Source organism: Zea mays, chromosome 8 (genome assembly GCF_902167145.1).
Source record: "Zea mays cultivar B73 chromosome 8, Zm-B73-REFERENCE-NAM-5.0, whole genome shotgun sequence".
Classification (NCBI taxonomy): domain Eukaryota; kingdom Viridiplantae; phylum Streptophyta; class Magnoliopsida; order Poales; family Poaceae; genus Zea; species Zea mays.
The window spans coordinates 173,581,233-173,723,874 of record NC_050103.1 but is presented as its reverse complement, the minus strand read 5'-3'; the positions used below and the strand labels follow the sequence as shown (position 1 = coordinate 173,723,874).

At 45.8% G+C, this 142,642-nt stretch overlaps 5 protein-coding genes, 3 long non-coding RNA genes and 2 pseudogenes across 10 annotated transcripts; 8 read left to right on the top strand and 2 right to left on the bottom strand.

The window, feature by feature from the left end:
- The first annotated feature begins 4,623 nt into the window (after positions 1-4,623).
- On the top strand, positions 4,624-16,031 carry LOC103636470 (histone deacetylase HDT3-like; annotated as a pseudogene). Its single transcript, XR_004852271.1, has 14 exons — positions 4,624-5,158; positions 6,133-6,918; positions 7,335-7,411; positions 9,825-9,891; positions 10,006-10,149; positions 10,255-10,334; positions 10,456-10,530; positions 11,840-11,889; positions 12,652-12,722; positions 12,851-13,073; positions 13,170-13,231; positions 15,245-15,447; positions 15,537-15,599; positions 15,676-16,031. The product of XR_004852271.1 is annotated as a histone deacetylase HDT3-like (transcript).
- Positions 13,669-14,319, top strand: LOC109942029 (uncharacterized). Its single transcript, XR_002264696.2, has 3 exons — positions 13,669-13,716; positions 13,850-13,905; positions 14,048-14,319. It is a non-coding gene; the product is annotated as an uncharacterized lncRNA (long non-coding RNA).
- An 18,472-nt stretch (positions 16,032-34,503) lies between the features above and the next one.
- Positions 34,504-36,442, top strand: LOC100279536 (putative cytochrome P450 superfamily protein). Its single transcript, NM_001354330.1, has 2 exons — positions 34,504-35,555; positions 35,669-36,442. Exons 1-2 carry the CDS (start codon positions 34,608-34,610, stop codon positions 36,281-36,283), a joined length of 1,563 nt encoding a protein of 520 aa, NP_001341259.1. The 5' UTR covers positions 34,504-34,607; the 3' UTR covers positions 36,284-36,442.
- A 1,203-nt stretch (positions 36,443-37,645) lies between these two features.
- Positions 37,646-39,595, bottom strand: LOC100382754 (uncharacterized). The gene has a single exon (XM_020542875.3). It carries the CDS (start codon positions 39,388-39,390, stop codon positions 37,966-37,968), a length of 1,425 nt encoding a protein of 474 aa, XP_020398464.1. The 5' UTR covers positions 39,391-39,595; the 3' UTR covers positions 37,646-37,965.
- A 30,369-nt stretch (positions 39,596-69,964) lies between these two features.
- On the top strand, positions 69,965-74,146 carry LOC100274219 (origin recognition complex pseudogene; annotated as a pseudogene). The gene is made up of 17 exons (NR_158663.1): positions 69,965-70,330; positions 70,443-70,542; positions 70,623-70,846; positions 70,939-71,013; positions 71,087-71,193; positions 71,279-71,385; positions 71,476-71,535; positions 71,619-71,692; positions 71,801-71,851; positions 71,967-72,016; positions 72,274-72,334; positions 72,745-72,834; positions 72,973-73,038; positions 73,134-73,229; positions 73,321-73,410; positions 73,501-73,658; positions 73,830-74,146. The product of NR_158663.1 is annotated as an origin recognition complex pseudogene (transcript).
- Positions 74,147-80,772: 6,626 nt separating this feature from the next.
- On the top strand, positions 80,773-82,315 carry LOC103637516 (phospho-2-dehydro-3-deoxyheptonate aldolase 2, chloroplastic-like). Its single transcript, XM_008659685.3, has 2 exons — positions 80,773-81,095; positions 82,053-82,315. Exons 1-2 carry the CDS (start codon positions 80,827-80,829, stop codon positions 82,135-82,137), a joined length of 354 nt encoding a protein of 117 aa, XP_008657907.2. The 5' UTR covers positions 80,773-80,826; the 3' UTR covers positions 82,138-82,315.
- A 4,347-nt stretch (positions 82,316-86,662) lies between these two features.
- LOC109939154 (sphingosine kinase 1) lies at positions 86,663-88,143 on the top strand. Its single transcript, XM_020543234.1, has 6 exons — positions 86,663-86,692; positions 86,853-86,925; positions 87,044-87,130; positions 87,242-87,319; positions 87,456-87,526; positions 88,069-88,143. The coding sequence occupies exons 1-6, from the start codon at positions 86,663-86,665 to the stop codon at positions 88,141-88,143; spliced, it is 414 nt and encodes a 137-aa protein (XP_020398823.1).
- Positions 88,144-101,093: 12,950 nt separating this feature from the next.
- LOC103636468 (uncharacterized) lies at positions 101,094-101,930 on the top strand. The gene is made up of 3 exons (XR_558030.2): positions 101,094-101,136; positions 101,218-101,292; positions 101,857-101,930. It is a non-coding gene; the product is annotated as an uncharacterized lncRNA (long non-coding RNA).
- Positions 101,931-103,725: 1,795 nt separating this feature from the next.
- LOC118473176 (uncharacterized) lies at positions 103,726-104,994 on the top strand. The gene is made up of 3 exons (XR_004852270.1): positions 103,726-103,897; positions 104,059-104,208; positions 104,645-104,994. It is a non-coding gene; the product is annotated as an uncharacterized lncRNA (long non-coding RNA).
- Positions 104,995-106,022: 1,028 nt separating this feature from the next.
- Positions 106,023-113,877, bottom strand: LOC100382780 (uncharacterized). The gene is made up of 9 exons (NM_001175489.2): positions 112,377-113,877; positions 111,991-112,075; positions 111,830-111,914; positions 111,558-111,680; positions 110,652-110,729; positions 107,650-107,753; positions 107,028-107,115; positions 106,863-106,961; positions 106,023-106,389 (listed from the first exon to the last, which is right to left on the bottom strand). Exons 1-9 carry the CDS (start codon positions 113,830-113,832, stop codon positions 106,297-106,299), a joined length of 2,211 nt encoding a protein of 736 aa, NP_001168960.2. The 5' UTR covers positions 113,833-113,877; the 3' UTR covers positions 106,023-106,296.
- Positions 113,878-142,642: the final 28,765 nt, after the last annotated feature.

Here is a 142,642-nt window from a genome sequence, read left to right as displayed (position 1 = left end):
TGCAGTCGGAGTGGCGCAGGCGGCGCTGTCCTTCTGTCAGACCGGTCAGTGGAGCGGCGAAGTGACGGCGGTCACTTCGGCTCTGCCGGGGGGCGCGCGTCAGGATAAAGGTGTCAGACCACCTTTGCGTTAAATGCTCCTGCGACTCGGTCGGTCGGCGCGGCGATTTAGTCAGGGTTGCTTCTTAGCGAAGGCAAAGCCTCGGGCGAGCTGGAGATGTGTCTGCCGTTAAAAGGGGGGCCTCGGGCGAGACGGAAACCTCTCGGGGTCGGCTGCCCTTGCCCGAGGCTAGGCTCGGGCGAGGCGTGATCGAGTCGCTCGTATGGACTGATCCCTGACTTAATCGCACCTATCAGGCCTCTGCAGCTTTATGCTGATGGGGGTTACCAGCTGAGAATTAGGCGTCTTGAGGGTACCCCTAATTATGGTCCCCGACAGTAGCCCCCGAGCCTCGAAGGGAGTGTTAGCACTCGCTTGGAGGCTTTCGTCGCACTTTTTTGCAAGGGGACCAGCCTTTCTCGGTTGCATTTTGTTCCGGTGGGTGCGCGCGAGCGCACCCGCCGGGTGTAGCCCCCGAGGCCTCGGAGGAGTGGTTTCACTCCTTCGAGGTCTTAATGCCTTACGTAATGCTTCGGCTGGTCTGGTGGTTCCCTCATGCGAACTGGCCGTAGCCCGGGTGCACGGTCGGGGCCCAAGTTCTCGGGCTGGTATGTTGACGCTGTCAACGGTTCGGCCAGAGCCGGGTTTGCGAGAGCAGCCCCCGAGCCTCCGCACAGGGCGAGAGGGCGATCAGGGACAGACTCGGCTTTTTTACATGCGCCCTACGTCGCCTTTCCGCAAGGAGGAGGGGGGGGGGGAGAGCGCCATGTTACCCTCGATGGGCACCGAACATGGTGTCTCCGGTGAGCTGCAAGCGGGTGATCCGAGTGGACGTCCGTGCCCCGTTCGTTGGGGTCGGCTAGGGGCCCAGAGGCACGCCCAAAAGTACCTGCGGGTGATCTACCAGACCCGGTCCCCTGGCGACGGGGTCCGAGGGCTCGATGCCTCCCTCCGATGGGATTCCGTTACAAGATCGCTCCCGCTGGTCTCGGAAATGTCCTAGGGTACCTCGGGAGCACAGCCCAAGCCTTGGTTATGTATCGAACGTACCCCTGGTCATCCCTCGCTCGGCGTCTGAGGCGACTGTGAACCCTTCGGGGGCCAGCCTTCGAACCCCTGATCAGTAATGGGCGCGGAGCCCGAGTAGCCTGAGGCGGCCGTGGAGCCCTTCGGGGGACCGGCCTTCGAACCCTTGACCAGTAGTGGGTGTAGGGCCCACTCGATCTGAGGCGGCTGTTGAACCCTTCGGGGGGACCAGCCTTCGAACCCCTGATCAGTAAGGAGGCTCGGAGCCTGGTTCCTTCACGGGGAAGGATCCCTTTCGGGGTATCCCCCTTTCCTGGTCCCTGTCGCAAGAGATAGAGAAAGAGGAAAAAAGGAAAAAGGATACAAAACCGAACGACACGGCGTACCTTTTTTGGCGCGGTTGTTTCGGCGAAGGCGAAGCGTCGCCCGCTGCTCCTGCCAGAAGCGCCGCCTGTCCAGCCACGGAGTTAATGCGACGGGGCGAGTAGTTGGCGGGGCGGCCGTTGCGCGTGCGCGAGCCGTTCGAGGAACGGATCACGGGCGCGTTGTCTTCACGCCGTGAGAGGGGGTTCTCTCGCTGCCCCTGGATGGGACGTGAGCTTGGCTGACGGCGTGACCGCTGCTCCCGCGCGCCTGCCATCGTCACTACTGCCGGACCACTTTTGGCCGTGTTGACCGCCGCGTCAGGCTGGCGCTGCTGGGTCGCGCGCTGGGTCGCCTCGAGTCGCGGTATTGGTTCCGCAATCGAGGAGGCGCGGTGGTGGCGCAGTTGCTTGCATGCAGCATCCGGCGCGCCGGTTGCGCGACGCGTGGGCCTAGGCCTCCATGCTGGCGTGTCGGGAGTCGGAGAAGCGCGTCCACTTGGCGCGGTTGCATGCCGCCTGCATGGCTGTCCGCCTCTTTCGCCCGTTGGTCCGGGCAAAAGTGGAGGGTCACTTGTAACCGCTGGGCGGTTGCGTGCACCACGCGCGGCGGTTTGGCTTCTTCTGCTCGGAGCCGGTCTGCATGACATGCGGGACCCAGCCCCCGCGCCGCAGGGGAGGGCTTTGGAGCGTGTTGGAGAAGACTCGGCCCGTGACGGTTGGGGGCGCAAGCAGGGAGAGTTGCCTTTAAAAGGAGGGTGACCCCTTTCGAAAGGCGACCGTGTCTTCTCGCTCCCTTATGCACCGTTTCTTTCCACCTTCCAAGCCCCCGGATGGGGGATGCCCTCCGTCTTTTTGCCTCGTCGTTGGAGGGACGCAACTCCGTGGGAGTTGGTACCTTTCAGCCATCGTTCGGCTTCAAGGATTTTCATCACTCAGCCCGGTTGCTCCTCCCCGCTGGTGGTCACCCAAGACGGTGACCTCCAGCTCCTGGATGGGGAGAGGCAAACCGGGCCGTGATCCCGATCCCGCCCTCAGTGTTGAGGGTGTTCGTCATCCTCGCCGGGGCGGGGAGCGAGGCGAGCCGGGGCTCCACCTTCTGCGTGGGTCGGCGGACCACCTCTTCTTCCAGCTTCTGGTGGTGGCAATCGCCCTCTAGCCCTACGGCGGAGACGTCCTCCAGCCATGCCGGGGAAGGCGAACTGTTGCTGCCCAGCTAGGATGCAACATTCCGCCCTCTTCCTCGCATTCGCGGCGAGGACGGCAGCGAGGATCTGCCGATATGCTTGGGGGCGACCCGCGTTTTGCTGGTGATTCGCCCAGAGCTTGTCGCTCCACGGGCTTCCCCGGCGTGGAGGTTGTCCATACCCGCGGAGACGGAACCGGAGTTCCGTTTGTAATGGCACTTCGAATGCTAGGGTTTTTTGTTCATTCCGGCTTTCGGGGCCTGAACATGTATGTAATTACGGCACGGAGCCGTGTTTTTTCCTCATTTTCGAGCGCTAAGACTCGTCTGTTGATTATCTAAATCGCTTCACCAAGCATGAGTCGCCCCGTGTCAAGGTGACGAGTGAGGTATCCGTATCCCGGAGGCGTAGGAGTCCCTCGGCTCGGTCGGCCTTGCTGTTCGAGGCTCCTCTAGCTTAGTTAAAGAGACCCCTCGGCCGCTCTTCGACGAGCCGAGGCCAGGGGTAGCGATATCAGTATGAACAGAGGCGGAGTCGGCTCGAAAATGAAACCTGGTTGGCCGGAGCCTAGTCGAGTTGTCCGTCAGCGGGACCGATGCCGGAGTTGATCAGCCGAGGCCTCGGACCGGGCTGGCGCCCTTGGAAGATGGTTGGCCGAGGCCCCAGGGGTAACCGGCCGAGCCGCCTGCTCGGGCCGGATTCTCAGAGAAGTCCCTGGCAGCGATTGCCCGGGCATGGTGATGACGTCGTCCTTCGGAGCGGAGATCCTCGGACCGTGTCGCCGTCCGAGGCTAGGTCAGGCCTCGCCGAAGGTGTCGTCGATGCCGAGGGTGCTACAGCTCCCTTCCAGCGTCAAGACCCGAGCCTACAGGGTCAAAGTGTCTTGTAACGTGTGCCTTCTGCGGCCGCCGAGGCCAGAACACACACCCTCACTGCGTTGTAAAGCTGCGTCTCTTTTCCTCTTGTTTCGAGTATCTGGACTTTTTGTCGGCAACAGGGATGTTTGTGCGAGCGAGAGTTGCTTCTCGCGGAAGGTGATGAGTGAGGTATCCGTATCCTGGAGGCGTGGGAGTCCCTCGGCTCGGTCGGCCTTGCCGCTTACGCGTACTTTCACCCGTCCATGAAGCCCTATCACCGACTCGGTCGAGAAGGCTCGAAGGATCGCTTCGGCAGAAGGGCTTCCGAACGTAAAGACTTGTTCGATCCGTGGAGCCACTTTATCCGAACGCGAGTTACTTATCGCAGAAGGTGATGAGTGAGGTATCCGTATCCCGGAGGCGTAGGAGTCCCTCGGCTCGGTCAGCCTTGGCTGCTTACGTGTACTCCGTCGTTTCCAGGACCCACTTTTCGAAGTAGTCAAAAAGCACGAAAGATATTTGCGAGGCCGACCCTTCCTTGTTGACTAAACTTTGCGCGAGTGCGAGGTATATGAACAACTTGGAAACATCTTATCTCTACTACTTATTAAGGCTCTAAAGGTAGCCTGCCGTTCTGACAATCTGGATCGTCCATCGCTGTTGTTCAATCTGGATCGTCCATCTGCGCGCGCAAAAATTCAATACATGTTCACAATACCACCAACTAATTCCAAGAGCTGATTGTTTTCTTTGTAGCAGCCGCGTTTATAAGTTGCTATCGCACTCTTTTGCTAGCCGATATGGTACCATTTATTTGCGCCGCGGTAGAGAACATGAAATTTATTTGGCTGGCTGATACGAGGCCCATCTATCAATTCAATTGTATATGGCCCATCTAGAAAAAACCCTAGAGATGTCCGCAGGCTCTCCGTCGGTCGCGGCTCTCGCGCGGCGGCTCCTCACCCGCCGTCGGTCGCTCCTCACCCGCCCCACGCCTGACCAGCGCCATTACTCCTCATCCCGCAGGCAGTCTCGGGTCCCTGTTCCCGCTGTCGCTCGTGGCCCGCTCCACCAGCACGCAGGCATCACCCTCGGCCACGGCCTCCGACCACCAGCCACGCTTCGCCGCTAACCCCCTCGCGGCGGCTTCCATTCGGTCCCTGCCCTCCACGCCATTCTCTTCCTGACCTCGCCTTCAAGTTCATGTCCCCGTCGTCGCCCATGGGCCTGCTCCATCGGCCCGCCTCACCCTCGGCCACGGCCTCCAACCGTCGGCCCTGTTTCACCGCCGACTGCACGCCCTGCCCTGTGCCGGCTCTTGCCCTCCCCTGACTCGTCGGCCCCGTTTCGCCGCCGACCGCACACGCTACCGTGCGCCGGCTCCTGCCCTCTCCTAACTTGGTCGGCACCAACTTTGCAACTTACAGGTGATTTGTCCAAGGAGATGGATTTACTGAGCAGTGGTACATCTTTTGAAGAGGCTGTCAAACCACGGAAGTGGCTTAATCCAACGGATTGGGGGAGGAGAGCCTGGTGCCGTTCGAGATTGGGGCCTCATGAGGTAAATTCAGAAGCAAGGATGGCGACGACGATGACCCCGACGACATCGTCCCCATGGACACCCAAGGTACGATGCAATTTCACGCGCAGAATGAGCTGTTCAAAATCTGCAGGGTAGTTAGCATCATATTGGAGAAAACTGTGCACACCTTTACTTTATCCAATATGATCAGAGGCCCAGCAACACCAGATACAGTCCTGTACTCTGCACAGGTACACAGGTAAATTACTAACTACTGACTATGGTACACAAGTTCTACCAAGAACTAAATGACTAAAAGACCCCAAAATACCTGACTGTTGGTGTCTTAGGTGGTTAAAACTGTCAAGCAGTATAGCATAAACAAAACTCAAAAGACTTGAAAACTGGAACACAGTAAATACATGCTGAAACTTTGAGTGTTTTCCATCAGAACGCTTTCTCACATATGACAGAAATGCATTGTAGAAAATATCACTATAACTGCAACACAACGAGTACTGCTGGCTTCAGCTAAATGATTAGCATAATTGGATTTGGCATATGGGACAACTGAGATTATGGATCCATAAAACAAAAAACTTTGAAGCAGTCCATTACAAAACAGTGTCTAGAAACTACATCTACATCTGTAGTGACATAACCGGTGAAACAGAATCTTCTCAACATATGCAGGATCACAAAATTTGGAATAACTCTTAACGATCATTTTTTTTGAAATTTCGGTCGTCCAAAACCACATTACAGGGGCTAATGCATATAAATAAGTTGTTGTCGTTCAAGGTTTTAAGCATAGTAATCCAATGTAGAAAGCACATTCAAGCTATTGTATGTATAATCTATAGGTGTTCAGTAATTTAAATGATGCATTATCAAGTACATGTGGGATTGGATTTGGGAAATCCAAAGTCCAATTTAACCCTGCCTGCTTTGGATGTACATGAATATGATCTGTTTGGATTTGGACATCCAAAACCATGTGATCAAATAAAGCAAAATAATGTTCATTTCACTTGTCTCTACGACCATGGCACAACCTGACATGGTGTTCCATTGAATAGGTCACTGGAGTGGAGTGGGTGACATACCAAGCACAAAGCAACTAGACTTTCTCATCCGAACCATCATGTGACCTCCATAGACCACTGGCGTCAAAGATGAAGCAAGATAATGTCATTTCACTTGTCTCTACGACCATGGCACAACCTGGCATGGTGTTTCATTTAATAGGTCACTGGAGTGGAGTGGGTGACATACCAAGCACAAAGCAAAGGCATATGTAGGGTGATGATGATGCCGTAGTGATGGGCCTTGAGGTAGAGCACGGAGGCAGTAACGTAGCGGAGTGCAACAAGCAGTAGCTAGACAATATAGGCATTGACCAAGTAGAGGTTAATACAGACACCAACAGCTCCGGGCCAGGACCATGTTGTGTACCTCAATATGGTCATGACTTGGAGTTCTGCAGTGAGGATCATGTGGAGTGTCCAGTGCCTGATGGATGAAGGCTAACATTGGAGTTTCACAGTGAGTAGTTTTGCGGAGAGCTCTGGCTGGAGATCTGACATGATAGATGAGATGAGAGAGTCAGCTTCGCTTGGTGGTCAAGTTGCCTGTGATGGGGAAGGGGAAGAGTAAGACGCCTTCCTGAGATGGTTGGGTCACGATGAATGCGATGGCTGATGGTTGGATCATGATGGATGGATTCCAACTTGAGGGACTTGGATTAAATTAGACTCTTAAGCACATTGAGATATGTTTGGACTGGATGGTGGACTTTCTGTAGTAGGATTATAATTGGATTCCTTTGTTAGGATTTGGATTTTGGTCCAATCCCCCCTAATAAGGTAACATGATAACTAAAAGTTTATATATTGCATTACAACCACATAGCAGCATATCACAAGATGGGTAATATTAATTCGAATTTATGCAGCCAAGGATCAGAGGCACGTACGAAGACAACTTCTAGAGTTGTAATAAGTCAAATTATTTAAGTTTGGCTGACTTTATAGAAAACAATACCAACATTTATGATGCCAAATAAGTACACTATGAAATACTAATTGGCCCTTTTTTTTGCTTTGATTTAGCTTATTCTTCTGATAACACCGATTTAGTTAGATATAGATCTTCTGTTCTACGGTCGTGCTGTGTTATTTAAATCCTGCTCCAAATTGCAAATGCAATTCTGTTATTGGAAGGTTTTAATTAAGATACTCGTTTTCGAATCAAACTGCTGCTCAAGTCTCCTGTTCTTCAGCTGAAGATCATGCTTGCTGTGGAGCCTTTGATACCATCAGAGGGACCAAAGATTGGAGAGCACATTTCGGTTACACGGTCAGTACATAATCTCTACTACTTATTAAGGCTACAAGGGTAGCCTGCCTCTCCCTCGTTCTGCCTTTTCTCAATCTGGACCGTCTGTTTGTTGCCATACCTCCGTTTTCGTGTATCGTCCGTCCATCCCGCGTCCCCCCGCCCGCATGAGCAACCTAGCTCTCGCTCGTCCGTCTGCCGCCACCACCTCCCCACATCCCCTGCGTGAGTTGTCCCCCTGTGTTCGCTCCGTGCGTCGGCCTCCCCGTGCGCAACTGCCCCACCACCACCTCCGTGTGTTCTCTCCCCATGCGGGACCACCCTCCGCCGTAGCCGTGACCTCTCTTAGACTCCCCTCCTCCCCTGCCTCCACCGCCCTCCCCTAACACCGTTACCACCGCCGCGCCACTCGCTCCCGCAGATCTAGATCCAGTGGACATAACTCTAGGGCCTCGGCGCAGGCAGCCTGGGAACGCGGTCGCGTAGCCAAGCATGGTCGACCTCGGTGTCGTACGGCCTCACGAGGGTCGGCCTCAGCGCACGGCAGTTACAGAGGCGTACGACCCCGCAAGGATCATCCACCCACGCGATTGATCCACTGCGTACTCTACGACGGCTAACAAGAAGCGCGACATCGAGATTAGGTCGATGTGTTGCATCGTGCTCGCCTTCTCCCCTCTGTCGGGCCTTTCTTGAGCCTCCCCACAACCCGCATGTGAGCCACGCAGCCTGCGGCAGCGGTGAAATGGCGAAGCTAGACTGCATCTTCTTCAGGTCAGAACCCACCCCTGACCTCTCGCCCCTTTCTTACAGTTCCTTGCAGGAGTGAGATTTATCATTATTTAGTTCTTCATGTCTTGCACGAGCTGACGCTGGACATGGAGGAGGCTAGGAGACATTCAACATTGTCCTTTCCCAGTGAAAGTCCTCCATAAAAAAGCCTTAATTAGTGGGGAGTAACATTGTAATGGTTGTTGGCAAATCTCTACTACTTATTAAGGCGGTAAGGGTAGCCTGCCGTTCTGCCTTCGTTCAATCTGGATCGTCCATCGTTGTTGTTCAATCTGGATCGTCCATCGCCATACTAACCTGCTAGACGCGCCCTCCTCACCCCGCCCCATCCGCGCGCGCTCGCTTCGCACAAAAAATCAACACAAGTTGACAATACCAAGAGCTGATTACACGAGCTGACTGCTTCCTCTATAGCAGGAAGGTTTATAAGTTGCTACCGCAACCTTTGGCTGGCCGATATGGTACATTATATTTGCGCCGCGGTAGCCTGCGTGGGCTGCGTTATTTGGTTAACGTATGAGGCCCATCTATCAATTAAATTCTATAAGGCCCATCTACTTCATCACCGCAGGCAGTCGCGCGGCGCTCTCATCCCCGCAGGCAGTCGCGCGACACAAAGCAACCGCGAGCAGGAGGTAGAGACGAAGACCCGCCGCCACCGGGGATGGCCCAAGCGCCGTCGCACCCCCTGGCCCCTCACCGCGGTCCTCCCTCCATCGCCCTGCCTCCCCCCGCATCCCCCGCCGTTCCTTCATCCACAATCCCTCTCACGTCTCTGCAATCCCACCCAGCCCCAATCCCCACTGCCCTCGCCGCCATCCCCGAGGACTTCCCAAGCAACCGACCTTCACCAAGTGCTTCGACTATGCTCCTCAGTGCCCCGATCCGGAGCCTCTGAGCCTCGATCCCTCCTCCTCAGCGCCGCCGGTGCCCCGCATGCTCCCGTTCTCCGGTGCCGGCCATGGTGCCCCCCCGGTCGTAGCAGCCTGCGCCGGATAAGCCTCTGGAAGAGAACCGGTTCATCCGGCGCAGCGAGGCGGCGAAACAGGCTGCCGCCGAGGCCGAGCGGCCCTCGGCTCCCAGCACGCAGCAACCGAGGTTGTCGCCATAGGAAGCCGTGAAATGTGCGGTTGAACTCCTGGGCGGCGGGGGCCATAGCGGCGAAGATGGCAGAGGGCGTGGTGGCGGGGGTCGTGGCTCCCATGGCCGTGGCTCGGGCCGTGGCAGGGGACCGCGGGTCTGTTGATGTGGAAGACGATCGGGAAGCGATCTACTTGGGGGACAGCTGATGGCGATAGGCTAGAACAGCGTCTCGGCGAGGACAAGGTGAAGATTCTGGAGCAGGCGTTCATGGAGGCAGCAGATAATGCGCTGCCACATCCAATGGAGGATGCTTACCTCGAGGCTTGTCACACAAACAACATGGTTTGATTGTCTTGATGAATGTTTGATTGTCTTAATTATCTGCCATTATCATGGTATTATTCGTCTTCAGTACAATGAATGTTTGATTGTCTTGATGAATGTTTAGTTTTGATCTTTGATTTCGAATATATTTTATGGACTATCTATATGTCGGTTCTCTATACAAGTATTGTTGGGATTCTTTGTACTGATACTCAGTTGTATATATGTTTCTCAGGAATGGAAAATGTGCATATATGGTGCTGATTGCAGTGAGATTAGCCTCGTCCAAGTTAGGGGATCTGGTATGTTAAAGGATTCTGCCTGGTTATATTGATTTTATTATTAGATAATTAATTACCCTCATAGACACACCTGTGTTTTACTTAAGCATGTTTTGATTTTGTTTCCTGTTTTAGCCATGAACTAGACAAGATTAGAAGTTTAAAGAGGCCTTACATCAAGAGAGTACAAGATCGCCATAAGGAAGTACAAGTCTTTGAGGAAAGTGACCTTATGAGAAGCTTGAGAAAAATCAACTTGAAAGTGACCTTCATGATGATGTATGACCATTTTCTTATTTTAGCAAGACACATTGTAGACGCAGCCCTGTTTTGCCCTGCTTTCTATCACTAATTTAAATTGTTCTTCTTTCTTATCTTGTGCAGACAATAAATTGTCTCAAACGCAACACTATTGAAATGGAGGGATACATTCGCCCTCTTGACGTAGTCATAATTGTGTTGCAGTATATACCTTGCTCTGATGTTAGTTTTTTGTTTTAATCAATAATTAACAGTAGACAAGCTTTTATGTTATATCATTCATTAGCATACATACTCATTCTTTTATTATATTTATATTTCCAGGACCAGCATTCTGATGGTGTTGCAGATGATCATCCCAGCGATTCCTTATTCTCTCCAACATACCATCATCACAAGGTTCGTGATTTGAATAAATAACCTAACGAAAGGTATAAAGATAATAAAATTGTCTGATTTGTTGCCCTGTATATTTGTTGCCCACATCGTAGTTAAATTGTTTACCTTTGTTGAAATTAGTTCTTCTAGGCAGCGATTTTTGTATAGCCTTGATCTTGTGAGATATTGTATGAGACACTAAACATCTTAAACAAAATGCTTCCAATTAAATATCAATCGGTGATTATTTCTATTATGCACCATTGTATAAGAGTTGTTTAACATAAGGCATATTATTTATGTTCATTAATTCATGGTAATTTTGTGCTAGATCACAACGCCTTTATAACATATAATGATAACCACTTGAAAAACTTTTTAGTTCTATTTTGGTTGTTTATCATACTTTTTCAGCAGCAAAACTTTGTTATTTGCAGCAGCAAATAACAAAACTTTGTTATTTGCAGCAGCAAGCTCAAGCAGTTATCTTATGTTCTGAACTTTGTTATGCACATGAAATTTGTTCATATTTTAGTTTGCAAGTTATTTTATTTATTTACCAGTTACTTTCACTTGTCTAAGTTGTATTGGCTGTAGCAGTTAGCATGCATGAGTGTTGATATGAACATTTTAAAGATGGAACAATCCTTTTTAGACTACCAGCAGGCACAAGAACTTAGCTTTGGTTCTGAACTTTGTTATTTGCAGCAGCAAGCTCAAGCAGTTATCTTATGTTCTGAACTTTGTTATGCACATGAAATTTGTTCATATTTTAGTTTGCAATTTATTTTATTTATTTACCAGTTACTTTCACTTGTCTAAGTTGTATTGGCTGTAGCAGTTAGCATGCATGAGTGTTGATATGAACATTTTAAAGATGGAACAATCCTTTTTAGACTACCAGCAGGCACAAGAACTTAGCTTTGGTTCTGAACTTTGTTATTTGCAGCAGCAAGCTCAAGCAGTTATCTTATGTTCTGAACTTTGTTATGCACATGAAATTTGTTCATATTTTAGTTTCCAAGTTATTTTATTTATTTACCAGTTACTTTCACTTGTCTAAGTTGTATTGGCTGTAGCAGTTAGCATGCATGGGTGTTGATATGAACAGAGTAGTTCAATACTAGGTATAGTGACTACTTTCAGAGAGTTCATAGTATGTTTCCTTTATTGCAATTCCAAGGAGATTTGAGTAATGCAAGTTCTTCAAATTTAAGCATTCATCAGTATTATGTATCAAGATGTTGTATATTCACCTCTCCGGACTTGTGTAAATGTTTCTTAGTCCTAATGCACTAAGGTTCCTTTTTTGCTCTTTTAAATCTGCAAGGTGGTGTCTGTTTTTTATTCAACAGGAGGTCTACGTGGCGGTGTCTATAGGTTAGTAGTTTAAATTTGAATTTATGTGGGTTGTGATGACTCCTGAGTCAATTTCTCACAATTTGCAATGTCTTTTCTATTCTGTAATTATAAAATCGACTCCTTCCATTTGTGTGAGGAGTTGAATTTAGTGCTATTGTTTCCTGCAAAGTTTAATACAGTGGACAATATAGGTTTAGTATATAGTGTTTTGCTCTATTGTTGTTACAATTAGCACAAGCTGAAGAGAATTCATTGTTTCTGTTAGTATCTATATATGACTGCATTTACCTGAACTGGATTTTGTGTTATTATTTTACGTACATTTATGTACATTTTTTGGGGTGAGAGTGATAAAGGTATAGGGGTGGAAAACACCGTTTTGCTTTTTGGATTTGGCTGCTATATGGCTAAAGGTTGGTTCATTGTTCAGATATGTCAGAAATATAGAACTTATATCTAGATGAGTAGATAACTCCTAAAATCTCTACTACTTCTTAAGAGAGGGTCGTAGGCGTCCACACACAGGCTATAAAGATCCATCACCATCCAAGGCACACTTACCCCTGCTACATGAGTGGCATTTCCGATCTGGCCTCGATCGATACATATGGATTATTGGAATGATTTATGCTTACTACCACTAGCAATGTGGCATTGTCTATTTGCCCAGTGTGTTAGGAAAGAGTAGATTAAATGGTTGAAATCGTACATGAACGAGTTCTATTTGTTTAGTGTCTTATTATTATAGCACGTGATGCCAATGAATTTCGATGTTTGCAGGTCTCGATGTCAAGCCTGGTTCCACTGTTAAGTGTGAGCCTGGATATGGTTTTATGCTGCACCTTTCCCAGGTAAAACTTGTTGCTACTGTACTTACTTTCATCTGTTGGATTGTAGTTGCTTTCGTCTGTTGGATTGTATTTACTTTTCTCTGTTTTACTTTTTGATTGCTCTGCATACTTATGATTTGATCTGGCAGGCTGCTCTTGAGGAATCGAAGAATAGTGATAATGCGCTATTGCCTTGATGTATGTCAAAATTGATGATCAAAAACTTGCCATTGGAATCCTCTCTGTTGACAAGAACCCACACATACAATTTGATCTGGTTTTCGATAAAGAGTTTGAGCTGTCGCACACATCAAAAACTACCATCGTCTTCTTCACTGGCTACAAGGTTGAGCAACCATTCAAGGAAGATGGATATCCTTTTTTATTTAGCATTGAATTAGTTCTATTTCAAGTAGAAGTGATCAGAACTTTTTTTGTTTCCTTGACCTCTTGTTTGCCTTCTTCCACAATGGATCTTGATTCTGAAGATGAAGACGAGGAGCTGAATGTTCCAGTAGTCAAGGAAAATGGTATTTATACCTTATCTGTTGCCTGTTTTTGCTGGTGGTGTTTTGGGTTGTTTGGATTATGAATGCATTTACTTGTCTCAAGGCAAAGCTGGTGGGAAGATACAGAAAAGTCAAGAAAAGGCAGTTCCTTGAATTTTTCAAAAAGAAAGGTCATTCTTTGTTTCCTACCTATTATAGTTTCTTGGTTGTTCTATGAGAACATAGTTGAAGTAGAATTGGTTGTTGACAGCTATGAAGTTACTCTGATGTCATGTCAGAATTTCTTCAACCGCTATTTTTACCTAGGGATAATCTTGTATATCCTGTGAAGCCATCTCACATCTTATTGTGTTAAAAACAGTTAATTGATTCAGCATAGTAAAGCATAAGAATATTTGGTTGTTCATTTTTTAATAATGTATCTGTTTCTGATTCACCTTCGATTTTTACAGATTTTTACAGATATTTTTAATAATGACCTCGGTGGACCCTATGCATTTCTTGAGGTATGAATATTGTGTGCATAAGCTAGAGCATATGATTGTCATAGTCACTTCTGATCAATTTTACTTCTAAGGCATGTGTTGGCCTCAATAATGTCATGAGATACCAATAATAATTATTCTCTATATTTGGCAGCCACCTTTTGTTCAAAGACCCCTTCTATATAAGATACAGGCAAGGAGAAAAAAGAGGTTTGGCCCTTAAACGATTTGTCAGATATTTTAAACATTTGATCTCGCTGTGTACCATTCCATGTTCAGTTCAACAGCTTGATAAGTGAGGTTTAATATCGTGCCTATGTCTCCTATGTTTAATGTCATGGCATGGGCACAGCCAAGAGTGGTGAGCACCAGCGGTGCACTTTACCAATTTAGGATTAGGACTATAGTTTCTTTGTTAGTTAGTTTTTTAGCTGTCGCCGTTGTAAGATCATTTGAGGCTTGGCTTATTGGAGTTTCTCTTCCAGTTTCCTTTACTATTCTTTAGGAACTATGTACATAGAATAAGTAATATAAATTGTTGGTGTCTTCTTCTCATGATTCTGTTTTTACTTGGCTACAACTCCAAAAGTTGTAGGATTAATATATCATTTTGGTGTCAAATAATGGAGTTGGTCATTTATTTGTTTGTGTTAGAAATCTGGAGTCTTTTATTGCTCTGAATGCCCAGCAGCTAAATAAGGGTATTTTTCTGAATTTAGTCACACCTTTTCATTAATAAGACCAAAACATTTTATTTCATAAATGTCAATGAGGTTTGGAGAAGAGAAGAGAGAGCAATAACCAAGTAACCAACAATCCACACACTGTTATGCTTCTATTTTTTTATACATTCAAGTTTTCAACTTCTAATAGACGTCTTAACTAGATGGCTTCATATTCTTCATGTGCATAGTAAATAATTACTGAGGTGTTATCTTTTTTATGAACTACCTGCACTATTCAAACAAGAAACTTGTTTGTTGCTGTTATTGGTCTGTGTTTGACAGTTTATCTCTACCAATGCAGGATTCAGATAACTGTATCACTTTATGCAAGTACAAATACACAAGCACAGAATATCTTTCCCCTTTATGTACTTTTAGCTAGACCTACCAGTAATATTTCGCTTGAGGGGTAGGTGCAACTCTCCTCAGTTTGTGAAAACGAGTAATGAATTTTTAAGTTTGCCTACTATAGGATCTTATTTCTGATGCACGATTCATTTTTCAGCATTCTCCGATATATCGAGCGGGATGATGCTTGGTGGACGTGTACATACTAATGTGATGCACCTTAGCCACAGCGAGGTGGACGACAAACCTAACTCTACTGGATTCTAATGTCCACTCGTCTTTTGTCCTCTTGCAGATTAATCGTCTCGAAGCTTCCGATACACTCAGTTCTCACATGAACGAGTGGGATGGACCTCCCTAGAAACCAAACACCCCTGAATCGCAGTCATCATCAGAGAACGACAATCCGTGTGCTGTTGCGATGTAGTAGTACTACTGAAGCACAGAGCGAACCGCACAGGCTAGCCCGCACGGAGCGAACCACACGGGAAAAGCTGATGGGAAGAAACAGAAAAGTCAAGAAAAGGCAGTTCCTGCAGCTTCAAAATCAAGTCCGGCTTCCAAGAAGAGCAAGGATGACGATGATTCTGATGAGGACGAGACTGATGATTCTAACGAGGACGAGACAGACGATTCTGATGAGGGTGAGGGTTTGTCTCCTGAAGAAGGCGATGATGATGTGAGTTAGTTGAAAGATGGAGAAATGGTTTGTCTTCATCTCAGGGTTGTTCCATATTTATGAACTTTGATTTGATTGTCCTGTTGTAGGATTCAAGTGATGAAGATGATACCAGTGACGATGAGGAGGAAGACACTTCAACTCCTAAGAAGGTATGGCCATCATGGATTTACTTATTTTTCTAATTTATTGTTATTAGATAATATCAATGTGTTGTTGTTTCTTCAGCATGAGGCAGGCAAGAAGAGAGCTGCTGAAAGTTTCGTGCTGAAAACTCCTCTATCTGATAAGAAAGCAAAAGTTGCCACGCCGTCAGCTCAGAAGACAGGTGTGCCATTGAACGGACTAACAAAACTGTCGTCGAAGATTGTATAGGTGTGACTCTGTTCAAGGATAGTCTTGAGGTTCTAGAACAGAAGAGTAGTGGTGTGCATCAGTGTATCTGTTTACAGGATAATAGTGGTTGGTTAGGTGTGTGCAGAAAAAGTTTAGCGTTATGGTTTGTATGTGATACATATTAACTGTGCCTTGGAATGTTCATGTGTTGTCCTGATTTCGTGTGATATCTCTTGTTCAGTTCAAGTTGCGTTTTCTACATGGCCATGGGGACCATCTGCCGTCATTTTCTTTTTGTGATTTGGTGAAAAAGGAAAGGATGTGCACCTTTGCAAGCGGGCATGGAGATGAGCTGCGCTATTTTTTTTACAAAATGTCTGCTGGGATTGAACTGTCTATTTTATAGAAAGATATTTTCTTTTAATGTCAATGGAAAAATTACAAATTGTACAGATCCCATATATATAGCTAAGGCCAGTGAGTGTTACAATGTTTTGTCGGTTGATGTTATGTCAGTCTTTCTATTGTTAATTCCGAAAGTAGATTTTATGCCGATGAACCTTTATAAAAAAAGTCTCGTTATCTCTCCTTTTATAATAAACTGCCAAATCATCAAATCTACTGATGTATCACAGTATTACAAATTATGAAATCTACTAATGTGTCATAATATTGGGTACAGATAAAACTGATGTTATAAAAGATATGTATGTCCGTAAATCTTCTTTACCAATTTCTTTAATCATACTAATCTTGATGTTTTTATTAATGTATACTGTAAGTGTCATACCAATCTTATGCCGAACGGCTATGACCAATCTTACTCTCAGTGTCATACTAATCTCCTGTCGAAGTCTCGATAATGTTTTTAATGGGTGCACCAATGACTTTTTAATGGGTGATCTTTCCACAAAGGGCATGCCAGTGATATTGATAATGTTTACCACATAGATTTTGCATATCACAGTGATATTTGTCGTTTCGTTTATATATTTCATACAATGTTTTTACTCCCGTCGCAACGCACGGGCACTCACCTAGTAAGGGTAGAAGCGACGTAGCTGTTGGATGTTCCAAGCGTTGCCGTAGACCTCGCCTTGACTGTTGGCCAGCTTGTACGTTCCGGGCTTCAGAATTTTGGCGATGACGAATGGCCCCTCCCAGGGGGGCGTGAGTTTGTGCCTCCCTCGGGTGTCTTGCCGCAGCCGAAGCACCAGGTCGCCCACCTGGAGGTCTCGGGGTCGGACCCCTCGGGCGTGGTAGCGTCGCAGGGATTGCTGATACCGCGCCGAGTGTAGTAAGGCCCTGTCCCGAGCCTCTTCCAGCTGGTCCAGCGAGTCTTCTCGGCTAGCTTGGTTGCTTTGATCGTTGTAGGCCCTCGTCCTCGGGGAGCCGTATTCCAGGTCAGTGGGCAAGACGGCCTCGGCCCCGTAGACCAGGAAGAACGGCGTGAAACCCGTGGCTCGGCTCGGCGTTGTCCTCAGGCTCCAGACCATCGAGGGGAGTTCCTTCATCCATCGCTTGCCGAACTTGTTGAGGTCGTTGTAAATCCGAGGCTTGAGCCCTTGTAGAATCATGCCGTTGGCGCGCTCTACTTGCCCATTCGACATGGGATGAGCCACGGCGGCCCAGTCCACCCGGATGTGGTGATCCTCGCAAAAATCCAAGAATTTTCTGCCGGTGAACTGGGTGCCGTTGTCGATGATGATGGAGTTTGGGACCCCGAAGCGATGGATGATGTTGGTGAAGAACGCCACCGCCTGCTCGGACCTGATGCTGTTCAGGGGTCGGACCTCGATCCACTTGGAGAATTTGTCGATGGCGACCAGCAGGTGCGTGTAGCCCCCGGGCGCCTTCTGCAAGGGACCGACGAGGTCCAGACCCCACACAGCGAAGGGCCAGGTGATGAGTATCGTCTGCAGAGCCTGAGCGGGCAGGTGGGTCTGCTTCGCATAGAATTGACACCCTTCGCAGGTGCGGACAATTCTAGTGGCGTCAGCCACCGCCGTTGGCCAGTAGAAGCCTTGCCGGAAAGCATTCCCGACGAGGGCTTGGGGCGCTGCGTGATGGCCGCAAGCCCCCGAGTGTATCTCTTGCAGGAGTTCCTGACCTTCGGCGATGGAGATGCATCGCTGGAGGATGCCCGAGGGGCTGCGGTGGTAGAGCTCCTTCTCATCGCCCAGCAGGACGAACGACTTGGCGCGTCGCGCAATCCGCTGAGCCTCGGCTTGGTCGAGGGGTAGCTCTCCTTGGTGGAGATATTGCAGGTACGGGGTCTGCCAATCTCGATCAGGCGTGGCTCCGCTCCGTTCCTCCTCGATGCGCAGCGCCTCGCCCTCGGGGGCCGAGGGTACCTCGGGCTGAACCGAGGACGCCTCAGGCTGGGCCGAGGGTGCCTCGGGCTCGGGCGTGTCGTTGATCTTGACGGAGGGTTGGTGCAGATCCTGGGAGAAGACGTCCGGGGGAACCGTCGTTCGCCCCGAGGCTATTTTTGCCAGCTCGTCCGCAGTCTCGTTGTAGCGCCGAGCGATGTGGTTAAGCTCGAGCCCGTAGAACTTGTCTTCCAGGCGCCGAACCTCATCGCAGTAGGCCTCCATCTTCGGGTCGCGGCAGTGGGAGTTCTCCATGACTTGGTCAATGACGAGCTGCGAGTCACCGCGGGCATCGAGGCGTCTGACCCCTAGCTCGATGGCGATCCGCAACCCGTTGACCAGAGCCTCGTACTCAGCCACATTGTTGGACGCCGGGAAATGGAGGCGCAGCACGTAGCGTAGGTGTTTCTCGAGGGGTGAGATGAAGAGCAGGCCCATGCCGGCTCCCGTCTTCATCAGCGACCCGTTGAAAAATATGGTCCAGAGCTCCGGTTGGATCGGAGCCGTCGGCAGCTGGGTGTCGACCCATTCGGCTACGAAGTCCGCCAATACCTGGGACTTGATGGCCTTCCGAGGGGCGAACGAGATTGTCTCGCCCATGATTTGCACTGCCCACTTTGCGATCCTGCCCGAGGCCTCTCGGCACTTGCTGACGAAGTAAACTAGCCTCTGAACGGGCAATGCATGCCCCTCTTCTTGCCTCTCGACCACAATCGCGGTGCTAACCACCTGAGTGGTCGCGGCGACGTAGACCAAGAGGGCTTCTCCATTAGCTGGGCGTACCAAGATAGGCGTGTTTGTAAGAAGCGCCTTCAGGTTCCCGAGAGCTTCCTCGGCCTCAGGGGTCCAAGCGAAACACTCGGCCTTCCTTCAGGCGGTACAGAGGCAGACCTCTTTCGCCGAGGCGTGAGATGAAGCGGCTCAGGGCCGCGAGACATCCCATGACCCTCTGTACGCCTTTTAAGTCCTTGATGGGCCCCATGCTGGTGATGGCTGCGATCTTCTCCGGGTTGGCTTCGATACCCCGCTCGGAGACGATGAACCCCAAGAGCATGCCCCGGGGCACCCCGAAGACACACTTCTCGGGATTGAGCTTGACGCCTTTTGCCTTGAGACACCGGAATGTCACTTCAAGGTCGGAGAGGAGGTCGGACTCTTTCATCCGGATTTGGTGATACCCTGAGTAGGCATCGAGGAAGGACAGGGTTTCGCACCCAGCAGTGGAATCCACGATCTGATCGATGCGAGGTAGAGGCTAGGGAACCTTCGGACATGCTTTGTTGAGACCAGTGTAGTCTACACACATCCACCATTTCCCCCCTTTCTTTCTCACAAGCACAGGGTTGGCAAGCCATTCGGGATGGAATACCTCTTTGATGAATCCTGCTGCCATTAGCTTGTGGATCTCCTCGCCTATCACTCTGCGCTTCTCCTCGTCGAATCGGCGCAGAGGCTGCCTGACGGGTAGGGCTCCGGCCCGAATATCCAGCGAGTGCTCGACGACATCCCTCGGTATGCCGGGCATGTCCGAGGGACTCCACGCAAAGACGTCGGCGTTTGCGCGGAGAAAGTCGACGAGCACTGCTTCCTATTTGGGGTCGAGCCCGGAACCGATCCGGATCTGCTTGGAGGTGTCGCCACTAGGGTCGAGAGGGACGGCCTTAACTGTCTCTGCTGGCTCGAAGTTGCCGGCATGTCGCTTCACGTCCGGCACCTCTTTGGAGAGGTTCTCCAGGTCGGCGATGAGGGCCTCGGACTCGGCGAGGGCCTCGGCGTACTCCACGCACTCCACGTCGCATTCGAACGCGTGTTTGTACGTGGGGCCGATGGTGATGACCCCGTTGGGGCCCGGCATCTTGAGCTTCAGGTAGGTGTAGTTGGGGACGGCCATGAACTTCGCGTAGCATGGCCTCCCCAATACCGCGTGGTAGGTTCCTCGGAACCCGACCACCTCGAACGTCAAAATCTCCCTTCGGAAGTTGGAGGGCGTTCCGAAGCAGACGGGAAGGTCGAGCCGTCCGAGGGGTTGGACGCGCTTCCCAGGAATGATCCCGTGGAAGGGCGCAGCGCCTGCTCGGACGGAGGACATATCGACGCGCAGGAGCCTGAGGGTCTCGGCGTAGATGATGTTGAGGCAGCTGCCCCCATCCATCAGGACCTTGGTGAGCCTGACGTCGCCGACGATGGGGTCGACGACGAGAGGGTATTTCCCCGGGCTCGGCACGTGGCCGGGGTGGTCAGCTTGGTCGAAGGTGATGGGCTTGTCGGACCAGTCTAGGTAGACTGGCGCCGCCACCTTCACCGAGCAGACCTCCCGGCGCTCTTGCTTGCGATGCCGAGCCGAGGCATTCGCCGCGTGCCCTCCGTAGATCATGAAGCAGTCGCGGACCTCTGGGAACTCTCCTGCTTGGTGATCTTCCTTTTTGTCGTCGTCGCGGGCCCTGCCACCCTCTGCGGGTGGCCCGGCCTTGTGGAAGTGGCGCCGAAGCATGACGCACTCCTCGAGGGTGTGCTTGACGGGCCCCTGATGGTAGGGGCACGACTCCTTGAGCATCTTGTCGAAGAGGTTAGCACCTCCGGGGGGCTTTCGAGGGTTCTTGTACTCGGCGGCGGCGACAAGGTCCGCGTCGGCGGCGTCGCGTTTCGCTTGCGACTTCTTCTTGCCTTTCTTCTTGGCGCCGCGCGGAGTAGACGCCTCGGGAGCCTCTTCCGACGGGCGGCCCTGGGGCTGCTTGTCCTTTCGGAAGATGGCCTCGACCGCCTCCTGGCCAGAGGCGAACTTGGTGGCGATGTCGATCAGCTCGCTCGCCCTGGTGGGGGTCTTGCGACCCAACTTGCTCACCAGGTCGCGGCAGGTGGTGCCGGCAAGGAACGCGCCGATGACATCTGCGTCGGTGATGTTGGGCAGCTCGGTGCGCTGCTTCGAGAATCGTCGGATGTAGTCCCGAAGAGACTCTCCCGGCTGTTGTCGGCAGCTTCGGAGGTCCTACGAATTCCCGGGGCGCACGTACGTGCCCTGGAAATTGCCGGCGAAGGCTTGGACCAAATCATCCCAGTTGGAGATCTGCCCCAGAGGCAGGTGCTCCAACCAGGCACGAGTAGTATCGGAGAGGAATAGGGGGAGGTTGCGGATGATGAGGTTGTCGTCGTCCGTTCCACCCAGTTGGCAGGCCAGGCGGTAGTCTGCGAGCCACAGTTCCGGTCTCATTTCCCCCGAGTACTTTGTGATAGTAGTCGGGGGTCGGAAACGGGTCGGGAACGGCGCCCGCCGGATGGCCCGACTGAAGGCCTACGGACCGGGTGGTTCGGGCGAGGGACTCCGATCCTCCCCGCTGTCGTAGCGTCCCCCACACCTGGGGTGGTAGCCTCGGCGCACCCTTTCATCGAGGTGGGCCCGACGGTCGCGACGATGGTGCTCGTTGCCGAGGTGGCCCGGGGCCGCAGGCGCGGTGTTGCGCGTGCGCCCGGTGTAGTCCGAGGCTTCCCGCATGAATCGGGAAGTCGCGGCATGAGGTTCCGAGGGGTATCCCTGCCTTCGGGAGGCAGAGCTCTCGGCCCGTCGGGCCGCAGCGCCTTCCAGAAGATTCTTGAGGTCTCCCTGGATTCGCCGACCCTCGGTGGTTGATGGCTCCGGCATCGCACGGAGGAGCATCGCTGCGGCTGCCAGGTTCTGACCGACCCCGCTGGATGCGGGTGGCGGCCTGACCCTGACGTCGTTGGCGACGCGGTGCTGGAAACCCTGGGGCAGGTGACGTATTTCTCCGGCCGGGGGTTGGCCCGCCCATACCTGCCCGACGTCCCGGCGGATCGACTCGAGCGCTCTTGCTCCCTCGTCGAGCCTGGCCTGCGCCCCGCGGACTTGCTCGAGCTGTGGGTCGCGACCCCCCGCCGGAACGGGGACCACAGCTAGCTCCCGCGGGATGTCGGCGCGAGGCACCGGCCTAGGGAGATCACCGTCCTCTGGCATGCCGAGATGGTTGCCTTCGGAGGGATCCCCTAGCTCGACGTGGAAACATTCGTGGCTTGGGCCGCAGTCCTCGTCGTCAAGGCTGCGGCTACCGTCGGAACAGTCGGAGAGGCAGTAGTCACATGCGGTCATAAAGTCCCGCATGGCACTGGGGTTGCCAAATCCAGAGAAATCACAGCAGATGCTGGGATCGTCATCTTCCTCGGACCCAGAGGGCCCGTAGGTCGAGACGTCCGTCAATCGGTCCCAAGGCGACCGCATGCGAAACCCCAGAGGGGTTGCACTCGCCTCAACGAGAGCGCCCGCCAAAGCGAGGTCGCTAGGCGGGTTGAGGCCGAGTCGAAATGATGTAGGATGGGAATCAGTCAGTACCTTTTGGTCGACGAGGAGCGACATAGTCACGTCGGGGACTGATTGCGCCGTCGTCTTAGGTACGAGGGCGACGTCCTGCAGGCCCTCCGCGAGCTCGCTGGCGTCGTCCACTTGCTCGGGATTGGCGTGTCGCGGGGGGACGGCGCTCGCCTTCGTCTCAAACGCGAAGTCGACGCCCGACGCGCCCCCCGTTGGGGCGCTGGGGACGTCGATTCGCTCGACAGCCGACGAAGCGCGGCCTCCCGCTCGGCCTTGGTTGCCCCGCCTCCTCCTCCGATGGCGGGGGAGAGGACGGGGCGAGCTCGAATGTTGTTCTTCCACCACGCGGGGAAGATGTCGTCGATTCCGCCGCCGGCGGGCGGGTTGTCGGCCGCCATTGTCGTTGTCGCGCGGCGGTGGAAGGAGTATCATGTCGTAGCTGCCGTCGAGGGACATGAACTCAAGACTCCCGAAACGGAGCACCGTCCCGGGTTGGAGAGGTTGTTGGAGACTGCCCATCTGGAGCTTGACGGGAAACTGCTCGTCAACACGCAGCAGGCCCCTACCTGGCGCGCCAACTATCGGCGTTTCGAGACCGGGGGGTCCCTAAGCCGACGAGTGAGTGTCGCGTGCCCCAGCCCAGATGGGTCGAGCGCGTGGGCGAGCGCGAAGGGGGGAAGCGAGGTGGCCGGAGACGGGCGTGAGAGAGGTGGAAATCCCGCGGCCTTCGTGTTCGTCCCGCGCCCAGGTCGGGTGCGCTTGCAGTAGGGGGTTACAAGCGTCCACGCGGGTGAGGGAAGCGAGCGGCCCCAAGAGAGCGCCTGTCCCGTCCTCGTCCCCGCGCGGCCAACCCTTTCTAAGAAGGCCCTGGTCCTTCCTTTTATAGGCGTAAGGAGAGGATCCAGGTGTACAATGGGGGTGTAGCAGAGTGCTACGTGTCTAGCGGGGGGGAGAGCTAGCGCCCTAAGTACATGCCAATGTGGCAGCCGGAGAGGTCTTGGCACCCTGCTGGTGTGATGTCGTGGCTGTCGGAGGAGCAACGGAGCCTGGCGGAGGGACAGCTGTCGGAGCGGTTGGGTCCTTGCTGACGTCCCCCTGCTTCCGTAAGGGAGCTGAGAGCCGCCGTCGTCACAGGGCTAGCGGGGCGCCATCATTGCCTATCTGGCGGGGCTAGCCGGATGGGACACCGGTCTTGTTCTCTGCGGCCCGAGTCGGCTCGGGGTAGGGTGATGATGGCGCTTCCTGTTGACGTGGCGGGCCTGTGCCCTAGGTCCGGCGACGTGGAGGCTCCTCCGAAGCCGGGGTCGAGTCTGTCTTCCATGGCCGAGGCCGAGCCCGAGCTCCTGGGTCGGGCGAGGCGGAGGTCGTTCGGCAGAGGCCAGGGCGGAGTCCGAGCCCTAGGGTCGGGCGAAGCAGAGTTCGTCGTCTTCTGGGGCTGAGCCCGAGTCCGAGCCCTGGGTCGGGCGGAGCGGAGTTCGCCGTCTTCCGGGGCCTAGCCCGAGTCCGAGCCCTGGGTCGGGCGGAGCGGAGTTCGCCGTCTTCCGGGGCCTAGCCCGAGTCCGAGCCCTGGGTCGGGCGGAGCGGAGTTCGCCGTCTTCCGGGGCTGAGCCCGAGTCCGAGCCCTGGGTCGGGCGGAGCGGAGTTTCCTATGGCGCCTTTGGCAAGGCCTGACTGCCTGTCAGCCTCACTCTGTCAAGTGGCACTGCAGTCGGAGTGGCGCAGGCGGCGCTGTCCTTCTGTCAGACCGGTCAGTGGAGCGGCGAAGTGACGACGGTCACTTCGGCTCTGCCGGGGGGCGCGCGTCAGGATAAAGGTGTCAAGCCACCTTTGCGTTAAATGCTCCTGCGACTCGGTCGGTCGGCGCGGCGATTTAGTCAGGGTTGCTTCTTAGCGAAGGCAAAGCCTCGGGCGAGCCGAAGATGTGTCCGCCGTTAAAAGGGGGGCCTCGGGCGAGACGGAAACCTCTCGGGGTCGGTGAAAGGGAAATGTGCCCTTGGGCCATTTCTAAGTATTTTGGTGATTGAGTGCCAACACAAGTGCTTAAATGTGAAATCATGCTTGTGGATGGACAAAGTGCAAATCAAGAGCAAAGGTATGTTTCTATGTCTTAGTACATTGGTTTTGTGTACTAATATACTTGTCTAAGTATTGGAAACAGGAAGAAAAAGAAAAGAAAAGAGTTGGCTGTGTACAGCCAAGGGGCTGTTTCGGTCTGGGGCACCGGACTTTCCGGTGGTGCACCGGACAGTGTCCGGTGCGCCAGGCTGCCTCGGCCAAAGAGCCCGCTCTCGGGAATTTTGCTGACGGCGTACGGCTAAAATTCACCGGACTGTCCGGTGTGCACCGGACTGTCCGGTGAGTCAACGGTCGCCAGGGCCAACGGTCGGCCGCGGATTCTGCGCGCGACACGTGGCCAAGCCAACGGTCGGAAGGGGGCACCGGACTGTCCGGTGTGCACCGGACATGTCCGGTGCGCCAACGGCTCCCAGATCTGCAACGGTCGGCTTCGCCATTTAAGGAAAGGAATCGGGCACCGGACACTGTCCGGTGTGCACCGGACTGTCCGGTGCGCCCGATGACAGAAGGCAAGGATGGCCTTCCTGATTTGTTCTCAACGGCTCCTAGCTGCCTTGGGGCTATAAAAGGGACCCCTAGGCGCATGGAGGAGAACACCAAGCATTCCTACAACATTCTTAAGCACCAAGACATCGCTCTCGCGCATTCGTTTCATTGTGATAGCATCTAGAGCTCTTGTTGAGTTGCAAACTCTTTGAGTTGTGTTGCGAGCTCTTGTTGCAACTTGTGTGCGCGTTGTTGCTCTGATCTTTTGAAGTCTTGTGTGCGTTGCTCATTCCTCCTTTGCTCTGTGTTCTTTGTGAACTTCAATTGTAAGGGCGAGAGGCTCCAAGTTGTGGAGATTCCTCGCAAACGGGATTGAGAAAAAGCAAGCAAAACACCGTGGTATTCAAGTGGGTCTTTGGACCACTTGAGAGGGGTTGATTGCAACCCTCGTCCGTTGGGACGCCACAACGTGGAGTAGGCAAGCGTTGGTCTTGGCCGAACCACAGGATAAACCACTGTGTCAACTCTGTGATTGATCTCTTGTGGTATTGTGTTTGTTGAGACTCCTTTCTAGCCACTTGGCAGCTATTGTGCTAACACTTAACAAGTTTTTGTGGCTATAAGTTTAAGTTATACAGGATCACCTATTCACCCCCCCCCCTCTAGGTGCTCTCAATTGGTATCAGAGCCGTTCTCTTCAAGAAAAGGGACTAACCGCCCGAAGAGATGGATCCTAAGGGGAAGGGAATCGTGATCAACGACAAGGAAAAGGAGTCCTTCGTCAACGAGCCAAAAGATGACAAATCCAACGACTCTGGCTCGGGCCACAGACGTAAAGATGGGAAGAAGAAGAAGACAAGGCGCATCAAGGAGATCGTCTACTACGACAGCGACGAATCCTCTTCTTCCCAAAAAGACGACGACAACGACTACAGGAAGACGGTCAATTCGAACTTTTCATTTGATTATTCTCGTATTCCACATAGTTCGAATTCGCATTTGCTTTCCATTCCTCTTGGCAAACCTCCACACTTTGATGGGGAGGACTACGGATTTTGGAGTCACAAAATGCGTAGTCATTTATTCTCTCTCCATCCAAGCATATGGGAGATTGTAGAGAATGGAATGAAATTTGATAGCTCGGATAGCCCTATGTTTATTAATGAACAAATTCATAAAAATGCACAAGCTACTACTGTGTTGCTAGCCTCTTTGTGCAGGGACGAGTACAATAAGGTGAGCGGCTTGGACAATGCCAAGCAGATATGGGACACCCTCAAGATTTCTCACGAGGGGAACGACATCACCATGCTCACTAAAATGGAGTTGGTGGAGGGCGAGCTTGGAAGGTTTGCAATAATAAGGGGCGAGGAGCCAACCCAAACATACAACCGGCTCAAGACCCTTATCAACAAAATAAGGAGTTATGGAAGCACGCGATGGACGGATCACGACGTCGTCCGCCTAATGCTAAGGTCATTTACCGTTCTTGATCCTCATCTCGTGAACAATATTCGTGAGAATCCCAGGTACACGAAGATGACGCCCGAGGAGGTACTCGGAAAATTCGTAAGCGGGCGGATGATGATCAAGGAGGCAAGATACGTGGACGACGCCTTGAATGGACCGATCAACGAGCATCAACCCCTTGCTCTCAAGGCAACAAGTAGCAAGGTGGCACAAATTGAGGCGGCCGGACTTAATGATGAAGAGATGGCTCTCATCATCAAACGCTTCAAGACGGTGCTAAAAGGTCACAAGGGGCAGCCAAGCAAGACCAAGACAAAGGGGAAGCGCTCATGCTTCAAGTGCGGTAAGATTGGTCATTTTATCGCTAACTGCCCCGATAACGATAGTGACCAGGAACAGGGGAACAAGAGGGAAAAGAAGAAGAATTACAAGAAGGCCAAGGGCGAGGCACACATCGGAAAGGAGTGGGATTCGGATTGCTCCTCCGACTCCGACAATGAAGGACTCGCCGCCACCGCCTTCAACAAGTCATCCCTCTTCCCCAACGAGCGTCACACATGCCTTATGGCAAGGGAGAAGAAGGTGAGTACTCGAGACTCCACTTATGCTTCTTCTAGTGATAATGAGTCTAGTGATGATGATGACATAGACTATTCATGCTTATTCAAGGGTTTAGATAGATCTAAGATAGACAAAATTAATGAATTGATTGATGCCTTGAATGATAAGAATGTGCTTTTAGAAAAGCAAGAGGATTTGTTGTATGAGGAACATGACAAATTTGTAGAAGCACAAAAATCACTTGCATTAGAGATTAAGAGAAATGAAATGCTTTCTTGTGAGTTGTCTACATGTCATGATTCAATTGCTAGTTTAAAGAGCAAAAGTGATGATTTAAATGCTAAACTAGAAAAATCTAGTAAATCAACATCTTGTGTAGAACATGTTGAGATTTGCACTAGGTGTAAAGATTTCGATGTTGATGCCTGTAGTGATCATTTAGTTTCAATTTCCAAACTAACTGAGGAATTGGCTAGTCTTAATGCCCAACTTAAGACTAGCAAGAATGAATTTGATAAACTAAAATTTGCAAGGGATGCCTACACGATCGGTAGACACCCCTCAATTAAGGATGGACTTGGCTTCAAGAGGGAAGCCAAGAACTTAACAAGCCATAAGACTCCCATTCCCGCTAAGGAGAAAGGGAAGGCCCCTATGGCTACTAGTGTTAAAAAGAACCATGCCTTTTTGTATCATGATAGGAAAAATTCTAGAAATGCTTTTAGAAGTTATGATGCTTATGATTCACATGCTTATGATTCTTATGCTATGACTGCTTCTAGTTCTCATGTTGTGCAAGATAGAAATGTTGGTAGAAGGAATGTTGTTAATATTCCTAGGAAAGTTAATGAGCCTTCTACAATATATCATGCTTTGAATGCTTCCTTTGCAATTTATAGAAAGGATAGAAAGGTAATTGCTAGAAAGTTAGGGGCAAAATGCAAGGGTGATAAAACTTGCATTTGGGTCCCTAAGGATATTTGCACTAACCTTGTAGGACCCAACAAGAGTTGGGTACCTAAGTCCCAAGCCTAAATTTGCCTTGCAGGTTTATGCATCCGGGGGTTCAAGCTGGATTATTGATAGCGGATGCACAAACCATATGACGGGGGAGAAGAAGATGTTCACCTCCTACGTCAAGAATAATGATTCCCAAGATTCAATTATATTCGGTGATGGGAATCAAGGCAAGGTAAAAGGATTAGGTAAAATTGCAATCTCAAATGAGCACTCAATTTCTAATGTGTTTTTAGTTGAGTCCTTGGGATATAATTTGATATCTGTTAGTCAATTATGCAACATGGGGTATAACTGTCTATTTACAAATGTAGATGTGTCTGTCTTTAGAAGAAGTGATGGTTCACTAGCTTTTAAGGGTGTATTAGACGGCAAACTTTATTTAGTTGATTTTGCAAAAGAGGAGGCCGGTCTAGATGCATGCTTAATAGCTAAGACTAGCATGGGCTGGCTGTGGCATCGCCGCTTAGCACATGTGGGGATGAAGAACCTTCACAAGCTTCTAAAGGGAGAACACGTGATAGGTTTGACTAACGTGCAATTCGAAAAAGATAGACCTTGTGCAGCTTGTCAAACAGGTAAACAAGTGGGAGGAGCACATCACAGCAAAAATGTGATGACCACTTCAAGACCCCTGGAGCTGCTGCATATGGACCTCTTCGGACCTGTCGCCTATCTGAGCATAGGAGGGAGTAAGTATGGTCTAGTTATTGTTGATGACTTTTCCCGCTTCACTTGGGTGTTCTTTTTGCAGGATAAGTCTGAAACCCAAGGGACCCTCAAGCGCTTCCTCAGGAGAGCTCAAAATGAGTTTGAGCTCAAGGTGAAGAAGATAAGGAGCGACAACGGGTCCGAGTTCAAGAACCTTCAAGTGGAGGAGTTCCTTGAGGAGGAAGGGATCAAGCATGAGTTCTCCGCTCCCTACACACCACAGCAAAATGGTGTGGTAGAGAGGAAGAACAGGACGCTAATTGATATGGCGAGGACTATGCTTGGAGAGTTCAAGACCCCCGAGCGATTTTGGTCGGAAGCCGTGAACACGGCTTGCCACGCCATCAACAGGGTCTACCTTCACCGCCTCCTCAAGAAGACGTCATATGATCTACTAACCGGTAACAAACCCAATGTATCGTACTTTCGTGTATTTGGGAGCAAGTGCTACATTCTAGTAAAGAAGGGTAGAAATTCTAAATTTGCTCCCAAAGCAGTAGAAGGGTTTTTGTTAGGTTATGACTCAAATACAAAGGCGTATAGAGTCTTCAACAAATCATCGGGTTTGGTTGAAGTCTCTAGCGACGTTGTATTTGATGAGACTAATGGCTCTCCAAGAGAGCAAGTTGTTGATTGTGATGATGTAGATGAAGAAGATGTTCCGACGGCCGCTATACGAACTATGGCGATTGGAGAAGTGCGGCCACAGGAACAAGATGAACGAGATCAACCATCTTCCTCAACTATGGTGCTACCCCCAACTCAAGACGATGAACAGGTTCATCAACAGGAGGCGTGTGATCAAGGGGGAGCACAAGATGATCATGTGATGGAGGAAGATGCGCAACCGGCACCTCCAACCCAAGTTCGAGCGATGATTCAAAGGGATCATCCCGTCGACCAAATTCTGGGTGACATTAGCAAGGGAGTAACTACTCGATCTAGATTAGTTAATTTTTGTGAGCATTACTCCTTTGTCTCTTCTATTGAGCCTTTCAGGGTAGAGGAGGCCTTGCTAGATCCGGACTGGGTGTTGGCCATGCAGGAGGAGCTCAACAACTTCAAGCGCAATGAAGTTTGGACACTGGTGCCTCGTCCCAAGCAAAATGTTGTGGGAACCAAGTGGGTGTTCCGCAACAAACAGGACGAGCACGGGGTGGTGACGAGAAACAAGGCTCGACTTGTGGCAAAAGGTTATGCCCAAGTCGCAGGTTTGGATTTCGAGGAGACTTTTGCTCCTGTGGCTAGGCTAGAATCAATTCGTATCTTGCTAGCATATGCCGCTCACCATTCTTTCAGGTTGTACCAAATGGATGTGAAGAGCGCTTTCCTCAACGGGCCAATCAAGGAGGAGGTGTACGTAGAGCAACCCCCTGGCTTCGAGGATGAACGGTACCCCGACCATGTGTGTAAGCTCTCTAAGGCGCTCTATGGACTTAAGCAAGCCCCAAGAGCATGGTATGAATGCCTTAGAGACTTTCTAATTGTTAATGCTTTCAAGATTGGGAAAGCCGATCCAACTCTTTTTACTAAGACTTGCAATGGTGATTTGTTTGTGTGCCAAATTTATGTCGATGACATAATATTTGGTTCTACTAACCAAAAGTCTTGTGAAGAGTTTAGCAGGGTGATGACGCAGAAATTCGAGATGTCGATGATGGGCGAGTTAAACTACTTCCTTGGGTTCCAAGTGAAGCAACTCAAGGACGGCACTTTCATCTCCCAAACGAAGTACACGCAAGACTTGCTAAAGAGGTTTGGGATGAAGGACGCCAAGCCCGCAAAGACGCCGATGGGAACCGACGGACACACAGACCTCAACAAAGGAGGTAAGTCCGTTGATCAAAAAGCATACCGGTCCATGATAGGTTCTTTGCTTTATTTATGTGCTAGTAGACCGGATATTATGCTTAGCGTATGCATGTGTGCCAGATTTCAATCCAATCCTAAGGAGTGTCACTTAGTGGCGGTAAAGCGAATTCTTAGATATTTAGTTGCTACGCCTTGCTTCGGGCTCTGGTATCCAAAGGGGTCTACCTTTGACTTAGTTGGATACTCAGACTCCGACTATGCTGGATGTAAGGTCGATAGGAAGAGTACATCGGGGACGTGCCAATTCTTAGGAAGGTCCCTGGTGTCATGGAATTCTAAGAAACAAACTTCCGTTGCCCTATCCACCGCTGAGGCCGAGTATGTTGCCGCAGGACAGTGTTGCGCGCAACTACTTTGGATGAGGCAAACCCTCCGGGACTTTGGCTACAATCTGAGCAAAGTCCCACTCCTATGTGATAATGAGAGTGCTATCCGCATGACGGAAAATCCTGTTGAACACAGCCGCACAAAGCACATAGACATCCGGCATCACTTTTTGAGAGACCACCAGCAAAAGGGAGATATCGAAGTGTTTCATGTTAGCACCGAGAACCAGCTAGCCGATATCTTTACCAAGCCTCTAGATGAGAAGACCTTTTGCAGGCTGCGTAGTGAGCTAAATGTCTTAGATTCGCGGAACTTGGATTGACTTATAGCATACATGTGTTTATGCCATTGATCATGTTCCTTATGCATTTTGTTGCTTATTGATGGTGCTCAAGTTGTACAAGCACTCCCCGGACCTCACAAGTCCATTTAGGGGGAGATGTGCTACAACTTGACCCTTTGAGACTAACCATTTGTTTGAGTTTGCTTGATTTAGTCTCGAAGGAGAATTGAAAGGGAAAAGGTGGACTTGGACCATGCAAGACTTCCACTGCACTCCGATGAGAGGGTAACTTATTCCAAGTTCATCTCTATGATCTTATTGCCTTTGTACTCTTAATTGAAGATTTTGGTGAGGCAATGGGGTTAAAGGGCCAAGATTGATCCCGTTTTGGTGCTTGATGCCAAAGGGGGAGAAAATAAAGGCCAAAGCGATAAATGGATCAGCTACCACTTGAGATTTTGAAAATAGTAGAATAGAGCTTTTCGTTTTGGCAAAACTCTTTTATTGTCTCTCTTATCAAAAGTTGGCTTCTTGTGGGGAGAAATGTTGATTATGGGAAAAAGGGGGAGTTTTTGAAATCTGTGATCAATCTCTTTTGGAATAACTCTCTATATGCTTCAACATGTGTGTTTGACCTAGAGATAGAGATTTGAGTTTGATTTGCAAAAACAGACCAAGTGGTGGCAAAGGATGATCCATATATGCCAAAATTGAATAAAACTCAAATTTATTTTTATTTGAAGTGATTTTGCACTTGTTCTAGTTGCTTTATGTTGTGTTGGCATAAATCACCAAAAAGGGGGAGATTGAAAGGGAAATGTGCCCTTGGGCCATTTCTAAGTATTTTGGTGATTGAGTGCCAACACAAGTGCTTAAATGTGAAATCATGCTTGTGGATGGACAAAGTGCAAATCAAGAGCAAAGGTATGTTTCTATGTCTTAGTACATTGGTTTTGTGTACTAATATACTTGTCTAAGTATTGGAAACTGGAAGAAAAAGAAAAGAAAAGAGTTGGCTGTGTACAGCCAAGGGGCTGTTTCGGTCTGGGGCACCGGACTGTCCGGTGGTGCACCGGACAGTGTCCGGTGCGCCAGGCTGCCTCGGCCGAAGAGCCCGCTCTCGGGAATTTTGCTGACGGCGTACGACTAAAATTCACCGGACTGTCCGGTGTGCACCGGACTGTCCGGTGAGTCAACGGTCGCCAGGGCCAACGGTCGGCCGCGGATTCTGCGCGCGACACGTGGCCAAGCCAACGGTCGGAAGGGGGCACCGGACTGTCCGGTGTGCACCGGACATGTCCGGTGCGCCAACGGCTCCCAGATCTGCAACGGTCGGCTTCGCCATTTAAGGAAAGGAATCGGGCACCGGACACTGTCCGGTGTGCACCGGACTGTCCGGTGCGCCCGATGACAGAAGGCAAGGATGGCCTTCCTGATTTGTTCTCAACGGCTCCTAGCTGCCTTGGGGCTATAAAAGGGACCCCTAGGCGCATGGAGGAGAACACCAAGCATTCCTACAACATTCTTAAGCACCAAGACATCGCTCTCGCGCATTCGTTTCATTGTGATAGCATCTAGAGCTCTTGTTGAGTTGCGAACTCTTTGAGTTGTGTTGCGAGCTCTTGTTGCAACTTGTGTGCGCGTTGTTGCTCTGATCTTTTGAAGTCTTGTGTGCGTTGCTCATTCCTCCTTTGCTCTGTGTTCTTTGTGAACTTCAATTGTAAGGGCGAGAGGCTCCAAGTTGTGGAGATTCCTCGCAAACGGGATTGAGAAAAAGCAAGCAAAACACCGTGGTATTCAAGTGGGTCTTTGGACCACTTGAGAGGGGTTGATTGCAACCCTCGTCCGTTGGGACGCCACAACGTGGAGTAGGAAAGCGTTGGTCTTGGCCGAACCACGGGATAAACCACTGTGTCAACTCTGTGATTGATCTCTTGTGGTATTGTGTTTGTTGAGACTCCTTTCTAGCCACTTGGCAGCTATTGTGCTAACACTTAACAAGTTTTTGTGGCTATAAGTTTAAGTTATACAGGATCACCTATTCACCCCCCTCTAGGTGCTCTCAGTCGGCTGCCCTTGCCCGAGGCTAGGCTCGGGCGAGGCGTGATCGAGTCGCTCGTATGGACTGATCCCTGACTTAATCGCACTCATAAGGCCTCTGCAGCTTTATGCTGATGGGGTTACCAGCTGAGAATTAGGCGTCTTGAGGGTACCCCTAATTATGGTCCCCGACAATACTCGATGTATTTATATCAAAGAATGTTTGAAAAAACTTTATAAGATGATCCAATGTGCCAAGTAAGTTTTTATTGTTTTAGTTAATAGTATTTTTGAACCTTTTTAAAGGGCCTACTTATGAGTTTTTGCCCAGGGCCCCTAAAATCTCAGGAACGGCCCTGAACACACGGGACGCGACGCGGCGCACTCAGGGAGATGGTGACACGAGAGGATCACGAATGCGTCACCACCAGCGTGACGCGGACATGAGCCCCGGTCCTAATTTAACGGAGCCAAAGGTATTTTCTTCGTGTATCCGAGATGTGGCGTTCCCGCCACAGTTCCAGCCCTCGGTCAACATGCCAAAATACTATGGGAAACAAACCCTAGCCTATGGCTTGAAGACTTCTATAAATTTGATAATATCATCAATAAAACTAATTTAATATTTGGAACCACCAATAAAACCAGAGGTAGAACCCTAAACATTATAATAAGTAATTTTGAGTGGTGTTGTGGATCTTTAATATGAATTATGGTGGGATAATTTATGACTCTTTACTGACACACATCCAAAATGAGAAAATAGTAGATTTCTTAAGACACAGAAGACCAACAAAAATGGTTTTGTAGAATCGTAGCGATTGCAATTTCCTGGCGACGGCAATCAGGCAACGCTGCACGGAAAGTAACACCCGCCACTTGCGAAGACTTGTTGTACAAGTGTTTCTGAGGCTACCTGTTTACCCTTCAGGAATTCGAATCCATGTTCGCTTTCTCCCGCCAGACACACGAGCTGCTGCTGCGGTTGCTTCCTTTCTAGGAGGTGTCAAAGCTTCCGGCTCACGGCACAAAACATCTAGAGGAAGAAGAAAACCTTTGACGAACGTGCGTTTTCAACAGCAAAACGTCTCATAGCCACGAGTTGCTCCCCGTTTTTGCTTGAGAGCGAAGCCTGTCCGCGTTCTGGCCTCATATAAATGCGTCCACGGCTCCACGCCCATCCATGTATCACATAATAGCAATGAAGAGCACTTGCCACAGCTAAAACTGGTGCTAATTAATTTCAGCTCATCGCACGCTGATCACCACCGCTTCACCACAGCGAACCACCATGGAAAGATTCTACTACGTCGCCGTGGCCACCTTCGTGCTCGTCTTCCTGCTCCACCACCTCTTGACGAGGAAGAAGCAGCAACGTCTGCCACCCGGCCCGCGGTTCGCGTACCCCATCCTCGGCCACCTCCCCTTGCTCAAGAAGCCGCTCCAGACCTCGTTCGCCGACCTCGTGTCGCGCCACGGCCCAATTATTCACCTGCGCCTCGGCCGCCGCCACGCCGTCGTCGTCGGCTCGGCGGCGGTGGCGAAGGAGTGCTTCTCCGGAGAGCTCGACGTCGCGATCGCCAACCGCCCGCACTTCCCGTCCGCGCGCGAGGTCACCTTCGACTACTCGGTGCTCACGGCCGTCAACTACGGCGCGCTCTGGCGCACCATGCGGCGCGTCTCCACCGTGCACCTCCTCTCGGCCCACCGCGTCAACGTCATGTCGGACACCGTGATCGCCCGCGAGCTGCGCGTCATGGTGCGCCGCCTCGCCCGCGCCTCCGCCTCCGCGCCGGGCGACGCCGCCAGAGTGGAGCTGAAGCGGAGGCTGTTTGACCTCTCCCACAGCGTCCTCATGGAGATCATGGCGCAGACCAGGAACACCTACTCCGACGACCCGGAGGAGGACATGTCCAGGGAGGCGCGCGACATGAAGGACATCATCGAAGAGATCATCCCGCTCGTTGGTGCGGCCAACCTGTGGAACTACGTGCCCCTGCTGCGGTGGCTCGATCTCTACGGCGCCAAGAGGAAGCTCGCGGACGTGGTTAACCGAAGGGACTTGATCTTCGACAACATGATCGGTGCAGAGCGGCAGAAGCTGAGGCAGCTGGAACGCAAGAAAGGCGAGGCCCATGCCAGCGAATCGGATAAGATGGGCATGATCGGCGTCATGTTATCGCTGCAGAAAACAGAGCCTGATGTCTACACGGACACCTTTATCAACGCTCTCGTGTCAGTGAGTAGCTGCACTACGCATGTTCCCATGTCATTAGAAGTTCTACTTCTATGCTGCAGCTAATTTGCCATGCTTTCTTTCACTAATACTGTTTCCTCGTATCTGGTTTGAAGAATCTGCTGGCCGCCGGCACGGAGACGACCTCGACGACTCTGGAATGGGCAATGTCGCTCTTGCTTAACCACCCAGACGTGCTGAAAAGGGCGCAAGAAGAGATCGAGTCGAACGTCGGAAGGGACCGTCTTCTCGACAAGAACGACCTCCCCCGCCTGCCCTACCTCCACTGCATCATCAGCGAGACTCTTCGCCTCTACCCTCCCACGCCGATGCTGCTGCCGCACGAGGCGTCCACCGACTGCAAGATCCACGGGTACGACGTCCCGGCGGGGTCGATGGTCCTCGTCAATGCGTACGCCATCCACCGGGACCCGGCGATGTGGGAGGACCCGGAGGAGTTCAGGCCGGAGCGGTTCGAGCTCGGCAGGGCAGAGGGGAAGTTCATGATGCCGTTTGGGATGGGGAGGCGCAGGTGCCCCGGCGAGAACCTCGCGATGCGAACCATGGGGCTGGTCCTGGGGGCGCTGCTCCAATGCTTCGATTGGACCAGGGTTGGGGATAGAGAAGTTGACATGGCAACAGCCACTGGCACCATCATGTCTAAGGCTGTCCCACTCGAAGCTCAGTGCAAGCCGCGAGCGAACATGTCTGCTGTTCTTCAGAAAATCTAGAGTGAGATTGTGAATATTTCTAGTTGCAGATAAACGATACATAACTATGCAATGCTTATATATAGTGTATAGTAGTATAGCAGTTTCTTCATTTTAAAGTTGTACAATGACATTCATAGAAAATAACGACATAAATAATAAAAATATACCTCTATAATATAATTTATAATTTAGTACAGCAATTCCTTATTACGAGGGACTGTTGTGCCAAGCGCTACCAGGATTTTAGGGCGTGTTTGCGACCCTATGTCTGGTCAGCTCGGCCCATTCAAATGGTTAAAGCTGAGGCTAGCCTGTCCCGGATACTACAACTCACTTTGTTTGCGTACTTGTATCATATGAGTCTGGCTCAGATGAGCTATTGTTTGTCACCCAGTATGCAACCAGGTTAGAAGACTAAAACTATCTAAATATAAAATTATTGCGCTGCGAGCAGTCAGGCTCCTAGAAAACAGACTTTAACCTCGTTTCTGTAGAAACAGGCTAAAAGGCTAAATTTATACGTGTATAGCTAGACTCTCGAACAAGTCAGGCAACACAAACAGAGAAGCTGTAGCCCGAGAACGCAGCCAGCCTACTGGAGCATGGCGGCAAACACGCCCTTAGTGTCCGCCGCTGCACCCAAAAGCGCCCCTACGCGTGCACTGTGCAAGGGGAGGGCGGCTCGCGGCTGCTGCTGCCGCTGCCGACAGCCTCAGTGATCGTCCGATCCGTGCCCATCAATAAAGCCGTGGCGGTCCCCGGCAACGCCACGCCAGCAAACGATACCTCCGCGCGCTCTAAAACCGTCTAGGCCTTGTTCGTCGGATTGCATCCGGAATTGTTCTAGCTAATCAAAGTTTATATAAATTAGAGAATCAATCCGGCTAGGAATCGTTCCACCCCACCAATCCGACACAAACGAACACTCAATCAAAGTTTATATAAATTAGATAAGCGATCCGGCTAGAAATCGTTCCGACCCACTAATCCGACAGAACAAAGCCTTAGGCCTTGTTCGTTTGTGTCGGATTGGTGGGGTGGAACGATTCCTAGCCGGATTGATTCTCTAATTTATATAAACTTTGATTGAGTGGAACGATTTCGGATGCAATCCGACACAAACGAATAAGGCTTAAACTGGCTCAAAATTTTTTGCATGGCATTTGGCAACGTATTAGGGCCCTATTTGCCAGTTTTTTAAATTCCCACGTTTTCCCATTGAAATTAACTAATTTCTGCAGATTTCAGTTTTCATGAGATCTTCGTCGATGGTGTTCTTAGGATCTGGTTTGTTCAGCTATGGAGTAGGCATGATTCCTGGCTCCTGAATTTACTCCAAACTCTGCATTGGGACTATCAACAACATTCAGTCTATCTACGTACACGGTGCTCAACAACAGTATTTCGGTATTTACAAAAGTTCCATATCCAATTGACCTACTTGGCAATACAAATGACATCTAACTGAATCAATCTATATCTACGTAGAACACAACACGTACAACGCAGTGCACAACGATAGTAAGAGAATCTAGTATTCTAGTGCGACATGTACTGCAATAGTACATGATCGCTATAGAAATGAATCACTCTATCACCATTCACCACAAGGGCAAAAGGCCCCAACGAAATGCATGCATAGTATCTTCAGTCCTGCAAAACTGCGCGATTCGGTGGCTCAGCCGTGCCATTTCGCCGTTTCAGCTTTGTCTTGACGGAGCAGAGGCCTCCGCCATCTGCTGAAGCTGAACCCAGTAATCCGCTAGAAACGTCTTGGCGGCGTCCAGGCTAGGGTAGTATGGCGGCTCCAGGAACATTTGGGCGAGCGGATCCATCTCCTCCGCCGGCACGAACAGCGCCCGGTTGCCCGACGCCTCCGCCGTGCCCATCACCGCCGCCACCAGCTGCCGGTACCCGAAGAAGAATGCTCTCACGGCCACCTCCACCGCCTGGAAGGCCTGGAGCAGGTCCACCTTGCCTGCCTCCTCGCCCTCACCGCGCCTACGGCTGTGGTACAGCTTCATGGCCGCCTCCTGCACCCGTGGGCCGCCGCTGGGGTCCGCCTCGACACCGAGCACCCAGGGCACACGCTTCTTGAGGTCCCTAGTGGCGCTAGCGACGTGCAGGAGCGCCGTGGACCGGAAACAGAAGGACGCGGACTCAGACCCCGGCGCCGCTCGTACGGCGAGCTGGCTCTTGAGCCGTAGGAACTCGTCCGGGTCCATCAGCAGGTGGAGGTCCTCGACGTCCGCGAGCAGCTTCCACACGCGCTCCAGGATCCAGCAGTCGCCGGCCGCCGCCTCCCAGCACTTGTCTTCGATCCGCTCGTCGAGGCGGGTGAGCAGCTGCGACGCGACGCGGAGCCAGGACTCGAGTATCTGGTACATGGTGAACAGAGTCTCGAGCTCCCGGTTGCGGTAGCCGGACATGGGCTCCGGCGCAGGGTCGGGCTTCAGCGCGTGCAGCTCGTGCGGGCGCACGACGCGGTCGTACTCGAGCACGGGCTTGCCGGCGAGGTTGGGCTCGCCGAGGCCGAGCGTGAAGGCGCAGCCCTGCATCTGGCCCTCGACGGCGTACGTGATCCTGGCCGCGAGCGCCTCAGACTTCTCCCACGCGGCGAGGCGCGGGAGCAGGCTGGCCTCGCTGGCCCGGCACACGACCGCGGCGGCGCTCCCGGGCAGCTGCCACACCACCACCTCGGACGCGCTGCGCTCCCGCGGGAGCACGCCCCCGGAGGCGCTCAGCTCGGCGAGCGGCGCGCCCCGGCCGTCGCCCTCGCAGAGCGCCGACACCAGCTCCACCTCCCGCGCCGCGAGGGACTCCAGCCGGCGCGCGAGCTCGCGGCGGCCGGCGTGCCCGCGCGGGTCGGAGAGCGCCAGGGACGCGAGGCGGAAGGTGACCTCCAGCGCCTGCAGCGCCGGCTTGACCAGGCCCTCGCCCGCCCACTCCGGGAAGCATCCGGCCGTCCACAGGCTCGACAGCTCCGGCAGGCGCAGGTGCTGCTCGTACGCGTCCTGCGCACTCAGAACGGTCGACGGGGAGGAGGAGGGGGAGGATGGCGCGCACGGCTTGTCGTTGCCGTCCTGCCGCACCGGCGAGACCGGGGACAGCTTGGGCGTTGCCATTCAGGCTCCGGTTGAACTCTCTCAGAGGTGTACGTTGGCTTTTCAAAACCCTCCTACGGACGGGACTGAAGTTGATTGATCAGGTTCTTGGTTTGGGTTTGGCTGGCCTCGAGAACGATAAGGAGAAGGCGTGATTTTATACCGAGTGCTCCGCTGGCTGCTGGGGTCGTTGTCGTTCGATGGTGGACTGGAGCCGCGTGGGTGCCGCCCGAGACGAGGTGGATGACAGGGGGAGCGTATAGCCTGGCGTGTGGACCGGTCGGGCGGCGGCGCGGGTTTGAAACGGAGAAACCGCGGGGCGCGCATGCCATGCCAGCGTGGACTATGGTGGGGTACGCTGGAAAGCAATAAATTAGGGCGGAGAGGACCATGGATGGAAGAAAGGGTTTTGGAGCTTATCCGCAGGAAGCAACAGCTGATGATGCGTTTCTGCCGTCCGGTTCGCGATGTTTTCTCGTGTTCGGCCCGCGCACGCCGCTGTATTCTACGGAACAACGCGGCAGTCCACCCCGTGCCCGCCCATGCTAGGAGAGTAGGACGGCTGCACAAGGTTTCCCCAACACTCCATCATTATCCTTTTCCTAAACTTTTTTTTAATCCGTGCATATATATCACATACAAAAACGGTATTAACCGGCAATCGAGTATAAACTTTCTTTACAACCCGTTCACGTTCGTATGTAGATATTGGAGTACGAAATTAGAAATAATTAGAACCAGCTTTCCACAATTCTATTATTTAGCTGCACAGAGAATTGAGATTTAGAATCAGAGACCAGTTCTTTAGAATTATACTATAACTAAAAACTCACTCTTCCAATACTGAGCATCACTCCTATATGTTAAGTGGAATTAGAGCACATAATTCTAAATTCCAACTAAGTGGCATCTAAACAATAGAATTAAAATTACGTATCATTTCAATGTCATGACTCATTTGTAATCGAGCTCAATTGAATTTCATAAACTCTAATGTTGACATCCAAATAGAGCATTACTAATTTTCAACCACAGGTAATTCTACACCTAGATCAGAAAAAAGGCAGTATCAGTTTCTTCTAAGTGACGTGATGCAGAGTAGAATACTCCTGTAACTGCGGTCGGCAATGCCGTGAAGGCGTAAATTTGGGACAAGAATTCGCTTCAAAGCATGCACGCAGTTGACTCTGTGTTTCGTATCTGGGTTCTTTAGCACTACTAGACGCTCTAGTCAACCTATTTTAAAAGTTGTCCGAAGTTGCTTCAGTGGTTTCCTTCTTATACTCTCGTTCTTCCAGATGATGTCTCGTGTCCGTTCCAGTTTTGTTCTATTATAACTATTGAGTTAAAAACCACTACAACTTTTTTTATTATTATAAACTTATAAAGAAAATTTGTACTAAAATTTATAATGTCAAATTAGTTGTATTAACCCTATCATCAAGTACACCCTCCAATTTAGAGCGGAGTGGATACATATTAGGATCAGGATTGGTGAATAGGTTGGTGTAGCTTTAATCCGACTACGACTTGTACATTATTTTGTCTCTATAGATTACAATTGATTGAAGAGCATGAAAAAAAAATGTCCTAGTAGGTGTTGTATGCACAAATAGAGAGGGCAACTGATGGTTGTTGTGTTGGGTGTGTCCTCTACAGCCGGTCAATAGAGACTGGATTGGGCTTAACCCAACTATCGTTCCTTTAATCGGGCCCTTGATCGGGAGGGCCCACGCTAACCTCGGTTGGAGCCCCCAGGCACACGACGCTATATATATAGGACTAAGGGGTCGCAGGAAAAACTAACGCAAGTACCTCGCCCCAAAACCCTAGCTACCAGAGGCCCCCATCGCCTAAGTGTCGGAGTGTCCGGAAACGCTACAACCAACGGCAGCTCGGATTCGATGCGTGCTGTTTCTCTGCAGGACAACAATATGAAGACAGCAACTACAACTCTCCAACAATAAGGTATGTTTTCCTATTCCTCTTAGTAGAAGAGATGTACTCGTCATAAAGATTTCACTTCCAGTTACGGATTGGTTTTCTAAGGACTTAGGAATCGATCCTACACAGTATAGATTCTAACAATGGTATCAGAGGCCGTCCTAAGAACCTAGATCTCCTAATCCACATTCGATTTTATGAGATCACAGAAAGATCTCAGATCAATATGATTGAACTCATTTTTTTTAATCATTGTTCATCACCCAAGAACAGAAAGATTAAATCCAGAGAAAAGGTAGTTACTCTTGGGTTAGAGTTTAACCTAACCCGAGTTCTTGGGTCTTAGGCCAATGTAAAGAGACAGGGTCTCGGCCATACCCATGCCAGAGTAATAGTTCATCGACGGTCTAGGGTTAGGGTTTTCTTACCTAACACTAGTTACCAGATCGAGACAACAGAGACCTCAAAGGGTTCGGGATTTTAAATCCACGACCAAAACACAAGATCAAAAAGAAATAGAGATAGAACGCATTAGGGTTCGTGACCCTAGTTTCCACAAATCGTCCCAGGATTAAATCTGTCAATAGAAAAACAGATATGTCATCGGGGATACCCAGATCTACGTGTTTTTTTTTTCAACTCAAAACTCGATCCCAAAAACATACATAAGATCCATTTCATACAGTCATACACACAGTATGGGAATCGAAAAAAAAAGGACTAGATCCGGGTGTATAGAACTCATAGAGAAAGGGCCAGATGACCGGGTTTTATCTCGCGCCATTCAGATCACCTTCGGTGCTCCACCGAAGGCGACGCGCCCTCCCTAGAGGACGCGTTGACCGGCGGTAAAGACAGAGGGAACCATGAGCTTCAACAGTGAGCTTGACCAAGTGGGAGCTTAGCCGCCAGCAGGGAGAACCGCGCTGCTCGCCTCGGCATAACCCAGAGCGTGAGCTGCGCGGTTGGGAAAGAAAACAGAGAAGATTAAATAGCAGCCAGCTGCTAGAAAGAGAGATTGAGAAAAACAGAAATCAGTCGAGGCTGCATGCGGCCAACAGTAGGGAGAAAAAAAAAAGTGAGAGTAGAGCAACTGGCCACGGCTTCATGCGGCTAGAAGAAAAACAGCACCAAGAAAACAGAGAGAGAGGTCGTGAGGCATAGGAGCTTCATTTGGCTGAGGCAAGAAGCCAGCAGAGAGCTGTCTGCCAAGCCGTTTGCCAATAGATGTTTTGGCCGAGGCAAGAAACAGAGAGGGAGTGTAGAACGGCGGCGGCCGGATTTTGGCTGACGGCCAAAGCAGCAGGGCACGGTCGGCCATGGCCCCGTGGCGGCCGGATGTGTTGTGCGGCTGGGAGAGGAAGAGAAATAATTAGGGTTTGAATCCTTCTCCGATTTTTCAGCCTTAAATAGAAACTGCGACAGTATGCAACTAAATTTGGACGGTAGAATCTCATCCTACGGCGCGCAGAAAGATAGGGAAAGAGGCGTCCGTGCGGCTGGGCCAAATTGGCGACCCAGGCCCACGTTGAGGCCAGCGAGCGCCCTCCCGCAGCCACGCCGCATGGGCTGAATGCGCAGCCCAGGCCCAGGTTGCGGCTTGGACGCACACTGCCCTCCCCTAGAGGCTGATTTGGGTCGCCAGTGACCAGGCCGAAAGGCCGTTTTAAGGCCATAACGGCCTTACTTTTTCCAGCGAATTTTAATTATTTTATTTATTTCCTGGAATTAGTGAACAGAAAAAAATCAGTTAAATAGTAAAGAAAATACAGGAAATTGTAGATTTTTTTTATGAAGAAAATTACAGAGATATTTTTGGACTATATATTATTCCGCTGCGTACTTTGGTATTTTTCAGTATTTTATGCAATTTTTCCAGTTTGATTATGAAACCAACGTGGATTAATTTATTGTTTAAATTGCATAGAATTCAGAAAATTTGCGGTAATTGAATATTCTAACCAACGTTAGATATTGTTACCACATTTTTGAACAGAAGTATACATATTCTAGATCATCAAACGATGGTTTTAGAATTTTAGAACAAGATTATTATTTGTTTTTCTATGCACTATTGTTTATTATGAAGCCTACGTGGATTAATTCTCTTTAAGTGCATAGAAATTCAGATTTTTTTGTGGTGATTGAATATTTTGACCAACGTCGAATATTGTTGCCACATTTTATACAAGAATTAAGTTTTCTAGATCATCCAACGATGGTTTAGAACTTTAGAACAAGAAATTTTATAGATCGGACATGGTTATTATTTGACCAACGTCGAATATTTAATTCATGCAAGTTCTATGTTTCAGTATTTACTTCAGATGTCCTAAATATTTTCTGTTTTACTTTGCAAAAGTGCACATATTGGCCTACTAGTTGGTGAGATAAGGTAGATTAAACCGCTATGTGGTATTTATTGTCACTTATGGCGGGCAAAGATTGAAATGATAACTACAGTGAATGAAATAGATTCCTCACTGTGGCTTAAGAAACCCACTAAGCCTACAGTAGGCTCACCTTAGAATGACCTTAAGATGGCGCAATACAGCATCTATAAGGTCAACTGAAAAAGATCCAAGTGTAATGTACTTGATCACAATAAGAGTCTCATCCAGGATCCTATTGAGGGTGCTATTCCAGAATATGAGACATTTCATGATCAGTAAAACACATGTCTAAATGGACAAGTGCTATATAGATAAATTCACGACACAGTGTGTCTAGAAGGAGGAAAGGTTGATAAGTCAAATAAGTGATTCTATCAATCTTTCCAAGCTAAGAATCCTCAAACAGAACAATACCTCTAAGAAAGGTTCAAGAATAAGATCAAACATGATCACGATATTTTCTATATGCAACAATCAGACTGTTTCTCAGATTCCCCTGAGACCTGCCTCTATTGCAAGAAGACAGGGTATACAATAGAAAGTGTCCAGAATTCCTGCAATAGATGCTACAGAATGCAATTCCGTACAAACCTAAGGCTCCCAGAGGGCTGAAACAGTTACAGTGGTTAACGGAAAGCAAGCAGACACTTAACTTCAGTTTCGTGATTAGACAATCAGCACATCCACTATCACTTCGGTGACAGAGACTGTGTGTTATTCAGTTTTGATAATAAAGATGTTGGTCTCGCCATCTGACGAGACATGCTTTATTTATCTTTGCACAGTGGTGCTAGATACACCAGAAAACAAACCAGCCAACATTGGCAGGAGTAAGAAAACAATGTGATGGAGAAACCTCGTCGAAATTATGGCACTATTGTTTGGGCCATATTTCGAGGGGGAGAAAAGAAGTCTCGTTAAGGGACGGATTCTCCATCACCTAGACTTCACAGACTTAGAGCAATGCAGAGATTGCATCCACAGTACGAGAGTGTTAGAAATTATTCGTATAGATATATGTGTTCCTTTTCCAGTTAGGACAGTTTGACTTGTTCATAACCTTCACAAATGACTACTCTCGGTACGATTATTTACCCTTTTTTTAAGGGACAGATCATAAGATTTAGACAAGTTTAAATAGTTCAATGCTGATGTAGAAAAACAACATGATTTGAACACAAAGATTGTCATATCAAATCGTGTGGGGGAGTACTGTGGGCACCATACTGAGTATGGACAGGTCCCAGGATCCTTTCGCGAGGTTCCTAAGTGAAAACAGTATTGTAGCTCAGTATTTTACACCTGGTGAACCGCAACAGAATGTGGTTGCCTAAAGGCGTAAGAAGAACACTGATGGACATGGTAATGAGTATGCTTAGTTACTCTAACTTACCATTGGGTTTATGGATGGAGGTTTTAAAAACCGCTATGCAAATACTCAACAAAGTTCCTAGCAAATCAGTGGCTAAAACTCCATATGAGTTGTGAACTGGCAGAAAGCTCACGCTCAACTACTTCCACATATGGGGTTGTCCAGCAGAAGCTAGAATATTTAATCCTGGGCAGAAGAAAAGCTAGATGAGAGAACCACTAGCTACCATTTTATTGGCTATCCTGAGAGATCGAAGGGTTACAGATTCTACTACCCAGGCAGACAAACCAAGTTTGTCTGAAACCAGACATGCCATTTTCCTACAAGATGACATGATCAAGGGGAGTAAGGTACTCAGAGAGGTTGACCTTCAGGAAAAGAGGACGTATGTCCCAATTCCGATGGTTGAAGAACCATACTTCTCGATACCCGCTGTGGTTCCACCAACGGTTGTAACGACTCGAGGTGAAACCCCTGCTGCAAATATTGTATCACCAAGTGCAACTACTACAGAGCAAGTCACTTCACCTTCTGCACATTCTGGCTCTTCTGAGTCGGTTGCACAGGAGAGTCCACATGACAGTAGTAGTGTTGCGCCAAGTGATGCACCAATGCAGGAGCCCCAGAACGAACCAGAACTAGAAACAAGTTTATGAAGGTCTCAAAGGTCTATACGATCTGCGACTCCTGATGATTATCGAGTTTACACAAGTGTAGACATAGAAAGCGATGAGTTTTATATGTGTGAGGACATCGATGCAGAAGGTGATCCCACTACATATGAAATAGCTATGAGAAGCGCAAATTAGTGGGTCTAGAAGACCAAGCGTGACTTCAAAGGGAATATAGAAAGATACAAGAACATGTGGCCAAGGCGTTCACATAGTGAGAAGGCATTGACTACCTTGAAACCTTCTCACATGTTTCAACAAAAGATTCATTCAGAGTCATAATGGCACTAGTTGCTCATTTTGATCTAGAGCTCCATCAGATAGATGTAAAGACAACATCACTAAATGGAGAGTTAACAGAAAAACGTGTTCATGACACAACCAAAGGGCTTTGTTGTGAGCAGTAAAAGAAAAACAAGAGATGTCACTTAAGGAGGTCCATTTATGGATTAAAACATTCCTCCAGATAGTGGTACGTCAAGTCTGATCAGACTATCAGAAAGTTTAGTTTCGAGGATAACAAGGAAGACAATTGCATTTATGCGAAATCTAAGGAAAAATAAAGTATATCTTCCTTGTTCTGTATGTCGATGACATATGTTTAGCTAGTAGTGATAAAGATCTACTGGCGGCAACAGAAAGTTTTTGTTCCTCGAACTTCGATATAAAAAGACATAGGAGAAGCCTCTTATGTTTTAAAATAGAATTTCACAGAGATTGACATAATGAAGTATTAGAACTCTCACAGAAGTCATACATAGAAAAGTACTAAAGAAGTACAGTATGCATCAGTGTAAGGCCGCGCCTGCGCCAAAAGTCAAGGGTGATAAGTTTGGGAATCATCAGTGTCCCCAGATTCAGTGTCAGAAAGATCAGATAAAGTCAGTATCATATGCTTCTACTATCAGAAGCATTTTGTATGCTCAAATATATATTCGCCCTGACTTAGAATTTACTACCGGGATGCTTGGGAGATATCAGATCAACCCAAGCATAGAACACTGTTAAGCAGTTAAGAAGGCTCTAATGTACCTCTAAGGTACGAAAATGGCCTCATGCTAACAAATATAAGATCTAGTTCCCTATTTCGAGGTATAAATTTACTATATCTGGGGGAGTTATTTCTTATAAAAGTTGCAAACAGACAGCGAGAGCATCGTCGACAATGCACACTGAGTTTGTAACCATGCATGAGGCAAATGGGCAGGCAATAAAGATAAAGAAATTTGTACCCGGATTAAGAGTGGTTGATAGCATAGAGCGACCACTGAGAATTTACTGCGATAATGAGCCAGCGGTACCGTACTCCTATAACAGCAAGTCATGTGGCGCTGCCAAGTTCATTGACTTTTAGTATTATGTTGTTAAGGAGTAGATTCAGGATCAAATCATAAAAGATGAGCATAACAGAAGATAGCAGATGCTAGCGGATCCGCTCACAAAAGGTCTTCTACCCAGCGTGTTTAGTAAGCACGCAGCCGGCATGGGTTTTAAGGGAGTACCTATGATCTTGAATCAAAGGGGCTACAGATTGCAACCAAATGAAGTCTCTTTTTTCGTTCTGAAGCAGGAGAGCATGTTGTAGTCAATGAGTGCGATGATACTTAATCGGTTATTGTCACGCATTGGTCTCTATGTGTAAACTTGTCGAGGGATGGAATCCAGAAAAGTTGAGTACAAGGAATGTAGAGAACAAAGGGGAGATTGTTGGGTGTGTCCTCTACAGCCGGTCAATAGAGACTGGATTGGGCTTAACCCAACTATCGTTCCTTTAATCGGGCCCTTGATCGGGAGGGCCCACGCTAACCTCGGTTGGAGCCCCCAGGCACACGACGCTATATATATAGGACTAAGGGGTCGCAGGAAAAACTAACGCAAGTACCTCGCCCCAAAACCCTAGCTACCAGAGGCCCCCATCGCCTAAGTGTCGGAGTGTCCGGAAACGCTACAACCAACGGCAGCTCGGATTCGATGCGTGCTGTTTCTCTGCAGGACAACAATATGAAGACAGCAACTACAACTCTCCAACAATAAGGTATGTTTTCCTATTCCTCTTAGTAGAAGAGATGTACTCGTCATAAAGATTTCACTTCCAGTTACGGATTGGTTTTCTAAGGACTTAGGAATCGATCCTACACAGTATAGATTCTAACATGTTGTACTACGGCAATGAATATGGGAATGTGCTAGTATTATCGATTACACAAACGGCATGTACTAAGTCACCAAACAATTCGTGGCCACGCCACATTACCAGCTAGCTGCTGGGTCGAAATCTTGACCCCGAGTTCCTCAGCGGTCACCAGGAATAATCATCTACTCCGGTTCAAGCTAGTATGCCCGACACTGGAAGAAATCTTGGACCGGCGAAAACTGCCATCCTCAACATCCATCGCAGAGAAGGTCTGCGCTGCCGAACTTTGACGGCGGGCGGGCGGGCGGCCGCGGCAGGTGAGTCTGCTCGCGACCTCGTTGTGGTCTGCGGAAGCAGCCTGGAAGGCTGTCGACGTTTAGGAGGAAAGCTGGAGTTGCGCAAGCAGGCAGTTGATCAGTCAATTCTGAACGTTCGCTTGGTTCGTCAAGCTCTTTCTCTTGGAACATGTACAGTCGGGTGAAAATGACGTCGTTAGGCGAGCGAGGTGATGTAAAGCGGGTGCAGATAACCACCCCGGACGACACAGGATAATATATAGGATAGGATATATACGTGCACCGACCGAACAGTTAGTTTGATCAGCACGGCAGCGGATCAGAGCGCTCAACGGCGACGAGCTGGAATGATTACCTTTTCCGATCGCTCGCATCGTACTGATCCGTATTCCAGATTATCGAAGCCAGAATTCAGAAGGATGTTTGCTTCTGACTCTCTCCCTCTCTCTCTCTTCTGAATCGATTCATCTGAGAACACAAGCTAGGCATGCAAGCCACGGAATCAAGGGCTACCACTAGTAGTGTGGACGCACGCGTACGTGATGTGAGTAGTGACACAGTTGCTGCTGGGACCCTACACCAGAATCGTATGCAATCAATCAAACCTAGCGTTCAGAACCCCGCACCGCACCGCTCCAGGCACGTGCTGACGTGCATCCGCCTAAGGTCATGTACTCCGGTTTTCACAAAATAACATACAACTAAGGGCACGTATAATACATGTTTTGAGTTATGTCTTCGAATATATTCGATAAATGTAAAAAAATAAGATATATATCTATATTCGAGACACGATGTCTTGGCTCCATATTCGAGACAGTGGCCTAGCTAATTGGTCAATTTAATTTATTAAATGTTCTGATCGGTGCAATGGATATAGTAAGCCACATGTTTTTTGGACACGCATTGTATTACATTATGTTTTAGTTGTGTCCTATACTTTGAGTATCATGCAACGGTGTCAGGGTTGTAAATGCCCTAAGAGACTGCACGATACAACCCTGAGACCCTGGATAATAAATGCAGTCAAAAGACAACATGTATAGAGAGTTGTAAAGAAGACGGACTCTTCGCGAAAAGCCCCTTAGAGACCCCTCAAGAGACCTTATATTAAATGAGATGATTGTGTTGGATCTTTTATGGGCTTGGCCCATTTATTGAATAAACTCTATGGTGTGTAATGGTGGAGAATACCAATAGTACCACATTGGAAGTCCAAGGGTCTTTTGCCTTGACTTATATGGTGGGATTTATTCCACTTAACTTGAGAAGTCAAGAAATGGACAAGGGCGTGCCACACGCGCGCGCGCGCCGCCGCCGCCGCCGGCCGGGCCGGGCGTGGCGTGGCGGGCGGGCGCGCGGGCGTGGCGTGGTTGTGTTAATTTTTTAGCACTCACTAACCGAGTATGTCAGCCGAGTGACTCTGTCTCTTCATCTGCCGAGTGACTCTGTCTCTTCGTCAGCCAGCCGAGTGACCCTTCTCCTTCAGCTGCCGACTTATGGCGTGACTCGGCAAGAGCTGGCCGACTCATGGCATAACTCGGCTAGAGCTGGCCGACTCTTGGCGTGACTCGGCGACCTTTCTCCTTCAGCTTCCCTCTGCGAGAGGTTAAATAGAGGAGCACCCCTGTCACTCGGTACACACCAGAAAACACTTTCAGAACACAGTCCAGCAGCCGAGTGAGGGTATTTCCATCTCGTGACTCTGCGCGCACAGAGAAGCGAGAGGGCAGGTGCCTCCGGAGCCCTTGCCGTTCGAGACCTTGCACGAGGGATCGGCAATTAGGTTTTTGGGGAGCGTCTACGCGACTGCCCAAAACGTCTTCTTCTTCTTCCTGGTGACATGACAAGGGAAGCTGGACAAGGATCTGGATCATCAGAGCGTATGGGAGGGTATGATCAGTTTATTTCCTTACTGTTTTACGTTCTACAAATTACATATGTTTCATATATTCACCTCTGCTGTTTTATATCTACTCATGTAATTATCTCTTCTGTTCTGCCATTTTATAATATGTTATATCTGTTTGTTTTAGTTTTACCGTCATACTGTTTATATTGCTATCTACTTATTTTTAGTTGTTCCATAATAATTCATGAACCATGTTTATATACTTATTATATTTATATGATTCACATGCTCTATGTTCTCTTGATTCATACTGGTATGGATCAATTTGAGATCACAATTTCTATGGTTAATTATTTGTTATATGTCATCATCATAATGTTGATTTATGGAATTAAAATAATACGGAAAATGCCTATAATTCTAACAATCCAAAAACCTAATGTTAGGCATTTTTCTGTCAGAGGTTTTGCTGCTGTGCTAAAGCCTGATCCTTTTGATGGTAAAAACTTCTTGATATGGAAAGCTAAGATGGAATTGTGGCTAACTGCAATGTCTTGTTTTCATGCCGCTGAGGGCAAGCCTGCCAACTTACCTCCTGAGGATGAGGCTAAGTTTAAGGCTGAAGACAACCTCTTTCGAGGAGCAGTAATTAGCGCACTGGATACAAAATTCCAGAAAAGCTATATCATCCTTCCCACGGGGAAAGAGTTGTGGGATGCTCTTGTTGGAAAGTTTGGAGTTACTGACGCTGGTAGCGAGCTGTATCTCATGGAGCAGCTGTATGACTACAAGATGGTTGAGAACCGATCTGTAGTGGAACAGGCTCATGAGTTTCAGGCACTAGCTAAGGAACTCGAACTTTTTCCTTGTCCTCTGCCTGACAAGTTTGTGGCTGGCGGTATAATCGCCAAGTTGCCACCTTCTTGGAAGGACTTTGCTACCTCTCTCAAACATAAGAGACAAGAGTTCAATGTGGAAGAGCTCATTGGTACTCTTGATGTTGAGGAAAGGGCTAGAACAAAGGACAGTGGAAAAGGTGTTGAGACCTCTACTGCTAATGTGGTGCAGAAGAGAAACTTTCGCAAGTTTAACAAGAAGAAAAACCAGAACAAACAAGAGAATGCAAATAAGCCTATTCATACAGCACAGTTTAAAAAGAAGAACAACAATAACAAGGGAAAGGGAGGATGCTTTGTCTGTGGCAGTGATCAACATTGGGCAAGAGAGTGCCCTGATCGCAAGTTCACTCAAGACAAGAAATCAGCTAATGTTGTAACCACTGAAACTGAAGAAGGAACATCTGGGTATGGTAATTCTTTACCATTTGTTCTTTCAGTTTGTAATTCACCTGAGTGGTGGATGGACAGTGGTGCAAACATTCATGTGTGTGCTGATGCCTCTATGTTCACTTCCTATCAGGTCGGGAGGACTGGCGCCTTGTTGATGGGAAATGGGTCGCGTGCTCATGTTCTTGGTGTTGGTACGGTCATTCTGAAGTTTACTTCGGGAAAGACGGTGCCATTGAAGAGCGTGCAGCATGTGCCCTCTATCAAGAAGAATCTCGTTAGCGCGTCTATGCTATGTCGAGATGGATACAAAGTTGTTCTTGAGTCTAACAAATGTGTTGTGTCGAAACATGGTACTTTTGTTGGTAAAGGATATGACTGCGGAGGCTTGTTCCGCTTATCACTGCATGATGTGTGTAATAAACTGGTGAATTCTGTTCATTTTTCTGATGAGTCAGATTTATGGCATTCACGTTTTTGTCATGCAAGCTTTGGCTGTCTTATGCGGTTAGCAAACATAAATTTAATTCCTAAATTTAACTTGGTCAAAAAGTCTAAGTGCCATGTGTGTGTTGAATCAAAACAACCCCGCAAGCCACACAAGGCTGCTGAGGCGAGGAGTTTGGCACCTCTAGAACTTGTTCATTCTGATCTATGCGAGATGAATGGAATTTTGACCAAAGGTGGTAAAAGATACTTTCTCACTTTTATAGATGACTCCACTAGATTTTGTTATGTGTATCTCTTAAAAACAAAAGATGAAGCGTTCAATTATTTTAAGGCCTATAAAGCTGAAGTTGAGAACCAACTTGAGAGGAAAATAAAACGGTTAAGGTCTGATCGAGGTGGAGAATATTTCTCTAATGTGTTCGATGAGTTCTGCGTGGAACATGGTATTATTCATGAGAGGACACCGCCATTCTCACCACAATCCAATGGGATTGCTGAAAGGAAAAACCGCACTCTAACAGATTTGGTGAATGCCATGTTGAGTACAGCGGGATTATCCAAGGCATGGTGGGGTGAGGCGATTTTGACAGCATGTCATGTCCTGAATAGAGTTCCAACAAAGAACAAAGAGATCACTCCATTTGAGGAATGGGAAAAGAGAAGAGTAAATCTCTCATATTTGCGCACTTGGGGTTGCTTGGCTAAAGTGAATGTGCCAATCAACAAAAAGCGTAAACTTGGGCCTAAAACTGTTGATTGTGTATTCCTTGGGTACTCTTTTCACAGCACTGGGTATAGGTTCTTAATTATAAAATCTGATGTGCCTGATATGTATGTTGATACTATCATGGAATCAAGAGACGCAACATTTTTTGAGAATGAGTTTCCTATGAAGAATACACCTAGTAATATAAGTCATGAGACTATAATTCCCCATGAGCACGAACTGTCGATTCCTATAGATCATGCTGAGGATTCTCACGTGCACATCCCTGAGGAGGATGACACTATAGTCACTCGAAAGAGCAAGAGACAGAGGGTTGCAAAATCCTTTGGTAATGACTTTATAGTGTACCTTGTGGAAGACACACCAACTACCATTAGTGAGGCATATTCCTCTCCTGATGCTGACTTATGGAAGGAAGCAGTAAGGAGTGAGATGGAATCTATTATGTCTAATGGAACTTGGGAGGTCGTTGACCGTCCTTATGGTTGTCAACCTATAGGTTGCAAATGGATCTTCAAGAAAAAGCTTAGGCCCAATGGTACAATTGAGAGGTACAAGGCAAGGCTTGTGGCCAAAGGATATACCCAAAAGGAGGGTGAAGATTTCTTTGACACCTACTCGCCAGTGGCTCGATTGACTACAATTCGCACATTAATAGCCGTGGCAGCCTCTTATGGTCTTATTATTCATCAGATGGATGTTAAGACAGCTTTCCTAAATGGAGAGTTGGATGAGGAGATCTATATGGATCAGCCAGAAGGGTTTATTGCGGATGGTCAAGAGAACAAGGTGTGCAGGTTGATAAAATCATTGTATGGTCTAAAACAAGCACCTAAGCAATGGCATGAAAAGTTTGATAATTCTCTTACAGCAGCTGGCTTTGTTGTAAATGAATCTGACACGTGTGTATACTATCGGTATGGTGGGGGTGAGTCTGTTATGCTGTGTCTTTATGTTGATGACATTTTGATCTTTGGATCAAATCTCAATGTGATTGAGGAAGTTAAAAATCTTCTATCGAGCAATTTCGAGATGAAAGATTTGGGAGAGGCTGATGTCATTCTAAACATCAAGCTTGTTAGAGAAGCTGATGGTGGGGTAACTTTGTTACAATCCCATTATGTGGAAAAGGTATTGAGTCGCTTTGGTTTTAGTGACTGTGATCCTGCTCCAACACCTTATGACCCCAGTGTGCTATTAAGAAAGAATCGGAGAATAGCAAGGGATCAATTGACATACTCCCAGATCATTGGCTCGCTCATGTACCTTGCAAGTGCAACAAGGCCAGACATCTCTTATGCTGTGAGTAAGCTAAGTCGGTTTGTGTCGAAACCAGGAGATGATCACTGGCGTGCTCTTGAGAGAGTGTTGCGGTATTTGAAAGGTACTATGACATACGGTATTCATTATACCGGAAACCCAAAAGTGCTGGAAGGCTATTGTGATGCCAACTGGATTTCTGATGCTGATGAGCTTTATGCCACAAGCGGATATGTGTTTCTGTTTGGAGGTGGCGCTGTTTCCTGGAAGTCTTGCAAGCAGACTATCTTAACGAAGTCTACAATGGAAGCAGAACTCGCAGCATTAGACACTGCTGGGGCTGAGGCCGAGTGGCTTCGTGATTTCCTATTGGACTTACCGGTAGTTGAAAAACCGATACCGGCTATTTCCATGAACTGTGACAACCAAACGGTGATTACAAAGGTTAACAGTTCTAGGAATAACATGAAGTCTACAAGGCATGTTAAGAGGAGATTGAAATCTGTCAGAAAGTTGAAAAACTCCGGAGTTATAACTGTGGATTATGTCCACACATCAAATAATCTGGCAGATCAATTTACTAAGGGTCTATCACGCAATGTGATAGAAAGTGCATCGAGGGAAATGGGTATGAGACCCATGTGAGATCTACTCTAGTGGTAACCTGCTCTATGTGATCGGAGATCCCGTGAAGTAGAGTGGAGAAACAAGCTAGGAGTAGATTGTGAGGAAAGATCCCTTCTTTAACTCATTTCTGATGCACATCTTTCCTATCTGTAAGGCAGGATGGTTTTTACCTTAATGTATTCCAAGAGTCTTATAAAGATGAGATGTTGTCCTACAGAACATCTTCTGAGGAATACACCTATATGAGTCAGACTGCTAGTCACAGTCTATGGGACTTGGGTAATCCCTAAATACTCATGAAAGGCACTGAAGTGTGACTTATATGCTTCTAAACAGCGGGAATACCCTTCTGCAGCCTAGTATCAGCAAAGGATTTGAGTGAATCTTATTTCGCACAAAACTGTCAATTCAAGGCATAGTCCATTGTTCAGTTGTGAATAAGTGAAACTCTTATTCTAGATGGATGTTCAACTTAACAGTCTCCATCGAAACACTGGTATATCAAAGGATTGTGATTCTGATACTTCATCATTACAAACCCTAGAGTTTGGTGGGGATTGTTGGATCTTTTATGGGCTTGACCCATTTATTGAATAAACTCTATGGTGTGTAATGGTGGAGAATACCAATAGTACCACATTGGGAGTCCAAGGGTCTTTTGCCTTGACTTATATGGTGGGATTTATTCCACTTAACTTGAGAAGTCAAGAAATGGACAAGGGCGTGCCACACGCGCGCGCGCGCGCCGCCGCCGCCGCCGGCCGGGCCGGGCCGGGCCGGGCGTGGCGTGGCGTGGCGAGGCAGACAGGCAGGCAGGCGAGCGGTGAAAGGGAATTAGGCTTACACCTAGTTCCTATATAATTTTGGTGGTTGAATTGCCCAACACAAACATTTGGACTAACTAAGTTTGCCCGAGTGTATAGATTACACAGGTGTAAAAGGTTCACACTCAGCCAATAAAAAGACCAAGTTTTGGATTCAACAAAGGAGCAAAGGGGCAACCGAAGGCACCCCTGGTCTGGCGCACCGGACTGTCCGGTGCGCCACCGGACATGTCCGGTGCACCAGGGGGACTCAGACTCGAACTCGCCACCTTCGGGAATTTCCGGAGGCGACTCGGCTATAATTCACCGGTCTGTCCGGTGTACACCGGACAGTGTCCGGTGCGCCAAGGGTGGTCGGCCTCAGGAACTCGCCAGCTTCGGGAAAAGCCAACGGCTCGTCCACTATAATTCACCGGACTGTCCGGTGTGCACCGGACTGTCCGGTGCGTCTCCAGAGCAACGACTATCTCCGCGCCAACGGCTACCTGCAGAGCAATAAATGCGCGCGCAGCGCGCGCAGAAGTCAGGCGCGCCCATACTGGCACACCGGACAAGGAACAGTAGATGTCCGGTGTGCACCGGACACCCAGGCGGGCCCATAAGTCAGAAGCTCCAACGGCTAGAATCCAACGGCAGTGTGACGTGGCAGGGGGCACCGGACTGTCCGGTGTGCACCGGACTGTCCGGTGCGCCATCGAACAGACAACCCAGCCAACGGTCAAGTTTGGTGGTTGGGGCTATAAATACCCCAACCACCCCACCATTCATTCCATCCAAGTTTTCCACTTCTCAACTACTACAAGAGCTCTAGCATTCAATTCTAGACACACCAAAGAGATCAAATCTTCTCCAAATTCCACACCACGCCATAGTAATTAGAGAGAGAGATTTGCTTGTGTTCTTTCGAGCTCTTGCGCTTGGATTGCTTTCTTCTTTCTTGATCCTTTCTTTGCAATCGAACTCACTTGTAATTGAGGCAAGAGACACTAATCTTGTGGTGGTCCTTGCGGGAACTTTGTGTTCCAAGAGATTGAGAAGAGAAAGCTCATTCGATTCGTGGATCGTTTGAGAGAGGGAAGGGTTGAAAGAGACCCGGCCTTTGTGGCCTCCTTAACGGGGAGTAGGTTTGCAAGAACCGAACCTCGGTAAAACAAATCTTCGTGTCTCACTTGCTTATTCGCTTGGGATTTGTTTTGCGCCCTCTCTCGCTGACTCGTTTATTTATTACTAACGCTAACCCGGCTTGTAGTTGTGTTTATATTTGTAAATTTCAGTTTCGCCCTATTCACCCCCCCCTCTAGGCGACTATCAATTGGTATCAGAACCCGGTGCTTCATTAGAGCCTAACCGCTCGAAGTGATGTCGGGAGATCACGCCAAGAAAGAGATGGAGACCGGCGAAAAGCCCACTACAAGCCAAGGGAGCACTTCATCGGAAGAGTCCCGCACCAAGAGGAAGGAGAAGAAGAAGATCTCCTCCAACAAAGGGAAGGAGAAGAAATCTTCTTCTCACCACAAAGAGAAGAAGGAAAAATCTTCTTCCCACAAGCCGCGTCGGAGTGGGGACAAGCAAAAGAGGATGAGGAAAGTGGTCTACTACGAGACCGACACTTCATCAACATCGACCTCCGGCTCCGACGCGCCCTCCGTAACTTCTAAACGCCAAGAGCGTAAGAAGTTTAGTAAGATCCCCCTACACTACCCTCGCATTTCTAAACATGCACCTTTACTTTCCGTCCCATTAGGCAAACCACCAACTTTTGATGGTGAAGATTATGCTAGGTGGAGTGATTTAATGCGATTTCATCTAACCTCACTCCACAAAAGTATATGAGATGTTGTTGAGTTTGGTGCACAGGTACCATCTGTAGGGGATAAGGATTATGATGAGGATGAGGTGGCCCAAATCGAGCACTTCAACTCTCAAGCGACAACTATACTCCTCGCCTCACTAAGTAGAGAGGAGTATAACAAAGTACAAGGGTTGAAGAGCGCCAAGGAGGTTTGGGATGTACTCAAAACCGCGCACGAGGGAGACGAGCTCACCAAGATCACTAAGCGGGAAACGATCGAGGGGGAGCTCGGTCGGTTCCGGCTTCGCAAAGGAGAGGAGCCACAACACATGTACAACCGGCTCAAGACCTTGGTGAACCAAGTGCGCAACCTCGGGAGCATAAAGTGGGACGACCACGAGGTGGTTAAGGTTATTCTAAGATCTCTTATTTTCCTTAACCCCACTCAAGTTCAATTAATTCGTGGTAATCCTAGATATACTAAAATGACCCCCGAGGAAGTAATCAGGCATTTTGTAAGTTTTGAGTGCATGATCGAAGGCTCGAGGAAGATCAACGAGCTTGATGATCCATCTACATCCGAAGCTCAACCCGTCGCATTCAAGGCGACGGAAGAAAAGAAGGAGGAGTCTACCCCAAGTCGACAACCAATAGACGCCTCCAAACTTGACAATGAGGAGATGGCGCTCGTCATCAAGAGCTTCCGCCAAATCCTCAAACAAAGGAGGGGGAAAGACTACAAGTCCCGCTCCAAGAAGGTTTGCTACAAATGTGGTAAGCCCGGTCATTTTATTGCTAAATGTCCTATATCAAGTGACAGTGACCGAGGCGACGACAAGAAGGGAAGAAGAAAGGAAAAGAAGAAGTACTACAAGAAGAAGGGCGGCGATGCCCATATTTGTCGGGAGTGGGACTCCGACGAAAGCTCAAGCGACTCCTCCGACGACGAGGACGCCGCCAACATTGCCGTCACCAAGGGACTTCTCTTCCCCAACGTCGGCCACAAGTGCCTCATGGCAAAGGACGGCAAGCGGAAGAAGGTTAAATCTAACTCCTCCACTAAATATGAGTCTTCTAGTGATGATAATGCTAGTGATGAGGAGGATAATTTGCGTTCCCTTTTTGCCAACCTTAACATAGCTCAAAAGGAAAAACTAAATGAATTAATTAGTGCCATTCATGAGAAGGATGACCTTTTGGATTCCCAAGAGGATTGTCTAATTAAAGAAAACAAGAAACATGTTAAGGTTAAAAAGGCTTATGCTCTTGAAATTGAGAAATGTGAAAAGTTATCTAGTGAGCTAAGCACTTGCCGTGAGATGATTGACAACCTTAGACATGAAAATGCTAGTTTAAATGCTAAGGTTGATTCACATGTTTGTAATGTTTCAATTCCCAATCCTAGAGATAATAATGATGATTTGCTTGCTAGGATTGAAGAATTAAACATTTCTCTTGCTAGCCTTAGAAATGAAAATGAAAACTTGCTTGCTAAGGCTAAAGACTTTGATGTTTGTGAGGTTACAATTTCCGATCTTAGAGATAAAAATGATATTCTTCATGCTAAGATTGTTGAACTGAATTCTTGCAAACCCTCTACATCTATTGTTGAGCATGTATCTATTTGTACTAGATGTAGAGATGTTGATGTTAATGCTATTCATGATCATATGGCTTTAATTAAACAACAAAATGATCATATAGCAAAATTAGATGCTAAAATTGCCGAGCACAACTTAGAAAATGAGAAATTTAAATTTGCTCGTAGCATGCTTTATAATGGGAGACGCCCGGGCATTAAGGATGGCATTGGCTTCCAAAGGGGAGACAATGTCAAAATTAGTGCCCCTCCTAAGAGATTGTCCAACTTTGTTAAGGGCAAGGCTCCCATGCCTCAGGATAACGAGGGTTACATTTTATACCCTGCCGGTTATCCCGAGAGCAAAATTAGGAGAATTCATTCTAGGAAGTCTCACTCTGGCCCAAATCATGCTTTTATGTATAAGGGTGAGACATCTAGTTCTAGGCAACCAACCCATGCTAAGTTGCCTAAGAAAACTCCTAGTGCATCAAATAATCATAATATTTCATTTAAAACTTTTGATGCATCTTATGTTTTAACTAACAAATCCGGCAAAGTAGTTGCCAAATATGTTGGGGGCAAGCACAAGGGGTCAAAGACTTGTGTTTGGGTACCCAAAGTTCTTGTGTCTAATGCCAAAGGACCCAAAACCATTTGGGTACCTAAAGTCAAGAACTAAACTTGTCTTGTAGGTTTATGCATCCGGGGGCTCAAGTTGGATACTCGACAGCGGGTGCACAAACCATATGACAGGGGAGAAGAAGATGTTCTCCTCATATGAGAAAAACCAAGATCCCCAAAGAGCGATCACATTCGGGGATGGAAATCAAGGTTTGGTCAAAGGATTGGGTAAAATTGCTATATCTCCTGACCATTCCATTTCCAATGTTTTTCTTGTTGATTCTTTAGATTACAACCTGCTTTCTGTTTCCCAATTATGTCAAATGGGCTACAACTGTCTATTTACTGATGTAGGTGTCACTGTCTTTAGAAGAAGTGATGATTCAATAGCATTTAAGGGTGTGTTAGAAGGTCAGCTATACTTAGTAGATTTTGAAAGAGCTGAACTCAACACATGCTTAATTGCTAAGACTAACATGGGTTGGCTCTGGCATCGCCGACTAGCCCATGTTGGGATGAAGAATCTTCATAAGCTTCTAAAGGGAGAACACATTTTAGGACTAACCAATGTTCATTTTGAGAAAGACAGGATCTGTAGTGCATGCCAAGCAGGGAAGCAAGTTGGCACTCATCATCCGCATAAAAACATAATGACGACCGACAGGCCACTGGAGCTCCTACACATGGATCTATTCGGCCCGATCGCTTACATAAGCATCGGCGGGAGTAAGTACTGTCTAGTTATTGTGGATGATTATTCTCGCTTCACTTGGGTATTCTTCTTACAGGAAAAATCTCAAACCCAAGAGACCTTAAAGGGATTCTTAAGACGGGCTCAAAATGAGTTCGGCCTAAGGATCAAGAAAATAAGAAGCGACAACGGGACGGAGTTCAAGAACTCTCAAATCGAAGGCTTCCTTGAGGAGGAGGGCATCAAGCATGAGTTCTCTTCTCCCTACACGCCACAACAAAATGGTGTAGTGGAGAGGAAGAATAGAACTCTATTGGACATGGCAAGGACCATGCTTGATGAGTACAAGACTTCGGATCAGTTTTGGGCCGAAGCAGTCAACACCGCTTGCTACGCCATCAACCGATTATATCTACACCGAATCCTCAAGAAGACATCATATGAACTCCTAATCGGTAAAAAGCCCAGCATTTCATATTTTAGAGTCTTTGGTAGCAAATGCTTTATTCTTGTTAAGAGAGGTAGAAAATCTAAATTTGCTCCTAAGACTGTAGAAGGCTTTTTACTAGGGTATGATTCAAAACACAAGGGCATATAGGGTCTTTAACAAGTCCACTGGACTAGTTGAAGTCTCATGTGACGTTGTGTTTGATGAAACTAATGGCTCTCAAGTAGAGCAAGTTGATCTTGATGAGATAGGTGAAGAAGAGGCTCCGTGCATCGCGCTAAGGAACATGTCCATTGGGGATGTGTGTCCCAAGGAATCCAAAGAGCCTCCAAATGCACAAGATCAACCATCCTCCTCCATGCAAGCATCTCCACCGACTCAAAATGAGGATGAAGCTCAAGTGGATGAAGTAGAAGATCAAGCAAATGAGCCACCTCAAGATGATGGCATTGATCAAGGGGGAGATGCAAATGAGGAAGACAAGGAGGATGAAGAAACAAGGCCGCCACACCCAAGAGTCCACCAAGCAATTCAACGAGATCACCCCGTCGACACCATCCTCGGCGATATTCATAAGGGGGTAACTACTAGATCTCGTGTTGCACATTTTTGTGAGCATTACTCTTTTGTTTCCTCTATTGAGCCACACAGGGTAGAGGAAGCACTCCAAGATTCGGATTGGGTGGTGGCGATGCAAGAGGAGCTCAACAACTTCACTAGGAATGAGGTATGGCATTTAGTTCCACGTCCTAACCAAAATGTTGTAGGAACCAAATGGGTTTTCCGCAACAAGCAAGATGAGCATGGTGTGGTGACAAGGAACAAAGCCCGACTTGTGGCCAAGGGATACTCCCAAGTCGAAGGTTTGGATTTCGGTGAAACCTATGCACCCGTAGCTAGGCTTGAGTCAATTCGTATATTATTAGCCTATGCTACTTACCATGGCTTTAAGCTTTATCAAATGGACGTGAAAAGTGCCTTCCTCAATGGACCAATCAAAGAAGAGGTCTATGTTGAGCAACCTCCCGGCTTTGAAGACAGTGAGTATCCTAACCATGTCTATAAGCTCTCTAAGGCGCTTTATGGGCTCAAGCAAGCCCCGAGAGCATGGTATGAATGCCTTAGGGATTTTCTTATTGCAAATGGATTCAAAGTCGGAAAAGCAGATCCTACACTCTTTACTAAAACTCTTGAAAATGACTTGTTTGTATGCCAAATTTATGTTGATGATATTATATTTGGGTCTACTAACGAGTCTACATGTGAAGAATTTAGTAGGATCATGACACAGAAATTCGAGATGTCTATGATGGGGGAGTTGAAGTATTTTCTAGGATTCCAAGTCAAACAACTCCAAGAGGGCACCTTCATCAGCCAAACGAAGTACACTCAAGACATTCTAACCAAGTTTGGGATGAAGGATGCCAAGCCCATCAAGACACCCATGGGAACTAATGGGCATCTCGACCTCGACACGGGAGGTAAGTCCGTGGATCAAAAGGTATACCGGTCGATGATAGGTTCTTTACTCTATCTTTGTGCATCTCGACCGGATATTATGCTTTCCGTATGCATGTGTGCAAGATTCCAAGCCGACCCTAAGGAAGCTCACCTTACGGCCGTAAAACGAATCTTGAGATATTTGGCTTATACTCCTAAGTTTGGGCTTTGGTATCCTAAGGGATCCACATTTGATTTGATTGGTTATTCGGATGCCGATTGGGCGGGGTGCAACATCAATAGGAAGAGCACATCGGGGACTTGCCAGTTATTGGGAAGATCCTTGGTGTCTTGGGCTTCAAAGAAGCAAAATTCGGTCGCTCTTTCCACCGCCGAAGCCGAGTATATTGCCGCAGGCCATTGTTGCGCGCAATTGCTTTGGATGAGGCAAACCCTGCGGGACTACGGTTACAAATTAACCAAAGTCCCTTTGCTATGCGATAATGAGAGTGCAATCAAAATGGCCGACAATCCCGTCGAGCATAGCCGCACTAAGCACATAGCCATTCGGTATCACTTTTTGAGGGATCACCAACAAAAGGGAGATATCGAGATTTCTTACATTAATACTAAAGATCAATTAGCCGATATCTTTACCAAGCCTCTTGATGAACAATCTTTTAACAAACTTAGGCATGAGCTCAATATTCTTGATTCTAGGAATTTCTTTTGTTAAAATTGCACACATTGCTCTTTTATATACCTTTGATCATATCTCTTATATATGCTATGACTAATGTGTTTTCAAGACTATTCTAAACCAAGTCATAGGTATATTGAAAGGAAATTGGAGTCTTCGGCGAAAATAAAGGCTTCCACTCCGTAACTCATACTTCGCCATCACTCCAAGCAACTCTCTATTCTTTGGGGAGAAATGAGCATCAAACAAAAGGACCGGACTTCGTCTTTGGTATAAACTTAACTCATTTATTTTATGACCAAAGGGGAAGATAGCACTTTAAGGGCTCTAATGATTCCGTTTTTGGCGATTCATGCCAAAAAGGGGGATAAATGAGCCCAAAGCAAAAGGACCGCACCACCACAAATTTCAAAAAAAAACTGTATTGAATATTTTCAATTGGTATCCTATTGTGTTCAAAAAGGGAAGGAAGTAGTATTTCAAAAATTATCAAAACCCTCTTGAACACTAAGAGGAGGATCTCATTTAGGGGGAGTTTTGTTTAGTCAAAGGAAAAGCATTTGAAATAGGGGGAGAAAATTTCAAATCTTGAAAATGCTTTGCAAAATCTTATTCATTTACCTTTGACTATTTGCAAAAGATCTTTGAAAATGAATTTACAAAAGAGTTTGCAAAAACAAAACTCGTGGTGCAAGCGTGGTCCAAAATGGTATATAAGAAAGAACCAATCCATGCATATCTTGTAAGTATTCATATTGGCTCAATTCCAAGCAACCTTTACACTTACATTATGCAAACTAGTTCAATTATGTACTTCTATATTTGCTTTGGTTTGTGTTGGCATCAATCACCAAAAAGGGGGAGATTGAAAGGGAATTAGGCTTACACCTAGTTCCTATATAATTTTGGTGGTTGAATTGCCCAACACAAACATTTGGACTAACTAAGTTTGCCCGAGTGTATAGATTACACAGGTGTAAAAGGTTCACACTCAGCCAATAAAAAGACCAAGTTTTGGATTCAACAAAGGAGCAAAGGGGCAACCGAAGGCACCCCTGGTCTGGCGCACCGGACTGTCCGGTGCGCCACCGGACATGTCCGGTGCACCAGGGGGACTCAGACTCGAACTCGCCACCTTCGGGAATTTCCGGAGGCGACTCGGCTATAATTCACCGGTCTGTCCGGTGTACACCGGACAGTGTCCGGTGCGCCAAGGGTGGTCGGCCTCAGGAACTCGCCAGCTTCGGGAAAAGCCAACGGCTCGTCCACTATAATTCACCGGACTGTCCGGTGTGCACCGGACTGTCCGGTGCGTCTCCAGAGCAACGACTATCTCCGCGCCAACGGCTACCTGCAGAGCAATAAATGCGCGCGCAGCGCGCGCAGAAGTCAGGCGCGCCCATACTGGCATACCGGACAAGGAACAGTAGATGTCCGGTGTGCACCGGACACCCAGGCGGGCCCACAAGTCAGAAGCTCCAACGGCTAGAATCCAACGGCAGTGTGACGTGGCAGGGGGCACCGGACTGTCCGGTGTGCACCGGACTGTCCGGTGCGCCATCGAACAGACAACCCAGCCAACGGTCAAGTTTGGTGGTTGGGGCTATAAATACTCCAACCACCCCACCATTCATTCCATCCAAGTTTTCCACTTCTCAACTACTACAAGAGCTCTAGCATTCAATTCTAGACACACCAAAGAGATCAAATCTTCTCCAAATTCCACACCACGCCATAGTAATTAGAGAGAGAGATTTGCTTGTGTTCTTTCGAGCTCTTGCGCTTGGATTGCTTTCTTCTTTCTTGATCCTTTCTTTGCAATCGAACTCACTTGTAATTGAGGCAAGAGACACTAATCTTGTGGTGGTCCTTGCGGGAACTTTGTGTTCCAAGAGATTGAGAAGAGAAAGCTCATTCGATCCGTGGATCGTTTGAGAGAGGGAAGGGTTGAAAGAGACCCGGCCTTTGTGGCCTCCTCAACGGGGAGTAGGTTTGCAAGAACCGAACCTCGGTAAAACAAATCTCCGTGTCTCACTTGCTTATTCGCTTGGGATTTGTTTTGCGCCCTCTCTCGCTGACTCGTTTATTTATTACTAACGCTAACCCGGCTTGTAGTTGTGTTTATATTTGTAAATTTCAGTTTCGCCCTATTCACCCCCCCCTCTAGGCGACTATCAAGCGGGCGTGGTGTGGTTGTGTTAATTTTTTAGCACTCACTAACCGAGTATGTCAGCCGAGTGACTCTGTCTCTTCATCTGCCGAGTGACTCTGTCTCTTCGTCAGCCAGCCGAGTGACCCTTCTCCTTCAGCTGCCGACTTATGGCGTGACTCGGCAAGAGCTGGCCGACTCATGGCATAACTCGGTTAGAGCTGGCCGACTCTTGGCGTGACTCGGCGACCTTTCTCCTTCAGCTTCCCTCTGCGAGAGGTTAAATAGAGGAGCACCCCTGTCACTCGGTACACACCAGAAAACACTTTCAGAACACAGTCCAGCAGCCGAGTGAGGGTATTTCCATCTCGTGACTCTGCGCGCACAGAGAAGCGAGAGGGCAGGTGCCTCCGGAGCCCTTGCCGTTCGAGACCTTGCACGAGGGATCGGCAATTAGGTTTTTGGGGAGCGTCTACGCGACTGCCCAAAACGTCTTCTTCTTCTTCCTGGTGACATGACAAGGGAAGCTGGACAAGGATCTGGATCATCAGAGCGTATGGGAGGGTATGATCAGTTTATTTCCTTACTGTTTTACGTTCTACAAATTACATATGTTTCATATATTCACCTCTGCTGTTTTATATCTACTCATGTAATTATCTCTTCTGTTCTGCCATTTTATAATATGTTATATCTGTTTGTTTTAGTTTTACCGTCATACTGTTTATATTGCTATCTACTTATTTTTAGTTGTTCCATAATAATTCATGAACCATGTTTATATACTTATTATATTTATATGATTCACATGCTCTATGTTCTCTTGATTCATACTGGTATGGATCAATTTGAGATCACAATTTCTATGGTTAATTATTTGTTATATGTCATCATCATAATGTTGATTTATGGAATTAAAATAATACGGAAAATGCCTATAATTCTAACAGATTGTACATGCCTTGAGGGCATGTATAGTGGATAGACATCAAAACGGTTCTCCAATCATAATAGACAACAAAGAGACTATTATATCATGTAGTGTCTATAAATGTAGCTCACTAACAAATACAGAAGTAAATACATTTATATAGCATCAGATCGATAGAACAGACGACAAATTCGTACAATAAGAAGTGAGACGTTTGTTGCTACCTGGGTTATGAGTCCAAGACTATGGATGGCCAATTGGCCACCACGACCCCTAGTCCCCTACCTCATCTCATCGTCGTCCAAAGTTTCGGATGAGAGCCAGCACGCGCACGCTACGCTTGCCATCCGACTGACTCCGTCATCCTCGCCCCGATCCCGTGCCGAGACCGGTAAACCGTCGACCATAACCGTAACCGAGCAACCCTTGCCGGGAGTTGTTTCTAGAGGAAACGAGGCCGATAAACGGATCAGACCGGTTCAGTCTCGATCTCACCGATAGTGAATTTATGTCTATAGACCACCGATTGTACTTAAAACCATAACAATTTATTGTACTTAAGACCGTGAACACTCAGACCTGTCAATAGTGAATTTATTGTACTTAAAACTATAACAAATCACAATCACATAAACACACATCATAATCATGTCTATAGACCACCGATTGGTCTCAATCGTTACATGCTCGTGTCAGCCTATCGTGTCAAGGTGACAGCTCAGATATGACATTACACCCATTTCGTGTCGGCTAGGGCACTATACTAATCATGTCGTGTTGTGCTGAAGCACTACATGGCGAATCATGCTTAGTGTCGACCTATTTAGCAGGACCAACTTAGCCATCTGTAGTTAGGGCCAAGCTTAACAACTTTTTATGGATTGTCTGTTCGACCGATCAATGCATGTGGAGTTAGAGCTTGTTGGGCTGCCTGCATGTGGCCGAGCCTAGCTCTAACTGATCTAGCTAATCACATGTAACTTCTTGTGTTTAGTTGTATGTATGCGTCTAGCAGGGTTTATAAGAGATGTTGTTTCATTGCTTACATAAATACTTATTGAATAACTTTTGGATGGAACTGAGCAACTATATATATATAGTTTTTTAGCTGTTTTTAACGGCTTGTACCAGACTTTTTTATTTTTATAACTCACATCTCACAGCCACAGTCTAATTGAACATACCCTTAGACGGCAGAGTAGGGTGAGCATATATACCCAGGGCTGGATAATGAGCCAGCTCAGCTCGTTTTGGCTTGGCTCGTTCTAGCTCGTTAGTGTAACGAGCCAATTTGGCTCGGCTCATTATAACAACGAGCTAAAAGTATAGCTCGACTCGGCTGTTAGTCAGCTCGATCTCGCTCGATAAGCTCGTTAGCCATACTTACAAAAAACACGAATCCATGAACATACAAGCATAGAAGTGTATAAATATGTATATAACAATAGCATACATTGTAAAATAAGGAAATAAATATTTAAACTACTTCCATAGTTCATAGTTTAATACTTCCATTCCATATCTCCATGTCTAATCTAGGCAACAGTCCATCAAATCCAAATATATTAATATGAAATACAACTATGCAGCCATATGTGACATGCTCACATATCAACTTACACATCAAATACAACAATCCATCATGGACTTAAACACATTAATTCCCACTCTCTAGTTAAATAAGGTCACCAGGAGATAATCTTGAAGCGCGTGAGAATAGACACAAAGGCAAAATCTACTTGCCCTCCACTCTAGGTATTCAATGGTACGCTCTCTTAAACCTGTTAGGTAAGCACCAACATTAAATGATGACCTCTTTAATTAAAATCCAATATATAGTTCTATAATAAACAAGTAAAATGTTGAATACCCACTAGCTACTTGCCACCACACATTGTTTCAACGATGATTTGTTATAGCCCAGGACTCGAGAGCTAGGAGGTCGAAGACTCGCAGCGCAGTTGCTACCGCCGACCGTAGAGTCACAGTTCGCGGACACAATTTTGTAGGGTGAAAATGATTTGTCCATCTATATCTCTTAGGGTTTCTTCTTGGGATTTCTAAGTTATGTGGGTTATTGGGTTGTTTACTTAACTCGTCTAGCTCGCGAGCTACTCACGAGCTAGATCAAGCTAGCTCGTTAACGAACCGAGCTAAAGCGTTGGCTCAGCCCGTTACAAAATACAAACGAGCCGAGTCGAGTCGAACCACTAACGAGCCGAATCGAGCGAGTTATCGAGCTTCGAGTTTTTTTGTCTAACCCTATATACACTGTAAATAAGTTTATCACATATCTTCTGCAAACGACTATCTTTGCATGTCTTAAAAAATCATTTCCTTCTCCGATTCTTCTTCAACACCGATAGTTTTTTTGTCCTCGATCATATAGTTGTCCTATTAAAAATGCTCTATTACGATCTATTAACATTATTTATTTGTCGAATCATGTCTACTTGCTCACGGTTGCAAGTGGAAGTTCGATAAAAACTTAATAGTCTTCACAAAATACTATGGCCAATGTAATAGACATATATGGTACCTACATGTATATGTCGACGGTTAACTTCGCTACTAATCTTTGCTACAAATTGCGATATATTGCTGGCCAAAGATCGTGTGGTGCCTCATGTATTGATGTGATGAGAAGTTTATGTGTAAAGTCTGATCATTAAAGCGACTTACAACTTTATTTATAAGTACACACAAACATGACGGTTGCAAGTGAAAGTTCGATAAAACTTAATAGGCTTCACAAAATACTATGGCCAATATAATAGACATATATGGTACCTACATGTCGCTACTAATCTTTGCTACAAATTATATTGCTGGCAAAAGATCGTGTGGTGCCTCATATATTGGTGTGATGAGAAGTTTATGTGTAAAGTTTGAATAGCAAAGTGACTGTATGTTGCTACAGTTTTTATTTATATGTACACAAAAACATGTATATGTTATGTTGGATAGGTGTGAATGTGGGTTTGAAGCCAACAACTATGGTTTAAGGTTTAATTCTCATTTATATACAATTTTAGTTTTTTACCATTTATTTGTGAGGGTCACGACGACCGTAGAAACATGTGTTTTATATGAAACTGATGCTTTATATAATATAGATATAAATTTGGGCAGAGTTAATTTTCCTTTTCATTTTTACAAAACGGAAGAAATTAGTTTCCATCTTATACCTTGATCCCTCTTCGTTTTTCCATTTGATAAGAAAAAAACTATTTTATTTATTAAATCATCTCGGGCGCGTTTGGTTGGAGAGTCAATTATAATAGTTTGGTTCTATTCTAGTTTTCGATAATGGAGTCGTTCTATTTTTCGTTTGGCAAACAGAACGGAATCCCTCTATTTTTTGTTTGGTTGAAGAGTAGAATAGAGCAGATCCGCTCCGTTCTTTGTTTGGTTGGAGAGCCATATGAGTGTAGAGATGAGAATAGGGAGCAGAGCGCTCGCGTCACAGAGAGCACTCACATCCAACCATTTTGGTGGAGTGAGAGAATTTCAACTATTTATGATAAATTTCCATATGTAAATTTCAGGAGCCGCTCCGTCATCTTTTGCTGGAAATCAAACATAAAAAAATAGAATGGAGCCGTTCCATTATTTTCCACTGCTCAACCAAACACAGGGAACTAATTACAACATCAGCAGCTTAATTAGCATGTATGGGAGAAAGACGACGTAGTATATGCTTTTTTTGAAACAATAACACATGGTGACATGCACATGAGGCGACAAGTCAACAACGTGTATGCTTCTTTGGAGTGTTTTCTAATTTGTGCACAATAGCTTTTGGAAAGAAGGTTTCAAATCTAGTTTTTAATTTTTAAGTTGATGTTTTATCTTTTGAAGTTTTTTAAAGAAAATGGCAAGAGCCATGTCTTGTATCTAAAATATTTGATATACCCTCTCCGTTTCAAAATATAGGTCATTTTAGCTCTATATTTTTTTATGTCCATATTCATATAAATAATTATAGACCTATATATATATATATAGAACATATACATTATATAATATTAATTATTACACAAATTTCGTAAAAATACAAGTAAATTTTAACTTGGGAAGAAGGAAGTATAAAGCAATGATGCGGCACCGACGCAGACGAGAGTGGCACAAAAACATGACACATCACACTGGTTTATGTGCAATTTCTAATTTTGTCATTCTCAATTTTGGGTTTCCGTTATTATACCATCCTGTGTTTATGACTGGTGGAACTATCTGTGTCTATAATTTCTGAATTCAATAACATATTAACGAAACCTATAAATTATAATGGCGAAATTGCCAATGGCTCGGCTCGTCTCACCTGTCACGAAGAACGCGCGCGCGCATACAGTTTTTGAAGAGCCACTTACCCCGGTCCCAGAGGCCAGAGCACGTCCGTGCTCTCGCGTTCCCGCGCGAAGCCGAAAACCCTTTGGCGCTCTGCGCGCGATCGCGCCCCTCCCCTCCACGCCCCCGCCCGCCCTTTTCTTCCCCACCCGTCTCCGTTCCCCGCCATCCACATCCGACATTCCTCCCCCAAGTTCTCTCCCATCCCCAAAGTATCATCCAATTTCCCTCCCCGCTAGCCACAATGCCGACTCTTCGCAGCGCGACGGCGAACGCGTCCCCCGTGGCCACCCCATCCCCTGCCGCGGCGAGCACGCCGCGCAGCGTCAAGCGCCGGCTGACGCCAGGCCGCGCCGGCGAGTCGCCCAAAGCGTCGCGGCACACCTCCCCTCACCGATCCCCTCACGCCGGCACCGGAACTGTAAGGATTCAGTGCTTATTGGACTCCGAATTTCCGATGCAGATCTGTTCGGCTGTTGCTTAGTTTAGTCTGTTTCCCATCTTCAACGCACTCCAACTGCTCGATCTCGCAGGTATGCATTCCGAAGCTGCTCTCGGCGTCGCCCAAGTCCTCCAGGAAGCGTCTCTACGGCGACCTTGTCGCAGCCGAGAAGCCCAAGTGGAATCCCCGAGGTAGTTCCCCAATTTCCATTTTAGCTGGCCAATTTGTTTGACTTGTATGGGGCCTGATGAGAATTGGCCGTGCTATGCAGATGCCGCGCAGATTAGGGCTGTCAAGGAGGCGCTGCACGTGGCAACAGTGCCATCGTCTGAATTGGTTTGCCGGGATAACGAGCTCAGGCGTGTCCTTGAGTTCTGCAAGGTGTGCGTCCAACAGGAGAAGGCTGGTAGTCTCTATGTCTGCGGGTGCCCTGGCACAGGGAAGACATTATCTATTAACAAGGTCAAGGATAGCTTGGTGTGTTGGGCAGATGAGGTATGCTACGATAATTCCTCACTTTCCACTGCAGTTTCTGCTTTTGGAGCGTCTTTATGTTGATTTGTTGTGTTAATCATGTGTGAATGCAGATGGGAATGGAGACACCTGATGCCTTAGCAATCAATTGTACAAACCTAGCAAACACCTCAGAGATTTTTGGCAAGGTAATAACTGCTACTCGGTTATAGGCTTGATCTATTGATACCCTCTATATACTGATCAACTTCTTTTACGCAGATACTAGGCAAATTGCAGAACCAAAAGAAGGGAAGCAGCAAATTGTTGCCACTTCAGCAACTTCAGAGCATGTTTTCCAACAAGGATTTAGCTCCAAGAAGAATGATGTAATAACTGCCTGTATCCACTATGACTATTGTGATTTTCTTGCTGTTTTTATCATGTTATCTGACTTGCATGCTGCTGTTGTAGGTTGGTTATTGTGGATGAGATGGACTACTTAATAACAAGAGACCGTGCTGTGCTACATGACCTTTTCATGCTTACGACTTATCCATTCTCTAGATGCATACTAATAGGTGAATTATGAAGAATAATTACACATATACCTAGCTATTTATATCAATGAACTAAATTGGTCATTTGTTGACTGATAACACTATTTTCAGGAATTGCTAATGCCATAGATTTAGCAGACCGGTTTCTTCCAAAGCTTGAATCCTTAAATTGTAAGGACTCTTTGCAGTGTTAACTATAAATTTGTTGATCAAATAACTTGACATGCCTTTGACTTTGCTATTCTAATTGGCAGGCAAGCCTCTTGTTGTGACTTTTCGAGCATATTCCAAAGATCAAATAACTGACATAGTTAAGCATAGGCTAAAGGTAACTATTGGTCTATTGCATTGTGTTGTCAATTCAGATTTATATGCATTTATCTCCAGTTACTATGCATTGTCTTCTTCATAATTTCTTGATGTGACACTTGTACAGGTTCTTGAGTATGATGTATTTGAACCACTAGCTCTGGAGTTCTGTGCTAGAGTAAGTGTACTCATCCAGACTCATAGTCTCATTTACAAAAACTGTAATATTGCACTTGTTATTTCATATGTGTTTATTTACCTTGTAATGTTTTGGTGAATGCTCTTTTTATCAGAAAGTGGCGGCAGCCTCTGGTGACATGAGAAAAGCTCTAGGCGTATGCAGGTATGGCACTCTTTTGTTTCTGGTGAAATAGTCATATTCTCTGCGATTAGCATCCACTGTCAGAGTTGATAAATATACCAAACAATTGGAACCGAAGGAACTGTGAATCATTTTGATGTGCATGCAAATACAACTACAAATCTTGTTATACATGTTAGGTTGCATTGATGTTGGTTGTTCAAGAACCGAGATTTTACTTTGCATGCTTTAGCAAAGTCAGCCATTACAATACAACATGCTTATTTTGTGAATTCCAGGAGTGCTGTGGAGGTTCTTGAAGCAAGGCTACATGATTCGCCTGATCAAGAATTAGGAATAGTAAGTTCTGATTGTCACCTTGTTTTAACAAGTTTGAATGGAGGAGTGCTAATGGTTTCTAGGTGGAATACCACACAAAGTTACAAAACTAAACTGAATTCCTAAGTGCGTCAATCTAATTCGAGGTGGTGGCTTTTTTCATGACTTGTAATTAGCCAACTGTTTCGTCAAATAAGATTAGATAAATCTGGTTGTGTATTTTGATTGAAAGCAAATTGAATTACAGGCACCATTAGGCTTGAGTGTTGCTAATAACCTCTTTATCTTCTGCTAAATAAACCTGTACACATTCTTCCCACAATGAATTTTACTTTTTAACTGATCATCCAAATTCTTTCAAATGATCTGTGATGGACTCATTTAGTGACTAAATCATCTTCAAAATTGGAGTCTAATATTTATATCTACAGGTGACATTTGACCATATGGATATGGCTTTGTCAAAAGCATTCAAGTCTGCTGTCGTAGATAGCATACTGTGTCTTCCCCAGCACCAACAGGTAAAATGTCATAACACTTTAGAACGTAGAGCCTTCAGAGCTTTCTTACTCTCTTCTGACCCCTTGTTCTATTAATTCTAGTCTTTTGTCTGCTACATTTTTTTTCCAGTCTCATTCTCATATGTGAATTGTTGGCAGATGGTGCTGTGTGCGTTGGCAAATACTTTTCAGCATTGCAAGAAAAAAGCAACTACTCTAGGAGAGGTAACGCTAATTCCATGCCATGTTAAAGAAAGCACTTGATCAGATAACATCATCTTGTGTAATTCTAAAATCATTTACACATGTCCTTTTTTCAGCTCAACAAATCATACATTGAGATTTGTAGATCAACCCAAGTTCCAGCAGTTGGAATGCTTGAATTTTCTAACATGTGTATGGTTTTGAGCGATCAGGTATGCAAATTTGTTCTTTTACTTTTAACTGCACTGGAATGAAAAGAAAGACAACCAAAGTGTTTAGTGACCGACGGTGTTTGCATTGTAGGGGTTCATGAAACTAGGGCAGTCCAAGGAAGATAAGCTTAGGAGAGTAACACTTCAGATTGATAGTTCAGATATCACATTTGCTTTTAAGGTGAGGACGGTAGTTCTTGATCCTTTACTATTGGAGTACAGGCAATTGTTTTGTTTCCAGGTTTATTTATTATTTCAATCCATGTTGCAGGGAAATCGCTTCTTTCAAAAATGTCTGGAGCAGCCAAGATGCTAACTAGACCCATAGCAGAGAGTAGATCAATACACTTACTGTTGTAATACATTACAGTATTAGTTTATTGACATTATCAAGTACCAGCAATTTCAACCCCTGGATGTGCTGCTCAGGTGACTCACTAAACAACAATCCCTTTATGTTACCTCGGTTCTTATTTTTTTAATCAAATATACAAGTGAGAATAAAGCAGGCTGCATCATCTGTTTTTTTGGCCATGTATTCAACAAACTGCACTTTTTTGCTTCATGCTGGATTCCTTACAAAAGTTTTCCTCTTTGCAGGTGGTTTCATTCAACATGGTCAAACGTACCTTGGTTACATCATGAAGCTCTTTCTTGCAGTGCAGGGATAAGTACGTGGGACGAGTTATGATAGTATTATGTGACACAATTCTCCCAAAGATGGCTGAGTGTTGTTATGATTTCTCAATTTTTGGTTCTTCCAGAACTGATTGATCATGTAGCTAAACATTTAACATACAAGAACATTTGTTTACACATTTCTTGCCTAAAGGCTAAATCAGTAATGAGAAGCTGCACTAATTTAATGTGTCTGCCAGATCAATTGCATGCTTCTGATACTTTATACAGTGACAGTGACATTGTTGATGTAAATGCTTCCCCCCTTATGTGGAAATGGCAATAGGGATGCTTCTCGAATAAAGATCAAAACAATTGAACTTACAGCGACAATACATCCACTGAATGAACTGGTTGCTGTATCTCGCAAATGACTACTTTCTGTTGTACATTGTAATTTGTAATTGTTCTCTGCCTTTCATACTACTTTCATCCTTTGTACTTGCGAACGTAGTCAGTTAGATACGGGTTTTGCTGAGGAGTCAAACTTGTTCTCTCTAACTACCTTTTGCAGTATCGAGATGCGCTGACAAAAATTGTTTTGTTGAGATAAAGAAATGTTTTGGTTACTCCACAGGCTTTGAAAAAGGTTGGGCCAACCCCGAGCTTCGCTGCTGGCTTGATTGGGAATTTGGGAGGATATGAATATGGATGGTCTATGGCCATCAAATCCGAAGCTCACTTTAGGTCGTAGGGCAGCACATCTGAATTCTGTGCGATGAAGCGTTGGAATTTTCCTATTTTTATTTAATTCGCTTTTTTGTAAAATAATTGTCACAAAACAAAACGCATTGCCAAGTAAAGTGTGGGTATTCAATTTTGCTATTCAGTTAGTCGAAATTTCCCTTCCCGTCAGTGGTATGGGCAGAAGTTTGCTTTCTACATGTACTAGCAAATACTATAATATAATTGTGTTGTGATGCAACATTGTGATGACTGAGATAATTTTTTTTCAATTAAGAAAAAAATGGAAAATATTGGTTGGAGTTATCTTTTAGGGTTAGTTTGGAAATTTCATTTTCCTATGGAATTTCTATTTTTCCAATAAAAAATGAACTAATTTCACTTGGGAAAATGAAATTCACTTGGAAAATTTGGTTCCCAAACTAGCCCTTAGTCTAATTTCCTCCATGCAAGAATAGAGAAGGTTCTTTTTAGTGGCTAAGGTTTTGGAGTAATCTGTAAAGGAGGGATGAAGATAAAGAACTAATAATATCAGTCTGCAGATGTTTGGAGACAATCACCATGTAGATTTTTGCGAACTTTGGTTGAAGCTTCTCAAATAGACTTTCGTTTTGATGGCCTCATTTACTTTCTTCAGTCTTTGGATCGCGGTCTACAACCACTACCATGTAATAGGTGCTCGTTGCCTTTCCTGATGCGTGCGTCTTTTTGTGGATGGTAGTGTGTGTTGTAGTTGGCCCTAACCTCTTATGAGGTTCTTTTTAGTGATTTCGACAGATTTAACGCGATTAATCAGATTTTGGTGGCCACCGGTTTTTGTCTTACATCTGGTTTGGTGAACCTTGCTCCTGCTATCATATCAAATCCAGGTAGAGCTAGCAATATATTCAAATATATATATTCAAATGCCTATCTAATGATAATGATTATGCAATATAAATGTTAACATTTGCTTATATATACTTGGTCAAAAGTTAAAAATATCTAACTTCTTGGAAAAATGAGAAAGACCAATGGGGGGTAGAATATGTTTGGTGGAAGGGGAATCGGAGGGGTTCCATGGAAAAAAATATTTTGATATTCAATTTTGAATATTAAGTATTAGTTTGGGAATTCTATTTTTATAAGAGATTTTTATTTTACCAAAAAAACTAATTTTCCTTGAAAAATGGTTTTTTAAAAAAATAAAGTTTCTAAACTAGCCCTTCACTAAATCAGCCCAACACTATTGCTTGGCCAAAAAGATGATGTCTATCTTTTGCAACCGAAAGCCCGGTGAACCAAAACCGAAAAGCACAAACACAATGAAAAATCTGAATTTTGTTTTCGCATCGACCCACCCAACTAGAATACCGAGAGATCGGGCAAACAAGCAACCGATCCAGATTAGGATGGCTTAGCGCCAAAATTCACGGCCATCATGGCTAAACTCGATCCCCCTTAATTACCAGCGCCACATGGTTGCGAGGTGAGCCAAGCGATCCACAACCATATAGCGTTGGTAATTAAGGGGGATCGAGGTTACAACTACGCTTAACTCAGCGTCGTCATTATTGACGCCGAGGTCACACGTATCGACGCCTATATAGACGACGCCAAAATATCGTTTCCATCGCTGAGTTGGCGCTAACATGTCACGGGGTCTGCGCTGTGAGCATTGACGCTGACCCCCATTTATTTACTCATATGACCGAGCTGCCTCCTGCTAGTATGGCAACTTTGCCACGGTTTTAGCGTCATTTTTAATTTTCTATTTTACTATTTACTCATGTACTGTTTGTCCATTTTCAATGGCGACTCCTGCTGCAAACTGTCCAGAGTGATCTAACGTGAGATATGGTCATGATGAGGATGACAAACATCTCGCTCCATACACGAAAGCAGCTGGCAAGGTCTACTGCACCTCACAATACCAGGATGGAGCTCGATCTGACATCTATAGCGTTACTCTAAAATATGTATACAAAAACAATTGACAAAATAAAAATATAATAATATTTAAATAAATATATTATATTGAAGTAAGATCTACCTATATGATATATAGAAATCATAACAATGTACGAGCAGCTAATCATTAAATATTAATATTGTTTACGTAATTATAGCCAAACCTTAGTTTAATTGACTTAGTGACTTCAATTAGAATTATATTTTTTAAATGTCTCCCGCATCTATCTTATATTATTCCTTATTTCAAACTCCACTTTACAAACATTATTATTAACATTATAAATTATCTATTTTACACAACCTACTGAACCTTTAGCGAGTACTGTAGGTACACCATAAAGAAGGGTATGTATACTAGTAGGGTCTTGGCACACCAAAAAATGCGGAGCCTTGCTTGATCCATTTTATTGCTTGCATGCATGTTTGTCGTTGTGTTGGCAAATAAAAAAGAGGTCGGCGTCAATGCTCATGGCGCCGAGCTCGGGCCACGTAAGCGTCACATCTGCACGGTGAGTAGGTACTTCAGCGCCATTTATATTGGCGTCGAGACGTGTAACCTTGGCATCAATAATGACGGCGCCAAGGTAAGTGTCTATTTTTTGAATTCAAATTAGGAAGGACGTAGTTGTAAAATATTTCGCAAAAAGGGCCAAAAAGCAAAAAAGTTGGTCGCCCTCGACCGTGTCGTAGCAGGACCCGGCTGTTTGAACTGCTGCTGCAACTGTAATTCTTAGAGCTGCAGCTGTAATTTATGGAGACAAAAACACTGTAAAATTAATAGAACTACTAGTACGGATTAAAGCAAAACAAATAGATAAAGCCAGACGACGTCTCGGTTTCGCTGATCGGGACCAGCGAGTCGGGCAGCGGCCCCATCCCACCGATCGGGCAAAACATCCACGCGCGATAGCATTTTCAGAATCAGGTTTTATTTGGGTAGTCGTATTCACTCTAATCATATATATTGAGATAGATTAGAATATAAATTAATTTACTAACCGACTGTTTGGTTACGCGGCGGAGCGGCGCCTGGCTCTGGCGAGCCTGGACAGTGAGAAACGGAATGTCCCAGCGTATCCGCGCATGCAACCAGGGAATACGTTTTTTTATCTACGTTGCATCTGCGGGTGCAGCCTTAATCTCACTCTATGTAGTTAACCAAACAGTGGTTGCTTCTTAGTCAACGCATGTGTTCGGTCTAGATGAATGTTTGCAGCTTACCAATCACAAGGTAAGAGTATCAAACAAGACGGAGTAACCGGCCGATGATGGGTGGGCTCGTTGGGCAGATCGGCGTGACCATGTTGTCCAACCATGGTGCGCCGCCGTCGCTGCTGCATGCCCTTGGGCGGCTAAGGTGAATGGGCACCCGGACGTGAAATATCAACGATGTGAGGAGGGTCTCCATAAATTAAACGTGTCTGGAAAAGTAATACCTTCTATAGATATATACACATTGAATTGAAACTTTTTGTATTATTTGCTCTTAACAATTACTCTTCATAAACCGACAGTAAGATGTTAACTGGTTTGCAATCGAGCATTCTTGGGTTGTTCGGTTGCTTAGGAACGATGGCCTAGAACTATTTATGTCTGGATTATTTATCTATTTTATATAAGATTTTATCATGTGGAATAATTCTGGATCCAATCTTAGATAACCGAACAACCCCTAATTCTTGTCAGAAGATCGGGCACTTGTGTAAGCACGACGCCAATAAAATACAACGCAGCTCTTCTAAATCCTTCGGGGGCAAAATCTTTATATAAGTCATATAGCACCCACATAAAACCCATGATAATAATATTATCCACATAAACTATCATACATATTCTAACATCTCTATATTGTAGAAAACAATAATGTATCAATTTTCGAGCTTCCGAAATAAGCTCACAGTTTCTTACTCAACTCAAGTGTGAGTATCAAGCTCTTGACGTCTATTTAAGACCATAGATCGCCTTATGGAGCTTGCATATATACCTGGTGATTTTAAATCTCATATCCTAGCGGCTACTTTATATACACCTCTTTCTCAAGTATCTCGTAAAAAAAGTGTTTCACACGTCTGGTTGCCGTGTTGTTCAACACCTCTAGACAATAATTGAAACTCCAATAGTGCTTGGCTTACTTAACGGATAAAAGATGTCTAAAAGATCTAGGCCACTAAATATGCTATGAAAATACATTTCATAATAAGATTAGGCTATCTCCAGCAAAGACATATATATGGACGTGTAAAGCATTGTTTTGCACAGTTTACAGAGTGGAGTTTGAGATAGTGAGTCCAATAGACGGTGGAATATGGAGGCTGCAGACGACCTATTTTTTACATGATCTACTGCAGGCAGCCTAATGTTACTGTTGGGGGCCTTCTTCCGAAGTTCATCAAAACACTAACTCAGCAACTATCACATGTCTTAATCTTTGCATGTTGCAGGGTCAATGACAAAGGCAGGCTTCGACTAAAGATGATTAATGTCATGTGTGTTTGAAGGGAGAAGCTTCGAACAATTGTCATGCATATTTGATGAAGCTTAGTGGAGCTTTGGATAACCTTAGCAACTCAGTTTACAAGATTCGAGGGGGAAAAGACTACTTTACCCTCATCATGTGTAATAGTTCAAAGCGTAAGTTTAGGACACATTTGTAAATATGATGAGGTTGTACTCCACGCCTATAAATAGCGAAACAGTGACATGCACACGGGGAACTTTTGGGGGAGGATTTGAGGCTTTGTTTAATTCAATCTTCGAAATACCATCGGGTCATCTCTCGTGTGTTGCCGAAGGTATGATTTTAATTTTGTATATATAATGAAAGGAAGAATAAAATGTGCACGTCTAAGGAAATTAAAAAGAAGTAATGTGCTATACTCTTTACTCTTATCTTCTAGTATTTATCATCATGCAACCTTGCATGTTTTACATCTTCTGCATTAAATTACCTTTCGGTGTAATCTAAGGAAGAAGGTCGTTCTTTGTCATCTAACTCGTGTTGCTTTTGATTTTCGATACCCTGCCCTCTCATGATCTATTTATGATGTATTAGTTATATGTGTTATGACATATCTATTTTTTAGTTTCTATTTGACAATTGAAACATTTACTAATTATCAATTGTTTTTTTGGCAATACTAATCAGGTTTTTGTCTACACTTTTCGTAGAAGCCCGGTGATTGAAAACTTAAAATTAAGTCTCTACTAACTATTAAGGGCATAGTGTAGACCGCCCCCGCCGCGACCCCACGCCCGCCCGCTGCGAAACCCCCGCCGCGAAACCCCACGCCCGCACGCCGCGAAACCCCCGCCAGCCATGCCGCACCGCACGCCCGCATCCCTACGCGCGCGGGAACCGCCCGCACAGCCCGCGCCCCCGTCCCCCGGCCTCAGCTTGCTAGCGCCCGCCCGCCGCCCCGTACCAAACAGCCACACCGCGCAAGCCCGCCCGAGACACCGCCGACGCCGCGCGACGCCCGCCCCCGCCGCTCACCCTTCTGCACGTCGCAACGGCAGAGGGCCATAGGGTACCTCGTGCTCCCACCCGCCCCCAATGCCCATGGCGGCAACGACAGAACCCGGAGCGTGGGGTCGCGGCGCTAGGTCTAGACGCCCCCGCGGTGCCCCGTGCTCCTCCTACATGGTCCCCGTACCTCCACAGCCTCCTCGCGACCGGCCTCGATCCCATCGTCGCTTCCTCCCCAACCCCGATCGTCATACAGCTCCAGCCGGCCCCACCCCAGTTTGCTCGCGGAGGTGGATCATCGCCGCAGCAGTTCTATCGTGCAGGTGAGCTCCGTCCCGGAGGTTCAACCTTGATCGGGTTCCCCCTCCCATTCCGAGTCTCCAACTTATTTCCGACTAATTCGTGCGCCCTCTGTCATGACCCAGTTCTTGAAGGATGAGGGGGTCGTTTTGTCGCCGGAGGATGAAAATAAGAGGGAGAAGGTGATCCGAGAGCTCAAGAAGGTAACAGGCGGCTCGGCCGCTCGATTTTTTTTGGCTCAAAGAAAGCATTTTGTGATTTGGTGCACTTCCCTCAGATAGTGATGCATTGGGCCAACGCGGTGGCTTATGAGCAGAGTGTGCCCCAGGGGCTGGCCACAGCTACCGTCCTGACATACGATTCTTACACATTAGGGGTAAGCTAAGCAAGAGCCGCACGACTTTAGAGTCTTAATTTTTCTGGGTTTTGGTGCACTTTGTTCTTTGTAGTTCATTTCCGATTTGCTAGATCTGAGCCGACCTGTTCCGACTTTGTTGTGCACGGTAGGTGGGGAGGATGGCTGGCCAGTTTGCCAAGCCAAGGTCCGAACCGTTGGAGGAGAGGGATGGCGTCAAGCTGCCAAGCTATAGGGGCGACAACGTCAACGGCGACGACTTCACCGAGAAGAGTCGCGTGCCAGACCCGCAGAGGATGATCCGCGCCTACTCGCAGTCGGTGGCGACGCTCAACCTGCTCCGCGCGTTGGCGACCGGAGGTTACGCTGCCATGCAGCGCGTCACACAGTGGAACCTCGATTTCATGGATCACAGTGAGCAAGGTGATAGGTGAGAAAAACTGTCCCCCTTTCCTGCGATTTTCAGTAGCGTTTTTGCTGTGTTGGTTGTGAAGTTGCTGTCATGTCAGAACGATAATCTCTTGCACGTATGTCGTTACCATGATGATATGATGAGGAAAAATAACTACCTATGCGATATAGGTTGCCAGTGGTAGCATGGATCCGTCTCTTTTGGTGTTAATTTCAAAGTGGAAATAACTATGCTTAGATACTTAACATTTTGATGAAAGTTTAAAATATGGAATGAAACTAGAACCATTCTTAAAATAGAGCAATGGTGCTCAGCAATTTTTGTGGCTCTTGATCATTTGTTGGTCGTCAGTGGTGTAAAAATCACGAGGCTCTTTTGGGCCATAATAAGTCAGTAGTACGAAGTTGGGTCCAAGTAGTTGTAGTAGAACATGCTGGATCTTTCCCTTTACAAATCCCTTTCTTTCGAGAAAGCTGCTAGCAGGGCATCGCTGTCTTTGAGTCCACCTCCTTGTTGCATATAATTGATTTTTTGCGATAAACAAGGTATCGTGAGAAAGTGTTATTGTCAAGTCAATAAAACATGTGACTTGTAATCTGACCATGTAATCCTCTTTGTTGGTCATATTTAATGCATACAGTCTTTCTTTCCATTCAAGGTTTTGATTTAATCACATCACTGTAGTCTATATTGTTTAATCAATGTAATTTATAATATTTTGGGGACTAAGTATTTGGCTTTTCTTGGGAAATTGTTGCCCCACCAAAGTTCTTACAAGTATCCATCGGAAGGACGCATGTAAAACAACAATTTGTAACCAGAGTTACAAGAATAGCTTTGCTAATCATATGTTACTGCAACATGATTACCTGAAATGTTCATCTAATTTTGGTTGAAATAAAATTTGTGTTTGCAAATGGTCAAATAAATATCATAACCTGATGGTTTGAGTATTTTCATTGGAATGACATCTAGGTACCGCGAATTGGCCCATAGGGTGGATGAGGCTCTTGGGTTCATGACTGAGCAGGGCTTACAGTTGACCACTGACGACTACTGACTTCTGGACCTCGCATGAGTGCCTTCTCTTACCCTACAAGCAGTCTCTTACCCGTAAAGACTCCACCAGTGGCCTTTTCTACGATTGTTCAGCCCACATGTTGTGGGTTGGTGAGCGCACTCGTCAACTCGATGGAGCGCATGTTGAATTCCTTTGTGGTGTTGCCAACCCTCTTGGCATAAAGGTCAGGTTTACATCCCTTTTTCTATTGGTTAAGTGAAATGTAGGCACTGTACTTGTCCTGTGATCCTGACTGTCAAATTGGCATGTATTTTGTGGAATGTAGGTGAGCGACAAAATGAACCCCAGTGACTTGGTGAAGCTGATTGAGATTCTGAACCCTTCAAACAAACCTGGAAGGATCACCATAATTACAAGGATGGGGGCAGAGAACATGAGAGTGATTGAGATTCTGAACCCTTCAAACAAACCTGGAAGGATCACCATAATTAATTAGAATGAGGTACTTCCTGTTTATTTTTTAAGTTTTGTTGAAACTCAGGATTGGGGTGATGTGCCTTTGTTACCATCTTGGGGCTTCAGTTTTACTCTGCAATAATATTTCACATTTTTTGTTTTATGTACAATGCCCATTGTGTACATGAGTTCATATTTTTTCTATTGATATTTGAACATTTCACAATATGCATGTGACTGTTGCAGATTGATTTGCTGCTGGTAGGACTTTTCTGAATGTAGATTGAAATCAGTAACCAAATTGTGAGTTGCCCCAGAGATTTCCTGCATTGACCATCGTAGTAATGCAACTTAGTTGAATTTTCCTTGTTTTACGTAGTACAGTGATCTCAGCAATAACAATCTCAACGGCGATCTTCCATATCAGCTTCCACCAAACGTGGTTGAATTGTGAGTTTACGGTTCTCATCCACATTCAACTTTTTTGCGTGGGTTCATGCCTAAACCAACACATTCTCTTATATTTTTTTTCTTATTCATGCAAAAATCTTTACAGAAACTCTTTAACTGGAGGAGTTCCTTATTCGATATCTCAGATGGGTGATCTGGAAACACTGTAGGAATTCCAATTCGCATTGCACTCTATTTAATTGTTTGCTTTATGTACCCTTCAGATTTTTGTTTGCATCAGTCCTTATATAATTCGTCATCTGATTAAACTGCAGAAATTTGGGCAAGAACCACCTAAGCGGGCAGTTGACGGATATGTTTTCACAGCTTCCAAAGCTCTCAACATTGTAAGTCAAGCAGCAAATTCCCCAGTTTTTTTGACTGTCAAGGGGGGACCACCTGATTTCCCCAGTTTTTGGTATCTAACAGGAATTTGTTTTCTATAGTAGTTGCTAGAATGTTATTTCAGTGAGTCTGTCCTGTACGACTAACCTCGATTGTTTCATCAGGGATCTCTCCTTCAACCGCTTCTCAGGCAGCCTGCCCAAGAGTTTTCAGCACCTAAAAGACCTCAAGACGTTGTGATGGAACTGAAATTTGCACATGGTAGAAATTCATCCATACTTTATTTCAGATCTACAATCAGTGACATTCTTTTCAAAATGTATGTAGGAATGTGGAGAGCAACCAATTTAGTGGTCATATAGATGTTCTAGCGAAACTTCCTCTCGAGGATCTGTAAGTATATCTCAAATTAAATACTCACTGCATAAAACTACTCTTTTTCTCAAGTACATTAAAAAGCAAGATTATCCTGACGACTCCATATATGCATTGCGGTGCCTCGGCACAGCAGTACAACATAAATAATTCTGTGAAAAAATGCGAGCTAAAAAATGTGTTGCCAGTTTTAGCCATGTAATGGGTACACTATAGCCTGTTTACTGCACTCAGATAGCCTGTTTACTTGCGGGGGAAATACTTGCCTCCGATTATCACTTCTCCAGACCCCACCCATGTGGGAGCTTCATACACTGGGCCTCCTTTTTTCTTCTTTTCTTAGAATCCAAGGTGTGACTTTGTGATATTGTTTGGGGTTCTCCCCCCCCCTTTATTATTCTTAATATAAGATATGCAATTCGCGTGCGTGTTCGATAAAAAAAATATTGCATGTTTTTTGTGTGAGCATCCTTGTATTGGATTACATGTAGAAGGATGGACTAGATTAATGTGTATGCTTGCTTGATTCAGTGCCAATTTGACTTTCAAAATGATTTCGTGTTTAAATTTACCTTGTGTCTCTTCTTGGTTTTCTGACAACATTTATATTACCACAGTTGTCTTGAACTATCAAAAATCAAAGATCTTGAGTGGTCTCTAAATTTGGGTGCCTGAGTGCCAGCAGGTTAAAGCACCTGTAGTTTGTGGCATATCTTCCCTTGGATATGATCATATGGAAATTCTTGGTTAGTCCTGCAACTGACAGTTGAAGTACCTCTATTATTAGGTCCATGCTCTCAGGGGGTGTTTGGATGGTGGCTGCCAGGGTTCCAAGCAAACACGCCTAGTCTCATGTTTCTTTATTTATCTATTTTTGAATTGTCCAAAATGCAGGTGACCAAATCCTGTTCTTGGTGATAAACTTGGTGTCAATAAACGGGTTAATTCTGTTGGCAAAATTAGGATGACACAGGTGACATGAAGATGCCAAGTCGGTGCATCGATACTAATTGCGAGTTAGGTCTGTTTGGACCTCTGGTAAACCACGTAGTAGGTTTGGAGACCTGGAACTACAAATCCATAGTATTGGGACTTAGGTGATACCCTGAAGAAAATCCATAGTATTGCGCTCTGCTATAATTCCTAGAATCAAGAATACTTAGGTGATAGCCTGCAGCGTACGTAGCAGCGAAGCAGTAGTGCCTGGTGACAGCGCGTGGTGACCAAGCTACAATCAGCACCAGAATATTCTTCTTACCAATAAAGTATTCTTTTTAACCTATAAGTTCCAGTAATCTTCTTACCAGCTAATATTTTCAATAATGTGGTGCACCTTTACCATACATATTCAGTTTGAGCAGCGTCATTCCTGTTCAACTACCATAACAAAGTATCTTTAGAAGTATTCCAATAACTCAACCTCTTATTTGCTATGGAATAGGGATTATATTTGGGTGTATGCTAACAGGTAACAGTTCACCCAGATCCTCCTCCACTTGACTATGTCTCTGATGAATCAGACAATTAGATAGTCTCTGCGTGCTGACCTCTAAATGTTTCAATGCAGCATGACCATCAACTCGAATGAGCGATTCTAAGTCTGGGCAGTGACCACAGTTGACCATCTACTCTGCTAGCCAGTCCATACATGTGTTCGTCAACGACCAGTCCTATGGTACTGTACGTCTAAACCTCACTGCTACCCATAAAAAAATCTACATCTCGTGGTTTACTGATGGAACATTTCTATAGAGTTCTTCAACAACAGGCACCGTATATGGTGGCTACGACAGTCCCAAGCTAACATACAGTGGGCATGTGAAGATGTGGCAAGGCAGCAACAAGAAATTCAGAACCAGGCGGCCTCCATGTAAGCTCATAGCACCAGAAATTCATAACACTTCTTTATTAGTAATATCCCCCTTTGCCCTGGAGATGAGCAAGGTTTATTATTTTTCTACTTGATTTCACTACTGTTCTTCCTTTTGTAAGCACATTTAACGTTTGATACAAGAATTAGCTAATAGAGATGTCATTTGCAGTGCCTCGCTCTTTACAAATTCCAATTGGTTTAATTTGCATTTGACTAGGACAAAGCACTAAATGATGGTTTGGTGCAGGCTCAAGCATGAAGCATCACTTAAGCGTGATGATAAGGTATATTCAGATTTATCCTTTACAATATGTAAAGGCATTTAGTAGAGCCTTTTTTAACTGTGCTGCACTCTTGCCCTTTATGAGCCTTTTTTCAAAAGAACCTTATGTTTTCCAGTAAATTTATCATGTATGACTAAATTTACTGTTGTGGATACCTCTTTAGTTGAGATTTCAAATTTTTAACAATGAAGCTAGCTTAAAAAGTTGAACCAAAGGGCTCCTAAATATGGTCTACGAAGAGAAATGGCACTATTGTTGGCTAACTAGAATGACCTAATTAGTCTTAATATACTATAATTGTGTTAATTTTGGTTGAATGACAGACTATAATTCTGCACCTCCACCTAGGCCACCCGCCTGCCAGAGTGGAGGACGAGCTCCTCCCGTGCCTTTGCCAGCTATGTGCTCCGAGCTTCGCCGCCTGTCTCCCTAGGCCACAGGGAGGTTGTGTGGGGGTTGCATCTGACAAGGCCAAGGCACCGTCGACAGGTGCCTCACCTAGCTCACCTTGCAGGGCTTCGACAGGTGCACCATCAGCTTCGGAAGGTGAGATGTACGAATCCGGTTGTTGTTTAGTCGGGAGTGGTATCATTGGCTAATTATACCTTCGTGGTTTCTTTACGGCAGGATCGGAGAAGAGTCGAGGCTTTGGGTTCGTGCAATTGTAAGTTCTCTCAGGAATCGCCGATGGTATTATGGGATTACTGTATTATGTTATCGAGGTGCCTTTTTGAGCGAATGATGTGAATACCCCTCGAGCTGATTGTTCATGTATAAGTGTATGTTAGTCTCAATTGGTGTGATGGTAGAGGTTAGCAAAGAACAACATTCTCTGTATGCGAATGCAATTCTGTGCAATTTATTAGGCTCTGAAAATTCTCATGTTTTCAGATATTTAACACTGTTGATTATATTTGCTTGCTTGCTATGTTTTGTTTCTTTCTCTTATTGTTATTTTATTTTGTTTTTAGGTTGTCAATGGTCTCCTGCAAAGGGAGGACTGGGAAACAGCAATAAAAGTGCCACTTGGGATCATTTCAGCAGGTACATTATCATAGCAGCTCCTTTATTATATGGATATAATGATGCACATTAGTTGTATCTGGTAGCTTTTTTCAGTTTTTTGTTGGGCAGACTTTTCACACAATACAATGTGCAACAGGTACTGGAAATGGAATGGCACGATCTCTACTGCATGCTGCTGGTGAACCATTCTCTATATCTAATGCTGTGTTCGCAATCATCAGAGGTCACTGTCTTTGTCCTTATCTTTGTCACCTTTATCTAGCAGCCACATCATCTTATCTCGTCCATTTATGTGTTTGAACAATTGCTGATGCGGCTTCTATTTATTACACAGGTCATAAACGTGCCCTTGATGTTACTTCTGTTGTGCAGGGAAAGGCGAGGTTCTTTAGTGTCCTGATGCTTACATGGGGTATGCAACATATAACCTCTGTTTCGAAACAACAGCTGAGAACATAGACCACCTTCCTCAGAGATTGCTCTGTCACTTTCTCTTTTGCTGCAGTGAAATTTAATTGACAAAACTGAAAATGGTCTACGAACTGCAGGTCTGGTGGCTGATGTTGATATTGAATCTGAGAAGTATAGGTGGATGGGAAGTGCCCGCCTTGATTTTTATGTATACTCTCTACACTAAAAGCTTATATCAAGTAGTTGATTTTATTTTTCATATATGTAAGTTTCTCTCTCTTTTTATATAATGGAGTTAACAGAGAGATATTGGCTGATCTTGCACCATCTTGGGGCTTGGCAGGGTCGACTCTTGCTTTACTACTTAGTTGCAAGCCCCAACTGCAGGAAATGGTTTTTTTGGTTACTGTAAATGGTGTATAGCTTTACTTAGATGTGCATTCATGCATTGTAACAACCCTAAAAGAAAAGATCATAGTTATCATACCTGAAAAAAAATGAATCGTCTACAGTATTCTGGTTGTTAGTTCAAAATAACTTAGATTATATAATCTAGACAGATTATAATCCAAAATAAACATGCCCTTAGTGTTCATAAATCATAATAAATGTAGAGTATAACGAAAACATATTGCATAAATCGCTCTGGCACCTTTTGTGGCTTTATGTTACTCTTTCTCAAGGTATTTTGGATCTATAGTAAGTTGACATTGTGCCATGCCTGCCATGTGCAACGCAACTTCTTTTTAGCTTCTACTCCGCATACTGCTCTGTGTACCAGAACTTAGTGCTATTGTTAGCAAATTTGGTGACCGTAGACCATAAGTTAATATTCACTAGAGAGTAGGCTAGACCAGGATGATCAAATGATATAAACTAATCATATTGTTACATGTCCCAGTGTTTGTTATGATTGTTCATGTATAAGTGTGCTGCTGCTAATAATCTGGGCATGGAGTTTTCATTGACATTGTTAGGCGATGATTTGGTTAATGTAATTCGTTCCTGTATATGCCAGTGCAACTATTCAAGATGCTGATCGAACCAATCTACAAAAGAATGGATCTCCTGTTTCTGGTAGGAAAATCAGAGTTAAGCTAGCAATGGATCGTGCTCCACTGAAGGAACGTTTGCAAAAGGGGAATAGTAAGGCTCTTCTTCTAACAGTTTGTTGCACTGATGCTCAGTAGATTGTGGATCTGATGATCTTGTGTTTTATTTGATTGTGAGCAGTGCAAGTGAAGGACTCTGATGGAAACCACGAAATTTCTCCTGCTGAAAAGCATAAGGGAAATCTCATAAAACGGATCCAGGTTGTAATGGAGATTATTTTTGTTTTATGTTTATACCATGGTTAGTATTTTTCAATATTGATGCAATATGTTATGTGGAACCAGAGCAATTGCATTTGTTGTCAAATGATGCTAAGGTATCAAAGGAAGCTCCCATAGGAACCATTGGGTTTAGGTGACACCAATGAACCCATTAACTAAATTAAATAGCCAGGAAATAAACTAAACTATACGAGTGTAGGACCATATACTTCTCCATGTTGGAGACCTGGCTGGATAGTCCGATGAAGCTTTGAGTTTGTCTCCTCTCGCTTCCATCGCTTCAGTTGATTGGTTCGTCCCCGTCGCTTCCTTGTGCGCTGCCACCAGTTTAGGTGTGATCCTCTTCCCCAGTTTAATTCCTTAAATCCTCTTCTCAATTTTCATAGACCCATTCTAGATCAGAGATTTAAGATTGGTTTGATTTTTTATGTGAACCTTGAATGATCTGGGGCATCTGGAACACTATTTCTAGAAAAGAAATAGGTCAATGGATTTAGACAATAATACAACAAATACTTCAAGACTGATCCTTAGATTGAAGCAAGCAAATGTTGGAATTGCTAAAATTTCAAAGCCTTCTACCCAAAATCAAAGATTATATTTACATTCTTCAATTAATTGTACTTGTTCAAAGCTTGTGAAAGTAACATATTTTTTGTTTAATTATACTAGGAATGAGAAAAGTATCGATATTATATGTTCGTAGCTAGCAACTTGCACTATTATATGGTTTGGTACCTCTGTTGATTTAAATAATTATCCCTCCTTGTATTTGTTAGTAGCTAGCAGCATGCACTGTTATAATGTTTGGTACCTCTGTTGATTGAACTGATTACTGTTATTTTGGCTTCCTTTTGTCTTCGAAAAGTTGACCGATCATTGATCTATAGATCTATGAATTATGTGATATGCTCAGTTTATTGCATGTGATTCATATGTTGTATATACTTATCCGAGGAACCTTTGCGCTTCGCCACTGCCTTCAGCGAAGAGTTCATCATCAACGTTGAGGGCGAAAATCTTTCTCCCCAAGGAGCCCCTTAAGGCTACTACACAACAAGTTCATCTGTCTTGTCTCCTGATTTGGGATTCGTCCATGACTTCAAAGTATATCCGTTACATGTTAGTATTATATTTCCTTAGATATCTAGGTTGCTGAATAATTTTTCTAGGTAGCTAGGACGATGAATTAACATGAGATGACTATGTTGTTTATACATATAGACTGTTGTCAGTATAAATTAGGTTTGCTGATGTAGCCTAATTCACATGCTTCTGCAAACATGGTGAATGATCAGATTTCAATGTATATGGTTATGACTTATCTCTTCTCGTCAAATAATGTGAGATATTGAGGTGAATAATAAATTATGTGTTTCTTATCTCCAAGTAATCGTTACGTACTAACATTTTAATAACGAGAGCATAGAAACGATAAATATTGTTTCTGTATCCCAATATATCTTATTATTATATGTTGACTCCGTAGCAAAGCACGGGCATACACCTAGTTACACCAGAGGATTGTTGACCGTGTGTCACAACCGTATTGTATTCTTTCTCTTGAGATTTGTTAATTCTTTTATAAAAATATATTATTTTTTCTTGTCTGGCTATAAAAATATGAATTATTAATTATCTTTATGTAAACGTATATTCAATTTTGTCAGGTTTATGGTTTTGTCAGTTTTTTTTTCTGTGGTCTGAAAATTACTTATTATACTCATAGAAATTATAATAGATTAAAGCTGTATTTTTTATATAAACAACAGTTCACATGCAGCTCACACTTGCCGTTGAAAGGAATCATCCCGTCATGAGTTTAGTGCTTGCCGTTTGCATCGGATTTGCTGATAAAGCTACAAAGATACGCAGATCAGCAGTGTGTAGCGTGCCGGAAACACACTGTTTTCGAGTAATTTGCTAGTCATGAAGCTACCTTCTCTTTTCTGGTGAAGGGAGTCGATTGGTTTCTAGTATCAAGGAGCTTATCCTTGTTGTATGGACCCGATCAAATCCACGCCAAGGAATGTTAGCGAGTTTGATAAGGTTAAAATAAAAGCCAAAAGCAAATTGTCCACATAAGGCACATGTTGGGGACCTTCGGCATCCGGAGGTCCTCAAAAACAGGATTTAATAGTGTTTCTGGAGTATAATGTGTGAACAGGTACCTTCGGACTGAAGTCAGGCATCACAATAGACCAGAATGATACGAAGGTTGGTGAAGCGCCGAAGGTGTAAGCAGGAAAGCTTCGGCGTGATAGCAGCAGGTGAAACCGACTTAAAGATGAAAAGGCTGTTTAGACCTCGACAGATTACTATAGAATTATTATCGAGTGTAAAGGGCATTAATGTAATTTTGCACGGGCTGCGTCCCGTGCCTATAAATAGGTGAACAGTACTCCCGTACCGTTCACGCTGACTTGGCATTCGCTTTTTGCGTCACACTTGTATTGTCATCCCCTTCCGATTGAAGGTACACTTGTAATTCGACAATATTTCTGTTTATGCCTAATGATAGTATATAATTGTTCATGTGATCTTTTATATTCTTTATATTTCATCCTTCGTCATTATTTAATGAATTTATGAAGGTACGTCCTTCATAACCTTCGTCCGTAAGCCATTACGTCCTAAGGGAAATAATGCTTCGGAGGACGAAGGATTTTAACGACTAACGTTTTCTGTGTTGCCTTGTTCTTAACTCATAGCACTTGAGAACAAGTCCCCAACATTGGCGCCCACCTCCGGTGAACTCACTTCCACTCTTTGAAGTTTTTTGAACACCTTCGGCGGTCATAGATCTTCGTTATGGCGCCGAAGAAAGCTTCAGCGACTGGGGCTGCAGCTCTGCAACCACTGGACCACAATCAGGAGACAGTCTCCCTGCGGGAGGCCCGAAGCCAGAAAAGGAAGGTTGTCAGTCCGACACCACCAGAGGACGAAATAGATCAAGAAATCAGAGATATGGAGATGCTTCATCAGCAAGTACAGAGGAAGAAAGAGAAAATGGCCAGGCTAGCTGAACTGCAGAGGCAGATAGACGAAGCCTCTGAAGAAGTTCGTCATCTTGCTCAAGATGAGCAACACAGAAGGCCTCAGCACCAGGACCTTCATCAGGAGGGTTTTCCCAACGAGGATGACTGGTATGACAATTTCCATCATGAGAATTTTGTTTTTGATGATGCTTCTCCTCTGTCCGCTGAGTTGCAGGCTACACCTTGGCCTCCGTCCTACAAGCCGCCTCAGCTTCCCGTATTCGATGGCCACTCAGACCCGAAGCAGTTTTTGATGAGCTACGAAGCAACAGTATCTTCGTATGGTGGCAATGCTTCAGTCATGGCCAAATCTTTCGTTATGGCTGTCAGAAGTGTTGCTCAAACCTGGTACTCCTCCCTTCGACCAGGAACGATCACTTCATGGCAGAAGCTGAAGGACTTGTTGTTAACTAGCTTTCAAGGGTTTCAGACGAAGCCGGTCACTGCTCAAGCTCTATTTCAGTGCACCCAGGATCACGAAGAATACCTTCAGGCGTATGTCCGAAGGTTCTTGCGTTTAAGGGCACAGGCACCAACGGTGCCCAATGAAATTGTTATTGAAGCCATGATCAAGGGGCTTCGGCCAGGACCGTCAGCTCAGTACTTCGCTAGGAAGCCTCCTCAAACTTTGGAGAAGCTGCTCCAGAAGATGGACGAGTACATTCAGGCCGATAATGATTTTCGCCAAAGAAGGGAGGAGGCTTTCAGGTTCTCTGAAATGACCAGGGGCTTCGGAGGGAGGTTCTACCCGAGGCACGTGAGATCGATTCATAACTCTACACAAAATGATGATAGAGGAAGCCAACAGCAAAGGCCACAATGTTCCTCACAGGCTTCGGGGCAACAACAAAGCTCCTTCCGACCACCAGCTCCAAGAGGCAGAGGCGCCAGGGGCTTTGGAGGAAGATTTGGCGATCAACCGAGAAGAATCTTTTGCTTATTCTGCGGTGAGAACAAAGGCCATACTACCAGGATGTGCCATGTTACCATTCAGAAGCAAAAGGAAATAGCTGAAGCAGCAGCACAACAAGCTCAACCGAAGCAGGTCATGCACACAGCTTCGTATCATTCGCCCTACATCCCAGAATATGTGGGCAATCATCCTGCAGTTTCTGTTGCTTCGGCGAGTCAGCCTCAAGCCTCCTGGCAGCAGCCTCCGCCTCCACCTCCGTTGCAACAAGGCCAGCAGCCAGAAGGGAGCCAGTATGCTCCACACCAGAGGGATTTCAGAGAGCAGTCCGAAGCTCGTACAGTCAATAGCACTGTGCCAGAGTCAAAACACATCTATTGACAAATATCCTACCTTAGTAGCAATCTTTTTCATTCAGTTTTATTTTCTGTAATAAAGGACATTGTTTAGGTTTCATGTAATTAGTTTCATTGATTTCTACAAGGAAAATATATTTTCTTCACAGGCTCATATTGAGGACTTGTGATAACAAAGAGGACCTTCGAACTGTCGAAAATTCTTCGAAGCAACAACAAGTCGTTCTAAGAAACGCAGAGTAAGTTTGCCGAAGTCACAAAAAAGTCGTTCCAAAGGGAACGTAGTGTAAGTTTTCTGCTCCAAAGTCGTTCCAAAGGGAATGCAGAGCATACAGCGAAAAGTCAACGCTGATACCGCCTAAGTAAAAGGCGAAGCGCGAAAAGTCAACGCGAATACCGCTGAAAGTAAAAGGCGAAGAAGCTCCTAAGGGAGGCTTACAGCGAAAAATAAACGCTGATTCCGCTGAAGTAAAAGGCGAAGAAGCTCCTAAGGGAGGCTTATAAAAGATTGTGTTTTATTGCAGGGATGCGTATGTATCTTCGGAATAAACATCATCTCACATAACATAGCATCATGTCATCATTTCGCATAGCATAAGCATCATACATCATTTTGCACATGGCACAAGAGGTGGACACATTATCAATCTACAGAAGAACGCTTTGAAAAAAGGGAAAAATCATGGTCACCAAAAGATACATCATTGATCTTCGGAAGTGTAGCTTCGGAAAATATTTTCACGAAGCCTGGATATTATTCATCAGAACATTGGATATTGGTGTGACAAAGAAGAATTCTTCTTCACGAAGCATGAAAAGAAGGGAAGGTGTTTTTTCGTCAAAGACTCAAAAGCGGTACGTGTAAAGTTTCATGCATCGTAAAGAATTGACTAACAAAAATAGGTATATTACATTTGGGGTTACAAAATGTTACAGTATATTACATTTCAGAAGTTTTCACAAAAATACTTAATTTTCTCTCAAAACGACTTCTGCAGCTTCGTTCAGGAGCCGATTGACGACTTCATCCATAATATCTTCAGCCATCTTTTTAATTTTGTCGTCTCCTTTCGGCTGAGGGCCCGAAGACACTTTAGCAGGATCTGAAGTAAGACAGGATACGGCTACTTCGCTATTACAAATCGCAAACAAATCTTAAAGCTTAAGATTACAACTCAATAAAAACTATTAGTTAATACCTAATTGATCTTCGGCCTCTGCGCTCTTTTCAGCAGCCTCAGCTACTTCTCTAGCATCGTGAATGCCCTTTTCACTTCTTCGAATAATTTCTCCGGCCATTTCTCGGCCACCATTATCCCAGATATCGGTAAAAAATTTTCCACCAATTATACTAGCTTCGGCCGAAGGATCTCTTGCATCTTCAGAGGACAAAGCAGCTTCGGACTGTGCTAAAATTTTTACATGTTCGCAGCCCTTCTTCTCTAAGATGGTGGCAATCCCTCTGGCACCAGAGAAGGCACATATATCTCCTCGGCTGTTTAAAATTTCTTTGAAGGCCTCAGCTTCGTGGTCGATCCATTCGATGGGACCTTCGGGATTGCCTCTCGTAAAGTTTTCTTCGCTTGAGAAGGCGCCAACCTTGGCGAAGCTAGCTTTTAACTTTTTAACACACTCTATAGATTTGTTATAACATCTCTTTTTGGACGAACGAAGCTCTTCAACAGTTATTTCTAGGTGATCGGCCCATTGGTCGCTGAGTTCTCGCTTTGTTTCTTCAAGTATGCGTTCTTCCTTGGCTCTGGCCAGTTGTTTCCGAAGGTCTTCAATTTCCCGCTTCTGAGCTTCAGCTTGGCCTTTAAAAGCAGCTTCGTCCTCCTTTATTTTATGTATCAATGAGTACAACATTTTATCTTTTTCGAGACCTTCGTTCCTCAGTTCAATAACTTCAGAACGAAGGTTGCTCAGGGCTATAGAACACCCTTCGTCTTCAGCATCTTTCTGTGCCCTGAGGGCATTGCTGAGTATCAGGCCCTGCAAAGAGAAATATGTCTGCGTCAATAGGTTTAAATAAACGAAAAATTTTGAACTCAACAAAAAATACAAGGATTTCATTTGTCGCACCTTTAAGCTATTGTAAGCTAGGCTGTCGGCCAGATCGTTCTTTGACAGCACCGAAAGTCCGTCTTCTAAAGTTGGGAATCCGAAGCTCCTGCTTATCTCCCGACAGACAGAAATTTCCTTGCTGTCGGGGAGACAATACAAGAAGTCTTCTTCTCCACTGCCATTGAATATTAACGCCCCCTTTGGATATTTCAGTTTTTGGGCGTAGTGCTGGGCCTCTTGCTCTTCTTTTTCTGATAATTTTTTCCCCGAAGCATGACGAAGAATATAATCACGAACTTTCGGGCATGCTTCGGGGGCAATGACACCGGTTTCTTCAACAAAAGTTGGCTTTGTTATTTTTTCCGCCTCACTTTCCAAGGATTTTATCTTTGCAGGCTCTGAGGGCCCAGCTTCGGCTTCAGTCTCTTGCCCTGGAGCTCTAGAACCAGAAATTTCAGTTGTTGTTTCAGGAATGACAGCAGCCCTCTTCGGAGGTGTGCTTGAAGATTTGATCGTTTCCGGTACATCTAGCACATTAGCCATTCTCTTTCTTTTTGGAGTCACTACTGGCACTTTTTGATTTTTTACTGAATCAATGTTTGCTGCGGGACTCAAAACTTCTGATGTTTTGGATCCCTCAGTTGCTTCTTTTACCTCTTCCATTTTTTCTGTGGACGGCGCTTCGGCCTTCTCTTTCATTTCTGATAACAAAATCTTCGATTGTTCCAATTTTATCTTTGTTGGCACTTCGGCCGTTTCTGCGACTTCTGGCAGCAAGGTTGTCTCGGCTGGTTTTTCAGCTTCGGCGGCCGAAGGAGTTCCTCCGGTAAACTCAGGCACCGAAGCTGGTTCAATATAGTGCGGCCGATGTGTGAGGACCTTTATCTTCTTTCTTATCGGTTCTGGCTCGCTAGGAGCAATTGCAGCTTCTTCCTTTGCAGAGGTTGTGCTTTTTCTCTTCTGCCTTCGAATGGGATAGCAATAGTCAGGATAGACAAACCCGATTGCATCAAATACCCGATTCAGCCTTTTCTTTTTTCGGCCTCCGAAGGCTGCTGACATTGCAGTGTCTTCGGCCTTCGAATAAGCCCCAAGCAGTTCATCGCTTAAATTTTCAATACTTTTTAACCAGTCATCATCTGGCTCAACGAATTTATCTCCAAATTTAAAAGTGTACTTCAACCTGATAAGTCCACCTTCGTCGGCCTCTTTCACGGTTTCTTGTGGCATTTCCCGATTCTCCGCGAGCGGCCATACCCTGAAGGCAATATGCTCTTGTACTAAGTCTCTCGTTCCAATGAAGGAGCAGACTGCGCCGAAGGCCCTCTGGCATTCTTCGGCAGCTTCATTCATTTCAATCTTCGGCCTCCGAAGGCCGAAGCTTTGCCAAATAGGGCGCATGATTATACCTTTGATATCTTCTCGTATTGTCAAATCATTCTTCACATAAAACCATTCTGACATCCAGTCTCCGGGCCATCTTTTCCGAAAGGTTGGCACGGGGCAGCTTGACCCGGACCGAGAAACAAAACTGTAGCAGCCAAAATTGTTGTGGTACTGTTCCTTACCCTAAGGTTTTGTTTCATATGATAATTCATGTATATTGCAGAAGCTTTTTGCGTCAGGCTTCAGACCCTGGCTTCTCACGGCCCACACGAAGATATTCAGCTTTATAATTGCCTCGGGGGTAAGTTGATGGAGATAAATTTCGAATATTTTCAGCACCTCCACAACGAAGCTGCTCAAAGGAAATCGCAGTCCAGCTTTCAAAAAGCTTCGGTACACTACGACTTCATTCTCTTCAGGGTGTGGGCAAGTTTTTTCCCCTTCGTCGGCCCTCACAATGGACAAATCCCGGAAATACCTTCCTCTCATATTGACAAGATGACTTTCTTTGATAGTTGATTTACCATAAACTGAATGGCTTGGTCGCCAGAGACGATCTTCGGAGTCTTCACCACCACTGTCCACATCATAGCTGTCACTGTCATCAGTATCCTCAGACAAACCTTCCAGAATCTCCTTGGTGATTTTTTCTGTATTGGTCTTTGACATCGCTATAAGAAACCCCAAATTTTTCTCTTCGTCGAGGCTCAGCTTCGTCTCAGCAGCAGTCTTCTTATCTTCGGACATCTTCGGAGACACTAAAAAACTATTTTCAAAGCCGAAGCTTCAAAACTAAAAGCTTAGCAAATTGTAATGCAAGAGCTAAAAATTGAGCGAGCGGGAGCAGTTGGCCAGAGAGCGTGTCAAATGCGTTTGCGGTATGGCCGTATTTATACGCCAAGTGCATTGAAAATTGAAAGACCCCGCTTGTCAATGAGTGTTGCTATTCTAGCAAAGGGAAGGTGTTTTTTCGGACCTTCGGCGTAAAGCCTTCGTCCAGGTCGCAATCTAAATTTATTATTTTGAATAAATTAGTATTGCGAGGGGCTACTGTTGGGGACCTTCGGCATCCGAAGGTCCTCAAAAACAGGATTTAATAGTGTTTCTGGAGTATAATGTGTGAACAGGTACCTTCGGACTGAAGTCAGGCATCACAATAGACCAGAATGATACGAAGGTTGGTGAAGCGCCGAAGGTGTAAGCAGGAAAGCTTCGACGTGATAGCAGCAGGTGAAACCGACTTAAAGATGAAAAGGTTGTTTAGACCTCGACAGATTACTATAGAATTATTATCGAGTGTAAAGGGCATTAATGTAATTTTGCACGGGCTGCGTCCCGTGCCTATAAATAGGTGAACAGTACTCCCGTACCGTTCACGCTGACTTGGCATTCGCTTTTTGCGTCACACTTGTATTGTCATCCCCTTCCGATTGAAGGTACACTTGTAATTCGACAATATTTCTGTTTATGCCTAATCTCTACTACTACTTAAAAACGTAGTGTAGGCGTCCACAATAACACCCTGGCGCACGGTTCTGCCAATCCCCGACGCGCCCATCCCCGCGTCTGTCGCGCCGCGTCTCTGCCAAGAATCGCGGCCTCTCGCCCCCGCCCCGTCTCTCCCTACGCTCCCCTGATCTCGCGTCGTGCGTCTCCAACACGCCCGTCGCACACGCCCCAATGAGATCCTGGATCCCCCGCGACATCCTCCTCCACCGCGCCATGGCCGCCCCCGACGTCCTCCCTCCGCGCCGCGCTCGCCCCGACTCGCGATGCGCAAGCCCGCCTCCACCGTCGCCGCCACGCTCTCCTCGCACCCGCTAACCCTGCGCCGTCTGGCCCGCCTGCTCGCGCTCTTGCTCGTCCTCCTCGGCCTCCACGCCGTCCTCCCCCGCGCCAGTGGAGAGGAGGTTGAGAGGTGACGCCGCAGCAATGACGCAGATGCTATGCTCGCCGCGGCAAACCGTACCTTCGCCATCATCATCCAGATCCAGGTGAGACCCCATCCCTTGTCGCGAATACGGTTGACCAGACGGTTCAGGCCACCTCGGGCAAGCCGACTGCGTGCGTCAGCGACACCCCCCGGGTATCGGCAGCAGCTGCCCCGCCGGCGCCACCACCTTATCCGCGTACCCGCCGTCGTTGAGGAGCGCGCAAACCTGTGAAGCAAAAGCACGGAACCAACAACCGGAACATCAGCAGCAAACCCCAATCAATCTAATGTAGGAGCTGGCAGGTGGTGAACTCAGTTTCATCTTGTCGCCCACGGCCCAGCGGGAGGGGACGTTGGGGCCGAGCGTTCCATGGAATCCTCCTCGGACTGCGGCAAAAATGGCGTGGGATGTACCAGTTATTTTTTAGTGCATCTTAGCTGGGCTAGGTAGAATTACCGCTTTTAGTGCCTCCAGTGCTCCGAGCAAATAATGATTTTCCAGTAACAAATCATTGGGCCATAGCCATTGCTTGCATACTGGACGTTATAGCAGCAGAATTGAATTCCTTTCTTCAACTTCTAATGTAACAATCCCCAATGTTACTCTAATGATGATCTATTTATATTCGTACTATACTATTTTACCAAGCGACATGGTGATTTAGTAAAGCAACACAATATTAATTGGCGGAAGTAAAAATTTGGTGTAACAGAATCGGAGACAACTGGTGTAGGAAGCAAATCCAAGCCGTGCACCAAATTTTTCAGGTTCTAATCTAGCTTAAAATGAACAGTCATCCGGTAACATCTCCTATCGTTATTATGCTCTTCTTTTTTTTAAATTAAAATTTGTTATGTTACTAAATGCTGTGCTTGATGCTAACAAATGGGTCGGTCTAGATTCTGCTACAGGATGGTTTTATCTAATCATTGCTTAAGAACACTCAACGGAGTAAAAAATTGGAATCTACTGCTGTTTATCACTGTGAAAATTGGTGCAACAAGGGAATGTACTGCTGTTTATCACTGTGAAAACCGATGCAACAAGGGAACCTACTGCTGTATATCACTGAAAATCTGAACCATGCAACAATGTTTTCAAGGAAGCAAAACTTCCTCTCAAAAGGAACAATCAGTCAATAACACCATGGAACAGGTTCACTCGAAGAAATCAAGAAGATTAGATTGAACATGGGGACTGTAATCCAATTCCTTGTGAATTGTACCAGTTATTTGTTCAATTGCATTTCCTTATCAATATGGTGCAGTAGTAGTTCTGAACACCTTGAAGCTTGATTATGAATGGCATTTCTATATAAAGCATGATTTCTAAAAGATTAGTTTATATCATTTACTTCAGCTTTTATAGATCTTCTCTGAATAAGCAGTCTATAGAGTGAGTAAATGGTCTTGCTAGCTGTTCATACCAAATATACGGGTGAAGCAGACTAACACCTAATTATTAGAATTGTTATGTGAGAGTTTCTATGATGGCAACTTGGCAAGTGATCACTCAAAAGAATCTTCAAGGGCTTTTCCTTTAATGTAGTACAATTTAAACTGTAAGCTGATGAATGGGCAAGGCAGGACAATGGACTTTAGGAACACCGTGATCATCATGACATCGAACCTTGGCACTGAGCACCTCCTCGCCGGGATGGTGGGCAAGAACTCTATGAAGGTTGCTCGTGATCTGGTCATGCAGGAGATACCCATTGCAATAATATCCACAATTGCACTCATTGACTATTATAACTGTCGTTCATCAACTTATCAACTGAATTGCATATGATTCTTCTGCTTTTCTTATATTGTATTGATTGAGAATTTGAGAGGGTCATGTTTTATAGGTTGTAAATGATATTCTTAATCCTTCATGTCAGAACTTACATAATAAGAAGGATCTTCAGGTTTGGAATATTTTTATTAGTATCTGAAATCTATACATGCAACAACCTTAATTTGTGAGAGTGTCTCAAATATGAATTTAAATAGAATCTCAAACTGATTTAATGGGAACTAACACATAGGTTGAAATTTCTGAATATGACTAGCATATGATGGTTTTGACAGTACAATGGTTGTTTATTACCAGGGAACACGGGTCGATGGCATAAAAGAAGTGGTCTTGTCTCATGCACATGCTTTGTCCCTTATTGCAGCCGGAGAAGGTAATTTTTTCTTAATGGTTTAATTCTTTATTTATTTCAGTATTCTGGCTATCATAATCTATATACTACTTCTTAAGACAGTAGTGTAGGCGTCCACATCCGTGCAGTGCACGATTCTGCACCCCTCTCCTCCGCGATCCTCCCCAGCGCGCAAATCCCGTCTCCGCGCCGCCATCAAGGGGATCTCCTACCAACAATGGACGCCTGCGCCCCACCCTCCTCCCCATGCTGTCGATGGAAGGTGGCCTTGGATCCGCCCCATCGCGTCTCCTAGGTATGTGCCCGTGCGCCGGGGCCAGGCCATCGACAGTCACAGCCTCACCGAGCGGGTACGCTGTCGGTAGACACCCACCTTTGCTTCGATTCAGCATTATAAATGGGAGAAATGAAGGAGTTCATGCTTTTGTAGCTCAAATTATGGATGAAGATGGAACTGTGTTGCCTAATATCCATATAGCTGACTGTGGCCATAAGATTGGACTGAATGGCGTTGATAATGGGCGGATTTGGTGAGTACTTGTATTTTTTTGTATTATTATATACATCATTTAATGTATATCATTTCTTACTTTTTTACTTCTATACCAGGTGGGCGATATGTTAGCATGATAGATAATCCAGATCAGGTCCCCCTCTATCTCTCTCTGAATATGTTACCAGGATTTCTTATTCTTCTTTTTCTTAAGAAATGCAATCTTGATTTGCAGAGGTTTGCAGCTTTCCTATCTCCGCTTACACTTGGTCGAGTAAACATTGCAGTTAACTCAGTCTACATTTCAAAGGTGTGTTGCAAGGCATTTTCTTCTCTTGTAAACACAGAAAAAATGTTTTGCTGATGAATTTAACAAATATAGTCCCCCAATCTTGCAGTCAGTTACTTATCCAATTTAGCGAGACAATTAATCAAATTTGTCCCAGTAAAAGGTAACCGACCAGCTTGACTGAAGTGGAACATCACTCATTTTGGAAAAAGGATAGATAAGATAACAAGTTGAATTGCCCCCCCCCCACACACAAATAGCTGTAGAGAACAGGAAAAACACCACACACCCTTGCTATTGTTGATGAGGATAATGGAGTTGGCTTCTGTTACAAGAAGAGTACAATACAAGATATATACCGCTCTATCTCTAACACTAGCACATTTGAACAACCAATGGGCGACTTGATTGTTTATTTGAAGGAACTGATTCAACTTCCTGTCAACAAAGATAGGTTGATTTGGCAAAGAAATAACTTGGGCAAGTTTGACCCTTTACTGAGAAATGTGCCTTGTGTTCATTGTTGAAGTATGGATATAACTGTATTGGAAATGATGACATGTTCTTTCCTTTTCATGGATAAAGGTCAGCCTAGCAATTGCTGTGAGATACAGTTTGTCAAGGAGAGCCTTTTCAATTGCACCAGATGCCCCTGAAAGCCGGTCCCCCCGGCATCCTCCTCCACTGGCCGCCTCGCTCCATTGTTGCTCACCTTCCATTGACGGAGCATCACTTCTTCGGCGCCCAAGACCTACATACGACTATTAAAGAAATCCAGAGGAATGACACAGTCGAGGCCGCCACCCACCCCCATCCTTGGTCGCATCTTCCTCGATTTAGAATCGCCCAGTTGAGTTGCCCAGTCCTCTGTTCTCTTGTGTTAATATTCATATATTCATTTTCATGTTCACATTTCATAACTGCGTATGTTCACCTTATTATACAGTTTGGACCTTTGTCACCTCGGACCACAGAATCCCTGCTACTCTCCCCCCCATAAGGTGCGTGAACTCATATGATGTGTTGCTGTTTTGGTTGATAACTACCAAAGTTTTACTGTTTTCTTGGTCATTAATAGTTTATTGGAATTGACTCTGCAAAATGTTTGTCTGCAGTTTTGTAGATTGTTTTGTCCTACTGCCTACTATCTGACTTGAGGAAGAACCAAGGGGTTTCGGTTCCATCTTTAGTGGCACAAACAAGATTGGTGATGGTGGTTTCGGTTCTGTCTTCAGTGACGCAAACAAGATTGGCCACTGTACCAACTTAGTTTATTTGACCTGAAAATTGTGAGTCTTATGTTTTGAACTCAACCTTGTGACACTTTTATTTTATTTTCGCAGTCTATCATACGTGGTAATTTGCAATATGCTTCTCTAAGTGCACTAAGAAGGCTTTCACTTGATCCTGGTAATCAAACATTCCTCCACCGAGATGTGCAAGGGTGAGTCTGGACTTAACGTATTTGTAAAACTAATTTTACCACCTTGTATTCTGGACCCTGTTTATTTTCAAGTTCTCAACTATTCAATACAAGGGGTTGAAGAATTATTTATGATTTCTTGTCTTTGGTTGTCTTTATAAATGTGAAAAAACCAACATTGACGTGACTTCTAAACCGGTTGATGATTTTAATTCATCTCTTCTTTTTTCATGTTTCTAGATTCAACTATCTACCAAGATGAACGGTATTATCAAACATCTACCTGTTCTATGAAAAGAAAATACTGTTGCGGCCATGGGCCTGTGTTATTCCACCTATCGTTTCTCTGAAAAAAGTGAGAAATATTGTAGAGGATTGCATAAAGAATGTGAAGAAAAAATGTTATAGGTCTGTGTTGTTCCACCTCTCGTTTACGTGAAACAAGTGAAAAGGATTATAGACGATTGCATGAAGAATGTAAAGCAAAAATGCTACAGGTTGTGTTGTTCTACCTCTTCTTTTCCCTGTTCTTTTTCCGGTCGACAAAATGGTGGTTAAGCTATTGCTATATTGCTAACCTAATTGATTTACAAATTCAGTTTGAGGAACCTTCGTTACAGTGCATGGTTACTTGAGATTGTTGTGTTTCTTTGTTTCTATGACTTGGATAAATACAGTTACTTCTTTTTGGTGTGCGTGACCACTGAATGTCTTTAAGGTTTGCCTCATGTTGAAGTTGTTTTTCTTCATGTTTTACCATGTTCCTATATATTACTAATAGGGTCTTGGTACAGAGCTATAATCAAGATAGCTGATTTAGTGTATTGTTTGATGTAGATATCTGCGTTAAGGAATTGACATGAGAATTTTTAGCCAGGTAAATTAGCAATCTTTGCTATCTTTAAATTCTGATTCTCAATACCTTGTAGATTCTCTTTCTCTCAAGACTTGCACTTGCTCAGTGTTTAGAAGCAGCTACAAAATCTTGGTAATTAGTTTAACACTGAAAATGTCCTGTTGACTAGGGGTTCATATCAAGGAGAGCTTTAGGTGGCCTTTTTTGCTGAAAAGCTTTGCAACTGTTTGCAATGGGTTTAGGAGATATTCTCCGCAATGATATGTCCAGTTTGTCGTGGCATCTATAATTGCAGTATATGCAGAACTAAGAAAGGATGGTTCCCTACTGGTTCTGCATGTAGGAAGGTATATTTAATAACATAATATTCCATTTTACATTTATGTTATTGTAGTTAATTTATGTTAGGAAAAAGCTAGGCTTGATTGGATTCAATGTAGGTAGTATGCATATACCAATTTGTCAGTGATCCAACAATTCTGACAATCTGACATCTTTCTTCATGCAGGCGGTCGGACTTGGGTACAAATATGTAGCACACTTTCTAATTGCCAAGCATAATAACAAACAAGTGCCACTGATATAGTGAACAACGCGGAGGAGCTCCAATAATCTGATGTGGGAACAGGACCTGCCATGTTTGAGGATAAGAAGATAGGTGATGAGTTCTTTTCCTTTATTGTTGACTGTAAAGATCTGAAGGCATGTACTATTTTGTTGATGGGAGCAAGTTGAAAATTGGTGCCCACTAAAAGTCTGGTGAGTGTCTTAATTAGCAATGTCTTCTAGGTGCCCACTGATGTATCATGAATGCCATTATAGCAATCTTGGCTATAGTTAACTTTGATCTTTGCACACATAGTGTTTCCATAGACTGGTAAGTGTTTGGGTGCAGTCTCTATATGGTGTGCATATGCTTTGCACAGTCTCTGACTGAAATTTGTCTGTCTATTTTTGTGATCAATCATCAGGGACTATGATGAGTGTTTTGTTTTCAAGGTGTGGTCTGCATATGACAGGCAGCAGCTCATGGATAGTTTGGTTTTGATGGTCCCTGTTTGGTGTCCCTGACTGACATGAGTGTTTTTTTGCAGGTGATCTAGCTGGATGAAATTGTCGACAAGGCCATTAGCATCATGCAAGTTACCTCGAAGCATCTCATGTATATCTGCAAGAAGCTGCACTCACGGAAGGCATTGAGTGCAATAGAGGTGAAGGAACTGCTTGAAGCCCTTTAAGCAATTGCTGAAGGTTTGGACCTAGATTCACTCTTGTGCCAGAGTTTGGTGTAGTCCTCGATTATAAACTGTGTACCATGTTAATGTAGTGACATAGTTTGTATGATGCAATTCATAGTGATGTTGTTTGAAGCTGTTTGTATGGATTATGATGTCTGATGCAGTTTGTATGAACTATGTCATATTATGTTGAATGAAGCTATTGAATGCCCTTATTCTATGATGTATGTAGTATGCAAAGATTCTTGGGAGTAACTTTGTGATCGATCTATTAAGTACGATGACAATTCATATTGATATGTCATCCTTGCAAACGTACAACTTTAACTTATCAATATCGCTAAAAAAGATTAGATTAGTGTATGAGATTAGTGTGTTATCGATCTATTAAGTTACGATGATAATTCATGTTGATTTATTTCTAAAGAATCAATAGAAAATGTCTGTATAATTTTACATTTGACACTGTTTGTCGTGAGTACATCTTTTTTAGTTGTTTGTTGAAAAAATGGTGGATGCTAAGGTTTGAATCGTGGTCGTTTGGATTAAAACACCCATCTTCTACCTCTGCAGCTCATGTTTCTTTGTGTTATACAAAAGATAGATCGATCAAATATCTAATTTAAGCAAGGTGTACCTGTGTGATATATAGATACTCACAAAACTCATTTTGTGTTATATCTGTGTGATATATAATTTAAGCAAGGTGTACCCTATTTGAGACATTTGTTGGAGTTGCTTTAACACTCACATTTTGTCGAATATTTTGTACGCCGTTGCAACGTACGGGCACATACCTAGTGATAGTATATAATTGTTCATGTGATCTTTTATATTCTTTATATTTCATCCTTCGTCATTATTTAATGAATTTATGAAGGTACGTCCTTCATAACCTTCGTCCGTAAGCCATTACGTCCTAAGGGAAATAATGCTTCGGAGGACGAAGGATTTTAACGACTAACGTTTTCTGTGTTGCCTTGTTCTTAACTCATAGCACTTGAGAACAAGTCCCCAACAGCATATAAGGCCATGTTCAGTTATTCCAATTCCATGTGGATTTGCGTGTATTGAATTGTATTGAGATGAATTTTGACTTGTTATGAATTTAAATCGACTCAATATCACTCAATCCACATGGATTAACCGTAAAACAAAAAAGACCTAAGGGATGAAAGTGAGTTGAGATTAGTTCTGCAGACTTGTGCTCCATATTGAACACAATAGCGTAAATAGTGCTAATTTTAGCTTCTAAAACAGTTAACACAAATAGATCCAAACATGCCGTAATCACGTCCAACGTTAAACAAATAGAAACTATGCTGAAGTGTGCACAAGTGACACTGAATGGTACCAATCCAGAGTGAACCGGCTAGAGCTACATGGCACCAAAGTGCTTGAACGGGGAGAAAATAACGCGAAACCTTGGCCGGTGGAGCAGCAGAATAACCAAGCGAAGAATGTTTACTGAACCTCGATTAGGGCCGCAAGAAAATGCGGCGAATTAATCAGCTTAACCAAAACCTGGGAATTCCAGAGTCACGTTCGGCTGAAACGCTGTTGTTAGGCAGCCTCTGTATTCTGCCAGAGAACTCATTAACCTAGGCAAGATATAACAAACATACATCAATAATGGTTTCACGTCAACAGATTAGACAATTAATTCCAATGAATAATCACTACCGCTGCTCCAAATTAAATGCATTTCTAGACAAGTACGTCTAGGTGCATTGCCAAAAATGAATTTATTTCGGATGGATGGAGTAAGACTCCTGTGCATGAAATCATGAATACATCTGATGTCATCCAAAGAAAAGGATGAAATAGATCAAGTTACTCTGGTTTTGATCAAAGGCAAGGATGATATAGAGATCAAGTTACTCTGGTTTTGCTCAAATGCAAGGATGATATATAGATCAAGCTACTCTGGTTTTGCTCAAAGGCAATCATTTGCGAAAAGGCAGGATCCGACAGAACAATGTGTTTTTACAGAACACGTGAGGTATGCCAAACTGAAAGAAATAAAACTAAAAATAAACAAAAATAATAATTATAAGCAGTTAAATATACTGACCTTCTCATCAATCCACATCAGGGAACGCAGTTGATTATCCAGTATTCGGACAGCAACATCAAATGGTGTCATACTATCAGCGGACTCGAGCTCACCACCCTGGATTAGACAAGGGGAGTAAGAGATTGCTCCTGAGTCCTAACTGAATAGAAAGTCTATTAATACCTGAGTAGCATTCATAGTCTGAATGATGGATTTTACTTGTTCTGTCATATGTTGCAGTTCATGCTCCACAACTTCTGCTTGTTCATACCTAAGCATTGCAAAACAGGTTTAATTGGAGACACAAAACAAACTATGCATGAATGATAGTGATCTTCGCATTTTCAATCACAGAATTAACTGTGTAGGCTAATTTAATGGAATAGGACAAGTTCTGTAAGCTTTTGTAGTTAGTTCCTCGGTCCCAAAATCTGCACAATTATTTGTCCAGATTTATAACTAAAATTACAACTATTTTGGGACGAATGGAGTAAAACACCAGTGAAAACAGACCACCAAGCAAATATAAACAAATTGCCTGCCATTTATATATGTAATATTCAAATCAGTTTCCTCAAAAACAATATGGACTAATGGAGATCATTTTGAGAGACAAAACTACTTATTTTTATTCCAAATTGAGTTGAACTGTGTTTTTTATACTTACATTCACCCTAGATTGGAGTAAAACTAAAAAAAACTGACAGAATCAAGATAAGGGGGCGTTTGGCTTCTAGGGACTAATTTTTAGTCCCTCCATTTTAGTCCCTAGAAACCAAACACCCCCAAAGTCTATTGAACTAACATAGTATCTCTTGCTGAAGCAGCTCCATCTTCATGAAGTAACACTCGTTCATCCTGGAATACGCGTTCAGCTTCCTCCTCCATACTCTGTAGAGCCTTGTCTACCTGCAATTATAAAACAAGTTCTTTGCAAATCAGAAGCTGAATGATTGTACATAGCTTTTGACTAAGCAAGCACATCACATGGTCAATTAGTACTAGTTACTAGTTAGTACTGAGTACAGACTAATATATGTCCATACACAGTTCAATTGGCAGGTTAGAACAGTATTTTGATTCACACTTAGGTGCTGTTTGGTTCGCATATTTGTAACGTGGTGGTAACTAATAACGTTAAATCATGTTTGTTTAAGTCCAACCGTAATCAGATACCAGTATCCCTCCACACTAGAAAGTGATACCGGTCTATTCAAACTTAGGCCAACTCCAGCAAAGCCGTGAATGCGGGCGTGTATAACACTGTTTTTCACTGTAGATGCACTGTTTGCAGAGAGAAGTTTGAAAAAGAGAGTAGGATAAGGAGTGGTATAGGAAGTCTGATGGAGATAGTCTTATTATCGTTGATACTTGAGTGTGAATCATGACCTTTATCATTTACGTTACATTTCATGAACCAAACGGCACCTTAATGGGTTAAGAAAGCACTGATCATAGTCAACTAGCACTACTAAGTACAGACTGCAGAAATTGTATTACCAGACGTAGTTCAGTTTGTAGATTAAAACTGTATTTTGATTTGTGGGTCAAGGACTCACAGCCAAGAATCCAAAATAGATCATGAAAACAGCTAAACTGTATTTTGATTTGTGGGTCAAGGACTCACAGCCAAGAATCCAAAATAGATCATGAAAACAGCTAAATTGTGTATCATTGCCCATTTCTTCATGATAGTAGGAACTACATCAAAAGTTGCAAGGACACTGATTCGAACATTTTGAGTAAAACAAGATCACTAAGCAAGGCACACTGCTGAGTGCTGATGGTATTGCAGGCCTTGAATTCATCTCAAAGCAATCTCTAGTCCAAAGAAAAATCAGGGCCATGTATAAGGTTCCCAGGAAACCAAAAAATAAGAACTTCCACACAAGGACGCTCATAAATATTAAAGTCAAGGGTTAATTAGATACACGCCATAATAATTATGTTGTTTCCGAAGCACGCCATAAGTATTCGTGAAAATATGTCAGTGCCATTATAATTCTTGTGAAAACTGAAAATGCCACTATATACGTCTTAGGGCATCTTCAGGCCCAATGTGCAGGTGTATGGAGAATTTGTATTTTCATATGGACCAAAATACCCCTCCCATTACTTGCAGGCGGGCCCAATGTGTCATCCCCTTCCTCTGTCCTCTCACTAATCCTTCTCATGGACACAACACGCGTATGGCTGGAGCAACCCCCCACGCGCTCGCCGGCATTGGCGCGAGCGGCGGCAACTTCTGCAGCAGGTAGTGCATCCCCTTCGCAGCAGGCCCAAGGAAGCACGGCACGCTGTTCCCGGCAGCGGCGGGCGAGGGCAAGCGGGGAGGGCAGTGGGAACGGAAGCCGCACCCGTGCAGCACAGCAGAGAAAGCACGCCAAGGCCTTGGGCTTGTGGAGCCGCGTGAGTGCGCCCAGGCAGAGGAAGTGGTGTGGACTGATGCTGTCCACAAGCTGTTGGTGTGGGGCCACAAGGCCGACGAGCACCTGCATGGCAGCAAGGCCAGTGAGCCGCACGGACACCTATGTAGCAGCAGTCCTGGCGAGCGGCACAGATGAGTGTAGTAGCAAGAGCAGGAGGCAGTGTCTCGGCCAGCTACCTGCTCGCCCAGAAGTGGTGGTACAGCAGCTCCGCACATCTGGCTGCCTGCTCACCCGGCAGCGGCGGCGCAGTAGCTCCAGCGTCGCACGTTGTTGCTTGCCTCGGCCGCCTGCTGGCTCGGTGGTGATGCGTCAGCACCTTCATGTGCGCTCGCCGGCTGTGCCAGCAAGATCTCGCACGCATTCAGCGCATGGGTCTGATTGAGATGGGGAAGACAAAGGGAGGGAGACTGCGTGGAAGGTTGACAAGTGGGCCCCATGTGTCAATGAGTGTGAGAGAAGAGGAAGGGGCGATCTTGCCCATACGGATATATGATTCCATCCATATGCCTGACAGGGGCCCCAAGTCGTCTCCATATGTGTATAACGGCATATCTCAACTCTCAAACATATGTAAAGTTCCAATGGCGATGGCGTAGTTTCTTGAAATTAATGGTGTGCTTCAAAAACAGTAAAATTATAATGGCACGGATGTACTTAACCCTAGAGTCAAACTACCACGTTTGAGCTCAAGGACTTTATTAACTCATTCAAAGTTGCACCTTTAGTTTCAGCAGGGAGATGTCAAACAGTCAACTCATGTCTAATAAACTATACTAACCATGTAAGTTGTAGGTCTATCAAATAACCAGCATCACATTACATGAATTTCTTTTTAATTGTATTCAAAATTCAAATTACCAATGCAATTTCTTTTAACCATTGGTTATCCTTACTTCTAATTTAAGTTCAGCATAAGTCAAGTCAAACCATAACAAGTACCATATTACTGTTAATTAGCACATATTCCAAGAAAACTTGCATTTGTAAGTTTTGTTCAAGACTGTTAAATTAGTACATATGTCAAGGGACCCAGCATTAGGTAATGGTAGCTCATACTGTTCACAACATTTGATACCGGTTAAGTAAAGCTGGACTTCTCATGGTCATGGACAAATATTGGCAAACTACGTCCACGACTAAGACAACAACAACAAAAAACAAATTCATAGTGGGTAAGTCAAACTACTCATGGACACGCGCGCACCGGGGGGTGTACAAAGAGGCGTGATTTTTTGGCGAAGTGCGTGAATACTGTAATACCGACAGGTAACCAATTACAGAAATAAGCACAGAAAAAGAGTATAGAACAAATGAATGAATGATAAAGCTACAGCCAATCAGAACAAAGGAAACATATAAAGACTTAAGAAACACAAACCTCTCGTTGATGAGTTTCTATCAATTCAAGTTGACGCTCCAAGCCTGTTTGTGTTTCAACAACTTTAGCCACCTCAGCCTGCAAAGAAAATGAAAAAAAAATACTCAGTACAGAATATCATAAGCATGTACAGAAGCTAAAAACTAATCTGAATCCAATGATTTCACTGAGACAATCAGAATTCCTTCCTATAGTTTGGATTCCTTAAGTAAGTGTGAATATTTGTTGAGCTTTTCAGACCTTCGTTGTTCAGACTGATCAGTTGTTAATAAATTGAGAACCTAAACTCCATATCACTTGCCAATAACATTAGTGAACGGGAATAGCATATCTTCATCACTTTCAAACTCCATCTCCCAAAAAAATTGTCCCATCAAAATCGATGACCGAAACAATGGTTGTAAGCTAATAAATATGATGTTATCAAGAAAAAATCAAATCAACATGAAGAATGATAAATTTTAAATGAATTTTGGTGTGCCAATTCTGTATTACTATCCCAAAACTAAGCCACACCAGCAAAAGTTTGTGCAGTCAAATCTCTATGACATCACCTAAATCTCTTCTCGTCACATCAATCTTACAAGTTACAACAATACATAATCCAGAAATGGGAAACTGCGATTCAGGTCTTCACATTGTGGAATTAGATGGAACTAAACCTTCTTGGGCTGCCATTGTCTACTTGTAACAAAGCATACACTATCATTTGTTTTAAACATTATTTTACAAAATGGTAATCAAGAACAATCCAGAATAAGCACAAGGATATGTATAGCCTTGCTAATCTCCTAACTGCAGTTTGCAAGAACTAGAATTTGAAATTTGCCAAATAGTTTGAAACCTCTGGTAACAATACAATGTGGCATGCTGCTCGAAAAAGTGATAATAAATGAAAACACAAACCTCAAGCCTAATAAGAACATTTCTGTTTTGCAGAATTCTCTTATCCCATTCAGCTATTGCGGTGGCATGTTTCCTGAATTTTGCAGTACGGTCTTGAAGCTCATTGTTCCAGTCCCTAATAATCTACAACACAGACAATTGCATGAGCGTGGTTAGTTACAGAAATGAAGTATTCAGCAAGCAGATTCTCTAGCCTCCAGCATATCACCGATACAAAAAAAACGCCAAAGTGAAAATCAGCTAGCTGCAATTTAAACAGATTAGTGCAATACCTCCTCAACATTTTTGCCAACAATTTCTGATGGTAGCTTAGGTGCTTGGGATGCTGCTGGAGTGATAGATGTAGTAGTAGTCGGACTGCACAAAGTAAATGAAAAATATCAGTTCAGAATCAAGAATTAGTAGTAGACATAGACTAAGAAACTTGTACAACCCTGTGCTGCTGACTTGAACAGCTGAGGAAGTTGCTTGAGTTGTGGTGCTGGTGGCTGATGAGCTAGCAGCAGTAGTAGAAACACCTAGTATAAGAAAAACATACAAGTATAATGGTTAGTATAGTGAAGGTACAATAATGTTGGGACCTGAAGCAATGATGTAGATTCATTTGAGATGTTATTATGTTCTACAAACTGGAGGCTGTAACTTCGTGTGTGAATATGATGCTGTAACAATGATGACATTGGGACCAAATCCAGAAGCATAATAATTGGTTCAAACCAGACACGTAGGCATGGTAAAATACCGCTGAACCTCAGTCATCGTCTCATTGAAGACATAAAATTGAAGAACTGCAGATGGTGAATAACCATGTAAGCTCACCAAATGCCAGTGTGGGAGATGAGGTAGAAGCTGGGGTAGTTGTTTGAAGATTAAAATTTGGAAACCCCGTTGTTCCAGTCAAAGGAGCCGTGGTTGTCATGCCTGCAGATGTAGAAGCACTTGTGACAGTGGTGGTAGTGGCAGTAGCTGCAGCTGCTGATGATGATGGCGCAACTGCAAAACTAAAACCACTGGTAGAAACAGCTGGGAACGACGACCCAGATGCTGCAGAAGCTGCAGCCGCTGATGGCACAGTGGAGGAACCAGTTGCAAACACAGAGGCTAAAGTTGGTGTAGAAGCTGCCGAAGATGAACCAAAGGAAAATCCAGGCGTAGTGACAGACGAGCTACCTATTGCACTGGTAGAGAACAATGAGGGAGCAGGTGCAGCCTGCGAAGTGGCCAAGGAGAAGCCAGTGGAGGACGAGGACGCCGGTGTGGTTAGTGTGGTGGCGGATGATGAAAACAAAGAAGGAGCCGTGTTCGCGGTCGTCGCGCTTCCTGATGATGGTGTAAAGCCAAACGATGGGGCGGAAGCGGTTGTTGCTGGCGAAGAAGAGAACCCAAAGGATGGCGTGGTGGTCGCAGCAGACGCTGGAGAAGAAGCGGTGGTGGTACTGAAGAGGGGCGCAGAGGTGGTGGACCCGAACAGCGACGAGCCAGTGGCGCCGCCAAACCCTAAAGCCGGTGCTGATGTCGGCGTGGATGCAGTGCTTGACGCGGCCGGCCCCGAGTTGAACGAGAAGCCAAATGATGGTGCCGGGGCGGCGGCCGTGGTAGTGGTGGAACCGGACGCCGACGAGCCAAAGCTAAATCCCGTGGCCCCTCCAGAGAAGAGGCTTGGAGTGGACGCAGCAGAAGAGGCGGCGCCGAACGGACTAACTGTCGCCGCCGTGGAAGAGGTGGCCCCGAATGGGCTCGGGGTGGTCGCTGCGGAGGAAGTCCCGCCGAATAGGCCCGAGGTGCCACCGAACAGACTCGGGGAGGTTGCCGCAGAGCCAGTGGCGGACGCACCGAAGAGGCCGGGGCTGCTTGCGGCAGTGGAGGTGGCGCCGAAGAACCCAGGGCTGCTTGCGGCGGAGGTAGCAGCGCCGAATAAGCTAAGGGTTGTTCCAGCGGAGGATGCGGGCGTTGCACCGAAAAGGGATGGCGCGGACGCGGCCGATGAGGCCGCCGCCATGGACTGACCGAACGAGAAGGTGGATCCGAATCCGAAAGCGGGAGAGGAGGCGGGTGCGGCGGCGGCGGACGAGGCCCTGAACAGGGAGGACCCAAAAGTTGGAGCAGAAGAAGCGGCGGCGGAGGATGAGGAGAAGAGGGAGGAGCCAAAGGCGGGGGCAGGGGAGGAGGCAGACGCCGGCTGGGAGAAGGAGAAGGCTGATGGGGTGGAGGAGAAGGGGGAGGAGGCCGTGGAGCCCGCGGTCGCGGAGCTGCCGAAACCGAAGGAGGTCGCCATTGCTGGGGCGGGGATGATTTGGGCGAGATTTTAGCGTGGTTCTGCCGCTGCTGGCTCCAGCTCCACGGCCGAACGGCTTATGAAAAACGTTGTTTGGACTACATATGTCAACAGGGACCGATACCTGATAATCCGTGGGGAATTTCTTTTTTAGGGCACGAGATAAAAATTGTCGACCGTCGACTGTTATTACACACTAGCGACTTCACCAGCGACGAGGAGCACCGTCGACTGCTAAAAGCCTAGGACGACGATGACGACCATGGATCCTCAGACGCCAACGAACTCAGATGGTGACCAAAGAAGGTGAGGAGACTCCATTTCTCCATTTCTTCTATTGGTCCAAAAGTACTGATTTTTTTTGATGGATGAATGAATAGATCATGGTTCATGGTTGAGTGTTTGCTGATGTGGTGATGTCTAAAATTTGCATAGTTTGTGCTTGCTGTTAGTACCTAGTTATCCCTTAATTGGGGGATGGGGACCCATTGGGGACCCGAAACCCGAATGGGAATGGGTATGGGGATGGAGATAGGTATAGGGATAGTTCAAACATAATGGGGATGACCGGATGAGTATGGTATGCTATAAACCGGTCGGGAATTCCCCATTGACATCGTTAGTTTGGACGTTGTTTGGACTTTAGGCGAGGAAGTATTTGATACCTGCCTCACCAACTATTCAGACTCGGTGTATATTTGGATCCAGTAGTGCTCGGCAACACGTCGTCGCTCTTTTGGTGTTCCCGGGCTCGACAACTCGTCTGAAAAGTGAGATTTGCATATGAAGGTTTGCTAACAGCACACACCTCGATAAAAAACGTTGATGTCCTCACATTCCTCAACTCACCCTCGTCTGTGACTTAACCCTAACTTCTTCTAGAGGCTCCTCCTTCCAGCGTCGTCAAGCTCCTTCGTCGAAGGTCCTCCCCTGCAATGTTGACGAGGAGAAGAAGAGAATAGTGGTTGAGCTCGCCGCATTCGATCAACTCAACAAGCTGCCGCCAGCTGCCGTCGTTGGTAAGGATTCATCCTCCTCCCCCATGGTCAACGGTGTAGCCTTCGGTATGGATTCTTCCTCCTCCACTCGATCTCCTCCAACGATGTCCACCGAATAGCCTCACTCATGGAGCACTTCGACCATCACCACTCAAGCGTCATCAGCATCAACTGTGTCTATAACAGACGCAATACTTTTTTAAGAACTAAATTTAGTTGTACTGAATGTTTGTAGAACCTTAGCTAAACTGAATCGAGTATGGTGGCATGAACTGAATTGGGTACTAAAATGGATGCTCTGTTTCTTTTGTTTTGCAGTATGCTAGGAACAAAGAGGTCTATACTGGCCTTAAAGACGTCATTGAAGAGATGTAGAAAGTAGTGTTGATTTTGAAGGCATTGTTTATTGACTACATTGTTCTGACCCTTCTTCAAATAAAGAGATTTTGGTGAACCAATTGATGTGGTGCGTTCATGAGCTTTCTCAATCACTAGATGAAGCATCGTATCGATTTGTACTCATCTAGGTTGGTCCTTCACCACCCTTGTCTGAGTATTTTGACAACAACAACAACTCAGACGATGAAGCCCACACGATGAATGGTGGGGAATGGGCTTTGGAAGATGTCAATTTTGAAGAGATTCAAGATCATATGAGGAACTAGAATTTGGGAGGCAATGCTTAGCACATTGACTGCTTGTAGTATTTGTGTTATAAGATATCTAGTAGGTCTTTTGTGATGTAGTCAATCTGCTGTAAGGCATGAGCTAGATATTAAGCTATGTGAATGTGTTGCTCGTATCTATGGAAGACTTGAACATAACTATGGAATGAACTCGGTTTGTCAAGAGGTTCGGTTCAGTTTGTCAGGTTGAATGGCGTATGTATTATCTTAGTTTGTCAACATGTTCAATTTAGTTTCCTGATGCTTTAGATCAATGAACATGTGCAACTAAATTGGCTTGATTCATTGTTGTTTTTGTCGACAAAAGGAACAATCGGGTTCTTCAAACAAATATTGCAGGTTCACGTTGGTTGACACATATTGCAGGTTCACACATATTACACAGATATTGCAGGTTCACACAAATATTGCAGGTTCACATAGTTTACACTGATATTACAGGTTCACACAGATATTTCAATCACACGAATTACACATGTTCTTCAAATATATATTGTAGTTTCACATGTTCACACATAGTTTCATACAGGTTCAATCAAACGGCAACATCAGTGAAAGCTCTCTTCTTCTTCAGCGTTGTCGGAGAGGAAATCTCCGACCGGGTGGCGGAGTGCACCCGCCCTAAATCCTAAGATGAGGAGGGGCCTAAGCGTTTTGCTTGTTGCGAGATTAAGGAATGAACACAAAAACACGCAAGAGTTTTGAAAGGGAAATGTGCCCTTGGGCCATTTCTATTATATTTTGGTGATTAAGTGTCCAACACATAGTGAGTAAGTTATTATGTGCAAAATGAAGAGAGAAGTGCAAATTATGTAACAAGGTACGTTTCTAGACTTAGTACATTGGTTTGAGTACTAACATGTTTTGTCTAAATGCTAGAAACAGAGAAAAGAGAAGAAGAAAAGGACTTGGCTCTAAGCAGCCAACACTCAGCTCAGTCTGGCACACAGGACTGTCCGGTGGTGCACCGGACAGTGTCCGGTGCGCCAGGCCAGCCTCCGGCGAACTGGCCGCTCTCAGGAGATTTTGGCGGCGTACGACTATAATTCACCGGACTATCCGGTGGTGCACCGGACTGTCCGGTGAGACATCGGCCGCCAGCGCAACGGTCGGCCGCGCAATCCGCGGGCGACGCGTGGCCCGCGCCAACGGTCGGCTGGGTGCACCGGACAGTGTCCGGTGCGCCAAACCAGCCTGGAGTTGCAACGGTCGGCTGCGCCAAATTAGAAAGGAGATCCGCACCAGACATGCTACAGTGATTGTCCGGTGGTGCACCGTACTGTCCGGTGCACCACCCGACAGAAGGAAACTTCGGCCTTCTTTGTTGGCCTCCAACGGCTCCTAGCTGCCTTAGGGCTATAAAAGGGACCCCTAGGCGCATGGAGGAGTAACCCAAGCATTCACTAAGCAATCCAATACTCCCACACTCCGTCTTCGCGCACTTAATCGATCGTGTTAGTGATTTGAGCTCCGTTCTAGTTGTGAACTCTCTGTGTTTCATTTTGAGCTTAAGTCTTGGCTTGTGTGAGTGTGTGTGTTGCGGATTTATGTGTGTTTCTCCCCAACCTTACTCCGTGCTTTCTTTGTGATCAATCTTGTAAGGGCGAGAGGCTCCAACTTGTGGAGATTCCTCGCAAATGGAAAAAGATATAAGGAAGAATACCGTGATATTCAAGTTGATCATTGGATCACTTGAAAGGGGTTGAGTGCAACCCTCGTCCATTGGGACGCCACAACGTGGAGGTAGGCAAGTGTTATACTTGGCCGAACCACGGGATAAACCATTGTGTCTCTTGTGTTGTCTTTCCTTGTGATTATTGTGATTCGCAAGAGATCACTCTATAGCCACTTGGTTCTATTGCACTAACATCTTTATAACCAAGTTTTGTGGCTATTAGTTGTTGATTTTTACAGGATCACCTATTCACCCCCCCTCTAGGTGCTCTCAATTGGTATCAGAGTCGTTCTCTTCACGTAAGGGACTAATCGCCCGAAGAGATGGATCCTAAGGGAAAGGGGATGGTGGTCAACGACAAGGAGAAGGAGTCTTTCCTCAACGAGCCTAGAGATGACAAGCCAACCGACTCAGGCTCGAGTCATAAGAAAGGAGATGGAAAGAAGAAGAGGCGCATCAAGAAGATCGCCTACTACGACAGCGATGAATCTTCCTCTTCACCAAGAGACGATGATGACGAGAAAAAGAAACCAGTTAATTCAAATTATTCATTTGATTACTCTCGTATTCCTTTTAATTCTAATGCTCAATTGCTTTCAATTCCTCTTGGTAAACCTCCACACTTTGATGGAGAGGACTACTCTTTTTGGAGTCACAAAATACGTAGTCATCTATTCTCTCTCCATCCTAGTATTTGGGAGATAGTTGAAAATGGAATGCAATTTGATAGTACAGATAACCCTGTGTTTATTAACGAGCAAATCAATAAAAATGCACAAGCTACCACTGTTTTACTAGCGTCTTTGTGCAGGGATGAATACAACAAGGTGAGCGGCTTGGACAACGCCAAGCAAATCTGGGACACCCTCAAAATATCACACATGAGGGAAACGATGCCACCATGATCACCAAAATGGAGTTGGTGGAAGGCCAGCTGGGAAGGTTCGCTATGATCAGGGGAGAGGAGCCAACACAGGCGTACGACAGGCTCAAGACCCTGGTCAACAAGATTAGGAGCTATGGGAGCACGAGATGGACGGACCACGATGTCGTCTGACTTATGCTTAGGTCTTTTACTGTTATTGACCTTCATCTTGTGAACCTCATCCGTGAAAATCCCAGGTACACAAAGATGACGCCCGAGGAGATACTCGGAAAATTTGTGAGCGGGCGCATGATGGTAAAAGAAGCCCGATATGTAGACGACGCGCTTAATGGTCCATTACCCGTCTACGAGCCTCAACCCATGGCTCTCAAAGCAACAAGAAGCAGGGAGGCGCTACCAAGCAAGGTGGCACAAGTTGAGGCGGCCGGGCTAAACGAAGATGAGATGGCTCTCATCATCAAGCGCTTCAAGACTGCATTAAAAGGACGCAAGGAGTACCCCAACAAGAATAAAGCAAGGGGAAAGCGTACTTGCTTCAAATGTGGTAAGACATGTCATTTTATTGCTCAATGTCCCGATAATGAAAATGACCAGGGGGAAGAAAGTCATGGGAAGAGGGAAAAGAAGCCTACAAGAAGGCGAAGGGCGAGGCGCACCTTGGCAAAGAATGGGATTCAGACTGCTCTTCTTCCGACTCTGACGACGAAGGACTTGCTGCCTCAGCCTTCAACAAGTCCTCTCTCTTCCCCAACGAACGCCACACTTGCCTCATGGCAAAGGAGAAAAAGGTAAGCGTTCGAGAAACCCCTAAGTATTCTACTTCTAGTGATGATGAAGTATACTACACTAGCTTGTTCAAAGGATTAGATAGAACTAAAGTAGAAAAGATTAATGAATTGATTGATGCCTTAAATGAGAAAAATAGACTACTAGAGAGGCAAGAGGACATTTTGTATGAGGAACACGACAAATTTGTTAGTGTTCAAGAGTCTCTTGCCTTAGAAATAAAGAGGAATGAATTACTATCTTCTGAGTTATCTTCTTTCAATGAATCTATCTCTAGTTTAAAAACTTTGAATGATGATTTAAGTGCTAGGCTAGAGGTAGCTAATAGATCAAGCTCATGTGTTGAACATGTTGTAATTTGCAATAGATGCAAGGATTTTGATATCAATGCTTGTGATGAACATCTTGCTTCTATTGCTAAAATAAATGATGAGGTGGCAAGTCTTAATGCTCAACTTAAGACTTGCAAGGTTGATTTTGATAAACTAAAATTTGCTAGGGATGCCTACACTATTGGTAGACACCCCTCAATTAAGGATGTACTTGGCTTTCGAAAGGAAGCCAAGAACTTAACAAGCCAAAGGGCTCCCATTTCCAACAAGGAGAAAGGGAAGGCCCTTATGGCTAGTAGCGTTCAAAAGAATCATGCTTTCATGTATAATAGGAAAATTGTTAGTCATAATAGGAGATATAATTATGATGCTTATGATTCACATGTTATGTTCGCTTCAAGTTCTAATGGTAGGCCTACGAGAAATTTTGTGTCTCATGCTCCTAGGAAAATGTGTAATAAACCTACTACCGTCTTTCATGCTTGCAACACTAAGTTTATACTTTCATGTAAAAATGAAAAAGTGGTTGCTAAAAAGTTGGAACCCAAATGCAAAGTAGACAAGACTTGCATTTGGGTACCAAAAGCTATTGTAACTAACCTGTAGGACCAACAAGAGTTGGGTACCTAAAACCCAAGCGTAAATTGTCTTGCAGGTTTATGCATCCGGGGGCTCAAGCTGGATTATCGACAGCGGATGCACAAACCACATGACGGGGAGAAGAAGATGTTCACCTCCTACGTCAAGAACAAGGATTCCCAGGATACGATTATCTTTGGAGATGGGAACCAAGGCAAGGTCAAAGGCTTGGGCAAGATAGCCATCACAAATGAGCACTCTATTTCTAATGTATTTTTAGTAGAGTCGCTAGGCTATAATCTCCTGTGTGTTAGTCAATTGTGCCACATGGGCTACAATTGTTTGTTTACAAATGTTGATGTATCTGTCTTTAGAAGGAGTGATGGTTCATTAGCGTTTAAGGGTGTACTAGATGGCAAACTCTACTTAGTTGATTTTTCGAAAGAGGAGGCCGATCTAGATGCATGCTTAATCGCTAAGACTAGTATGGGCTGGCTGTGGCATCACCGTCGAGCACATGTTGGGATGAAGAACCTTCACAAACTTCTACAGGGAGAGCATGTGTTAGGACTAACCAATGTATGCTTCGAAAAGGATAGACCTTGTGCAGCTTGTCAGGCAGGAAAACAGGTGGGAAGCACTCATCACAACAAGAATGTGATGACAACATCAAGACCACTGGAGCTACTACATATGGACCTCTTCGGACCCGTCGCCTACCTAAGCATCGGGGGAAGTAAGTATGGTCTTGTTATTGTTGATGATTTTTCCCGCTTCACTTGGGTGTTCTTTTTGCAGGATAAATCAGAAACCCAAGGGACTCTTAAGCGCTTTCTAAGGCGGGCTCAAAACGAATTTTAGCTCAAGATGAAAAAGATAAGAAGCGACAATGGGTCCGAGTTCAAGAATCTGCAAGTGGAGGAGTACCTTGAGGAGGAAGGCATCAAGCACGAGTTCTCCGCTCCCTACACACCACAACAAAATGGTGTGGTAGAGAGGAAGAACAGGACGCTTATCGACATGGCGAGGATGATGCTTGGAGAGTTCAAGACGCCTGAGCGGTTTTGGTCGGAAGCTGTGAACACAGCTTGCCACGCCATAAACCGGCTTTACCTTCATCGCCTCCTCAAGAAGACCTCGTATGAACTTCTTACCGGTAACAAACCCAACGTGTCATACTTTCGTGTATTTGGGAGCAAATGTTACATTCTAGTAAAGAAAGGTAGAAATTCTAAATTTGCTCCCAAAGCTTGAAAGGGAATTAGGCTTACACCTTTTCCCTAATTAATTTTGGTGGTTGAATTGCCCAACACAAATAATTGGACTAACTAGTTTGTTCTAGATCATATATTATACAGGTGCCAAAGGTTCAACACAAACCAATCAAAAGAACAAGTTAGGCTTCAAAAGAAAGGAGCAAAAAGGAAACCGAAGTGTGCCCTAGTCTGGCGCACCGGACAGTCCGGTGCACCACCGGACAGTGTCCGGTGCACCAGGGTGAACCAGCTCAAACTCTTCACCTTCGGGTTTCCCAGGCGCACCTCCGCTATAATTCACCAGACAGTGTCCGGTGGCGCACCGGACTGTCCGGTGTGCCAGCGGAGCAACGACTATCTGCGCGCAACGGTCGACTCTGCAAAGTAAACAGTGGAATTCAGAATGTCAGAGCAGAAGTCAGAGGGGCACCAGACTGTCCGGTGGCGCACCGGACTATCCAGTGCCACAAGAGGACAAAGCCTCCAACAGTCGACTAGCTCCAAGCCCTAACGACAGGATGACGTGGCGGCGCACCGGACACTGTCCGGTGGCGCACCGGACTATCTGGTGCGCCCTTCACCAGCAGACTTCACCGACGGCTAAATTTTGGTTGGCGGCTATAAATACCACCCCAACCGGCTGTGGCAGAACCGCCCGAATTATTCCAGCTTAAGCGCCTAAGTCACGCCTCAGGGGCCGTAACACACTTAAATCGGAATAACCCGTCAGTCCTTCAGATCTAGTCTGATAGAGCCACTTATCCAGGATCAAATTCCACAATCTCACTCGAAGGTGAGTCACAGAAGAAATACAATAAAACAGGAATCCTCAAATTAAGTACTGAGTTATTACATAAATCGGAGTTTTTGCGTAGCAAATAAAGTTCACAAAATAAAGTGCAGCGGATAATCGATGTCGTCGGTATCGAGGAATCGGGCAAGGCCTAGCCCACTACTCCTCGTGCTCCTCTCCTGCCGGAGCAACATCCCACTCGACCGTCCAACCCGGTGGCAGGGTGGTAGGCCAAGTCACACCATCAACCATATCCTGAATGGTACCTGCAAAAATGGTGCCACAAGCAAGGCTGAGTATACTAATACTCAGCTAGACTTAACCGGTGTGAGGAGTCTACTCCTCTACCTCTAGACTATGCAGCTGTTTGGCTGAGGGGTTTGGTTTGCCAAAAGCACTAGCTGTTTCTAAAATCAATTTTTAGCTTTTCAATTTTTACCATCATTAACTTAGCTAGATTTGCTCCTTCTAAGCATACATGGTAACAATCATTTAGTTCATTCAACAAGTTATCTCATGTAACCACATTTCACTTCTTACTCGATGCAGTACAAGGAATCAAGCAGTCTCATTAGCTGCGAGAAGCAGACGATTCGAATCGAGTTTTAACCTTGCAAGGTAAACCTAAACACACGGCATGTCAGGGTACTCCGACCCCACACATGACAACCGTCCCCATCGATTCCCCGTTCACGTCCAGGCCTCACCGCCTTGGCATACAATGCTCCACTGACCCCGGCTGCCGCCGTGCAGTGACCGCACTTGTACCCACCATAGCTAGCATGGGAGACCCAGTCTCAGGTCGCATGAGGGATAAGTCCGCGCCCGGCTTCAATCAGGTACTAGGTTTACCGGTTACCATTTTTCCCGGCATGTGCTTAGTACGTTCAAAAGCTTGACTCAGGTATCCACACATTAATCCTTAATCCATTTTTCCCGTCTCATGGACAAGGCATCCTCCCTGGATCCAAGTCCATAGACCAACATAGATCCCGTTATCAAGATGAATACAATCAATTCCTTACCTCGCGCGAGTGCTAGAAAAATCACTCGACTTCTACCGAGATCCTGATTAGCAAGCAGCTACTCGACCTAGCATACTAGTATTCATCTCAAAAAGGAATCCTGAGTTCATGCAACTAGAGGTTTCAAGCAACTCCTACACTTAAGTGCACATTGCAATCCTACAAGCATTAAGTGTAGTAAAATAGCATAATTAACAGGTTATGCATAAAACCGAGGCTTGCCTTCAATTGCTGGGGCTGCGGGGAGATCCTCAATAGCAGCCTCTGAAGCCTGCTCCTGGTCCTCCTCTTGGACAGGTCCTTGCTCGGGGATGAGCACGTACTCTCCGTCGACAAGATTACAATCTAATGAATGCAATGCGTAAGATATATGCATGATATGATATGTGCTTTTAGAAATCACGACTTTAAAGGTGTATGATCTTTCTTGAATTAAACAAGGTTAACTTTACTTATGTAAGACCCTTGGGTGGTATACTTGGTAAATTGGTCTAAACTTAGCTAAGGTAAGTGGTAGGTTTATTTTTGGGGTTCCACTGAGTTATTTTTAAGTCTTAGGGAGAATTGATAAGTTCTCAAGTTAGGCTTATTGAGGTGGGGTTTATTCCTTCATTCCTTTTCTTTTATTCTCTTTAATGTTTGGAAGTAGATTTGAACTACAAGTTGCTTTTATAAAATTCCAAAAATTCTACAAAAATTACAGTGGCTTGTTACTGGTGTGTGTTTCTCTGTCTCAAAATTTGGGGATCAGAAAAAGAATAGTTTTCTCTGGACAAAATTATTAAACTCTAGGGCAGAAGGGGTGCTTTGAACTACAACTACTATTTAACAGTGGGCAATTCTCCAAAACTTATTTTGCTGGCTTTTAGGTGTTATAACATGACTTGATACAGATTTCTAATCATTAATACCTTTTAATTATTTTTCTATGGTTTTCTCAAGTTTCTAGCCAAATGGGTGCTTTCTACTACCACTATATTTGAAAAACATCAAACAACAGAGTTCTTATTTTTCATAGTTATTATTTTGTGCAAGAGCAATCATTCTGAAGTTTGGCCTCTTTTTGCTTAAGGGAAGGGGTGGTATGTATTATTTGAATTAAGTGGCCTTTCTCTTAAATCATTAGCAATTGGTATGGTTTGCTTCCTTTTCATGGGTTTGCATTTTTCTCTGGTAGTTTATCTCATCATGGACTTAGCTAATTTTTTGGTTGCCCATTATCACATTAATAGGGGTTGTTCATGATTTATTTGGAAAATGCCTTATTATTACTTTGTATTTATTTTCCTTACTTAAAAAGTTGGGCTGAGGTGCTCTGTATTTTTGTAGTGGGGCTCTGGTGGTTGTAAGTCCACTGGATTTTTATTAATCATTTTGGTTATAGCTTTGCTACTCTAATAATTGTTTTTCAGTCTAAATAAGGCTAAATAAAACATTTTAATTTAAAACTGGTCCAAATTAATGGTCTCTGTATTTTCCTAGGTTCTCTGTTACATAAGTAAACTAGGAAAAATAATCTTAATCACTGTTCATTAATTTTTAATGCCATTCTGATTTTCTCTAAGTTTTGGGCAAAATAGCTTTAAAGGAATAAGCACATCATAATTTCTAATGGTGGGGTTCTTACTATTTTTAAACAGTGTCTAAATGAGGTTTGAACATCTATAAATTTTCTTAAGTTCAGCACAGAAGAAAACTAATTTTCCCTAATTAAACAAGGTTTGATAAGTTTCTGTTTTTAATTTTAAACTCTAAAATTCAGAACAGAAAGCATAAGGTTTACCATCTTTAAATGACAGTTCATAATATTTAGGATCTAGCAAAATTAGTTTGACAACTTTTGATTAAGAATTCATCAAGTTATGGATTTTCTAAGTTCTCTGGTCATTTAAAAAAAGAATAACAGAATTGGTTTAATGGAAATCCACTTTGCACTGGGGTCCCTGGCGGGTTTTTCAAGTTCTCTTCGCGGATCAGTCCTTAAGCTACTATTCACATGAGTCACTGACGTTACAGAAAACCCCTCGGGTTCTACAAATCCTAACCCGAGGTCCTTCTTCTACCTTAAACAGTAACCGCGGCGGAAGAAAGGGCGGAGGGGCTTACCGGCGGCGAGATTGCTCCGGTGATGTGGTCGAGGATGTAGGGGAGGTCTCAGGGATCACAACGGTGTGCGGGACACCGTCGGAGATGGCCGGAGTCGGTCGGTCCACGCGCGCAGACGGGGATGCTCGTCGGCGGCGAGGGGACCGGCCTGGTCACGGCGAGATAGTTCAATTGGATGGGTCAGGGAGGTTCACGGGATGCCAGAGAAGATATGAGCGCAAGGGATTGGACGGAGACTCACTGGATAGCTCGGTCCACGCGCGGCGGCGGAAGACCGAAGTCTGGTGAGGTCGATCTCGGGCCTCCGGTGAAGTCTGGCCGGGTCCGAGGGCTTGGCAAGCTTCACGGGCTACTGGCGGAGCTAGCCGAAGCACTGGCTTGACTTGAGGGTGGCTGGAGTGGGCTGGCCACGGTGGCCGAAGCTCTGGCGGCAATGGCGGGCGAAATTGAGCTCGCCGGAGCTAAGGAAAGGTGGCTGGCCGGTGAGGGTGAGTGCGGGGCGAAGTGAGGTGCGCCCGGGGAGGCTTTATAGGCGCGGGCGGGCACGAGCGAGGGCGTGGGCGCGCAGCGGACTTGACCGGACACCGGGGTGAGCGCGCGCGGGTTGGGCGAGCTCTGGCGTGCCGACCAGGGTCGAACACGTGTGCCCGTGCGTTCTGCCCAAGTTCTGGCGCGTGTGGTCGCTCATCCGAGCCTGCTCTCGCCTTGGTCAGTGCACAAAACCTCTTCTCCTCCCTACAAGCTACCATTCTTGTGTGGGGGTCATAGGATTTTGCCTACTGGTTGCAGAGATATGGAGCCAGGAAATCTGGTCTGTCTCCCTGCCCAAACCCGAGGCAAATCCAAGGTTTTGTCGTGTCTAGGCTCGCGTCCCAATGCCATCTTCTGGCACACGACAGAGGGGTTAGTTAGACACAATTTTGTCGATGGGGCCATTAGGATTCGAGTTAGGGATCAAGGTGAACATCCCTGATCTTTGGCTCAAGGTCTGAATTTCTGAATTCTGAAATTCAGAATTCCCATTAAGTCCCCACATGAGAAGCTTGATTTGGGGCTTTAATTTAGTTATTTTGGCTAAGCTTTCTCAACCTTTCTTGTTGCTTATTAAATATACTTCAATTTTTATAATTGGCTCAAGTCATAATTTTAAACTTTTCATCCCCTTTTTCTTATTTTCTTGAATTTTGCTCATGGGGCTCACTTAGGGTTTTTAATTAGGCTTGCACATTCTACCCTTTTCAAAGACTCAATTGTTTTGATCATGATACTTTTAAGTATATACTTGGTGAATTCTTACTTAAGTTATTTTGATGCTCATGCTTACTTTGGTTCACATAAAATAATGGTTCTTGGTTTGGCATTTGAGATAAACCCTAGGTGACACTGGGGTGTCACACCGGCCACTTCAAGGTGTGGGAGCCCAAGCAACATTCCAAGTCATCTAGTTGACATACTCAAGCCCTCCCAACCATTTATATTCATTAATCCATCCTATACACAAGATCTAGACCACTACAACCAACACAAGTGCCACAAAAGAGAAAGCAAGCAAGAGAGAGCTACTCATTTGAGTTTAGCACTAGTGCCTTGTGAGAATTCATTGAGAGATAGTGTGTGCTACATCTTTGTGTTCATTTGTGCGTGGAGTTTTGACTCCCATTGAACTTCCTCCAAAGTTTTGGAGGCTTGTAAAAGCTAGCAAGAGACACCAAAGAGTGTGATGGTCCTTGCGGGGTCTTAAGTGATCCTTGAGAAGAAGAAGAGCTCGCCGGTCTTGAGTGATCGGTGGAGAGAGGGAAAGGGTTGAAAAAGACCCGTCCTTAGTGGACTCTTCAACAGGGACTAGGCCTTCGAGGGCCGAACCTCGGTAAAACAAATCACTCGTGTCTTGTGTGCTTATTGCTTGTGATTTGTTTGTTCTTTCCCTTTCTAAGTTCTCTTGTGCTATTCTTTGCCAACATTACTTTGTGTTGCTTCAAGTTAAAATTCTCTTTTAGAGAAGCAACACCTTGCAAGAAAGAACTTGTGTTATTACTCTTCTTATCTAAGCCCTCTTGATTTATTCTCATAGACTTATCAATAGTATTGTTTTATCAATTCCGCATTATTTGAAAGCAATACTCTTTTACAAGCAAGGACTTAGTTTTTATACTCCGATAATTGTATATCTTGTTCTAACCACTAATCAAGGGATCTAGTTGGGGGATAAAGTTTTAATTTTCAGGTTTCGCCTATCCACCCCCCTCTAGGTGACTTTCAATTGGTATCGGAGCTAGGCACTTCATCTTGAGTCTAACAACTCGAAGTGATGGCTCGAAGAAGATCCCAAAAGAAAAAGAAGTCAACTCGGAAGGAGGTAACTCTTGAAATATTGGTTGATGATTGTTCTAATTATGCTTCATGGTCTACTAGTGTGATAAATGCCTTTAGAATCGTAGACTCCCGATTAGAACAAATTATTGACAAGAGTATCATGCCCTCCAATTATGATAGAAAGAATATTTCAGAGGAAGATCAAAGATGTTTAAGCTTAAATTATCTTGCTTTTGACATCTTAGGTAATTCTTTTAGCAAAGAAGATTATCATGCCTTCATAGTTAATTATAATGAGTCTTTTCATGATGCGCATGATATTTGGACTAGAATTAAAATCAAATTTGATGAGTCCAAACATGATAGTTCCTTTTGTGCTTCTACTTCCTTTGGTATTTGTGATACTAACCCTTGCAAGGAAGAAGAAGAAAATGACCGATGGAGACCAAACGATGAATCCACCTCTCCAAAAGGTTTGTCTTCCCATTTAGATTCCCACATATGTTGTGTGGCTAATGAAAATGATAACAGAAGCACAAATGAGGATGAGGAGGAAGAAAGAAGCTTCGTGCAACTCTACGCTCGCCTAAGCCAAGAATATAAGGCGGTCATGCTCAAACTTCTAGAAAGAGCGAGAGAGCAAAGCGAAGCTCGTCAAAGGCTAGAAGATGTTCTCTCCATGAAAATGCTACACTTTGATGAGTTGGCTAAAGAACATGAGGAGCTAAAGTACTCTCATGTTGATTTGGTCCAAAGGTATGAAACTGTTTCAATTGAGCAAGATAACGCTTTACATTGTATCGCTCAATTAGTAAATAGGAATACCTTGCTTAAGGACCAAGTAGAAAAGCTAAAAGTTGAAAATCTAGCTTTTCAAGAAAAATATGATATGCTCCTATGCTCTCATTAAAATCTTATGAATGATCATATCATATTAAATATTGATCATGAGGTTGTGATAGAAAACTTAAAATCACAACTACCTCACTCATGCACATGTATTAAAATTGAAACTATATTACCATGTGCTAATGCTTGTTGTCCGTCGACAAGCAAATCTTCCTTTGAGCTAGAATTTGCAGGAACAAACGATGATACATATCAAAAGCTCAAAGAAGAAAATGAGAGGCTAAAAATGAGCTTGACACAACTAAAAGGGAAGTGCATTGCTCAACCTTCTCAAGATAACTGTGATCACATGGTGAAGAAGCTTGAGACGGGAACAACCGTGGCATGCACTAACTCCCTTGAAGAAAATGTCAAAGACTTGAGGAATGCCAAGAGGAAGGAACAAAAGAAGAAAATCAACACCTCTTCCAAAAGCCTCAACCATGCCTCCATAAAAGGTAACATCCAAGGTAATAATCAAGTCACACTTCATACAAAGAGAAATAAGAAATGTAGTGAATGCTTTGAGAAAGGACATTTGATTAAATCATGTCCCTATATTAAAAATGGCTTGATTATTAACAAGGATGATAAACTTTGTTTTAAATGTTCAAAGAAGGGGCACTTTATTAAATCTTGTCCCCATTTGAAACAAAAAGGCATAGTGTTAGAAAAGAAAATATTCACTAACCATGTAGCAAGAAACAAACAAGGAAAGAAGAAATCTTCAAGACTTGAAGATCGCCTTTGCTACATATGCCGAAAGAAGGGACATCAATGCAAGGATTGTCCCATTGGTAAAAACCCCACCTCCAGCTTGTCAATTAATTCTCATGTAACTAGGCAACCCAAAATTGCAACTTGTGCTAGAAAGGTAATGAGTTTACCAAGCGCTAACACAAAGGACTTTTGGGTTCCTAGATCTTTGTTGACTAACCTTGATGGACCCATCAAGAAATGAGTACCAAAATATGCTTGACAAGCTTGGCAGGAAAAGGAGATGATATGAAGCTTTGGGGTGCTTGAGAGAGTCAATTCAATTTCTATTAACTCAAGCTATCAATCTTCAATAATATATAACCATGATTGACCCAAGGTTATTTTGAATTATTATATCTAAAACTTATATCATCTCGGGGAAGATATTGGTGTTGTAGGAAATAAGGAATTAATCCTGTGTGGAAAAATCAAGACCTACAACATGGAGGAAAGCCCAAGGATGGTAACAATTATATTTTTAAAGTGCAAGTATCTTAAAGTATCATTTCTTATGTGTCTTGTGTAGTCACATAGAAAATGAAAGCACTTCAAATGTTTTTAAATTATGTCACCATTCTTTGAAGAAATTCCTCTCATATGGTAGATTGTGTATTCATAATTTCTGTATTATGACAATCTACATGCTTTAAATTGTTGAAGTACCTCATGGCATGTTCTTAATCTAATTATCCTATTGTTGCCATGATCTAGATATAGAAAGAGATTCCATGTTCTTAAAAGAATAAAGTGTCATGTAAGGAATTCAAATCCTAAGGACTCTTAAAAAAGGGAATCCTTCTTTATGTCTAAAATAATGAGACTAATGTTCTTGTCTAAGTAGTCTCACATTGAGAGAATAAGTTTCTCTATGGAAATGCGTAATCCATCATGACAAGGAAAATCAATCCAATAATTTATGATGTATGTCTTATTGCTTAAGTTGGATATGATTCTTCTATATTTATCACTCTCCATGATTGAATTAGATTTGTTCCCGTTATCTTAAAGAATTAAATATGCTTGTTTCATAAGTTAAAACTAAGCATATATCATGGAATAGTCTAGTTCACATTATAAAGTTTCCATGATTTGGTAATCCACTTTTCATTCCTTGTCAAAAATGATTACAAAAAGGAAACTAGTGCTTGTGTAACTAATGACATATCCTTTGAGCTTTCTTATAAAAATCTACAAGAGAGTAAGTGCAAGCCGCAAGCCACAAGGGTTACTCTTCACCCAAAGGAAGAAAGGTAAAAGCAAAGGTATGAGAACTCATCTTCTTAATCAAATATAGTTCCAATCAATGGGTGTTTACTCTAATTTATCATATACTAACTATGAGAAGAATAGATTCTTTATTAGACTTAATTTTTACTAAGTATGCATTCAATCTCATTCTCATAAAATGCACTTGTCCATTAGAATCTAATTCATGCCTTTGCTATATCTATTTTCATATTGATATGTTCTTAAGTCATAATAATAAATTCAATATGAAGAAGTAAAATTCCTATGATTGATCAAGATATATAAAAGGTGCTTATTCCTCTTTTCTAATAATGTGCACTAATTTTAAGGATTTTACTTCATGTCTGTGTGACTTGTGAATGATGAATTGTTTATATTCCTTATCTAAAAGAAATCATTCTTCATCATGTACTCCCTTGTGCTATTAACATATCTCTTGAGTATTTTCAATAAGTTTGGAAGGAAAAAGAGTCAACTATAAAGGGAGGACACTCAAATGAAAAATGAAGCAATCAAGAGCAACAACACCTACTTGGATAATGAGATCTTCAAAACAATCAATGGTGTGGTTGTAAGCATTCTAAATCTTTTTCATTGTGAGAATACTAGGCATAGAATGTTTATTGCAAATCTTGTAAGCCTTGATCAAGATGAATGGTGCTTCTCCCTATTCGTCTCTAAAGTTGAATGCATCTATTCCTATTCATTTCAATTCTTTGATGCATATCTCTAGGGGGAGCCTATTTCTATATCCTGATAATATCGAGACTATCGCTTTATCCTAGTAATCTCATATAGTCTCTTGTATGAGAATAAGTTTCTCATAAAGTATGCTACTACATATCAATCCAACTTGTTTAAATAATGTCGCTCTTATCAAGGATTGTTGCTTTCATTGTCAAAATAGCATATTTATTGGATTCTCCTATTTCAAAGCTTATCTATTGCATATATTGTTCTTTTGATCACATCTGTTATTTGTTTGATCATTGGATGAACACTTATGTTTCTTAGTGCCGCATATTCTATCAATCAATATCTCTTGATATGCACTAAGTTAAAAGGAGAATTCATGATACATCTATGCAATTTGTGATCCATTTGATATATGCTTACAATGATTTAGAAAAGGATCACTAGTTGTAGAACTCTCTCTTGTGCAAAATATTTCCATATATTGTCTTGAGTATAGGTCTTAAGCGACTAAGACTAAGGACAAAGCACAATGAAGAGAGCATCTCTATGTGAAGGTACAAAAGGGTAAAACAACTTCCTTTCATTTTAAATTTGTACCTAAATCTTCCTTTTTTATACATTCTTTGCATATCTTGTATAAAAGGAAGAGAAAGCATGTTCATACATTTGCCCTACTTCATACCTAGCTTAACTATACCTTGCATCTTTGTTAACTGGATAAAGTGATCTTATTGTCAAAGAGCTTAAAGCTTAACCTTGTAACGAGGATAAGCTGCCTTTGTTCCAAAGGTGGATGGTCCTTAAGCCTCTTTGAAATCCTTAAAGGTAAATGCTTGAGATGTTTATAACATGCTTTCATAAGTGCATAAACTGTCATGAGCATCACACTTATACTATGACACAATGCACTTCACATTCTCTATGATATGGATATGATCTCATTAACCTAATTATGTGCACTTGGCATTTAAGACCAAAAATTTGTATTCCTCTCAAAGCACATATTTAGGGGGAGCAATCTATATTATATAGAATTGTTTAAACTTAATTGACATATCCTTTTAATCATATCTCTTTCCTTTGGTACATTTGCATATTTTTGGTAAAATTGTGTATTTCCTATCTCTATTGTGCCAAGGCTAAGACTAATATGTTTTCATGAGCATCTCATGTATCAAGTCTTAGATTGAAAGGGAAATGGAGTATTCGGCAAAGACATCGCTTCCACTCTACATCTTCGGTATTATCCCTCCTTGCCGGTATTCCGCCAGTCCTCCAATTTGGTATAATCTTCATTTATATTGTTTGCCAAAGGAGGAGAGAGAGAGAGTAAAAAGGGCTTATATTTCACTCAAGTATCCGTTTTTGGCGATTCATACCAAAGGGGGAGAAAGTATTAGCCCAAAGCAAAAGGACCGCACCACCACCAAATTTTCAAGATTTGAGTCAAGAAAAGGGTTTTAAAATGATGAATTTTTCAATTGGTATCTTATTTTTGATAGAATTTCAAATTGGAACACCCTCTTCATAATTAATATCTAAAACCCTCTTGAACACTAAGAGGAGGATTTCATTAAGGGGGAGTTTTGTTTAGTCAAAGGAAAAGCATTTGAAACAGGGTGAGAAAATTTCAAATCTCGAAAATGCTTCTCGAATCCTACTCATTTATCTTTGACTATCTTGCAAGAGACTTTGAAAAGAATTTCCAAAAGAATTTGCAAAAACAAAACAAGTGGTGCAAGCATGGTCCATAATATTAAAATTAAGAAAGCATTCATGCATATCTTATGAAATGTAGATTGGTTTAATTCCGTGCAACCTTTGCACTTATAATTATGCAAACTAGTTCAATTATGCACTTCTATATTTGCTTTGGTTTGTGTTGGCATCAATCACCAAAAAGGGGGAGATTGAAAGGGAATTAGGCTTACACCTTTTTCCTAATTAATTTTGGTGGTTGAATTGCCCAACACAAGTAATTGGACTAACTAGTTTGTTCTAGATCATACATTATACAGGTGCCAAAGGTTCAACACAAACCAATCAAAAGAACAAGTTAGGCTTCAAAAGAAAGGAGCAAAAAGGAAACCGAAGTGTGCCCTAGTCTGGCGCACCGGACAGTCCGGTGCACCAGGGTGAACCAGCTCAAACTCTTCACCTTCGGGTTTCTCAGGCGCACCTCCGCTATAATTCACCGGACAGTCCGGTGTAGCACCAAAGTGTCCGGTGGTGCACCGGACTGTCCGGTGTGCCAACGGAGCAACGACTATCTGGGCGCAACAGTCGACTCTGCAAAGTGAACAGTGGAATTCAGAATGTCAGAGCAGAAGTCAGAGGGGCACTGGACTGTCCGGTGCCACAAGAGGACAAAGCCTCCAACGGTCGACCAGCTCCAAGCCCTAACAGCAGGATGACGTGGCGGCACACCGGACTGTCTGGTGCGCCCTTCACCAGCAGACTTCACCAACGGCTAGATTTTGGTTGGCGTCTATAAATACCACCCCAACCGGCCACTTCAAGGCATGGGAGCCCAAGCAACATTCCAAGTCATCTAGTTGACATACTCAAGCCCTCCCAACCACTATATTCATTGATCCATCCTATACACAAGATCTAGACCACTACAACCAACACAAGTGCCACAAAAGAGAAAGCAAGCAAGAGAGAGCTACTCATTTGAGTTTAGCACTAGTGCCTTGTGAGAATTCATTGAGAGATAGTGTGTGCTACATCTTTGTGTTCATTTGCGCGTGGAGTTTTGACTCCCATTGAACTTCCTCCAAAGTTTTGGAGGCTTGTAAAAGCTAGCAAGAGACACCAAAGAGTGTGGTGGTCCTTGCGGGGTCTTAAGTGATCCTTGAGAAGAAGAAGGGCTCGCCGGTCTTGAGTGATCGGTGGAGAGAGGGAAAGGGTTGAAAAAGACCCGTCCTTAGTGGATTCGAGTTAGGGATCAAGGTGAACATCCCTGATCTTTGGCTCAAGGTCTGAATTTCTGAATTCTGAAATTCAGAATTCCCATTAAGTCCCCACATGAGAAGCTTGATTTGGGGCTTTAATTTAGTTATTTTGGCTAAGCTTTCTCAACCTTTCTTGTTGCTTATTAAATATACTTCAATTTTTATAATTGGCTCAAGTCATAATTTTAAACTTTTCATCCCCTTTTTCTTATTTTCTTGAATTTTGCTCATGGGGCTCACTTAGGGTTTTTAATTAGGCTTGCACATTCTACCCTTTTCAAAGACTCAATTGTTTTGATCATGATACTTTTAAGTATATACTTGGTGAATTCTTACTTAAGTTATTTTGATGCTCATGCTTACTTTGGTTCACATAAAATAATGGTTCTTGGTTTGGCATTTGAGATAAACCCTAGGTGACACTGGGGTGTCACACCGGCCACTTCAAGGTGTGGGAGCCCAAGCAACATTCCAAGTCATCTAGTTGACATACTCAAGCCCTCCCAACCATTTATATTCATTAATCCATCCTATACACAAGATCTAGACCACTACAACCAACACAAGTGCCACAAAAGAGAAAGCAAGCAAGAGAGAGCTACTCATTTGAGTTTAGCACTAGTGCCTTGTGAGAATTCATTGAGAGATAGTGTGTGCTACATCTTTGTGTTCATTTGTGCGTGGAGTTTTGACTCCCATTGAACTTCCTCCAAAGTTTTGGAGGCTTGTAAAAGCTAGCAAGAGACACCAAAGAGTGTGATGGTCCTTGCGGGGTCTTAAGTGATCCTTGAGAAGAAGAAGAGCTCGCCGGTCTTGAGTGATCGGTGGAGAGAGGGAAAGGGTTGAAAAAGACCCGTCCTTAGTGGACTCCTCAACAGGGACTAGGCCTTCGAGGGCCGAACCTTGGTAAAACAAATCACTCGTGTCTTGTGTGCTTATTGCTTGTGATTTGTTTGTTCTTTCCCTTTCTAAGTTCTCTTGTGCTATTCTTTGCCAACATTACTTTGTGTTGCTTCAAGTTAAAATTCTCTTTTAGAGAAGCAACACCTTGCAAGAAAGAACTGGTGTTATTACTCTTCTTATCTAAGCCCTCTTGATTTATTCTCATAGACTTATAATAGTATTGTTTTATCAATTCCACATTATTTGAAAGCAATACTCTTTTACAAGCAAGGACTTAGTTTTTATACTCCGATAATTGTATATCTTGTTCTAACAACTAATCAAGGGATCTAGTTGGGGGATAAAGTTTTAGTTTTTAGGTTTCGCCTATCCACCCCCCTCTAGGCAACTTTCAAAGCTGTAGAAGAGTTTTTACTAGGTTATGACTCAAATACAAAGGCGTACAGAGTCTTCAACAAATCATCGGGTTTGGTTGAAGTTTATAGCGACGTTGTATTTGATGAGACTAATGGCTCTCCAAGAGAGCAAGTTGATCTTGATGATATAGATGAAGACGATGTTCCGACGGCCGCAATACGCACCATGCCGATTGGAGATGTGCGACCACAAGAAAAACAAGCGCAAGATCAACCTTCTTCCTCAACGATGGTGCACCCCCAACTCAAGATGATGAACAGGTTCATCAAGAAGAGGCGTGTGATCAGGGGGAGCACAAGAAGAACAAGTTATTGAGGAAGAAGCACCACCGGCCCCTCCAACTCAAGTCCGAGCGATGATCCAACGGAATCACCCCGTTGACCAGATTCTGGGTGACATAATGTCGGCGTTCCGAGACCGGGGGGTCCCTAAGCCGACGAGTGAATGTCGCCGCGTGCCCCAGCCCAGATGGGTCGACGCGAGGCCGAGCGCGAAGGGGGGAAGTGAGGTGGCCCGAGATGGGCGTGAGAGAGGTGGGAATCCCGCGGCCTTCGTGTTCGTCCCACGCCCAGGTCGGGTGCGCTTGCAGTAGGGGGTTACAAGCGTCCACGCGGGAGAGGGAGCGAGCGGCCTCACGCGAGCGCCTGTCTCGTCCTCGTCCCCGCGCGGCCAACCCTCTCTAAGAGGGCCCTGGTCCTTCCTTTTATAGGCGTAAGGAGAGGATCCAGGTGTACAATGGGGGGTATAGCAGAGTGCTACGTGTCTAGCGGAGGAAAGCTAGCGCCCTAAGTACATGCCGTCGTGGCAGCCGGAGAGATTTTGGCACCCAGATGGTGTGATGTCGTGGCCGTCAGAGGAGTGTTGGAGCCTGGCGGAGGGACAGCTGTCAGAGCTGTTGAGTCCTTGCTGACGTCCTCTTGCTTTCGTAAGGGGGCTGAGAGCCGTCGTCGTCACAGAGTATGCGGGGCGCCATCATTGCCTATCTGGCGGAGCGAGCCAGATGGGACGCCGGTCTTGTTCCCCGTGGCCCGAGTCAGCTCGGGGTAGGGTGATGATGGCGCCTCCTGTTGATGTGGCTGGTCTGCGCCCTAGGTTGGGTGATGTGGAAGCTCCTCCGAAGCCGAGGTCGAGTCTGAGCCCCTGGTTCGGGCGAGGCGGAGACCGTCGGCTGAGGCCAAGGCGGAGTCCGAGCCCTGGGGTGGGGCAGAGCGGAGTTCGTCGTCTTCTGGGGCTGAGCCCAAGTCCGAGCCCTGGGTCGGGCGGAGCGGAGTTCGTCGTCTTCTGGGGCTGAGCCCAAGTCCGAGCCCTGGGTCGGGCGGAGCGGAGTTCGCCGTCTTCCGGGGCTTAGCCCGAGTCCGAGCCCTGGGTCGGGCGGAGCGGAGTTCGCCGTCTTCCGGGGCTTAGCCCGAGTCCGAGCCCTGGGTCGGGCGGAGCGGAGTTCGCCGTCTTCTAGGGCTTAGCCCGAGTCCGAGCCCTGGGTCGGGCGGAGCGGAGTTCGCCGTCTTTCGGGGCTTAGCCCGAGTCCGAACCCTGGGTCGGGCGAAGCGGAGCTTCCTATGGTGCCTGCGGCCGGGCCTGACTGCCTGTCAGCCTCACTCTGTCAAGTGGCACCGCAGTCAGAGCGGTGCAGGCGTCGCTGTCTTTCTGTCAGGCCGGTCAGTGGAGCGGCGAAGTGACGGCGGTCACTTCGGCTCTGTCGGCTGGGGGGCGCGCGTCAGGATAAAGGTGTCAGGCCACCTTTGCATTAAATGCTCCTGCGATTTGGTCGGTCGGTGCAGCGATTTGGTCAGGGTTGCTTCTTGGCAAAGACAGGGCCTCGGGCGAGCCGGAAATATGTTCGCCGCTGGAGGGGGGCCTCGGGCGAGACGGAGATCCTCCGGGGTCGGCTGCCCTTGTCCGAGGCTAGGCTCGGGCGAGGCGTGATCGAGTCCCTCGAATGGACTGATCCCTGACTTAATCGCACTCATCAGGCCTTTGCAGCTTTATGCTGATGGGGGTTACCAGCTGAGAATTAGGAGCCTTGAGGGTACCCCTAATTATGGTCCCCGATAGTAGCCCCCGAGCCTCGAAGGGAGTGTTGGCACTCGCTTGGAGGCTTTCGTCGCACTTTTTTGCAAGGGGACCAGCCTTTCTCGGTTGCGTTTTGTTCCGGTGGGTGCGCGCGAGCACACCCGTCGGGTGTAGCCCCCGAGGCCTCGGAGGAGTGGTTTGACTCCTCCGAGGTCTTAATGCCTCGCGCAATGCTTCGGCTGGTCTGGTTGTTCCCTCATGCGAGCTGGCCGTAGCCTGGGTGTACGGTCGGGTCCCAAGTTCTCGGGCTGGTATGTTGACGCTGTCAACGGTTTGGCCGGAGCCGGGTTCGCGAGAGCAGCCCCCGAGCCTCCGCACGGGGCGAGAGGGCGATCAGGGACAGACTCGACTTTTTTACATATGCCCCTGCGTCGCCTTTCCGCAAGGAGGAGGGGGGAAAGCGCCATGTTGCCCTCGATGGGCGCCGAACATGGTGTCTCCGGTGAGCTGCAGGCGGGTAATCCGAGTGGACGTCCGTGCCCCGTTTGTTGGGGGTCGGCTAGGGGCCCAGAGGCGCGCCCAAAAGTACCTGCGGGTGATCTGTCAGACCCGATCCCCTGGCGACGGGGTCCGAGGGCTCGATGCCTCCCTCTGATGGGATTCTGTTACAAGATCGTTCCCGCTGGTCTCGGAAATGTCCTAGGGTACCTTGGGAGCGCAGCCCGAGCCTCGTTATGTATCGAACGTACCCATGGTCATCCCTCGCTCTGTGTCTGAGGCGGCTGTGAACCCTTCGGGGGCCAGCCTTCGAACCCCTGATCAGTAGTGGGCGCGGAGCCCGAGTAGCCTGAGGTGGCCGTTGAACCCTTCCGAAGGGCCGGCCTTCGAACCTCTGACCAGTAGTGGGTGTGGGGCCCACGCGATCTGAGGCAGGTGTTGAACCCTTCCGAGGGGCCAGCCTTCGAACCTCTGATCAGTAGAGAAGCTCAGAGCCTGGTTCCTTCACGGGGAAGGATCCTTTCCGGGGTATCCCCCTTTCCTGATCCCTGTTGCAAGAGAGAGAAAGAGGAAAAAAGGAAAAGGATACGAAATCGAACGACGCGGCGTACCTTTTCTGACGCGGTCATTATGGCGAAGGCGAAGCGTCGCCCGCTTCTCCTGCCAGAGGCGCCGCCTGTCCCGCCGCGGAGTTAATGCGACGGGGCGAGTGGTTCGCGGGGCGGCCGTTGCGCGTGCGCGAGCCGTTCGAGGAACGGAACACGGGCCCGTTGTCTTCACGCCGTGAGAGAGGGTTCTCTTGTCGCCCCTGGATGGGACGTAGGCTTGGCTGCCGACGTGACCGCTGCCCCTGCCCGCCTGCCACCGCCATTACTGCCGGTCCATTTTTGGCCGCATTGACCGTCGCGCCAGGCTGGCGCCGCTGGGTCGTGCTCTGGGTCGCCTCGAGTCGCGGTATCGGTTCCGCAGTCGAGGAGGCGCGGTGGTGGTGCAAGTGGCGGTGCAGTTGCATGCACGAAGCACTCGGCGCGCCGGTTGCATGACGCGTGGGCCTGGGCCTCCATGCCGTGCGTGTTGGGAGTCGGAGAAGTGCGCCCACTTGGCGCGGTTGCATGTCGCCTGCATGGCTGCCCGCCCTTTCGCCCGCTGGTCTGGGCAAAAGTGGAGAGCCGCTTGTAACCGCTGGGCGGTTGTACGCTTCACGCATGGCGGTTTGGCTTCTTCTGCTCTGAGCCGTCTTGCATGACGTGTGGGACCCAGCCCCCGCGCCGTAGGAGGAGGGCCTTGGAGCGTGTTGGAGAAGACTCAGCCCGCGACCGCTGGGGACGCAAGTAAGGAGAGTCGCCTTTAAAAGGAGGGTGACCCCCTTAGAAGGCGACCATGTCTTCGCGCTTCCTTGTGCATCGTGTCTTTCCACCTTCCAAGCCCCCAGATGGGGGATACCCGCCGTCTTTCCGCCTTGTCGTCGGGGGAACGCAACTCCGCGGGAGTTGGTACCTTTCGGCCATCATTCGGCTTCAAGGATTTTCATCAGCCAGCCCGGCTGTACCCCTCCGCCGGCGGTCACCCGAGACGGTGACCACCAGCCCCTGGGTGGGGAGAAGCAAGCTGGGCTGCGATCTTGGTCCCACCCTCAGCTTCAAGGATGTTCATCATCCTCGCTGGGGTGGAGGCCGGGCTGAGCCGGAGCTCTACCTCCCGCGCGGGTCCGTGGGTCGGCCTCTCCTGCGGCGTTTTTAATGGCACTTTGAATGCCAGTGTTTTTGTTCATTGTGGCTGTCGAGGCCTGAACATGTATGTAATTTTGGCACGGAGCCGTGTTTTTTCCTCATTTTCGAGCGCTAAGACTCGCCTGTTGGTTGTCTGAACCGCTTCACCAAGAGTGAGTCGCCCCATGTAAAGGTGACGAGTGAGGTATCTGTATCCCGGAGGAGTAGGAGACCCTCGGCTCGGTCAGCCTTGTTGCCCGAGGCTTCTCTTGCTCAGTTAAAGGAACCCCTCGGCCGCTCTTCGATGAGCCGAGGCCGGGGGTAGCGGTGTTAGCGCGAACAGAGGCAGAGTTGGCTCGGTAAGAAGACCTGGTTGGCCGGAGCCTGGCCGGGTCGTCCGTTAGCGGGACCGACGCCGGAATTGACCTGCCGAGGCCTCGGGTCGGGCTGATGTCCTCGGGGGTCAGCTGGCCGAGGCCTCGGGGGTGGCCAGCCGAGCCGCCTGCCCGAGCCGGACTCTCGGAGAAGACCCTGACGGCGACGGCCCGGGCTTGGTGATGACGTCGTCCTTCAGAGTGGAGATCTTCGGACCGCGTCGCCGTCCGAGGCTAGGTCGGACCTCGTCGAAGGTGTTGTCGACGCCGAGGGGGCTGCTGCTCCCTTCAAGCGTCAAGATTCGAGCCTGCAGGATCGGATTGTCTTGTAGCGTGTGTTTCCTGCGGCCGCCGAGGCCAAAACACACCCTCACCGTGTTGTAAAGCTGCGTCTCTTTTCCTCTTGTTTCGAGTATCTGGACTTTTTTGTCGGTAACAGAATTGCTTGTGCAAGCGAGAGTTGCTTCTCACGGAAGGTGACGAGTGAGGTATCCGTATCCCGGAGGCATAGGAGTCCCTCGGCTCGGTCGGCCTTGCCGCTTACGCGCACTCTTACCCGTCCATGGGGTTCTGTCACCGACGCAGTCGAGAAGGCTCGAAGAATCGCTTCGGCAGAAGAGCTTCCGAACGTGAAGACTTGTTCGGTCCGCGGAATCACTTATCCGAACGTGAGTTACTTATCGCAGAAGGTGACGAGTGAGGTATCCATATCCCGGAGGCGTAGGAGTCCCTCGGCTCGGTCAGCCTTGGCTGCTTACGTGTACTCCGTCGTTTTCAGGATCCACTTTCGAAGTAGTCAAAAATCACGAAAGACATTCTGGCAGAAAGGATCTTTTTTCGAGGAAAAAATTCGACGCAGAGGGGGTTCCCCCCTTTTAGCCCCCGAGGGAGGGTCGGGCTTTGCCGAGGCAAGGCTGACCCTTCCTTGATGACTAAACTTTGCGTGGGAGCGAGGTATATGAACAACTTGAAAACATCTTAAGGGTAGAAGCGACGTAGCTGTTGGATGTTCCAAGCGTTGTTGTAGACCTCGCCTTGACTGTTGGCCAGCTTGTACGTTCCGGGCTTCAGAACTTTGGCGATGACGAACGGCCCCTCCCAGGGGGGCGTGAGCTTGTGCCGCCCTCGGGCGTCTTGTCGCAGCCAAAGCACCAGGTCGCCCACCTGGAGGTCTCGGGACCGGACCCCTCGGGCGTGGTAGCGTCGCATGGACTGCTGGTACCGCACCGAGTGTAGTAAGGCCCTGTCCCGAGCCTTTTCCAGCTGGTCCAGTGAGTCTTCTCGACTAGCTTGGTTGCTTTGGTCGGCATAGGCCCTTGTCCTCGGGGAGCCGTATTCCAGGTCTGTGGGCAAGATGGCCTCGGCCCCATAGACCAGAAAGAACGGCGTGAAGCCCGTGGCTCGACTCGGCGTTGTCCTCAGACTCCAGACCACCGAGGGGAGTTCCTTCATCCATCGCTTGCCGAACTTGTTGAGGTCGTTGTAGATCCGAGGCTTGAGCCCTTGTAGAATCATGCCGTTGGCACGCTCTACTTGCCCATTCGTCATGGGATGAGCCACGACGGCCCAGTCCACCCGGATGTGGTGATCCTCGCAGAAGTCCAGGAACTTTCTGCCGGTGAACTGGGTGCCGTTGTCGGTGATGATGGAGTTCGGGACCCCGAAGTGATGGATGATGTTGGTGAAGAACGCCACCGCCTGCTCAGACCTGATGCTGTTTAGGGGTCGGACCTCGATCCACTTGGAGAGTTTGTCGATGGCGACCAACAGGTGCGTGTAGCCCCCGGGTGCCTTCTGGAAGGGGCCGACGAGGTCCAGACCCCACACAGCAAAGGGCCAGGTGATGGGTATCGTCTGTAGAGCCTGAGCGGGCAGGTGGGTCTGCCTTGCGTAGAACTGACACCCTTCGCAGGCGCGGACAATTCCGGTGGCGTCGGCCACCGCCGTGGGCCAGTAGAAGCCTTGTTAGAAAGCATTCCCGACAAGGGCTCGAGGCACCGCGTGATGGCCGCAAGCCCCCGAGTGTATCTCTCGAAGGAGTTCATGACCTTCGGTGATGGAGATGCATCGCTGGAGGATGCCAGAGGGGCTGCGGTGGTAGAGCTCCTTCTCATCTCTTAGCAAGACGAACGACTTGGCGCGCCGCGCCACCCGCCGAGCTTCGGCTCGGTCGGAGGGTAGTTCTCCTCGGTGGAGATATTGCAGGTACGGGGTCTGCCAGTTTTGATCGGGCGTGACCCCGCTTTGCTCCCCCTCGACGCGCAGTGTCTCGCTCTCGGGGGTCGAGGGTACCTCGGGCCGAACCGAGGGTGCCTCGGGTCTAGCCGAGGGTGCCTCGGGCTGGGCCGAGGGTGCCTCAGGCTTGGGCGTGTCGTCGATCTTGATGGAGGGTTGATGCAGGTCTCGGGAGAAGACGTCCGGGGGAACCGTTGTTCGCCCCGAGACTATTTTAGCCAGCTCATTCGCAGTCTCGTTGTAGCGCCGGGCGATGTGGTTGAGCTCGAGCCCGTAGAACTTGTCTTCCAGGCGCCGAACCTCATCGCAATAGGCCTCCATCTTCGGGTCGCGGCAGTGGGAGTTCTTCATGACTTGGTCGATGACAAGTTGCGAGTCACCGCGAGCGTCGAGGCGTCGGACCCCTAGCTCGATGGCGATCCGCAACCCGTTGACCAGAGCCTCGGCCACATTGTTGGACGCCGGGAAATGGAGGCGTAGCACATAGCGTAGGTGCTTCCCGAGGGGCGAGATGAAGAGTAGGCCTGCGCCGGCTCCTGTCTTCATCAGCGACCCGTCGAAGAACATGGTCTAGAGCTCCGGCTGGGTCGGAGCTGTTGGGAGCTGAGTGTCGACCCATTCAGCTACGAAGTCCGCCAAGACCTGGGACTTGATGGCCTTCCGAGGAGCGAACGAGATTGT

What these genes read in the sequence shown, in the direction of transcription:
- LOC100279536 (NM_001354330.1), top strand. Translation starts at nt 34,608, where the DNA reads ATGGAAAGATTCTACTACGTCGCCGTGGCCACCTTCGTGCTCGTCTTC. An exon ending in TTATCAACGCTCTCGTGTCA is followed by an intron (nt 35,556 to 35,668) that starts GTGAGTAGCTGC and finishes TCTGGTTTGAAG; the next exon opens with AATCTGCTGGCCGCCGGCAC.
- LOC100382754 (XM_020542875.3), bottom strand. Translation starts at nt 39,390, where the DNA reads ATGGCAACGCCCAAGCTGTCCCCGGTCTCGCCGGTGCGGCAGGACGGC.
- LOC103637516 (XM_008659685.3), top strand. Translation starts at nt 80,827, where the DNA reads ATGGCTGGCCAGTTTGCCAAGCCAAGGTCCGAACCGTTGGAGGAGAGG. An exon ending in CACAGTGAGCAAGGTGATAG is followed by an intron (nt 81,096 to 82,052) that starts GTGAGAAAAACT and finishes AATGACATCTAG; the next exon opens with GTACCGCGAATTGGCCCATA.
- LOC109939154 (XM_020543234.1), top strand. Translation starts at nt 86,663, where the DNA reads ATGTTAGTCTCAATTGGTGTGATGGTAGAG. An exon ending in ACTTGGGATCATTTCAGCAG is followed by an intron (nt 86,926 to 87,043) that starts GTACATTATCAT and finishes AATGTGCAACAG; the next exon opens with GTACTGGAAATGGAATGGCA. An exon ending in TGTGTTCGCAATCATCAGAG is followed by an intron (nt 87,131 to 87,241) that starts GTCACTGTCTTT and finishes TTTATTACACAG; the next exon opens with GTCATAAACGTGCCCTTGAT.
- LOC100382780 (NM_001175489.2), bottom strand. Translation starts at nt 113,832, where the DNA reads ATGGCGACCTCCTTCGGTTTCGGCAGCTCCGCGACCGCGGGCTCCACG. An exon ending in ATCTCCCACACTGGCATTTG is followed by an intron (nt 112,076 to 112,376) that starts GTGAGCTTACAT and finishes TTCTTATACTAG; the next exon opens with GTGTTTCTACTACTGCTGCT. An exon ending in TAGAAACTCATCAACGAGAG is followed by an intron (nt 107,754 to 110,651) that starts GTTTGTGTTTCT and finishes TTATAATTGCAG; the next exon opens with GTAGACAAGGCTCTACAGAG.